A 141,553-nucleotide genomic window follows, 5' to 3' on the forward strand; every position below is an offset into this window, starting at 1 on the left:
GTGACCCCTTGATGTTCCTCCTGTTGGGTTGGTGACCCCCCCACACACACACCATAAAATTATTTTCATTGCTACGTCATAACAGTAATTTTGCTACTGTTATGAATCTGATGTAAATGTAATAAGATGTAAACGTAAATAAGACCAGATGGTTTTAGGCAGCCCCTGTAAAAGGGTCATTGGACTCTCCTAAGGGGTCGAAACCCATAGGTTGAGAACCTCTGCCCTAAACGACTTATTTATTTTTACATGCCATATTCCAAGAAGCATTGGCTCCACCTGAGAGAAAATGGGCCATCAGAAACCCACCTTTGCAGCCCTTGTGGGCGGACCAGAGTTGAGAGGAAAGGGACAGAGGAGTTGGGTCGCAGCCAGGTGACATTTCCTCAAGAATCTTCCTGCCCCAGAGACTGTGACAATAGCTCCCTGGAATCCAGAAAGGCTTGGAGTTGTTTGGTGGCGGACTTTACATGAGTCCAGTGTCCCCACAAGGATAATAGTCAGTTCCTGGTCTTTCTGCCCCTCTGCTCCTCTTTTGTTCAGGAGGTGCTTTCCCGATGGCCCACTGATTCCTGTCCAAAGCACGCTATCCGATCTGGAAGGAACCGTGCCTGCAGGTGTATGTGTTAGAGCCACCATACACGGTGATGGCAGCCCCAGAGAGCTGGCGGTCTGTGTGGCAGTAGCCGGGGAAGTCCCACTAGGCTCCTGCCTGCACCTGGACCCCTCTCAGCTCAGGGCAGACAACAGCAAAGCACCTGCCTACCAGGTGCCTTCAGGCTCTTACTGTTCACTGGGCTCCTGAAATGCAAATGACTAATGGTTTATTTGCAAGTCAAAAGTGGGCAGTGAAGGAAGTGTACACTGGGTGGGAGCTAGATAGTTAAGAATCGCGATCCAATCCGTAAAGGGTTGGAAGAATGCTGTGTAATCCTTAGGAAGAATCTGGTTGATTCAGAAGTGCCAGTTGAAAAGACTCCAAGATACAGTGAGGAAAATATACTGCAATCCGGTTTTATAAACAACACGTTTACTTAAGCAAAGTAAGCAATGCACACATAGACAGTGCTGAACAGACACCTGGAAGGAGGTGTCTAAAAGTGAGCTGGGGGATAAATTAAAGAGAGGACTCTCAATTTTTACTTTTTGAATATGTTACACAATCATATATTTACTGCATGACCTTTTTCTAAAAACAAACAAAATAACTCCAAACACAATTTCTAGACTAGTTTTAGATTTACAGAAAAGATTAGGAAGGTAAGACATATTTACCATAAATATGGGTTTTCTCCTGTAATTAACATACTAGTGTTTTTGCTATAATGAATGAACCAATATTGATATTGTGTTCAAATGTCATTGTTTTTTTAACCTAAATGCCCTTTTCCCGGGATCCCATTCAAGATGTCACATTATTTAGTTTTCATATCTTGATGTGACAGCTTCTCAGGCTTCCCTTGCTTTGATGACCTTGACAGTTTGGGACAGTCGTGAGTTCCTCAATTGGGGCTTGTCTGATGTTTTTGCACGATTAGACCGGATCATGTGTCATTGAGAGGAAGACACCATACAACAGAAGAGCAACATAATTCGTCACTGCTAATGTTGGCCCTGATCACCCAGTTGGATTTCCATTATGAAGTTTCTTCCTGTCGTACATGTGGTTTGACCTTTTAAAAGTTTTCTTCACTGTCAGATCTCTCAAAACATATAGCCGGGTATATCCCACTCCCTAGGGGGTCTAGAGCGGCTCTGCGCTGCGAGCAGGACCCACGCAGGAGCGCGGACCTCACCTGTGGGCGTGGTCCACGCACCCCGCCACTCTAGAGAGGCCCCACCCCTCCACGTGGCCCCGCCCCGGGGCGCTTAAGGCGACCGCACCCGGAGAGTTTTCCGCCCCGCGGGCTCCTCCGGCCGTACGTAGACGGGTCGCTCGCGGGTCGGGATCCGGGAAATCGACAGTGGGAAGGAGCTGCAAGTCGAGCTCATCGCCGGGTCCCCGGTGCCAGGTGAGTGAGGGTCCTGGCGGGCGACCTGCGCGGGCTGGGTGTTCGCGCTCGGCGGGGGGTGCGAGGGTCCCCCGAGGCCAGGGCCCGGAGTGGAGCGGGGTCCGGGCAAGTGTGCTTGGGACCCCAGCGGGTGCGAGCTTAGGGGTGGTTGAGGTCTCCTCAGCTCGGTGCGTTTCCGGGAGAAGCTGGAGCCGGCCCAGAAGGCTGTCTTTGGGAACTTTGCTCCGGAACTGCAGGGCGCGGGTTCCTGAACCTGCCACCTAGGGTTTATATAAGGCAGGCTCCCACGTCGTCCAGAGAATGCGGGATCGTGCCAGGTGTTGTGTGGCCTGCTTTCCTTAACGCGTATCCAGCTAGGATCCCTCCGCCCCCGCCTGCGCCCCGGTTCCAGAGTCCCGAGGAACTCTTGGGCTTGGCTCCCCCACTTCCCGTGGACTCGGGCCCGGTTCCTAACGACATAACTAGGTAGCAAACAGCTAAGCTCAAGCTGGGCTCATTCTCTCTGGGGATTTCTCTTCCCCACCCGATAATTAGTGGGTGTGTATGGAGATTGTGTTTCTCGGACCCGACCATCCACCGTCACCCCAAGTCGTCTGTTCCCTTCATAGGCCTCCACTAGTTCCCTGCTGCCTTGCCCTGCCCTGCCCGATAACAGCGACTTACCAGCAGGCGTGCCCCGCGGCTACAGAATGAGGAAAAAAAGCTACGAATACAGTCCTACACAAAATCAGTAAATTTAACATGAGCTTTTTTTTTTTTTTTGGTAACTGAATTGAGCTGTTCTCAAGTGTAAACTTTGTAGGTGACAGTGTGTGTTATTGTCAAAAGGTTGGACATGCCTTGTGCCTTGTAGGGCAGGGCCTTGCTCACCCTCAGCTTGCTCTCATTATGCTCCTTCATTATTTCCTTGCTTCAGTCAGTTGAGAATTCCAGGAGGATTAACAGCAGGGCCATTCCCTCAGTGCTTGTCCGTGCTTAGTGTCCTCTAACCAGGCCAGCCAGGTGAGTGAGGGCAGTCTGTGGCTCTAACAGAGGATGCCCACGTTGGGTTCCTCCATCCCTCCCCAATCCGTCATTAATATCTGCACCTTGATTTCCTCATCCATCAAATAAGGAAAATTTTTTGTTGTTGAGTTTTGTTTTATGAAGCAGGGTCTCCCTATGTAGCCTTGGCTGGTTTCAAACTCCTAGAGATCTTGCCTCTTCCTCCTGAGTGCTGGGATTAAAGGCGTGTGCTACCTCACCCGGCAAGTTAATATTTTAAACAATTTATATTATTATTTTTGTTTTTTTATTATTTACTTTTGGATTTTCGAGACAAAGTTTTTCTGTGTAGCCCTGGCTGTCCTAGAACTCACTTTGTAGACCATGCTGGCCTTGAACTCAGAGATCCACCTGCCTCTGCCTCTTAAGTGCGGGGATTAAAGGCATGTATCACCATGCCCAGCAAGCTAATGTTTTTTAACAGCTCTACAGTGCTCAGGTATTGACCAGTTAGAACAGGTAGCAGCTGGTCTATCACAGTTGAATAATGCTCAGGTTAGGCATAAGGCACACACGGCAAGGCCTGGTGTATAAGTAATCAGATGGAGCGGCAAGTGGATAATACCGTGATAGCCAGAGCAGAGGGTGCAGCCAGCTTGAACTGCCCTGTCTCAGCCTGCACTGCACTGCCCTCTTTCCGACATTTTGACCATTTCTTATTCACAAGCCATTGTGACGGCTGCTGCTCCCCAGTAGGAGGGACAGGACATGCCCTCTTCCTCCACTTTGGATTTGTATGAGCAGGTGTCTTGACCTTGTGCTATTCTCAGTCTTTGGAGCGTGGAGACTGTTTCTGAATCATCCCTTAAGTCTTTCAGAGTGCCCACGATGAGCCTTTCCTTTTAAGTGAACAAGGAAATGTCAGTTGGATGAGAGGTGGGCCAGAGAAGTAATGTCTGTGGCTTGAGTATTGGAGCCACAGGATAGGCAGGGAAGAGTGGGGAAGTGGAGGAGAAATGTATCCAGATTCGGTGTGTGTGTGTGTGTGTGTGTGTGTGTGTGTGTGTGTAAGAGCTGGGTGTGGAGTTTCACACCTGTAATCCCAGAACTCAGAGATCAAGGCAGGAAGATCAGGAGTTCAAAGCCTGTTTCAGATACAGAAGGAATTTGGGGCCAGAGAGATGACCCCATAGATGGAAAGCTGAGGTTCACAGGTTCTCCGCTGGCTTCCACACAGTGGAATGTGTGGAGTACAGTGATATGCACTCCCCCCATCCCAGTGCACACGTGCACACAAAGTGAGTAAATGTAATTAACACTGAGCATCCTCCTGGGGAGGGGGAAGATGCATAGTGAATTTGAGTACAATCTGGGCTACATGAGACCTTGGCTGAGGCACCTGCACCTTCCAATCTGAGTTTGATCTTGTGTTTTCACATAGTGTTAAGAGGGAACTGACTCCTGTAAGTTGTGGCTTACCCATGCACACACGGGCACACACACAGTTACAATTTAAATGTTTATTTCAAACAAAAACAAGCAAGTTCAGCTGTTTGAGTTCTTTTTGTAGCCATGACAAGGAGAAGAGAAAGGGCCGTCTCAGTTCAGTTTATCTAGAAGGCTTTGATCCATGATGCCTGGGTGTTGTGACCCAGGGGGTTCATGGGTAGGTAGTTCAGGATGGCGGGAGAGGGGACTCTGGGGGAGACAGAAGAAACCCAGGGTGGATGGAATTGCATGTTTGTTCCCAGAAGGCCTGCGGCTTTCTCTTCTTCCCTTTCTAGCTGATTTTCTCCCTCTTGGGCCCAAAGCAGTTCCTGGCACTTGGTCTCATGGGAGTGGGAGAGTCCGGGTGTGGCTGTGCTTCGAAGGCAGAGCCGAGGAACATAGTCCAGTTTCTGTGACTCTTCTTCACGAACCCACTGTCCTTCCAGAACGTCAGGAATTTGAGTGGTGCCTACATAGGACAGCTCTGAGGATACATGAGCTCCAGGTTTCCTTGGTGGGAGCTGGCATTTGTAATAACATTTGTTGGGCTTTGTTTGGAATGAAACCTTTCAATAACCTCTAAAACGGGTTAGCCCGCATCAGGCATGTTGACCATAACTCATGAAATAAAGGTCCTGGGGTCACTTGGTTGTCACGGTGGAGAAGACTGGCCATCCAGTGGAATGGTCAGCTTCTGATGATCCTGCCCACTGATGTGAGAAAGAGTAGGGTGAGGGTAACTGGACAGTTAGGGGACAGGGGCTGGAGAGTCGGTTCAGTGGTTAAGAGCAGGTGTTGAGGGCTGGAGAGATGGCTCATCTGTTAAGAGAACTGTCTGGGGCTGGACGGTGGTTGTTCACACCACCTTTAATCCCAGCACTCAGGAGGCAGAGGCAGGTGGATCTCAGTACGTTCGAGGCCAGCCTGGTGTACAAAGCCAGTTCCAGGACAGCCAGGGCTACACAGAAACCCTGTCAGAAAAAACGACAACAACAACAACAACCAAAAGCACTGGCTACTCTTCCAGAAGACCCAGGTTCAATTCCTAGCGCCCACATGGCAGCTCATAGCTGTCTGTAATCCAGCTCATAGGGATCTGACACCCTCATACAGACATAAATGCAGGCAAAACACCAATGCACACAAGATAAAAATAAGTAAATCATTTAAAAAAAAGAGCAGGTATTATTTATTTTTCTATTGCTGTGACAAAATACCACAGCTAAGGCGATTTATAAAAGAAAGTGTTTAATAGGTCTTATGCTCTCAGAGGGTCAGAGTCCATGATGGTAGAGCAAAGTCCTATAGCAGCAGAAACAGCTGAATGCTCACATCTCAACCCACAAGTGGGAGGCAGAGAGAACTAACTCAGAATACTGTGAGTCTTTAGAACCCTCACAGCCTGCCCCCTGTGACCTACTTCCTCTAGCAAGGCCACACCTCATCCTTCTAAACAGCTACCAGCTGGAAGCCAGCTATTCAAACATAGGAGCCTTTGCCGACTAGTCTCGGTCAAAGCACCATAGAGCACTGTGGCTCTTGCCGAGGACCCAGGTTTGATTTCCAGCATCCACATGGCCACTCACATGTCTGTAACATCCAGGGGATCTGACATCCTCTTCTGACCTTGGCGGGCACCAGTCATGTAAGTGTGTACATACATAGATGCAGGCCTAGCGCCCGTACATGGAAAGTAATAAAGAATTACAGGGATGGAGGACAGTTTCCATCTGCCGGCTAACCCGTGGTAAACCATGTAACCACATAGTCCCAGTTCTCTGGCTGACAAATGGTTGCCTCCAACAGAGAGTCAGATGACAAGATGTTTCTGGAAGGGTTTTGAGATTAGTGAGAACAGTGATGATCTTGTTGATATTGGGGGAGTGTCACCAGGGAACCAGGAAGCTGAAGGTGGAGTGTGCTGTAGTCAAGGCTGACTCTGTGATCACTAGTGTTAGGGTTTTTTTGTTTTTGTTTTTGTGTTTTTGAGATTGTGCTCTTGAAGGGCCCACTGTCTTAGCAGCCAAGAAGACAGGGGCTCAGGGACCTGAGCCCACCAGTGGAGGTTGGCTTGCAAGATGGAGGGATGAGAATTCAGGGTGGGGGTGGAGAAGAAACTGGAAGCTGTTCACAGGGAGATCAGGCAAGCAGACACATGAAGCCTGGTGTGTGAAGCACCTTTGGGGGAGAGGGATGTGTGAGAGGGGCAGGGCCAGTGTTAAGGGATGAGAGCTTGCCGCGTCCACCACAAAGGGCACCGTTATTTTTAGGAACTAGGTGACAAGGCATGTTTCTGTTGGAATCTTTAGTGAGTGCCCACTGCTTGTCCAGGCGGTTCTGTAGGCACCAAAGGAGACTAGTGTTACTGGGAATATCAGGTCCCTCTTTGGGTTCTCGGTTTTGTTAATAAGAGAATTTAGGAAAGGACTTGGAAGGATGTTCAAGGACAGTTTTATTCGAGTTGGAAAGAAAAACAGCAGAGCAGGCAAATTATGACTCTCAGTAGTTGCCAGGAGGAAGGATGGAGAAGAGGGAGAGAGGTCATGCCTTTGAGAAAGCAGGTGGGTTCAGTGATGGGGTCAGCAAATAGCCTCATGGCAGACAAGCAGCCCAGTGGCAGGCAGAAGGGGAGGGAGGCTTTAGAGACAAAGGGTGAGAAGCCCAGAGAACCTGGAAGAGCATACTCAGGCTTTGGCCAGTACCTGAAAGGAAAGGACAGGGAAAGGGGGGGAAAGTTGTGCTTTTCTAAATAATGCAGAAAGGTGGGAGGTCACAGTGCTTCGTGATGGAAGCTCTGAGGGTGACTGCAGAGGGGATAAGATAAGTACATTATTCCACTAAGGGAATTCCTCCATCTTCTGATCCGGACTTTGGGTGAATTAGCATTCCTGGGGCGTGGTCTCTTGGCCAGGTGATTGACAAGCCCAGCTGTTTTAACTGGTAGAGTGCAGCGATCTAATCTTTGGAGCAGATCAAAATGTCATGTGTCTGCCCAGGGCCAGAGGTAGATTCCATCTTTTTGACTTGGAAGAAAGCTTCCATGGAGCTCTGATAGCCATCTTCAGTGGCTTCCAAGCCTAAGCACAATAGGTTTGCCCCCTGGATAGATAGATATCCCAGAGAGGCTGGATGAGGACCCAGTTTGGAAGGTGCAGAAAGAAGGTCATGAACTTCAGTTTCTTTCCGGTTGCATTTCAGGTGTCTTTTGAGATTCTAGGGGGTGGGGACGGGACTGAGGAAGCGTCTCGGCTAGAGAAGCAATTTTGTCTGGGTTATATTTATATTTGAAGTCAAGGGCATGGTGATGTGAAAGAACTCCCTGGGATAGCCGAGTGAAGGGAAATGAGCAGTAGAGGAGATAGATAGGAGCTAGTGACAGGGACCAGGGTCGTCTTGCTTCAGTAGACTTGAGGGGTCAGCGGTGGCCCTGCTGCGGTGGCCAGGGACGGGAATGAACAGCTGGAGCAGATGTGTACAGAGTCTCCTGAGAGGGACTGTGTGGAAGGAGGTCAGGGTGTGTGAGCGCTGGGGTCCTGTTTCCACAGCTCACCCTCGCTGCTGCTTTTCCACCTGAGAAGAACGGGTGGTGGACGGCCACAGCCCCTGTACCTCGTCCTGCCGCTTCTGTGTCTGACTTGTTTATGGCGACAGCCTCTGGGTTACTGTCGCTCCAGGTCAGCAGCTGTGGAATGTTCTCGGTACAGAATTACCATAATTTATTCCGTCTTTTCCTCACTCGTGGGTAATGAATTCTTTTTCTGTTTTTATTGACTTGAAGCAGAGTTGGGGCAGAGAAACTGTCCACTTGGAATGCTCCGGAACGTATTTATTTAGGAAGTGTTTACATTTTTAATGCTTTAATGCTTTTAAGTTCTCTAGGTCAAGAATAAAGGGATCTAGCTACTTTCAATAGATGTTTATTGTGTTTTTTTTTCTTCTGTTCAGGAGTTATTAATTTCAACTTTTATCTGTTCCTTTTTTCAGTTCATTTGCCCTTTGGATATAATGCTAGCAAATGGGTTTCCATACTGTCTTAATTAGGGTTTCTATTGCTGGGAAGAGACACATGACAACAACTCTTTTTTTTTTTTTTTTTTTTTTTTTTTTTGGTTTTTCAAGACAGGGTTTCTCTGTGTAGCTTTGCGCCTTTCCTGGAACTCACTTGGTAGCCCAGGCTGGCCTGGAACTCACAGAGATCCGCCTGCCTCTGCCTCCCGAGTGCTGGGATTAAAGGCGCTCGCCACCACCGCCCGGCGACAACAACTCTTGATGTTGTTTGTTTGTTTGTTTGTTTGTTTGTTTGTTTTTCACAACAACTCACATAGAGGAAAACATTTCGTTGGGACTGGCTTACAGTTCATAGGTTTAGTTCATTATTGTCATGGCAGCAGGGGGCAGGCAGACATGGTCCTGGAGGGGTAACTGAGCGTTCTACATCTGGACCCTCAGGCAGCAGTAGGAGAGAGAGACACTGGGCCTGGCCTGAGCATCTGCAACCTCAAAGCCCACCCCAGTGACAGTCTTCCTCCATCAAGGCCACATCTCTTAATAGTGCCACTCCCTATGAGCCTATGGGTGCCGTTTTCATTCAAACCACCACACATACAAAGTGCCCACCTTTCCATTGTTCACTGTCATTGTATGTCAACCATGACCAGGGGATTATTTAGAAAACCATCCTGAATTTCCAAGTTGGTCATGTAGTGTTAATGAGAGTTTGTCATGGAAAGGCTGACTGCTTCATATTTGGGTCCTGGTTTTAGAGGGCTGTGATTGGGTCCTGGGTTTAGAGGGTTGTGATTGGGCCTGGTTATAGTGGGCTGTGATTGGGTCCTGGGTTTAGTGGGCTGTGATTGGGTCCTGGGTTTAGTGGGTTGTGATTGGGTCCTGGGTTTAGTGGGCTGTGATTGGGTCCTGGGTTTAGTGGGCTGTGATTGGGTCCTGGGTTTAGTGGACTGTGATTAGTGAAGAACAAACATCATAGACTGCATTAAATTCTCTGTCCTTATGTTAAATTGTTCCTTCAAATTCAGCTTGACTTTTTCTTATCACTTAGAGATGTATCCGAAATTCTCACTGTAAAACTGATTGTGGTGGCACGGGTCAGTAATTCCAGTATTTGGGAGACTGAGGCAGGAGGATCAAGAGTTCAAGACCAACCCAGACCATATATGAAGGTAACATATTTATGAAGGACCATATGTGTAGGGTCATCCTAGTCTACATAGTGAGCCCTTATCTAAAAATAAATAAATAAATAAATGAACACATAAATAAAAGCAACAGACCGAAATAATTCTCACTGTAATTTTATCTAAGTCACGCTCCATTTGTCCTTGGCAAAGGGGTCTGGCTTTTATGAATTTGCCTTTCATGTTTGGAGTTAACAAGTGTTTCAGGTCTGCTTCGTGGATCGTACTGTGTGGTCTGTGATGTTCGGGTCTCTTTCCTTACAGTCCTGAAATGAATAAAAAGACATTTTATAAAACAGCAGGACTCGGGCGTTTGGAGACAGTGTCCCTGGCAGACTTCAAGCTGTGCATGTGTCCAGGCCCGCGTGGAACAGTTGGTAGGAGGGTCTTGTTTCTCAGCCTGCTGATAACCACCAGCGCCCCTCCCCCAGGGTCCCAGTGGTCCTCATCCTGTAGACTTTAGGGAAGGGACCTGGAAGTCTCAGTCTTCTGACGCTACACCAGAACATCTGGAGCTGGATAACAAATAAAAGGAAGTGGAGGAACAAATAAAGCTTTTGTTTGCTCCGTCACAGAACGGCAGAGGAAGGAGAAGTAGAAGGCGTGAGGCCACTGGTGTTACAACAGCCGTTTCCACCTCCCACTCAGCTCACCTTGTAAAGGTTTTGTCACTTCTCGGCGCCATTGCACAAAGGCTCAGGGCTTTCGGTGTGCCGGGTTGTAGCATGACAGGGCAGATGGTTGACAGATGACAGACAGAAGGCTCGGGAACACCACCCACTTCTCTCCTTAATTTGAAGCTAATGTGTTTATCCTCTTGCCCTTGGGTGAGCTGGCACTGCAGAGGTTAGGGAGTGGGGACCGAACCGTATGTTCACAGCCACCAGAAGCCAGCAGGGCATACAGCAGCTCGGCTCTGTCCCTTGGGTAGGGGAACATGCTGGGCAGGCCTTTGCTTCCCTGTTGATGCTTGAGAATCTTCAGCCTCCTCCCAGAGGCCCGGGCTGTTAGCACGCTGTGATCTGCTCTGGAACCACGCTCACGCAGGTCTTCCAGCCCCATGGGACCAGGTGGCCCTTCGAAGACCCAGCTTGGGGATGGAGATTTCTTGCTCTGCCACCCCCCTCTCCCAGGTTGCTTTCTTCAGCCTCAAATGTGACACGGAGGGCACTCTTGTGGCAACAGCCCTGTATGTCCTGGCTGAACCAAGGCTGATGGTTGCTAGGGCTCCTCGCATTCATGAGAGGTGAGATTTGTGGCTGCCCACCCCAGTTTCTCTGCTGTCGCTCATAGTTCCCTGGAACAGATGGTACTTTGTGTATGACGCAGTTGTGTGGGAGTTGTTGGGAGATCACCAGCGCTGCCCCGCTTCAGTTTTCTCAGGTTCTTTCACGTCTCCCAACTTGACCTCCAGCCTGGGAGGGTGGGATGGAGCCCAGAGTAGACAGTAGCAGTGTGGGCCGAAATGCACTGGATAAGACATCAAGAGATACCTACAGTTTTAGACCTTGTACTATCTGTCCCCAGCCAGCCCTGAGAACTCAGGCAGGTCTCTCCTGCTCCTTGGGCCTTGATTCCTACCAAATAAAAGACGCCATGGACTCAAATGATCCCAACGGTTCAGAATTCTGGAGCAATCCAAATGCCACTGAGGATTGGCTTTTTATTTCTAAGCAGGCTCTTTCAGATTTGTTCCCTCAGGCTCAGCCCCGTGGTGAGGCCCTAGTGATTGCTGTGGCCGCTGTCCTGCCAGCTTTGCCCAGAATTTCTCTAGCTTGGGCAGCCCAGGAGCCAGTCTTGGATGGCAGCGTCTGCTGCGCAGCCTGGAGAATGATTGATGTCAGCTGTGCTATTTTTAATTCCTTCTGTGTGGGTGGGGAGCTGAATGCCTGCCTCCACCTTCTGTGGGCTTTTTGTGTAGTGCCTGAGAAAATGCAGCCAGGGTTGGTGAATGCTGCCCCAGGGTTCTCTGGCTTGTGTCAGTCACTTAATGGCACCCATGACCCACATAGGTGAGGTTAGTGCCCCGTGATCACAGGGTGTGGGACTCTATAGACCTGGAAGAGCTAGGATGTTCCTGTGTCTTCTAGCATCCTGTTTGGGATGTTAGGGAGAAGGGAATCTTCTAGACGGGTGCTGCTTGCCCTTCAGATTCCTAGTGTCTGCCTGCTTACTGACAGGCTGTCAGGGCAGGTACCAGCCGGGGCGAGGAGAGATGAGTCAGGGACTCTTGGTCCTGGTGGGATGCAGCTTTGTTGAAGATGCCAGTGCTGACTGCTGGGCAGTGGTGGGAGAGCAGCAGGGAGGCAAGGCTATCCAACAGCCTGCAGGAGCCATCATCTCCCTGGAAGGCCAGGAGAAGGGGTCCGGCACTGGCCCTTGACCTCTGAGCCTTGCTCCCTGGTGTGTAAAATGGGGGTGGTGGTGTGATAATACATCCATGAGATTGCTGGGGAAGTTAGTGAGGTGTTTACTGAGGAAAGGCACATGCCCATCCTAGGAACTAGATGACTAGAACACTAGTGGACGTAGAGAACACGCGAGGCTGAGTTAGTTCCGGAAAGAGCCATCATTGTGAGTGGGAAGGTCAGGGTAGCTTCCTGAAAGAGTTGGGGACCCCATGTGACCTCAGGGAAGGCTAGGAGACAGCAGGGTGGCCAGCCATAGGAACATCTGACCAGTTGTCTAAAATGGGAATTGCTTGGCTGAGTGAGGGACATGCATTTCCTGGCTGCTGCTGTCACACACACCTTGGGGGTCTTTTGGACCTCCTGTCTTTTTGCTGTTCCTCGGTGGCTCAGTGTAACTTCAGTCTGGAATGCCTGCCACAGAGGGCCAGGACCTGATAGAGAATCTTCTACCTGATTGATCTGTGTGTTCTCCAGGGACTTCCTTTCCGTTTCTGGCGGCGTGGCTGTCCTTTGCACCAGAGTCGAACTGCTAAGGGTGGTTAAACCTCGAGGCTTCTCAGCAGGGCCGAACACTGGTGTCTTCCAGGTGTGAAGGTGCTAAAGCTCCAGTGTGGACAAATGGGCAATGAGTATCCGACAGTGTACTGGGTCAGGGCCCCTGCAGCCTGTAGGCCGTGATTTCAGCCTCACCCTCTGTCCCTTGCTGCTGCAAGAGGGTGTAGAGGTGCCTTTCAGAGGAGAGAGAGAGAGAGAACTTCTGAGAAGCTTAACATGGCTTAACAGAGGGCCCAGCCTCTTGTTCCATTTCTAAAGTGGTTTAAGTCACAGATTCTCTTTGCGTCCCTTCTGTTTCCCCAAGGAAGCAACTTTGAGCTACAGAACCTTCCTGATGGTGTCTATAAAACCTTCGTGAAGCCCCAGCTGCTGGATAGGTGGGGTCGAGGAACCCCCGAGAGTCTGGATCCACCTGCGTCCACTAGAGAGAAGAGGGTTTCCTCACACCCCGGTGAAGCCCTAAGACTACATTCCATCCTCTCAGGCTTTACCCTCCCCCCACCCCCACGGGAGAAGGAAGGATGGCTCTGAAGTATGTGTGTGTTTTCTGGAAGTGCCTGTGCCCTGTTGTAGGGAGTGTAATGGGCCCTCATCCAGGGCAGGGGGGGCAGAATCAGATGTCACTACCCCCCCCACACACACCCCTAGTGAAAGCTCTAGGCTAAAGCTTTTACCTCCATGGCCCTAATGGACCCTGGGAGAGCTCCAGAAGCCATACTGCCTGATGACACTGGCTAAAGGAAGGTGTTTTTTGTATCCTTTCCCTAAGAGGGCCCTTAAAATCCTGTAAGCTTTGCGTGCTACCAGACTTCTGCCTAAGCCTGTAGATGCTGATAAACAAAGAAACAAAACAAAACAAAGAGGCAAAACCCCCAGGACTGGTGCAAACTGAGAACAAATGGTGTTTCAGCTATCAGCTAAAAAAGTGTTTTTATCTTTCGGAGAATGGTTGAATACAATCGCTCAATTGTGCTGGAATAGTCCAATTTTTTTTAGTTAAGTGTCAGGGTCTCTTTCATATGTGGCACTTATGGCTGTATTATAAAACATGTATGGTTTACAGAATGAGAAAAGTCAGCTCTGTTCATCTGAAGGGCTTAAGACGGAACCAGCTCTCTCCCGACACACCCACCCCTTTGCTTCTGTACAGGTAACTGTTTCTCCTAACAGTACCTTTATCTACACGATAGGCTCATGGTTCTGTTTGTTAATTTATCAATGTAGATATTACTTGCTGACATGCTGCTTGGATAGACGAGGAATCGATGCACATATCAGTGTTAATTGCATTATAACGACTGGAGACTGTATTGCTCACTGCTGTCCCAGGGGACCTGTGCGGTTAGAGTGCAGGGCCACCAAGCTTCCTGTTCCTGCAGTGCGTCAGCCCTCCCCATGGCGGGCTTGAGTTTCCTTCCGCTCACCCATTGCTCTGAGCTGGCCAGGTTGTTCCCCAAGTCTGTCACTCAGGTATCACCTTGGGACTTCCTTTATAAGTTTTCTGTGTTAAGAGTCCCCTGGCATTGGGGTTCTTTTACCTCTTTACATTCTCACTTTGTCAGAATTCTTTAGGAAGTCCTAGTAGAAGTAGGTGGGGGTGGGGTGTTCTTTGTTCTTGAGTCTTTCTAGAAAGGTGCGTGTATCCTGTTGATAGGCGGTTGATGTAGCTGGCCGTAGGAATGAAGGACAGACTGGAAACGTTTCTCTGTTAGGAAGGGGCTGTTGTCTTGCAGTTCCCAGCAGTGGTTGAGGAGCCCGGTGTCATTCCAGTTTCCCCTGAAGAACCTTGGCTCCTTGTTGAACTCATTCTAAATGGTCTTATAATAAAAACCCGGAGCCAGATATCGGGGTAAATGCTGCAAGATCAGAGGAAACAGACCATAGCCACTTCTCACCTCACCAACTCCTCAGCCAAAAGGGGAAGATCCTGTCTCCATGAATTCTCAAAGTGAATGCCTCTGAGTCCTCAGTTGAAAGGCTCTCTAGTTCCTGTCTCCTCACACCTTATCTGCCTTTCTCCACCCAGCCATTTCACTTCCTATCTCAGCCTTCCTAGTGCTGGGATTAATGGCGTGGGTGCTTCCCAAACACTGGGGTTAAAGGTGTGTGCCACCGCTTCCTGGCTCTGTTTCTTTCCTAGACTGGATCAATTTCATGTAGCCCAGTGTGGCCTTGAACTTACAGAGGTCCAGATGGATCTCTTCCTCCCGAGTGCTAGGGTTAAAGGTGTGCGCCACCACTGCCTGACCTCTATGTTTAATCTAGTGGCTGGCTCTGTCCACTGAGCTTCAGGCAAATCTTATTAGAGTCCAACAAAATAGCACCACGGGTCCTTTCTTTTTCTGGAAGCTTGTGGTATTGTTTCTCTGCCTCTGAGTTCCCGTGTCAGGTTGGTGAGCTTTCAGACATTGGATTACCCCTAGGTGGTCCTTTCCACTTCCACAATCTCTTCAGGTGTTAGTCAGTGCTTTTATATCATCATAATCATAGATGTTGTTATTATTATTTCTGTGTGTGCCTGTGGATATGTGTGGTGTATAAACCTGTGTGTTTGTGTGTGTGCACAGAAGCCAGAAGAGAACTCCTGAGTGTCCTGCTCCATCACTGACTGAGTTTGGAGCTAGGCTGGCAGCCAGCGGGGCTCCAGGGATCCTCTTGTCTCCAACCTACTTCCCAGAACTGGGCTTACAGGCACGTATGTGGCCATGGCCAGCTTTCCACCTAGGGGCTGGGGATGTGAACTTGGATGTCCATGCTTGTGCAGCAAGCCTCCTTACCCACTGAGCCATCCCCACCCCTCACAGTGTTCTTGTGCTATAACTGATCATTTTCTTGCCTCAGCTTTTCCTGCCCTCCCCCTTGAGACGCATTTTAGATCAGTGGTTCTCAACGCTCCCAATGTTGCGGCTCTTTAATACAGTTCCTTGTGTTGTGGTGACCCCCCCCATCATAAAATTATTTTCATTGCTACTCCATAACTGTAATTTTGCTACTGTTATGAATCATAAATATCTGACACGCAGGATATCTGATATGTGACTCCATCCTGACACATAGGCTGAGAAACACTGTTTTAGATCGTATTATTCCTACATCTTTTTATACCTGTTTGTGGTTGTTGGTGCTTTTCATTTGTGTGAGTACATATGTGCACATGTATGTAGAGGCCAGAAGCCAGCCTCAGGTGTTCCTCAGTGGTCTCTCTGATGTTCTTCATCTAGGCTCTGCTGATTGGCTAGCAACCCCGGGGATCCACTTGCTTCTGCCTCCCCAGCCCTAGAATTAGGCATATGCCACTGTGTCTGGCTTTTAATGTTAGTTCTGGGAATAAAACTCTGTCTTCATGCTTATGCAGAAAGCACTTTATTCACTAAACCTCTCCCGAGTTCTGTTCTTTGCTTGCTTGCTTATTTTCGGGATAGATCTCATGTAGCTGAGTTCGAGGCCAGCCTGGTCTACAGAGCGAGATCCAGGAAAGGCGCAAAGCTACACAGAGAAACCCTGTCTCGAAAACCAAAACCAAACCAAAACAAAACAAAACAAGATCTCATGTAGCAGAGGCTGGCCTCCCACTCGCTATGTACCTAGGCCCTGGACCTCCAGAACCCCCTGCCTCTGCCGCTGAGTGTTGGGATTACAGGCATGGCTCACTACAGCTTGTTGTTGCTCCTTTAGCTCTGGGTTTCTCCTGACTTGCTTTCCTAACCTTCCTGTTGGATGTTAGGGCTTGTTTCTCATTCCCTTTATACGCACATTTATTTGCTACTGATCTGTTGAAGTTTGAGTTTTTAATCTTCTATTTTCAGTTTCTGAAGACACCTTACTGCTTTCTTATTCTTCTGTGTGTACAGAATTTTCTTTTTGTTTTGTTTTATGAATAGATTTTTTCTATGTTTCTGAGCATACTGATTGTAACACTCCCCCACCCCCTTTCCTTCTCATCGATGGCTCTCTCCCCTCTGAGCCTTCTCTTGTTTTGGTCTCTCCTGCTCTTATTGGAGATCTTGTTCGGACGTCCTGTGGTCCTTTGTTGTCTATTTACATAAACAGTGCTGAGTCCTAGGGCCTTATTATACCACCTCTTTGCCCTTGTGTGAAATCATCCTTGGTAGCTCTGGTCTTCTACACCTCATCTGCCCTTGCCTCAGGCATTGAACCCGGCTAGAACTCCTATTCCTTCAGAGCCTTTGATAAAAGGAAGCTTCCAGGTGAAGTGGGTCCCTCGTGAGCCGTGAGTCTAGACTGGTGCCACACCCTGTGCATCACAGTGCTTGACATGGACGCAAGAGGTTCTGGGCTGGGCCCCTTGCTGTGTCATGGTGGCATGCCACTTCCCCCTCCCTGGTTGTCAGTTTCTCCACATGTAAGTGGAAGGAAGAGGTGCAGTGGAGTAAACTGAGTCATCTCTTAGGGCCACCTTGGCTTACCAGCTGGGCCGCATGCTCTGTTACCTGCGTGCATAAATCAAGTCCTTAGCGTTCCCCTCCCCAGGGTTTGCATTGCTGGCTGGGTGTGTCGCCTCGCCACAGAGAACCTACCCCAGCTCTTATTATGGTGACTCATGGTGACCATGGTGACTTGTGTTGTCCTATAATACAAGTGAACAAGCCTTATCTGGGCTCCTTCTCCCAGGCAGGAGGGAGCAGTGAGCACCCAGTGGTTTCGTTGTTGAATGACTTGCTGTGGTCTTAGGAGTTTGATGCTTCTCTTGTCAAAGATGCTGGCCAGGCTGTGTGGGCAGGATGCAGACCTCAGCCAAGAAGGAATCTGGAAGAAGGGAGAGGTGGCTGGCTGTGTGTAGATTAGTTTGCAGTTCCTGCTCTTAACAAATCATGGCAGACTTACGATGTGTTTTTGTGGTAGTATACATGACATGAAATTGACTATTTTACTAATTTTAGGTGTATAGTTCAGTGGCATTGAATGGTCACCATGACCTATTTCCAGAACTTTCTCATCGTCCTAGCTAACCATCCCCATTTATCAGAGTATCTCAGAAGGTGGAGCAGGAATTATAGGTAGTTGTGAGCTGTGATGCTGGGATCCGAATTCTGACCCTGTGCTCTTCACTTCTTGAATCATTCTTCCAGTCCTGTGTGTGTGTTTCTTTAAGGTGGTTTTTTTTTTTTTTCAAGACAGGGTTTCCCTGTGTAGCTTTGTGCCTTTCCTGGACCTCGCTCTGTAGCCCAGGTTGGCCTCGAACTCACAGAGATCCGCCTGGCTCTGCCTCCCGAGTGCTGGCATTAAAGGCGTGCGCCACCACCGCCCGGCTGTTTCTTTAGGGTTTGCCTGGGGCTGCTTTGGCTGCTGTGATGGAATACTATGAACTAGAGTCTTCAACCACAGAAGTGTGTTGCTCTCAGTTCTAGAAGCTGGAAAGCTGAGATCAAGTGTCAGTGTCTGCTAAAAGACCATTTCTGGATTTATGGCTGGCCGCTTCTCACGGTGTCCTTACATAGTTTCTCTGGCCGTCATCCAATTCATGAGAGCTCTATTGTGGAGACCCAGCCACCACAGTACCCTGCTTCCTAACCCCGTGGGTTTCATCTGGGAGACAGGTACATTCTTTCTGCCACTGTCTGAGGCCAGCAGCTAAAAAGACTGAAGGGTGTCTTCAGAGGTTCCTGCCTGCTCTGTTGCTTCGTGCCTGTGGTGAGGTTGCACGACACAGTCAGCGGGTTCACCTTATGGCGGCTGAGACAAAAGAGGAAAGCTCAGATCCCGGTGACTCCTTCAAGGACATGTCCCTGGTGACCTAAGTCCTCCCAGCAGTAACACCCCACCAAGGTTTCACTGCCTACTGGTAGTGCCACAGGGGCTCGGGACTCAGCTTTCGACTCATGGGCCTTTGAGGGCCTTTCTTGGTCCAGGTAATAGCCTGCCCTTACCATTCTCTCTTTCAAACTGTCTCAAGTTTATGCCCACCCCTGTGCCCTGCCAGGTCCCTCCTCAACTCCCTTCCCTTCCCTCCAGTCTCCACAATTCTTTCTTTACCAAACGCCTCTGGGTCCTCTGGGGACCATCCCCAAACCCAGTTTGATGTTTTATATTGGAACAACTCCATGAATGAAAGTTAAAATGATTTAATATTGAGAACAAACTTAGTATGAGACTGTTACTATCCCATTTAATAGAGGAGAGAAACTGAGGCACAGAAAGTTAAATGACCTGCCCAAGATCACCTGGCTTGTAGGAACCCAGCTTGGATTTGAACTTGAGGGGGTCTGCCTTCAGAGTTCATGCTCTTCCTACTGTCCTTCATTGCCTTTAAGAACATGGGGCTTAGCCGGGCATGGTGGTGCATGTCTTTAATCCCAGCACTCGGAGGCAGAGACAGGTGAATCTCTGTCTCCCCGAGGCCCGCCTGGTCTACGAAGTGAGTTACGGGACAGCCAGGGCTACATAGAGAAACCCTATCTCAAAAAGCAAAAAAACAAACAAACAACACAACATGGGGCTTGCTTGTTGATCATCAGAGTTAGAAATCAGCGGCGTGTACTGATTCCTAATTCCATGCTACTCTGTCACACCAGTGTTTGTGAGGCTCAGCCTTTGAGATCCGATTCCTAGGACCAGCAGGCTCTGTGCACATGTATGGTGTAGTGGTACAAGTCCTAGGATTCAAAGCCAGACGGCCTGGGTTTGATTCCCGCCTCCACCATTCACAGGCTTACCTTCCCCATGTCTCTTGCTGTTCGAAGGCTGCTGGGTTTAGGCTGGTGTTCGGGTTGTTTTAAAGATAAAGTCCATATAAATCCCTTAAAGCTGTGCCTGGCACGTCGTTAGTGTTTGATGAATGGTGACGATTGGCATGGCCTAGTAAGTCAATTCGAGGATAGAGTTAAGCAGGGGCCTCTTTGCGACTGGACTTTTCCGGCTTTCATGATGCCGGCACGAATTGGGAGGCATTAGTTAGAACGTGTAACTGTATGTACCATTTTATAAGCTTTTTAGACATCTGTCTGATCTTTGGCTAACTTGGCAGTGTGTAGGGTGCTCTCTGAGTTCATGACCACAGTTCAGGCAGGGCTGAACTGTATATACATCACACTGTTTGCTTCTATCTGGCGACCCCAGCTGTGTTGGGGTCCAGGTTAGGCCTGACCGGGACTGTTGGGGACAGTGGATGGTAGACACCCAAGAGTAAAGGGACAACAGGGAAATTGGACAGACTGGGGCCTGAAGAGAAGGTTTGGATCCTGTGTATTCTCGTTCCCTGTGGCTGTGTGTGGCTGCCACCAGTTGATAGTCACACATGTGCCCTGGGTGTCCTGCTCTACAGAATGGTATGCAAAAAGACATAGTTGGGGCCTTACTGTTCTGCCAGGAGCCTGACTTCAGTGCCGATTGTGCTGACCCTTGCCACGGTGTGCAGGCCAAACTTCTGTTTGAGCCTATAAACCAGCGGTTCTCAACCTATGGGTCTCAGCCATCGAAAACACATTTCTGATGGTCTCAGGTACTGAGACACCACTCAGTAGCAAAATTACAGTTATGAAAATAAATTTATGGTTGAGGTTCCTGAGACCACGGGAAATAAAGTGTTTTTGCGATGGTCGCGACCCACAGGTTGAGAACTGCTGCTATAAATGATTGCCAGAGCAAGTGAGGGGTGAGGTTTAAAAGAGAAAAGGATGAGAAGTGGCATGGCCAGCCTCACTCAGCTGCTCGCCAGCAAGGCAGAGGCCAGGCCTCAAGCCTTCCCTGCTCAAGCTGTGTTTACTGGAATGTGACCATGGGGACAAGGCTGCTGGCCTTTGGGTCAGACTAGAGCCCTGGAGGACAGTCATCACAAATGGCTGGGAGCAGTGAGGCTTGCTCTGGTCCCCTTGCCTGGACAGGTGTCTTCAAGTGTCAGGTGTTCCCACTTCCCCTAAGATGATCCAGCACCTGAGTCCTGTGTGTTGGCATAGGAACCCATGGTTAACGTAGAGTTTTATAGTGAGTGAGTGTGTGAATGTGTGAGTGAGTGTGTGTGTGTGTACACATACATTTAAAGTTGATAGTATTTAAAAAATGACACAGGAGATAGTTTATGATGCCTGGGGTTTTCTTACACAAACAAACAGGAAGTGGATAGGGTCTAGATCAGTGATTCTCAATGCTCCTAATGCTTTCGACAGCACAGTTCCTCATGTGCGGTGACCCCCAGCCATAATATTATTTCTTTGCTCCTTCATAACTGTAATTTTGCTGCTGTTATGAATTGTAATGTAAATATGTGATATGCAGCATGTATTTTCATTGTTACAGAATGACCCAAAGGTGTGGTGACCCGCAGGTTGAGAACCGCTGGTCTAGATGAATCAAGATTGACCTTGAAGCAATGCTTTGCTGACACCCGCTGGGGTTGAAGATTTATGGCCCTATTTTGCTTATATAAATTCTCCATGTCAATCATTGGTCATCAGCACCTCCATCATATGAGTCATTCCTTGGAATTGCGAAGTTCCCATTGCTTATGTGGTGTGGTAGGCCAGCTCAGCTGACTTTGAGTGCATGTATGGTAGAGATGGGGCATGTGTGGCTTCCCTCTTCCCTCACAGCCAAGAGCTGTGATCTAAAAGCTGGATTCAGTAGGGGGAAGGAAGTTCTGTGGGCTGAGGCATTAAAAGTTTCAGGGGCCTCTGTCTGACTCCAGTTCAAAACCTGCTGCTCCCTGTACGGTCTCTCCTGTCTATTGGAAGGAAGCTCCTAAGCAGGTCAGCAATGGCAGAGCCACCTGGGGCCATCAAGGGAGACCTGGTCTGGGGAAGGAGGGCAGGCTTCACTGTCTGCTACCCCAGATCATGTTCTACCACATCCTGGCTCCCTAGAGTCGGAGGTGCCCTGGCGATAAAACCAAGGACAGTGAGAGCTCCGTAAGCGTCCAGACTGTCGCCTCCACCTCTGCCCAGGGACCTGGGACAGATAAGCACCAGGGCACGTGCACGAGGAGGGGGGAGGGGGGAGAGAGAGAATAATAATAAACATTAAATATATAAATAAAAGGGAAAAAAGTTTGAGGCCAGCCTGGACTACATAGCAAGATCGTGTGTGTGTGTGTGTGTGTGTGTGTGTGTGTGTGTGTGTGTGTGTGTGTAAGAGAGAGAGAGAGAATATGAAAGAAAGAGAAAATTTACCTGTTTTCTTTTTGTGTATGTGTTTTTTTTTTAAGACAGGGTTTCTTTCTCTGTGTAACCCTGACTGTCCTGGAACGTGCTCTGTCGGCATGTTAAAACGACCTTTCTTCCTTCTAAGTTGTTTGTCTCCGGCATTTTGTTACATTGACAAAAGGCCGACACAACCAGCCTGTACGTTTTCATCTCACTTGCGCCAATACCAAGATCGTGGTGGTTTCCTAAAACATGTTTAGTTTTGTAAGAAGCTGCTAAGCTCTCTTCCAAAGCTGTACTGTTCAGCATTCCCCCCAGCCATGTGGAAGCTGTCGTCCACCCCCCAGTGTTTGCTGGGTCCCTGTTCTGGGCCCGGCTGTTCTAATATCTGTGCAGTTTGTTGGTCCATGTATAAGGGCGTATCGAGGACCTTTTCATGTCCTGTCATCTCTGCATACCCTCCGGTGAGCTGCCTTCTCGGGTCTTTTTCTATACTTTCGTAAGTTCCTTTGTCAGATGTATCTTTCAGGAATACATTCAGCCATTCTGTAGTTTTTTGGTTTTCCCCCTTTTTTTTATTTGAAACAGGCTTTTGTTATTTTGCCTACACTGGCGTCAAATCCTTGGCCGTAAGGGATCTATCCTCCTGCCTCAACCTCCCGAGTAGTTGAGATTACAGGGTGCATCACTATGTCTGGCTTTTCCTTCTACTTAGGAAAAAAAAACAAAAACTCAACGAAGATTGTTAGAGCTGTGTGGTTTAAGCTGTATATTTATGTTGTGTGATCGAAAGTGACTCTTCAGCCAACAAACAGCCTGGGAAAATATAATGATGGAGACATCAGGCCTGATTTGTCTGCTTCTTAGTGCCAAGGGGCTTCAGGCCCTGGAGTGCTTCTTCAGACCTCTGCTTGGAAGCATTAGCCAGGTGTGGTTTCTGTTCTACATGAGAGGCCGTCTCTGAGAGAGAGGCTGTCTCTGAGAGAGAGGCTGTGAGAGGCCGTCTCTGAGAGGCTACTTCTGGACCTGTACTTCAGGCCTGGTACCACTACTGCTCATTCCTTATTCCCTCCAGTGTCCCTAGAAATCAGGCTGGACACTGGAGGGTGTGACTAGGCTAGCTTTGCTGTGGACTGGAAGCCTGTCTCCACCCCTTCCTCTTAGGGTAGAAAGCACAAGGCCCTCCATTGTGGTGAGGGAATGGCTAGGGAGAGGAATTCCACTCTGGAAGCTTTTCCCTCCTGTCCTGTCTCTAGATTTCTGCCTATGTGGTGAGGACCTTTGAAATTTAAGGGTACACTGGTGTGGATATTCATGGCTTTAGGGAATAAGCCTTTTCACAGTCCCAAGGAAGCCTCCACATCCCCCTCCCAACCCCCACCCAAGGTACCTTCTTAATTGACTGGTTACCCTGAGGCTTGGTTCCAAGGGATGCTGGGATGCCAGGATCCAAGTTCTTCATGCGGTTCTCATGTGTGGAGGAGTCTTACACTCAGCGAGGCCCAGCAGTCTAGGTTTTAATGTGCTCCACAAAGGTCTGTTTTGGAAACACCTTGTCCTGGCTGGTTTTATGTCAACTTGATACAAGCTAGAGTCACCAGAGAGGAGGGAGCCTCAGTTGAGGAAATGCCCCAATAAGATTGGGCTGTAGGCAAGTCTGTGGGGCATTTTCTTAAATAGTGATTGATGTGGGAGGGCCCAGCCCATGGTGGATGGGATCATCCCTGGGCTGGTGGTCCTGGGTTCTTCAAGAAAGCAGGCTGAGCAAGCCATGGGTAGCAAGCCAGTAAGAAGCACCCCTCCATGGCCTCTGCATCAGCTCCTGGCTCCTGCCTCCAGGTTCCTGCCCTGCTTGAGTTCCTGTCCTGACTTCCTTCGATGATGGACCGAGATAGGGAAGTGTAAGCTGAAATAAACCCTTTCCTCCTAAGTTTCTTTTGGTCATGGCGTTTCATCCCAGCAAGAGAAACCCTAAGAAACATGGGGTTAAGCTGGAGAGGGCCGCAGCTGGATGAATCTACACAGCTGCATTTACGCAGTCCCAGTGAGGAAGGAAGGGTGATGATTTTGTTGTAGTGCCCCTAAGAGAGTCAGAACCGGAGGCTAGAAGTTCTCTAGAGGCAGGGTTATTAGAATCGGAGCCAGGGGTCTGTCCTATGCAGAAAGATTCTCCCATGAGGTCCCACATTTGAGTGCCATGGTCATAAGCAGGCATATGGGACAGGACATGCCTGGGTGTCCAAGTCACATCAGCCTTGGGAAGTGCCTCTCACCCATGCACCTTCCTTCTCTGCTGAAGGATAAAGTAGAAGAAAGGCTTGGTCAGGTGGAAGGAAGCAAGCAGTCTCCTGGGTAGTAGCTCACCATGTTCCCGTTCGTCATGGAGAGCTAGAACTGAGAAGGGGCTGTACAATCCCTAGATTGCTGACTAGAGCCGAGGGTCTTGCCTCTGAGCTGGTGACTCCTGCCCTGGGAGTTAGTAGGCTGGTGAGCTGCAGGGTGTTACCCATGTAGATTAATTACTTTTGGGTCCCAGTGAGCACAATATCTGAGAGAAAATCTAAGAGGGGGAATGTTTAGGCTGTCATGGTGGAGAAGGGGATTGACGTGGGATGCAGGGGCTCCTCACATCACTGTGGACTAGGAAGTCACGAAAGCAGGACAGGAAATTGCATGGCCCTAACCTAAGGACTGTCCCTAATGGTCTACTTCATCTGGCTAACTCCACCTCCTGAGTCTCTGTAGCCTTCCAAAATACCACACAATCTTGAGAACAGGGGTTCAGATTAGGAGTCTGGAGGGGACACTTCAGATTCAAGCCATAACAGAGCCCGAGAGCCCGCATTGGGATGTGGAAGGGATGGGGGCCCAGTGGTGGCAGATGAAAGCCTGTGTCAACAGGGCTATATCAGCAGGATATTCGGTGTGACAGCTCAAGACTCTCTGCCATGGGCCCCTTTATAACACTTACTTAGAGGAACATAATGCCATGTACACCAAATGAGTGGTTATGAAACAGCTGAGAGAGAGCTAAGATGGTCACTGTGAGTCACCGTGGCCAGAGATTGAGGAGGGATGGAAAAATGCGCAGACCCACAAGAGAAATTTCACAGGAATCCCTGTAATGGCTCCATCACCTAGAAAACCCACATGTTCCCATCCAGTGAAGCCGGAAACTCCACCTGCAGCGGGGAGGGAAGTGACCATCCTGCCCATGATCTCTGGGCTAGCCTGTGGTCTCTGGGCTAGCCTGTGGCTTTGGGTCCTCAGAGGAGAAGAGAAGGAGGAGCATGCTCGAACAATTCCAGGTAGAAAATGAATCCTTAGAGAGAGAGAGAGAGAGAGAGACTGGAAGCGGAGTCTCGTGGGAGGGAAGGAGCCAAGGTCGCCACAGGACTGAGTTCTGCGGTGGAATTAGCCATAGGATGGGCCTTGGGGGCAGGGCTCTTTCCAGGAGGCCGATGCTGCTCTTGCCAGGAAACTCTCCCACAGCTCTCCCAGGAGGGAGGACTCTCCTCCTGTGTCCTGGATGCCTGAGCTGAATGAGCCCTGTGTGTGTTATTTTTATATTGGAAGAGCCACCAAGGCCATGTGGAATGGAAGGGGTAGCTTCCCGTGTGGTTAGAAATGCCTGTCTGAACTGGACCTTTTCTTAAAGTTGCTTTTATTAGGCAATCATGGACGTGTAGGGGCTGGACATGGAAAGTGAGCTTCACCTCCAGCCCGTTTTTCTTCCAGAGGTAGCTAGCGTTGCCCAGGGACTGTGTTTAGTGTCAGGGGTGGTCTGTGCATAAGTGCATCCATACTTCTTGGTTTGTATGTTTCTACCTTCTTTCTTTAAAAATGAAAAAGATTTGTGCGTGCATGTGTTTGTGTGTGTGTGTGTGCGATGCGTGTGCTCACGCATGCATATGCATATTCCTGTGCAGGTGTCCATGGAGGCCAAAAGGTCTCAGGATCCCCCTGGAGCTGGAGGCAGTTGTGAGTGGCCCTACTTATATCTTAGGAACTGCACATGCATAGGAGTTTAGAAAGACAAAGCTGTATAAAGGGCAAGGGTCTGCAGGCCGCCGGTTCTAGCCCCATCCTTGACCGCAAAGGAATCACCTCATTTCCTGTTGTATTGCCTACTGTCCCCTCTGGACCCAGTGACCAAAGTAAGTGGGCTGAAAGCCAGCTCCACTCCATGAGGGCCAGTGGTACCCTAAAGAAATTCTTCAGCTTCCTTGGACAGCATACTCAGTTCAAGGTAGACATGATGGACGACTAGACTATTTTCAGTAGATAGTCTCTAGACAGTTACTAAAGTGGCCACCCTAGATCCAATACCATCACCTGGGAACTTATTCGGAATAGAACCCGACAGTGGAGCCCATGATGTTTTACAATCCCTTGGCATCATGCAGATGCCCACGTATGAAGCAGAGTGGCTATCTGAGGAAACCTGTGGCCATGACCGTTGAGGCCGTGAACTTCCTCCTTGGCCTGGACCTTTGCATTTATTGCCGCAGCAGCAGCTGTTATGTGGCAGGTGCAGGCAGGTTGCAGGGCAGTGGCTGATCTCTGTTTCTCCTGGGCATCTTAATTGGCATGGGGCGTTGCTGAAGACCTGTGTACAGAGGACTGTGAGAGCAGGTGTCCCATCTGCTTCCCTGACTGCCGCATCTCCATGTCACTCTCTTCCTCTCTTTGAACTTTGATACCTGCCCCGATTCAGGGCTCTGAAGCCGAAGGCCCTTCTGAGGGCGTCTCTCGGTTCTAAGAATGATGACTCCCACATAACCATGTTATTTTGTGTTAAGAGAATGGAATGCCAAGGAAAGACATAGATCAGCCGTTTAAAGACTGGGCGGCAGCTGGTCTATACTTTCGGCTTGAGTCTGATCCGGTGTGGGGGTGGGGTGGGGGGGGAGGTTTGCTGTGGCGAGCTTGAGAGTTGTAGATGGGGTGCAGGGAAACAGGGTCCTCTGTTGTGGGAAGGAGAGTGATAAGGACAAGGAAGAGTAGACACGAAGTCTGAGGCAATGCTCTATCTAGAATATGATGTCAGAGCAGACCAGATGCCAAACGCTGCGTGCCCTTGTCTGTGGAGACAGAAACCAGGCCTGGGGGAGCAGCTGTCAAGGAAACAGTAGCTGGCTTGTGGGGTCGCACCTTCCTGTGTCCTTGGGATGGGCCTGACCTAACTGGAGGTCCAGCACGGGGGCGTGGACTGGATTGCACTGGAGCATGGGGAGCTAATGCCTCTGGTGGGGGCCTGGCAATGGGTCGAGCTCCTAAGAAGCAGATGCCAGCAGACCTGGTGGGAAGCATCCTCAGCGTAATCTGAATGCACTTTCTCTTCTCTTCCAGCCTTAACCATGAGCTACCCAGGCTACCCTCCCCCTGCTGGTGGTTACCCTCCGGCTCCAGGTAAGAGGACCTGGGTGGGTCCTTTGTGCAAAAAGGTAAAGTCCTCTTACTCCGCAGAGCGCTCACCCACTGGGACAGGGGCTGGAGAGGCCTGAATTGGTGGTTCTGGGAGAGCCTTGTTAGCTGACAAGTGGACAGAGGCCTGCTACACTCTGAGACTCTTTCTCCTTTGAAAAGTAGCTTCAAGGCTCTTTCCCTCCCCCGACTGTCCCCACTCCTAACGACAGGCAGTGACAGCCTGTAGGAGTGTCCTCCAAAGTACTGCTTCCGGCCACCTACCCTGTTTCAAGGAGTATGATTTTAGATTCTCTCCCACTGAGACCAGTACCGAGGGTCACTTTCCTGTCCTTTCCTGTCTGCCCCGCCCTGTGGCTCCCAAGAGCCCTTGGTGATAGGGTGAGGCCATCCACGTGGGGCAGCAGCAATGTCTTCCTTCTGAAGCAGTCCCTTCTCCAGCAGAAACTGCCGTGGTGGCGGCAGCATGCTCCGGGTCTTACAAAGCCCAGGAGCTGCAGAGCAGACTTGGACTGCCCTGGGTAAGAATGCATCTGGCAAGCACCGGCCATATTGCGGCCTTAGCCCCATGCGGGTGTCCACTCCTCAGCCCTCACTCACCTCAGCAGCCTGAGGTCACATGTGTCCTCGGCTCCGGTTGTCTGCAAACATGAATGAGAGTGGTTGAGAGCCTGGCCCCCCAGGACGCACAGCCATCCAGCTCCTTGTGGCTGTCCTTTACGGTGTTCATGTCCTCTGACATGGCCCCCATTTCCCTGCATCTGAGAATCCGTAGTGTCCGTAGAGCTCACTGTGGTCACATGCTCAGCACAGAGCCCAAGGGTGTATCTGTTCTCTTACCCCATGATGCTGGGTTTGAGAGGACAAAGAATGCCTGGATCCCTACCGAGGGCTGAACCTGCCATCTTCCCTGGAATAAGGGAAAGCTCCTCTTCCTCCCCTGACCCTCCAGAAAGACTGGAGGAACAGTGGCTTGAGCCCTGCTTGGCTCCGGCAGCACGTTCCCCTGCAGCCCTCCTTTCTGCCCTGTCTTTGGGCCAGGGATAAGAGCTGATGAGCTTGGTGTTGCATGTTTCAGGTGGCGGTCCCTGGGGAGGTGCTGCCTACCCTCCTCCCAGCATGCCCCCCATCGGGCTGGATAACGTGGCCAACTACGCGGGGCAGTTCAACCAAGACTACCTCTCAGGCATGGTAAGTCAGGCCCCTGCCAAGCTGCCCTGGGCTAGTGGCTGCCTGGCTGTGGGGATCAAGGCTGCTGACCTCAAGGCTCCAGAGACACCTCATGCCTGTGTGTGTGAGCATAGGGTACTGAGCAGCAACTTAGGATATGAGGGTCATCTACTTATCACCCCTGTCTCTCTGGGCATCACTTTTCCCATCTATATGAGGGGGAAGAGATTCTTGGAGCTGATGGTCTTCTCAGGTCCTTATGGCCCTGGAAGGTTGGGTAAGGCTGGTACCTCCAGGGAAATGTATTGAGAATGTCTCACGAGCTGAGCACAAATCCTGGAGGGAAGAGAGGGTGTGTGTGGAGAGGTATGGAGGTGTACACACACGGATGCTGTTCCGGTTGGTACTTGGCGGCCATGTAGCAGGCAGGTTAGGCTGTATTTGTTTTTATTTGTTGTTTTGCTTTTAGAAGAGTGTGTCTTATAATCAGAAAACAAATGTGCCCTTAGTGGGAACAGTGCAGCTAGTAGACACCCAAATTTATGCTGGGCTCAGTCCCAGGCACTGGGAACATGTGAATACAGCAAACAATCTCTGGGCTGGGGAGATAGCCCAGACGGTAAAGTGCTTATTATATCAGCCATAGGCCCAGAGTTCAATTCCCAGGACCCACGTGAAAACAGCCAGGTATGGCCCTTGTAATTCCAGTGCTAGGGAGGCAGATCCATTGGGCTTGCTGACTAGCCAGCCAGTCTAGCCTACATGATGGTCCCAGGGCCAGTGATAGATTCTGTCTCAAACAAGGTAAACAGCATGTGACCTTTGCCTCCATGTGCACCTGTACACATATAAATCTCAGTCCAAATACACTTAGCGTCTATGGAGAAGAGACAGAAAATAACAAGTTACCAGATGGCGATATTGAAAAGTGACGGGTGTGTCTGGGCATTGTGGCATACACTTAGCATTCGGTAAGTGAATTCATAAGGACTAAAAATTCCAGCCCAGCCTGGGCAACCTAGAGAGACCCTGCCTCAAAACAGAAGACTCGGGCTGGAGAGATGGCTCAGTGGTCAAGAACACTGGCTGCTCTTCCAGAGGACCTGGATTCAATTCCCAGCATCCACGTGGCTCACAACTATCTGTCACTCCTATTCCAGGGGATCTGACACCTCCACACAAGATACTCGTGCAGGAAAAACACCAATGCACACAAAGTAAAAATAAAATAAATTAAAAACAACAGCAACAGAAGAATCAAAGAAAGGGCAGAGGGTGGGTGAGAGAGGGAGAGAAGAGAGTAAGGAAGAAAGAGAAGTAGATACATGGCCCTGGCGGCATAGGCCTATGATTTTAGCTTCTTGAAAGGCTGAAGCAGGAGAATCCCAAGTTCAAGGCCAGCCTGGGCAACTTGCCTCAAAATAAGAAGTAAAAAGAGAGATGGGGATATAATGGTCAGTGGTAGAGTGCTTGCCTATAATGTCTGAGGCCATAATGTTCAATCCCTAGCACAGGGCCGAAGGGGAGGGGAGATAATAATAATATGGTAAAAGAGGTGCTGGGGGCATAGTGTAGACTAAAGACCTTAAGATGGGACATGAAAAGGGGCCTTGGGGTCTGGAGAGATGGCTCAGTGGTTAAGAGCACTGGCTGCTCTTCCAAAGGTCCTGAGTTCAATTCCCAGCAACCACATGGTGGCTCACAACCATCTGTAATGAGATCTGGTTCACTCTTCTGGCCTGCAGAGATACATGCAGGCAGAGCACTGTATGCATAATAAATAAACAAATCTTAAAAAAAAAAAAAAAAAAGAACGATTGAAAAGGGGCCTTGAACAAAGATCTGACGTGGTAGAGAAATGTGCTATGAGAATGTCTAGGGACCACCAGTTCTTGGGGTGCCCATGGGCCTGATGAGCTTGGGGACAGAGAAGAGCAGGAGTTGGTGGTTGAAGAGGGGAAGTGAGGGATGGGATGGTGGAACCCGTTTTGCGTGGAGCATCAGAGGCTGAGGTGTGAGGATTCAGCCTTCTGTTTGGGGCACATGCAAACCTACCCCAGCCCCACCTACCTCCATTGACTGTTAGCAGACTGGTGTGATGGGGCCACTCCCTGCCTGCAGAAGGGGCCCCGGTACTTTCTGGGTCCTTGAGTGGTTAGCTGTACCCAATTAGTCTTGATTGGAAGAAGCAGCCTCCTCTTCCATGTTTCCATATGCAGAAGGGGTGGAGATTCTGATTAGCGTACAGAGCGATCCATGTCAGTCCAGTTGCCCTGCTCACTGAGCAAGTGTACCCATCATCCATGGCGGGATTGCCCTTCTTGTCCCCTTTGGGGTGGGGGCAGGGCTGATAGTGGTGCTTGTATCCATTACTAGGTATACGTAGTACTGTGTGTGATAGGGGGTGGTTCTGGTAGGGAGCTCCTTAAGAGCCATTGCAGAACTCCATAAGGGGAGGGTAGACAGACGGTGCCGACCTTTTTGGGCCTGTGAGTCTCAGGCTCTGCTTTGTGTCCTTGGCAGGCAGCCAACATGTCTGGGACGTTTGGAGGAGCCAACGTGCCAAACCTGTATCCTGGAGCTCCTGGGGGTGGCTATCCTCCTCCCGTCCCCCCTGGTGGCTTTGGGCAGCCCCCTCCGGCCCAGCAGCCTGTCCCTCCTTATGGAATGTATCCACCCCCAGGGGGAAACCCACCTCCTGGGATGCCCTCATATCCAACATACCCAGGGGCCCCTGTGCCTGGCCAGCCCATGCCACCCCCTGGGCAGCAGCCCCCAGGGGCCTATCCGGGACAGCCTCCAATGACCTATCCTGGGCAGTCACCAATGCCACCCCCTGGGCAACAGCCAGTGCCAAGTTACCCGGGATACTCAGGATCCAGTACCGTCACCCCTGCTGTGCCTCCAGCCCAGGTGAGCGCTACCCAAACTAAGGTCAAAGGCTGGACTCTGGTCCACCAGCAAGGCCTTGGGGGACTGAAGGAACATAGAGAAGGCTCAGGCCTCCAGCTTTAACACACTGTTTTAGCAAAAACGGTACTGATTTCTCTTGTGCTCCCCACCCCGGGGCATGTTCCTTCAGGTCTGGAAGCACTGCCCTGATGCTTGCTCCTCACGTGACATCAGTCCTGAGGTCGCCAGTCTCATGGCCTCATGCCCAATAGACCCCTTGTGTGGCTCCTAGACAAACGTGAAGGATTCTCGGAGTCTTCTCTGAGGACAGAAAGGCAGTTCTTCCAGGGTTTATCTTGGCTCGTTCTGGAGATCCGTTCATGTTTGCAATGCCTAGAATTCATTGCCATGGTTACATGGCGAAACCAGCCAAACCCAGGGCTGGTGGTATGTGCTCCCTGACGACTTCCAGACAGAGGTCCATTGCCTCCTCTTGCTCCATTCCTACCCTTGCCGCTGCCCACCCTTGCCCACTCTGCACCCCTGCCCACTCTGCACCGCTGCCCGCTCTTCCCACTCTGCACCCCTGCCCACTCTGCCCACTCTGCACTGCTGCCCACTCTGCCCACTCTGCACCCCTGCCCACTCTGCCCACTCTGCACCCCTGCCCACTCTGCACCGCTGCCCGCTCTTCCCACTCTGCACCCCTGCCCACTCTGCCCACTCTGCACCCCTGCCCACTCTGCCCACTCTTCCCACTCTGCACCCCTGCCCACTCTGCACCGCTGCCTGCTCTTCCCACTCTGCACCCCTGCCCACTCTGCACCGCTGCCCGCTCTTCCCACTCTGCACCCCTGCCCACTCTGCCCACTCTGCACCACTGCCCACTCTGCACCGCTGCCCGTTCTTCCCACTCTGCACCGCTGCCCACTCTGCACCCCTGCCCACTCTGCACCCCTGCCCACTCTTCCTGCTGCCTGCTCTTGCCCACTCTTCCAGCTGCCCGCCCTTGCTCCTTTCTCTCTTCTCTGAGCAGGCCTCCTTATGGCCTTGGTAAGCACACGTACTGGCCACTAGAAAGATCACTCACCAGGCAACAGCAAGCCCGTATTTAAATACCTGAGGGAAAACACCCTAAAAGGAGAAAGGTGGACTTCGGCTGCTAGGCCTTGCCACTGGAACCAAAGCCGACTACCTCACAGCAGACAAGAAGCAAGGAACGGAAGGGGCATGGGCCCCAATATCCCCTTCAAGGGCCTCTTCCACCCCTAGTGACCTAATACCCTTCCAGTAGCCACTTCCTAAACAGCACCAGCGACGCATGCCTTGGGGCTACTTATGTCTAGTGCTTTGGACTTCAGGTTTCTCTCAGGTGCCTCAGCTCCCAGAGACAGGGTATTTTGGGCGTAGGAGGAGGTGGAACAGTCTTGCACCTTTGGGTGGCATGGGCAGGTCATCTTACCTGTGGCTGTTTGTCTGAGTAGTTTGGAAATCGAGGGACCATCACAGATGCTTCTGGATTTGACCCCTTGCGAGATGCTGAAGTCCTTCGGAAGGCCATGAAGGGCTTTGGTAAGACACCAGAGTAAGGCAGGGGCAGGTGGATCCCTGTGAATTCCGGGCCAGCCTGGTCTACAGAGCGAGTTCCAGGACAGCCCGGGCTCACAGACAGAGACCAGACTGACTCCAACCCTACCTTGTGCTCCTGGTTCCCTGGGCAGTCCACTGTGTGGGAGGGCAGGCAAGCCTGGCCAGGGAGATGGAAGATGCCCAGGAGAATGAATGGGAGGCCCTAGGCTGGGAGAGCCCGTGGCCACAGAGCAACAGAGCGTCCTCATAACCCATAGCTTGCCTACTCCCTTCTCTTTCCTAGGCACGGATGAACAGGCCATCATCGACTGCCTAGGGAGCCGTTCTAACAAGCAGCGGCAGCAGATCCTCCTGTCCTTCAAGACAGCCTATGGCAAGGTGAGAGCAGAGGGGAGTGCAGGAAGACCACCGAGGCCTGGTTCTCCCGAGCCCAGCTCCAGGGCCTACAGCCAGCATAGCTCCAGGCCCACTCACTCGGTTCTCCCAGGAACTGGGGCCTCGCAGGACTAGATCTCCAGGATGGACAGCAATCTTGCTTAGAGTTGCCAAGACAAGTCTGTAGATAGGTCATTTCTCCCTACCCAGCCTCCCTTCCCCCTCCTCTGCTTTCAGGGGATCCTGGGAGGTTTAGCTGATGTAAGAGCTTTGGTGGAAAAGGCTTAAGGGGGTTGTGTTTTAGGCTTCCGGGATTTTGAGTTTTAGGTAAAGTACATAACTACTGAATATGTTAGTACTCTACTCAGGCCTCTCCCCATGGCTGGTCCTGATGCTGCCAGGCCCATCTTCTGTAGTACTCTTCACCTGTGGATTTTGTTTGTTTGACTGTCCAATCAGGATTTGATCAAAGACCTAAAATCAGAACTGTCAGGAAACTTTGAGAAGACTATCCTGGCCCTGATGAAGACCCCGGTCCTGTTTGATGTCTATGAGATAAAGGAAGCCATCAAGGTGAGTCCTGGTGCCTGTGGGTGCCTGCCTTCACATGGATGCATAGCCACAGCCCAGGCAGAAGAGGACTGGGTGACGTGTTACCCACTTACCAGTTGCTGCCTAGCCTGACTCCCGGGCATTCCTGGCTGCAGCCCACGAGCTGTAGAAGGAGCGCATGGTAGTTTTTCCAAGAGGCGGGTAGCATGCTCTTCCTCACAGGGAGTATCTGTGCCTCCATCTCCAGAAGTGACCAGACTGGGGTTGTGGAGGACACTGATGACAGAGGGGCCCAAGGCTGTCCTAGATCATTCTCATTCAGTAGAACTGTTGCAGGCAAACAGCAACAACATGTCTGAGGAGCTGGAGCGGCAGAGGTGGAGACGCGGGTGGGGGTGGGGAGCGGTAGGGCTAGTACCAGGACGCAGCAAGACAGATTTCTCTTAGGTCTGTCTCCACTGCTTCCTGAGCACCACCTCGCTCTCCTGACTGCTGTGTCTGTCCTAGGCTGTATCCAGAGATGTCTGTCCCCACACCTGTCAACCTCCCAGACATCCAGCTCTGGAAGAACCAAATTCCACACGGGGCCTTTTCCTGCAGCTTAGCTTGGGCTCTCTGGCTCCCTAGGTCTAGTAGATCTTGACCATGGGGCAGGTCCTGGGTGGGCTCTACAGCCACATGGCTGTGTGTATCCTGTGAGTAGAGGGTCCCTCTTGAGGCGCCCTGATGGAGCTGCTCACTCAGAGGCATGCTGGGCACAGATTCCACCGCCACTAGGGTCTGAGAGTTCTGTGCGTGGTCTGGAAGGGAGAGAAGACTGCCTGAAACCCAGTGCCTGCTATAGTCTAGAAAGTGCTAAGGGCAGACAGGATGGCAATGGCCTGGGCCTGGGAGTGGTCAGAACCCACCTCCTGCAGCTTTAGGAGAAGTTGGTGGAATGCTGGAACATCACAGGAAGCCAGCTGTGCTCAGCTGTTGTGTACCTGAGCACCCATGAGTGGAGACAGTGGATGTGCTTTCAGGACATGCAGGGAGCTTTGGGTAAGGTGCGAACATGCACATCCTTTGAAAGTCGGTAGCATGCTGGCAGTGGTAATCATAACAACACCGTGTCAGCTGGATGTTCTTCACAAACTAGCCCATTTAGCCCCATTAAGGACTCCCTGGGAGGTAGGTACACGTACATTCCCTTCATAGACAAGAAACTTGGCACAAAGTTATGCACCTTGCCTGAGGTCACACAGTGGGCTGTAGAGCCAGGATTCAGACTGATAAAAAAGCCAGGCCTCTGACCCTGTCTTCCATCTTCCTGCTGCCCCGGGCACAGGCATTTCTTTTGTCCCGTCTGGCTTCTTTTCCTAGATGTCTCCGGACAGTTCACTCGGGACTCTAACTTTTTTCACATCTGTTATGATCTTACTTTCGGACTTTCCCCACGTCTGTTCGTTATCTCAGAGCCCGAACCTGGAAGAAACAGACATTGATGTGCACCTCGGCCTGACCCAGCAGGGTGTGGCGTGGGCTACAGTCACTGCACACTCCCTCTTCTCTCCTTCAGTTTCCTGGTGCATGGGGTGACCCTACATTGTCCTCAGCTCATTGTCTAGGGCTGGGAGGGGAGCTGGCTTCTCAGGTGTGAGTGGGGTGTGTGTGCCTGTGTTGGGGGCCTCTGTTGCTAATGTCCTCCCTGGATGCCAGTGAGGGCCCAGTCACCAGCAAGAGATCTGTTATGTTCTCTGCTACCATAGGGGGCCGGTACTGATGAGGCCTGCCTGATTGAAATCCTCGCTTCCCGAAGTAACGAACACATCCGGGAAATAAGCAGAGCCTACAAAACAGGTTGGAAGCGCCCTGGCCCCTCTTCTCTTTACAGATGGTTTTGCTTCCTGGGCACTGGCCACACCTCCTTCTTCCAGGGCCTCTTAGTCCTTGGCCTCCTTGTCCCCTGTTTCCTGTCACTGGCCCCCTTATCCCCTATTTCCTCTCACACCCAACTCTCTGGGCTTTGACCCAAAGCCCTGCCCTGCATGCTGTTTACATACGGGGCAGGTGCCTGTGGTTGGGAAGCAGGGTGGGGTGGGGTGGGGAGGGGGGTGGGAGGGTGATCTTGAGAGGGGTTTGGGCCAGGCCTGACCAGAGGTCAAGTCAGCCGTGGAGTCATAAACTTACATGAGCCTGGAAGGTTGGATGGGCCACCTGTCACCTCCAGCCCGAAACCCATGGTCCCTTGTCATGCCAATGCCCCCTGTTAACTATGTCTTTAGAGGAAGCAGGCCTATAGGGTAGACCCTGGTGTGTGTCTTTCAGAATTCAAAAAGACTCTGGAGGAGGCCATTCGAAGTGACACATCGGGACACTTCCAACGGCTTCTCATCTCTCTCTCTCAGGTACCTTCCTCACAACAGGACATTGGAGAGGGGATTGGGAGGCGGGGGGGGGGGGGGGGGGGGGGGGGGGGGGGGCATCAGAGCACTGGTAAATGAAATGAGTCAGGAGGGAGGGAGGTGGTCTTCCAAAAAGTGACTTGACCTTAGAGCCTCCTTCCTTCCAGGGAAACCGCGATGAGAGCACAAACGTGGACATGTCCCTTGTCCAGAGAGATGTCCAGGTGAGTGTGGTGGCTAGCAGGGTGCCTCTGTGGGCTTGCTGAGCCAGAGCTGGGTCACACCTCCTGCTTTGTGGTGTAGGTGCCCAGGGCTGGGAAGAGCAGTAGACACTGGTGGGTTCCACGTGCTGTGGGTTTCTGAGGCGCTCGGATACTTGACATTGGACAGGGCACCCAGCCCTCTGAGGCTCCCACCTGGGAGGGGGACAGCAGGGTAATAAAGCCACAGCAGTTGCCGATCACCGGGGTGTGGCCCTTCACGTGATTGGGTACTTTCCCATGCGGGTACTGCTAGGTGTGCGAAGGTACCGGTCTGCCCAGCTTCTGAGTTTGTGGGCCTAGAAATGTGCCGTCACCTTAGCCCTGTATCCTTAAACTTCTGTCATTGTCACCTTGGAGACAAAAGGGGCAAAGTTCAGGCATCCAAATTCCTATCTGAATAAGTTTTCACTGTCTGCTGGGCAGTTCCGACTGTCCTGTCTTCTTAGCGGGGTGGCCGGACCTCCCCCAGCCTTCCCTTCTCCCTTCCCGGCCTGCTCAGACTCACCTTGACCTGAGGGATCTTAACCTGAGGGTATCCTGGGGCATCAGTGCCCTTAATTTCCATGACTGTCTGAGGCCTAGAAGGCATCTTAGAGGTCTGGGGCAAGGTTGCAGATAGGCAAATATTCAGGGCTCAACCCTTCAGAGGTTTTAAAAGGCTATGATGCCCATTTCAGTAAACATGATACAGGTAATGAAGCATGGAGAAAGGACCAGACAAAGCCCCACATCTGGAATTTTTTTTATGATTTATTTTTATGCTGATGAGTGTTTTGCCTACATGCATGTTTGTGAACCATGTGTATACCTGGTGCCTGGCGAGGAGTCGGAAGAGGGTATTGGATTCGCTGCCGAGCTGTCTCTCCGTTCTGGTGACTGGTTTTTGGTTTTTGTTTAGTTTTGTTTTTTTTTTGGTTTTTCCAAGACAAGGTTTCTCTGTGTACCTCCTACTGTCCTGGAACTCACTCTGTAGACCAGGCTGGCCTTGAACTCACAGAGATCCACCTGCCTCTGCCTCCTGAGTGAGTGCTGGGGTTAAAGGCGTGCGCTGCCACTGCCCAGCTTGTAATTGGTTTTTAAGTGTGATAGTCATCATCATCCATGTGTTTCCTTTTGGTGGGGGAGCTGCTTTCCATGTTTGGGAAATGTCACATAGGAGTCTGGCAGCTGGCTTCTCCTGAGATGTAGGTCTGTCAGCCAAGGCCTGCATTCCTTCCTACTGCTGAGAAGCACTGCTCCCGAGGAGTTGGCTAGGGTCCCTTCTAGCTTTCCCACTCACCATTTTTTCCCATGTGGCCCCTTGGGCTTCAAGGTCATGACCTCAAGTCAGATCTAATCCTTACATTGTCTTTATGAGGAGATGGAGGCTCGGGAGCCAGAGCCCTGCCCAGCATCCCACAGCAAGCTGCTTCTGAGCTAGGACCCAAGTCCAGGCTTCTCTTCCCTCCTCTGGGTGCTGGGCTCTGGACTCAGAATCCTCTGTGCTACACACACACAGACAGGAGAGGATATGGACTGCTGGGGTGCGGGCCCTGCAGCGAGCAGAGCCTGCAGGGTTCAGCCAACCTGTACTCCCGCTGCCAGGGCCCTGCCCTTCCCTCTGGGCTTCACAGAGCGAGATGCTGCCTACGCGATCTGAGCCCAGGACCTAGGTGGTGCTTGCTACACACATGCATCTTCCTCTCCATCCAGGAGCTGTATGCAGCCGGGGAGAACCGCCTAGGAACAGATGAGTCCAAGTTCAATGCGATTCTGTGCTCCCGGAGCCGGGCCCACCTGGTGGCAGGTAAGACAGTCCTGGGTCTCTTAGATGAGGGCACACAGGATGTCATGTGGAGGAGAAGTCTGCAGAATGTTTGGCTGATGCCCTCTGCATGGACTTTCACTAAAAGACACTATGGAAAGTTTCCTGCAGACTTTGCTTGTAGGGCAAAGGTGAGGACGTGGACTGCCATGCACCGAAATAAGGAATGTCAGAGTGGGGAAGGCAAGGGTCCGGCAGGGAAAGCACAATGTCCTCTGACCTTCAGACACACGGCATGTGCCTTTCCCCCCAATAACAAGTAAAAGCAAAACGCAAAGAGAACACATTCATCGAAACAGTGCTGGGTAACGTTTACTTAGCTTATTGAACACGTAGACGTGGGTTTCTGTCTTATCAAGTGGCGGAGAGGTGTAGACTGTTTTCATGGGTTCAGCTTCATGTCAGGAGACAAATACTCAGTACAGCCCGGAGCTGGTAGCCAATATGTAGAGAAGAAGAATGGCCTGGAAACGGGTAGAAGGTGAAGGGATAGAGTTGGGGGAGGGGCTGGGGCATTCCTCTCTGGTATAAGGCTGTGAGATTGAAAGCCCTAAGGGAGATAGTTGCAAAGACCCTGCTGGGCTTCCAGCATGGCCCAGGCAGAGCCAAGGGGATACCGTAGCAGAAGGTGGGTGGGGTCAGAGGTGGCGGACAGCTCTGCTGACAGTCTAGGGAGTTAGGTGTCACAGGATCAGAAGTCACAGGAGGGCCCTCAGGGAAATACATCTCCTTCCCTCAGCTTGCAGACCACATGCTCCCAGGTTCCCCTAGGTGACTTTGGGCCTCAGGTGTGAAGAAAGGAGGGTGAAGGATCCACAGTTGAGCAGGGGATCTGGGAGGAAGCCATACAGTGACTTAGGAGTTGTGGATGGAAAAGACATTGGGGGCAATGACGTCAGGAAGATAGCTGTGCTGATGAGCCCGGAAGTCAGGAGAGGTCTTGGGCTTGGAGGGGTCAAATGTCTGAGGCATTGGGATTATGAGAGGTCTTCTCTGGAGGAGGACCAGAGAGAGAACAGCAGTTTGAAAATGGGAGGGCCTGGATAAAAGGAAGCCATGGTCTGCTGTGTCCGAAGGCCCCTGTGGGCAGAAGGTGAGGAATCGGAGCCGAGGACAGCTGGGAAAGGCCGTAAGAGCTGCAGGGTATGAGGGAGGTGAGGGTCCCCAGCTCCTACCCCAGGCCTCTAATCTAACCCAGGCACACAGGAGGGGAGAGGTATTCCCTCAGTCAATCTCAGGATTGGCATGAGGCCAGTGCAGAAGTTCGCCGAGTTTGGGCTTGAGCCCTGTCCCCAGGGCATGCTTTTTAACTTCCTGCCGCTGTGATAGAGTGTGGGTGAACATGGTCTCATCAACATGTATTCGTTGTCTTTTTTATTGTTCGAGAATGTCATAGATGCATGTAAATATGTTTTGATCAAGTTGACCTCCGTCCCCTCCCCTATCCAGGCTCCACTTTTTCTTCCCAACGTTATGTGCTCTGTTTTGTTCGTTTTGGGTTTTTGAGACAGAGTCTCTCTGAGTAACCCTGGCTGTCCTGAAACTGGCTGTGTAGACCAGGATGGCCTCAAACTCCTAGAGATCTGTCTGCCTCTGCTTTCTGAGAACTGGGATTAAAGGCAGGTGCCACCACACCTGGCTATGCTGTGTTTCTCTCTCTCTGTCTCTGTCTGTCTGTCTGTCTGTCATCTATATCACATGGTTATACACACTGATGTAGTGCCGGCTACTGGAGCATGGGAACTTCTCAGGGGCCACATTCTTTAAACCGACTCTCTAGCGTCTATCAGTGGGGTCTAGCACGGCCCCTTCTCGAGGGAGCCGACAGCCTGTTCCGTGGCACTCAGCAGCTCCCGAGTTGATAATCCAAGTTTTTCGGCATGACAGAACAATGCGGGCTGTGTCTGAGTGGGTCCTGCCTCACAGTGGGGTAGAGCAGGGTGAGCCTGCTGCGTGAAATAAGAGGGGCACAGGCTGGGAATGTGGAGATTTAGATTTGAGAACAGAGTGTGGGTCAAGATGGGTAAGCAGACCAACTGCCCTGATAAAGGAATCATCTGACTGAAGGGCATCAGCCAGCGTACCAGACTTAAGGCTGAGGGTATGGCTTCTTGTGAGCTGCGCTAGGGCAACCAGGCTGTCCAGGGCAGAGTGAAAGAGAGGCAGTGTGTGTGTGTATGTGTGTGTGTGTATGTGTGTCCATGTGTCCTCTCTGCTTTTCATGTTGTGACATACTGTAGGCTGGGCTTAAGCAACAGGAATGTGTTTTCTTAGGGTTTTGGACACTGGTAAGCTTGTCAGGATTGGTTTCTCCTGAGGCCTCTCTCCAGATGAGTCTCTTCATTCTGTGTCCCCATGTGGTCTCTTCCTACATAGACATTCCTCAGTTTGTGATGACATGCTATCCGACAAACCCATGTGAAAATGTCACAAGTCAAAAAATACACTTACAGCTAGGTAATGACATGTATCTGTAGTCCTAGCTACTTGAGAGACTGAGACAGAGGGATCCCTTGAAGCCCAAGGGTTTATATGATGTGACTTTATCACACACAAAAAACAGAAATGCATTTATTATGCCTGATGTAGTGAAAATTGTACTTCAGCCCAGGGTGATTTAACTAAACTCAAAACACATTGGCATACGGCTGGGTGGAGTCCTCTACCGCAGATTTGTGTTGGTTATAAAGTGCTGAGTGCTTAATGGGACTTGGAGAGAGCTGTGGCTGTGTGTGGAAAGGAAAAGGCAAAAGACCCTAAGTCAAGCCATCTCAAGCCAAGATTTGTCAGTCCACACACATACCTGACCTCCGGTTAGCTTGACTCAGGGCCCGCCATCATAGCATTGTTTTAATACGTATTCTGAGGTGCTGAGGGTCAGGACTGCCACATGGAAATTTAAGAGAACGTGATTCAGACTATGACATGTCCCTTCTACTTTCCTGCTAGTTTTCAATGAGTATCAGAGGATGACGGGGCGAGACATTGAGAAGAGCATCTGCCGGGAGATGTCCGGGGACCTGGAGCAGGGCATGCTGGCTGTGGGTAGGTGTCTGGAGCTTGGTTTGCCTGCCTGTCTGCCTGCCCACCCACTGGGCAGTATGGGCCCTGATCTGGGTGCTCAGTGTCCTGTGGTTGAAGGTGGTGTAGTGAGGGAACCACAGAGTCTGAGCTTGCTAATCTGGCCCATCTGGCTGGTGGGAATCCGTGGGTTCCCGGCCTCTGGGACGGAGGGGGCTTGAGTTTGCAGTGCAGCTCTGCAGAACGGAGCTCCAGTGTGGGCATCAGTGGGGGCCTGTCCAGCTGCTCTCCTGGAGGAAGGTGACTCACATCCTGCCAAGTTTCCTCTAAAAATATACCCCTGCAGGCAATTGTCAGCAGTCTGATGGAAACACATGGAAAGATTTTTTTACTTGCAACAGCAAAACAGGGCCCATTCTAGGGAATGCTGGCCGAGCTTCCAGCATGGGGAGTGCCTCTTACAGCACTGTGCCCTCTACAGCAGGTCTTGGAGGCTCCGGGAACCTGCCCCTAATGAGGAGTTGGGTTCTTGCCCTATAGCCCTGCCACCTCTCTCTATACTCACGGGGGGGACGGGGACACGGGACACACATCAGTTTGCCCATTTCCTTTAGTATGTTTTTCTTGGCTCTTTCTGACTAGAACAGGCAGTGGATCCTCATTTCCCCTCATGGCCTGAGAAAAACACCGCATCCTCTTGGCCTCCCTTTTTCCACGAGGGTCTTTCTGTTTGACCCCCTCATGCCTAGGCACCCGTGAAGTTGGCACCTCTTCTCATTAAGCCCCCCACCCCACCCTCTGCACAGCCCCAGTGGTTTTTGCTCAGTGATGCCAAGCAGTTGATGGTCCTACTTGTATGGAGCCACGTTCAGGGGATCACTGCCAGCAGGAAGAGAAGTGGATGAGTGGTGTCAGATTTGATGTCCAGGCTTCCTGGGGGGGCCACTTGGGTAGTGTGTGCCCCCCTGTATCCTACAGCCCTTATGCTGTGTTTCTCTTGTAGTGAAATGCCTGAAGAATACCCCTGCCTTCTTTGCTGAAAGGCTCAACAAGGCTATGCGGGTATGTAGCTCTTATGTGCAGGGGGCCCTAATTCAAGACATCTTAAAACCTCTTGGGTCTAAGGGGTCCCAGCGGGCTGAGTGTAGAGGGTACGGAGGGATTGGGGCCTCCTGGAAGGTGGGAGGGTGAGAAGCCTCATGTGCATACTCTGTCTTCAGGGAGCAGGAACAAAAGACCGGACCCTGATTCGCATCATGGTGTCTCGCAGCGAGTTTGACCTCCTGGATATCCGAGCAGAGTATAAGCGGATGTACGGCAAGTCGCTGTACCACGACATCACGGTATGGGCTCAGGGCCCACGAAGCCCCTTCCGTCTCCTTCCCTTCTCGGGAACAGCCCTGGGTTTGGCCTAGTGGGCCTCTTCATTCCAGTCACCTCCAAACAGATCACAAGATCCTGAGGACAGGGCAGGTCACAATCCTGTGATCCAGGGCAGCTACTCATCAACCCTACAGTTCCCCAGAGTTTTCTTGAGTGAGAGCAGCAGGAAATATTAGATCGAAGGATTTAGAGTGTGGAGATAAACAGACAATACAGGACAGCTTCGAGAGGGCCTGGAACCTATTCCAACGGGCCCTGACTGTCTCTGCCCTATGATATTTATAGAAATGCCAAGGGGTGGAGCAAAAGACCTCCCCCCAGCACAGCCAAGTGCAGACCATCTCAGACACCTGCACTCAGGCCAATCATCCTCTCTATGCAGACCTGCTGGGTAAAGCCACTAGGAAACCTGAAAATGGGCTCCCACCTGTGACCCTACATTCCCACCCTCTAGGACCCCAGTACTTGATAACTGAACAGGGGTGTCTGTCCAATGGTATAGAGAAATCTGTCCTTCCATTATCATGTCCTTGACCTTCAGAGTCCCCACCACTCTGTGAAGATGTGATCCACCAAGGACAGACAGCTCATGTCCCAAGGGCCTGTGGAGCTCAGCTCTTGCTTACTAGATTCTGGCTTTCCCCCCATTCACTTTACAGTGGAGACCACATAGGTAGCTCAGCCCTTGGGTCAGCCTGGGCGTCTGATCCTGGCTTTTCTACTTGGTTAACCTCATGACCCTTGAGCATGGTCTGTAAACCTCCCAAGCAGTGGCCTCGCTTCTCTAAGAATGCTAGTTCCTCCACAGGTGTGGTGGCAGCAGTCTCCACAAATGCTGGAAGAAACATGGTGTGTCTGGGCTGGGTGGCAGAAGTTGACACGAAGTCCCCAGCATTTTGATACTGTTGGGCTCCTCTTGAAGACTAGCTAATCTCCATTCCTGCGCTATGGAAATGAGAGTTTATCATTCCTGTCTGATTGGGGCTGAGTACTACTAGTAGGCTGTGATAGCTAAAGAAGCCACAGGCTTTTCCTTCAGAGAGTTCAGGGCGACAGAAAATGATCTGAAATTAGCTAAACTCGTAGAGAGCACTGTGGTGTTGGACAGAGATTGATCTGTGAGAAATGGGAGGCTGTAACAGTAATGGTGTCTTCCATGGGTGGTCACAAGGACGAGGCTTCCAAGGACAGCGTTGCTTTATAGTAGAAGCCCCGCATAAATGCTCTAGGCAGAGAGCAATGCTGATGAGCCCTGGGTGGTGAGCCTTGGGCCCATGAAGACGTTGTTCTAGATACTTGTTGGACTTTGGTAATAGGTGATTGATACTGTGTATATGTATGCACGCACATGTATGCATGTGGAGACCAGAGTCAACATGGAGTAGCATTCCTCAGGAGCTATTCCTGTTGATTTTTGAGAAAGTCTCCCTGGGACCCGAGGCTTGATGACTACTAGTCTAGAATGGCCTACCAATCAGCCCCAGGGATCTGTCTGCCTCCACCTACCCAGTGCTGGGATTACAGACACATGCCCTCGCGCCTGGCTTTGGGCTTTGCACAGACTCTGGGGCCCTCTGGACAGCACTTGTTCAAGCAGTCGAGGTCTGCACCACATGCTCTGAATGGGACCTCTCCCTCAGACAGGCCCTCCTCTCCACAGGCCGGAGAGGAGGTGGCTTTGCCTCCCTTTGCCTCAACTCTTGTTCTGCCACCAGGGAGACACTTCTGGGGACTATCGGAAGATTCTACTGAAGATCTGTGGCGGGCAACGACTGAGCTCGAGGTCCTCACTTCTGCCCCCTGCTGGCACTGGCAGGGAAAGGCCCAAAGAGTGTCCTTGAGTTTTTCCTAATCTCTCCAGTATCCCTAGGTGCACCATTTCTCCCCAGAACCATGGCCTCTTCCTTCTGGTCTCTCCTCAACCGCATATCGTGCCGAAAGGGCCCAGCTGGGCCAGAGTTCTCAGGCAGCCGTCTCCCCGGCCCTCACAGCCTTTTGCTGTTCAGAATAGATGTTTTTCTCTCCCGGCTCCTGCAATCATTCCTCATTGCTTGTGGCTAAGACTCCTAGCTTTGTTATAAACATGTGATTTTGTGTTTTTATTTGAAAACTTTTTTTTTTATAACCATCATTGCCAGACAGATGCATATAAGTCTGTTTACTCTATGCATGTTTCTGAGGAGAGTGGGAAGTGGATGGGACACCCCATCCTTGCCAGATAAAAGGGAGGTCTTGTGAGGGTACAGTTGTGTCTGGCGAGAATGTGTCATGAGTTTTGTTTTTGCCGAACTCACTCCTTTTTTAGAAAAAGGCCAAAAAAAAAAAAATCACTGGTTCCCTCTTCCATGCAAGAAGAAAGCCGGTTCCCTGCCAGGGACTGGGATCCTTGTAGTTCGGAATGTGCCTTAAACCTGAATGTCTGTAGCCAAAAGCTGTTTCCAAATTAAAGTCAGCCAGCTCTGGAACATTCTGGAAATGTCTTTCTGGTGCCAGCTTGTTTTCTTCCGCTTTATGACTCAGAGATTCCGGCCCTGTTAGCCAGTAAAAATGGATGTGTTGAACTAGAAACATACGCTGTGGAAATCCCAGGCATAAGCTACCTGGCAGGGGTTGCGTCTGACGGACTTGCAAAAGATGCTCTCCATATCCACACAGGGCCCAGGCAGTGACAAGGCACAGGTACCCGAGCCAGATGGAGGTGGTAGAGTTCTCTGACTGAGGTGGGAAGAATGGCCGGTCACCCTGGTCCTGGGAAAGGACAGAAAGGTGTTTATATGGTTTCTGGGGTGGTCTCAGGGAGACTAGTGATGAGGACAGGATCCACCCAGGGAGGTGCCCCAGCCTCATGTTACCTTGGAACCTGCAGTCAGAAGGGCCCTTGGCTCTGGCCCAGACCCTGCAGGCATTCTGCTCCTTGGTGTTCAGAAAAGGGAACCAGCAGGGACAGTTTCAAGGATTCATTGTCATGTCCAGGAGCACAGAGCTTTGCTTGCTGGCTGGAGGATCCCCCCACTTCCCCTGTGTTAGAAAGCTTAGGATAATGACACTCCAGAGAGACAAGTGTCTGTCCAGCCTCCTGGGCCCCGGCCACAACCCCAGAGAGGCCTCAACTGAGTAGCCAGCTGCTGGGGTACTGATCCAACAGTGGGAGGAGAATGACACAAGGCGTGAAGTGTGTGTGAGCTCAACACCAGTGCTGGGAATCACATTAATACCGCAAATGTGCACACAATTGTGTCTGTGAGCTCAACACCAGTGCTGGGAATCACATTAATACCCCAGATGTGCACACAATTGTGTCTGTGAGCTCAACACCAGTGCTGGGAATCACATTAATCACCCAAATGTGCACACACCCCAAAGATCCATGAACTGATGGGTGAACAAACTATGGCCTGTTGATACAATAGAACATTATTCAGCCATATGAAGGAATAACACGCTGCAACATGGATGGCCTTTCAGAACTTGTCCAGTGAGAACCTGATGCCATTCACAAAAGCTGCCCACAGTAAGTAGGCAAGTCCGGTAAGATGGTTTCTTGAGGGCTGGCAGTGGGGAGAGGGAAGGGGAAGTGACTGCTGTGTAGGCTCAGAGTTCTTGTGGGGTGTTGAAAATGTCCTGGAATTAATGGTGAACACACTAGAAACTGCAGAATTTGTGCAGGTTAAAATGGTAAATTTTGCTGGGTGTACACCTTTAATCCCAGATTGGTCTGCATGGTGAATCTCACACACACACACACACACACACACACACACACACACACACACACACACACCAAGAATTTTATGTAATGTGAACTTTGTTTACTGAAATAGAATTTTTTTAAAAAAGAGGCTGGAAGTATGTCTGGATTCTCAGCCATGGAACAGGATTCTTAATGGGCACACAACCTCTCACCCCCAGGAGGGCAGGATAGGGAATCACATGAAGGCAGAGATTCTGATGTGGGGGTTGCCTGGATGGGACCCAGATGACCATGTGTTTCTGGGTGGCACCGGCTGTTTTTGTGGCCACAGTTTGAGTAGCAAGGCTGTATAAAGGGCCTTCTGTGTCCCGTTACCATTCTGGGCTTCGGGTGCCTCACTTTGTATGAATCGGGTTCTGCCGTCTGTCCCTATAAAGTTGGAAGTGCAGGTGCACAGGTTACCCAGGTCTGTGGGCTGGTACAGCGTGTGGGGTTCAGGGTGTATGACAGAAGGAGCTGGGGCTGAGGTTACAGAGGTCACCATTAACAAACACGGGGCCAGAGTAGTAGCTTTTATTTCACACAAAGGTGGGGCAGGACGGCAAGAAGGCCAGGCTTGGTTCTCAGATGGATGACTTCAGCTGCCAGGCTCCACTACCCCTGGTGTTCAGAAGTGATCTGCAAGAAAGGGGGTGTCCCGAGTGAGCAGCTGAAGGAGCCCCTTGTCCTGGCTATGCCCAGGAATTCCTCCCTCCAGCTTCCCAGTCCCTTGGGACAGCAGTACCAAAACCAGGACTCAAGAAAGGAGCTGGGGGTGATCTGAGCATCACTAGGACTCCAGGGCCCAGAGTGCCAATGGGTGGTGAGAATCGATGGAGGAGCACAGACCGGAATACTTGAAGACTGATGTGCTACCAACTCAATCCTGGGGCTGCACAGCACTTCACCCCCCATCCCCCTGTGTGTTCTGGCTCCACCAGTGTGATGGAGCTGCCAGGGACCCTTGGTGACAGGCCCAGCAGGTGTCCCTCTTGCCGCCTGAGCCACTCACCACTTCCTAGCAGGTCCGGTTCGGGGCTGAAGGGCCCTGGGGGTAGATTGGAAGCCAGCTCCTCCAGCAGGCCCAGCAGACCTGTCACTTCGGTCTCCAGGTGCTCCACCGTCTTCTCCACCGTCTGGAGCGGGAGGCCAGGGCCAAGTCAAGCACAGGAGTAGGGCCAACTTTAGCTTAGCTTAGTGATACCCTAAAGAAATTTCACTGAGTCCCAGCATAATGCAGTGGAGAGAACTGGGTGCTGTGGAGTCCTGGCCCTCACTCAGTCTCTGCTCAGTTTCCCCAGCGACACCATCACAAGCTGCTTTAAGGATCCTCCTGTCTGTTACTCAAAGGTGCCAGGCTTGGCACGGGAACCCCTCAGCACCTTTTTCTTTGTTGGGGACTTGGCAGTAAAAGTGCACATTGCTTTTGTTGCACCGCCCCCTGGTGGCACCTTCCTTAAATGGCAGGTTTGGGATTTTAATGTTTTGTTTCTAGGGATGGCTTAAAGGGTTTTGCTTGGTTTGGTTTTTTCGTTTTTTTCAAGACAGGGTTTCTCTGTGTGTAGTTTGGTGCCTGTCCTGGATCTCGCTCCGTAGACCAGGCTGGACTCGAACTCACAGAGATCCACCTGCCTCTGCCTCCCAAGTGCTGGGATTAAAAGCATGCACCACCACTGCCCAGCTTCACAACAGTTCTTTAATGCTTGGGGGGGGGGGGCAGATTTTAACATTACAATAGCATTCAATTGTTAAAAACTATATATTATTTTGGTTGTTGATGTCTGTAAGCTCAAAAGCCAATAGACTGAGACAGGAAGATCACCATGAGTTCCAGGCCAGTTTAGGATACAGAGTATGATTTTTCTCTCCAATAATTATTTTGTCATTGTGGGAGTGAGAGAGCAGAAAGTCTTAGGAGCTGTCCCCTGTGGGGGGGGGGGGAGCACACTCACACCGTGGTAACATGTGGAGGTCAGTTCTTTCCTTCCACTTGGAAAATTCTGGGGATTAGGCCAACGGTGGTGGCAGGAGGATCTCTGAGTTCAAGGCCAGCCTGGTCTACAGAGCCAGTTCCAGGAGAGCCAGGGCTACACAGGGAAACTCTGTCTCAAAAAAACAAAAAAGGAAAGAAAGAGAAAGACCCGGGGATCAGCCTCGGGTCATCAGGCTCGATGGCCGGTACCTGGTGAGCTATCTCACAGGCCTCACCTTGCCATTGAGGCAGGAGCTCTTCCTGGCAATGAACAGGTTCGGCTGGCCGGCTAGCGAGCCCCAGGGATCCTCCCAGCTCTTCCTCTCTGGTGCTGGAATGCCACTTGAAAGACCCTAGCCCTTCAGGCTTACACCCCCAAGCCTCAGGAAGAGAGAAACTTCAAGCACCAGGAAATGAGAAACTAAAAATCTAGTTCCCAGGGCCACCTGACTCAGCCACTACTCAATCACCCCTGCCACAATGTAACAATGTAAAAAGATTTCTGTTAAGAGATGTGCTCGACTGTGACTGGGATAGTTGCAGGTGTTCCAGGAAGGACCACTGTGACCTTTGTGTAAACCCCACTCCCACCCTGATACCCCCCTTGAGGTTTCAGGAAGAATGTGCATGCGGACGTGACTGTACCCACTCTGTGATCACCCTGTGATCAGGCCATAAAATTGTATGGGAATTGTAATCTTGTGGGTTTTGTGGGTTTTTCCCTTTAAAAGCCCTTATGGGGCTGCAGTAAGATGCGACTCTTGCTCTTGGGAGCAGAGGAGCCCTTCTATATAGAAGCTAAATAAATCCTCGTGCTGTTGCATCAACTGGACTGGAGTCTGGGTTCTTGGGGCGCCCACTTGAGACCCTAAACTTTGGGGTCCAGCACCACTGCCCCTAGCTTTTATTGTGGGTCCTGAGGATGGAATTTGGCTCCTCCTGGTTACATGGCAAGCGCTTTACAGACTGAATGAAATTCTGATGTACTAGTATATGTACATATTAACTCACTAAAGGACAGAATCTAACACCAGGCCGTTGCTGCCATCCTCACAGAATGAGGGAGCACAGAGGACATGCTGAAGCTGGGTGTGTGGGTCCATGCCTGTAGTCCTAGAGGCAGAGCCAGGAGGATTGCCATGAGTTTCAGGCCTGACTGGTTTAATAGTGAGTTCTAAACCAGCCATGGCTACATAGTGAGACCCTGTCTCACAAAAAAAAAAGAAGAGGCTGGCGAGGTGATGGAGGAGGTCAAGGCACCTGCCACGAACTTTAACAACGTGAGTTAAATCCCTGGGACACGCATGGTGGAAGGAAGGGATTTAAAAGTTTCCAGCAATGAAGATAAAACTTTCCCCCACACAAATATATGAACCCAAAGTTATGGTTCATGGCTGCTTTACAAAATTTGATGGTTGAATTTCCACCTTCCCCGTCCCGGGAAAAAGCTCAGGCTTGGTGTAAGTAACGCCTCCTGGGAGCTAGGCTATATAACACATTGCTCAGCTGAACATCCCAGTTAGAGCAGAGAGTATTTAACTTGGTGCCTGGGGAACAGGACTGGCCTGGGTTTCCTGACCATTGTACTCCACAAAGCCTCCAGCCTGGCAGATGGCCATGAAGCTTCATGGTGCCTTCCTCTCATACCCTTGTTACCTCTTCCATGATGTCCAATCGGCCTTGGACAGCCACGTGTCTGTCACAGCCTGGGCTCCAAGCTAGATCTTCTCTGGAGGACTCAGCAGCTGTAGGGAAAACAGGTCTTGTCACTCTGAGGCCATTGGTTCCCTTGTGGCACTAGAGAGGCCTGTACAACACCAGGCTAGAGTGCCGTGGGTGCTGAAATCAGACAGAAGGACAGACATGCAGAGGATGAAGATGAGCCACCAGACCCAGGAGGGCTTCATCAAGGAGGTAGTGTCTAGGCTGGGTAAAGTGGAGACAGGGAAGATCTGGCTGCTTACAAAGACTTGGAGAGACGTACATCTTCCTTAGACAAACCATCTAGGGAGCTGGAATGCCTGTGAAGAACCAGGTGGGTGGGAGATTCAACCAGAGAGGGGTCTTGGGACCCAAGACCTCCATGAACCTCCATGAATATTTGGAGGGGGTGTTTTGAATTTCCGATTAGAGAATGAGGAGGGATGTGACTGTGGAGGGAGGCAGTAGCGGCAGTAATCCATGTGAGAAGTAATGAGCCAGACAGTAGTAGACAGAATCCAGGGAGGAAACGGAGCGGCCTCGGCACCGGGAACCAGTGAGTCTGAGCAGCTGTGCCCTGTGTGGCGTGCTGAGGATGATCTGTAGTGGCCTCATTTTGTACTCCAGGAAACTAACGCACAGAGGGGTGAGAGGTCATGTCCAAAGCCACTGCTAGTGAGAGGATCGGAGATTTGACCAACTGCTATGGCTGTTCTTGGTCGTCTGTTCATCCCATCTGGCTAGAATAAGACCACAACCACAATTTTTGAGCCAAATTTGAAGCAAGCTTTATTTAAATACTGGTCAAGATGATGGGCATTGGCCGGGTCCATACCTGGGATTCCCAGAGTGTGGCACCGAATTATGTTAGGTGCTTATAAAGGCAGAACCTACAAAGCTACATACTTCCTGTCTCTGTCCAATTGGGGGCAAGCATACATTCTGATGTACTTCCTGCCTATGCACCGCCCCACCTCATGTGTGGTCAAGCACATCCGGTGCAATTGGTCCAACCAACCTTGTCTACAAAAGTGAAAACATGTGGCTTGCTATCTTACATGAACAACAGCCCCTAGCATTCCAGGAAGTTATCTGTCCTTGGGCAAGTGGAACTTACAAGTTAGAGGCATTCTTCTTTTTTTTTTTTTTTTTTTTCTTTTTTGGTTTTTCGAGACAGGGTTTCTCTGTGTAGCTTTGCGCCTTTCCTGGGACCCACTTGGTAGCCCAGGCTGGCCTCGAACTCACAGAGATCCGCCTGGCTCAGCAGCCTGGAGAGAGTTAGAAAAGGCAGGAAGAACTCTTCTTACTCCAGGGTGGGCTGTCCTGGTGGGAGTCTGCGTACACACCCTCTCTGTATGTTCTGCCTAGGGGCTTTCAGCCAGGTTACTCTGGGAGCATCATTTGCTCTTGCCGGAATCCTTTACCCAGTGGAAGCTGGCAGCTGTGGGCATCTTGAGGAGCATGCATCTACTTCTCTCCCCTGGCCCCAGACGCTGTTCTCCAGAATCTGTGATGAGGTCTAACTTGGCTTCAGAATCTCTCCGGGGGGAAAGAGGCTGGGATGAGGTTGGTCCCCTCAGCACTAATCCCTCACATCTGGATGGAGCTGTGCTCTGAGCTCATCCAGGCCTCCTGGGAACTCATCTGACAGAAAGCTTGGAGCACAGCCCTAACAACTGTCCTGCGTGACTAGCTCCCTCCCTGCAGAGAACCTCAGCACAGCTCTGCTTGGACACACCCTGAAGACCCTTTTCAGCCTACACCCTCAGCCATTAACTTTCTGGCCTCCTCTATCATGCTGGGTGGGGTTGGTCTGAGGCTCTTGGTCCCAGACATGGCTGGAGTGGGAGTCTGTCAGTCTTTCAGAATTTGTCTGAGGCCTCAGAGGTCAGAGCTAGGCTGAGAGTGTGTGTGTGTGTGTGTGTGTGTGTGTGTGTGTGTGTGTGTGTGTGTGTGTGACAGAAACTGGGCTCTCTTTCCTTTCTCTCTCTCTCTCTCTCTGGCTGTCAGGAAACTTATCCAGTATGGGTGGAAAGGCCAGAGGACTGTTGTGTTATCTCACTGGACTTTGAGCCAAGGCTGTGGATGCTCCCTCCCTCCCTCCCTCCCTCTGCTCTCCCTCCTCTGCCAATGGATTCCCTAGGGTATGGAGTTGTTTTCTTTGGCCTGGCTCCTGCTTGAAGCCTTGTCTGTACCCTGGATGGTGGCCATGGGTGAAGCAGGATCCTGTGGTGAGGGGAGCCCAGGGACCAGGAGAGGTGCTGGGCTGGCTGGCCTACCTAAAGAGGCTTGGCCAACCAGTCTTGTCCTCTATACGGCCCCGCCCAGTCACAGCCCTTCCAAGGCAAATGGATGTACCCGGGACTCACACAGTGAGAAAGTACCCACACTCATCATCAAAGCCATAGTCTATTTTTACTAGCAACACTGGCCACTTGGGGTTAATGATATTTGACCACACTCAGTATAAGAGAATAATAAACTTCACCACATCCAGTACTTCTATAAATATTTGTGATGCGTTCAAAACCACCAGCGATTTTTGATTCTTAAAGAGAAGCAGAACCATGTATTTCAAAAAGATTGTATGAGGAACTCTGCATGGAACTGCTCTGACTGAAACAGGCCAAGGATCCCGGAGCCCTTTAAGAGAAAGCTAGATTCCAAGAAACTTTTGTTTTGTTTGTTTTTGCTTAAGGAGAGGCACACTCTATCTCCCTCGATTATTCTGAGACTTTTTCCAGAAGTGGACTGGGAGACTCCTGGGGCACTGGGAAACTTATCCCTGTCCTTCCCACACTTTCCCTATGGGGCCGAGTTAGTGCTTTACTTAGGATGTAAGGGAAGCTGCTGTCATGAAGAGTGCCTGTCAATCACCACCTCCTGTCTGTTTCTCCCTCCTGTGTCCGTTCAAAGCTAGACTGACTGACAGCCTCGGAGGCAGCTCTGCTCCCGAGGCTGGACATGATCCCAGATTCTGTTTTGCTACCCTGTATTTTTTAAACCACTAATTAGAATAAACTAACCCTTCCCAAACCCCAGGATGCTGAGGCCTCAAACCCACCCAGGATAAACCACTCTCTGTCTCTCACTCAGCTTCCTCGGGTTGAGAAAAGATCGGTCTGTCCCGCCCCGTCTCCTTTGCAGGGTTGCCGTGATGTCACACCTGAAGATGCCTATGAACCATAGGGCAGATGCCACACATGGGCTAGGGTGGCTAGTCTTCGTCAACTTGATACAAACTACAGTCATGGGGGGAAGGGGGGAGAAGGAACCTCAGCTGAAGAACTGACCCTTTTGCTGCACGCCGCAAAAATATATATAAAGTAGGAATTCGGCTGGTTATGACAAAACTAGACCTGGAGGAATTAGGAACTCTTCCAGAGGATGAGGCCAAGGCTCAAGGAGTCTTGGTGATATTGGCTTTTGATTATTAGCTGTTTCCTGCTATGACTTTCTCATGTGCTATTGTAGCTTTTCCACCATTCATTGGGCACAATTTCCCCTTATGCAATTAAAGTATTTATATAAGTTTCTCCAACTGTGCGACAACAGACACAGTCAAAATCCCTAATTTCAGGCCTTTCTGTAATTATCGTCATTAGCAGCATCCGGCCAGGACCATCCCGGGACGGACGGAAGTATCTTATCAGAGATACCCCACAGATTCTCTAAGAACAGACTTAAGCATCCAGACTATCTGTTTGAGAAGGACTGGCGGATGTGCTAATTAAGCTTAACTTTCTCCTTCCCAAAGTCTTATCTCTAGTTTTAGATCCACCCTTAACAATGAACTCAGAACTAACGGGTTTCTACTTACAGTTACATCTAGCTGTGATGGAAGTTGCCTAGCCAAGTTGCCTAGCGACTGAGCACACTTCCCCCGCCCTGCCAGAAAGCAGTGGGAGCAGAGATAGCTTGGAGAGATAAGGGCCAAAGGGATAAAAGGCAGTTTTATTTTCAGAGACAGGATGGAGAAGAAAAAGAGAATGGAAGAACTAGATGGGTAAGAACTGGAGGGGAACGAACTGAGATGGGAAGAACTAGATTAGAGGAGAACGAGACTGGAGGACTAGAGGAGAGAACTGGAAAGACGAGATGGAAGATGAGGAAGAGCCAGGTGAGAGAGAAGGAGATGGGAGAGGAGCTAAGATGGGAAAGAACTAGATGAAGGAATTAAGGTAGCACTTAGAGGGGACAGCAAACAAATGTAGAGAGAAATCAGGCAAGAAAGGAGCTAGGCATGAGAGCAGAACTGAAGCTGTGTAGAGAGAGAACTGGCTCAGAAGAATAAAGTGAATGGACTAAAGAATTTCATGTTCGTAGATTCACTTCTTACCATCTAAGATGAGATTATCAGCTGGCTGTAGATTCTTCCACGGACCCTGGGAGAGGGCTACTGAGGGGCTGGACCCCAATAGTCCCCGTTACCCTTTTGGATTAGCCTGTGGCAAGTCTGATTGGCATTTTCTTGATTAATGATGATATGGGAGGGCTTGGTCCTCCACAGGCAGTGCCACCCCTGGGCTGGTGGTCCTGGGTTCTATAAGAAGGCAGTCTGAGCAAGCCATGGAAAACAACGAGCCCGTAAGCAATATCCCTCCATGGCCTCTGCTTCAGTTCCTGCCTCCAGGTTCCTGCCTTGAATTCCTGCCCTGACTTCCCTTAATGGACTGTAAGATGAAATAAACATTTTCCCCACAAATTGCTTTTGGTCACAGTGTTTATCACAGCCACAGGAAGCAAATTAGGCTGGGACACCGACCAGACAAGCAAATACAGGCCCAGAATGATGGAGCGGGTGTGTCCGGACCCCCTTCCCTTGCTCACCTCTCTCATGCGGAGTCTAGAGCTCAACCTAGATCCCTGCATCAGGTCTCAGGAACAAATCCATGCAGGAAGTCAGAGGGTACCATGCTGCAGAAGGGCTTCTCCAACAGGAGGCAGGGGCAGCCCTGACCTGACTGGATTATCTTCTGCAAGCTAATTCCATTTGTTGGATCCTGGCTTTTGCTGCTATTAGAATGGACACAGCCATACTCTGTCTTCTAAGTTACTATTGCTTTGTGGTCCTTTATCACGCCAAGGTTTTTGCTGGATGTATAATGTGGATAGGCATCAGCCATTTAATTCTAGCTTTTTCCCTTTTTTATCTTTGAGATTATAATATAATTACAACATTTCTCCCTCCTCTTTCCTCCCTCCAAACCCTCTTACATATCCCTCTTTGCTCTCTTTCAAATTCATGGCCTTTTTTCCATTAATTTTTATCATATGCATGTACTTACATATTCCTAAATATAACCTGCTCAATCGGTATAATGTTACTTTTATGTATGTTTTCAGGGCTGATCATTTGGTACTAAATAAAGTCACTCCTTTTCTTTTGTTTCTTAATCCTCTGGCACCACAGCCTTCCAAGTGCTGCATTATATACTCCTCCACCTTAAAAAAGAAATGTTTTTTGCTTTGTTTTATTGTTTTGTTTTGTTTTTTTACGATGGGGCATTCCTGTAATCCCAGCACCTGAGAGGCTGAGGCAGGTGAATTGCCAAGTGCGAGGCTGGCCTGGGCTACACAGCAAGAATTTGTCTCAAAAACAAAACAAACCCTCTATTATTATTATTATTATTATTATTATTATTATTATTATTATTATTATTATTGTTTTACAAACTCAAGTTTATAAAACTATAAAGTTTGTAAAACTATATGTCAAGTTTAAGTGACATATAAAAGATTACACAGCAGAAAGGAAGTGCCAGCGACAAGACTGGAGTCCAACCCCCTGACACCGTCTGTCCCTGTTGGTGGTGGAGCTGTGTAAAATAAGTTCTTCTACCTTGGGGCTCCCCGCTGTCTCCCCTTGTAAGAAATCAATAATTATGTCTCATTTTCAGAGCATTTAAAATTCAGTGATGGCGCACACCTTCAATCCCAGCACTCGAGAGGCAGAGGCATGCGGACATCTGAGTTCAAGGCCAGCCTGGTCTACAGAGTGGGTTCTAGACCAGCCAGGGCTACATCATAAGTCTCTCCCTGTCTCTCTGTCTCTCTCTTACACACATGCATGCAGGCCCCGTCTTCCCTAGCTAGCAGCTGGCGCCTGCTCCCTGGAAGCTTTTTAGTTTATCTTAGACCTGAAAAGTTATGGAGAGTAGACTACGTGACTGAGTGCCCTTATCAGAAAAGGAGGGCATCTTGACCTTCAGGTCCATTTTTGGACACCAGATAAGGCTTTGCATCCTGAACAAATAGATTGGGGAACCTGGAGAGGTGGTGATAGTAGACACCAAGAAGATTGTACTTCCCTAAAAAACTTAGCTGATGAAGAATTTAATGGGGCAGGGAAATGTGATTAGGGATATAAGAAACGCAATTTTGGGCAAGTTGGTGTGCCAGCCATTTTTGTCTTTTCTGTAGGCTGACGCCTGACTTTGCAAGGTCAAATCCACCTCGATGTTGCTGCTCTGAGTCCCCAGTGCTCTTTTATTTATTTGTTTGTTTGTTTTAAGTGTGAATGGGTGTTTTGCACATGCATGCCTGGGGCCCTTGAAGGCAAGAAGAAGGCATCAGGTCCTCTGGAACTGGAGTTACAGGTGGTTGTCACCCACTACCTGGATGCTGGAGACTGAACCTGGGGCTTCATGAAGGTTAGGCAAGCACTCTACCAACTGAGACACACTCCCCTCTCCGTACTCTTATCATGAAGTGAGGGTCACTTTTTCTTACACCATCTGTAAAATGGGGGGAACTATAAAGGTGTGAGGCACAGGATACCTTTCTGTCTCTATCCTCCCATGCTGACTTGGTCCAAAGATGTGGGTGAGGATGGTTATACTTGCTTACAAGAGGAGATACAGGGAGCTGGAGAGATGGCTAAGCAGTTAAGAGCACTGACTGCTCTTCCAGAGGACCTGGGTTCAATTCCCACACCCATATGGTGGCTCACAACCATCTGTGACTCCAGTTCTAGAGTATCTTCTTCTGGCCTCTGTAGGTCCTGGGCATGTTTGCTCACAGACATACATTCAGACAAAACTCCCATATACATCAAATAAAATTAAAAAATAGAAAAAACAAGAAGGCTCAGCAGCTTATTGCTCTTCTGGAGGACCCAGCAACGGCCCGAAACTCCAGTTCTAGGAGATACTATGCCCTCTGGCATCTGAGGGCACCTGCCTGAATATGGTGCACATAAATTCACATAGGCACACATCCATCCATATTATATATATACATATATGTATATATATATGTATATATATATATGTATATATATATATTCGTTTTTTGAGACAGGGTTTCTCTGTGTAGCTTTGCGCCTTTCCTGGAACTTGCTTTGTAGACCAGGCTGGCCTCAAACTCACAGAGATCCGCCTGCCTCTGCCTCCCGAGTGCTGGGATTAAAGGCATGTGCCACCACAGCCAGGCACATATAATATTTTTAATTATAAATAATAAAAGAGCTGGGTGGTAGAGGTATGCACCTTTGACCCCAGCACTTGGGAGGCAGAGGCAGACAGATTTCTGTGAGTTCGAGGCCAGCCTGGTCTAAAGTGTGAGATCCAAGACAGCCAAGGCTACACAGAGAAACCCTGTCTCGAAAAACCAAAATAAATAAATACATGAGAAGACACTGAGGATTCTTCCAACAGTGCGAACAGGAACTCAACTGAGGTTGGCCTCTGAAAAGGTCTCTAAGGGAGCTGGTAAGATGTCATTGGATACCAATTACACAGCAGCACAAGCCTGCAGACCTGAATTCTATCCCAGCACCCACATAAAGGTGGAAAGAGACAACCAACTCCACAAAGGTGTCCTCTGACCTCCTCACTTGCCCTGTGGCGTGCAACCCCACATGTACAATAACAAACTAATTAATTAATTAAAGGTCTCTATAATAACACAAACCAGTTTTCTTCCCTCGATATGTAAAGAGATTTTATAGAATAATATAAGAAAATCCCAACACAACAATTGAGGAAGTCTTAAATAGTTTGCAAGAATTATAAATGACCACTATGCCTTTGAAGAAAAAAAGTCTATCCTTGGCAGGAATCAAAGACATTCAATTAAAATAATAAAGATGGGCTGGGGATGTAGCTCAGTTGGCAGAATGCTTGCCTTGCATGTTTAAGGCCCTAGGTTTGATCCTCAGCACAGCACAAAAACAGAAATGGTGGTATATATTTCTAATCCCAGGAAGGTGGAGGCAGGAGGATCAGAAGTTCAAAGTCATCCTTGTCTACACAGTAAGTTCAACACCAGCTTGAGCTACAAGAGATCTTGTCTTTTAAAAAATATATTAAAAATAACTGGGTGTGGTAGTGTATGCTTTTAGTCCTGGTACTTGGGAAGCAGAGGCCGGCAGAGCTCTGTGAGTCCCAGGCCAGCCTGGTCTACAGAGTGAGTTCATGGACAGCTACCAGGGCTACCCAGAGAAACCCTGTCTCCAAAACTATAATTTAGAAAATATTTTTTCCAAAGGAAAATCTAACTGGAATTAGATCAATTGTCTTTCTATAGCCATTAATTTTATAGATGATACAGGAGGAGAGGAACACTGAATTACTGAATGGCACCCAGGGAATTCAATAAGAAAAATCTAAAGGAGCCAAACTTTTCTCAACAACTGATTTCAAGAAAAAAATGAAGGGAAGGATGGAGAGAGAAAGATTACACATTTGAAGGAACAGCAGATATATCAATTAAATTCAACCAGCCAGGTAACCTTTGCTTGGATCAAACAAATTAAATGTAAAAACAAAACAAAACAAACAAAAAACAAGTCATGCTCAAGGAATGTTTCAATAACAAAGAATTATTTTGCCGGGCAGTGGTGATGCACGCCTTTAATCCCAGTACTCAGGAGACAGAGCCAGGTGGACCTCTGTGAGTTCGAGGTCAGCCTGGTCTGCAGAGCGAGATCCAGGACAGGCACCAAAACTACACGGAGAAACCCTGTCTTAAAAAACAAAAAAAAGTCACCAAGCACAAAACTCAAGGCCAAGTGGATCAAAGACCTCAACATAAATCCAGTTACACTGAACTTGATAGAAGAGAAAGTAGGAAGTACTCTTGAACACATTGGCACAGGAGATCACTTCCTAAATATAACACCAGCAGCACAGACACTGAGAGCAACAATTAATAAATGGGACCTCTTGAAACTGAGAAGCTTTTGTAGGGCAAAAGACACGGTCAATAAGACAAAAAGACAGCCTACAGAATGGGAGAAGATCTTCACCAACCCCACATCTGACAGAGGGCTGATCTCCAAAGTATATAAAGAACTCAAGAAACTAGACATCAAAATACTGAACAATTCAATTAAAAAATGGGCTAAAGAGCTAAACAGAGAATTTTCAAAAGAAGAATCTCAAATAGCTGAAAAACATTTAAGGAAATGCTCAACATCCTTAGTCATCAGAGAAATGCAAATCAAAATGACTCTGAGATACCACCTTACACCTGTCAGAATGGCCATGATCAAAAACACTAACAGTCTATGTTGGAGAGGGTGTGGAGCAAGGGGAACACTCCTCCACTGTTGGTGGGAGTGAAAACTTGTACAACCACTTTGGAAATCAATATGGCGGTTTCTCAGAAAATTGGGAATCGATCTACCTCAAGACCCAGCCATACCACTCTTGGGCATATACCCAAGGAATGCTCAATCATCCCACAAAGATACATGCTCAACTATGTTCATAGCAGCATTATTTGTAATAGCCAGAACCTGGAAACAACCTAAATGCCTGTCAACTGAAGAATGGATTAAGAAAATGTGGTACATATACACAATAGAGTACTACTCAGCAGAGAAAAACAATGACATCATGAAATTTGCAGGCAAATGGATGGAAAATATCATCCTGAGTGAGGTAACCCAAACTCAGAAGGACCAACATGATATGTACTCATTCATAAGTGGATACTAGATATAAATCAAAGGACAATCAGACTGCAACCCACAGATCCAGGGAGGCTACCTAGCAGGGGGGACACTAGGATGACTGTGGCTTATAATAAGTTTTGCTTTTGCCCAATCACTGGGTAAGCTTTAGTGAAACATTTCACTACTAGGATAAAATTTTTACTGTACCAAGCTGATGAAAGAAAATGCTGGCTGTGGGGTTGGGGATTTAGCTCAGTGGTAGAGCGCTTGCCTAGCAAGCACAAGGCCCTGGGTTCCGTCCTCAGCTCCGGGGGGCGGGGGCGGGGGGAGAAAGAAAGAAAATGCTGGCCGTACTTTCAGGAGGGGAGGCTAAAATCGTTTTTGTTTTTGTTTTTGTTTTTTTTATAATTTTAATGTGTAGCCCAGGCTGGCCTCAAACTCGTGATCCTCCTGCCTCCGCCTCCTTCAGCAAATCCTACCGGCGTGCGCCACCACAACCGGCAAATCGTTTTAGATTATGGACTAGCCTATAGGAAAATGTCTGCCGTAAATCAAACAGTGAAGAGGAAGATGAATAGGAATCTCACACAACTTAAGTAAAACATAGTTCTCAGAACAGATGAAGATAGGTTTCTTCTGTATCCCAGAATCTAATCAATATTTATATGTATAATTCAGCTATTATTTGGCTTAAAAGGGCTTATTAGGAAACGTTATCATTTATACTAATTTCTACAGAGAAAATATTTTACTGTTTAAAATAATCCTGGACTTTTAAATTATAACCTGTTTTTATGTTCAAGCTATCTGTATATTATTTCTCCTGCAGTTGTACATAAAATGTTTTTACATTCAAAAAAAAGGACAAATACTATAGAATTATATTACATGAAATATATAGAATATACAAATTCATAGAGACAGAAAGATTAGATGTTATCTCAAGATAGAGAAGAAAGGAATATAGAGCAATGATTTCCTAAGTACAGAATCTCTGTTTTGTGTGATGGAAAAAACCCACAAATGGACAGGAGTATCAGGACATAATACCATGAATGTAATAAATCAATACAATTAATGTATTTAATGAATATCATAAATATAATTATGGAATGAATAATGCAAATGTAATCAATAAATACCACAAATGTAATTAATATCATGAGTGTAATTAATGAATATCATGAGTGTAATTAAAAATAAATAAGTTAAAAAAGAAAAACAAAAAAAGAATTATTATTATTATTATTATTAATTGTAGCATTGCAGTTCTGTTTATAGATAAAATATAAGATGCTGGGCCCCATACCTTATTTGCAGAACTGAGAGATGCTTCAGCAGTTAAGAGCACTTACTGCTCTTGCAGAGAACCTGAGTTCATTTCCCAGCACCCACATGGTGGCTCACAACCACCTGTAACTCTAGTTCCAGGGGATCCAACACCCTCTTCAGACTTCCACGGGTTGGAGCACAAATGTGGTGCATGTATATAATCTTAGACAGGCACACATAAAATAAATGTTTTAAAAGGGGGAACTAACTAACTCAGTGGGCCACATACAAAAAGAAAACATGGGCCGGGCGGTGGTGGCGCACGCCTTTAATCCCAGCACTTGGGAAGCAGAGCCAGGTGGATCTCTGAGTTCAAGGCCAGCCTGGTCTACAGATTGAGATCCAAGACAGGCACCAAAAGTACAGAGAAACCCTGTCTCGAAAAACAAAAACAAACAAAACAAAACATGGAAATGGGAGAGGGCTTGCTCAGAAGAAAGTTTCAGTGAGGGAAGGGGAAGGGGGATTGGGGGAGGGGTGTGACAACGACAAAATTCATCTTATGTATGAAATTGTCAAACAACAAAAACTTAACAAATAAATACAGTGCTTGGACTTTCTTTTAAAATAACCCAAGGATGACAGCAGAGGTGAGATTGCTTAGTTAATACTTAATTATAGTATAATTACATTATAGTAATCTAGGTACACGGTCATCTTAAATTCTATTTTTTTAATCCAAACATTTTCATAGTCAAAAGTCATAGAAAAACTGTACCCCATAGTATGTACAATGAAGGTGTTGAAAATATCTTCCGAAAGTTAAGTGATGGGATTGTGTCTGAAGTCTGTAAGGTTAGAAGTGAAAACTTCTCAGCTACATGGGTACATCTATACTTTCCTTTTAACCTGTCTGTTGCAATGAACGTGCGCATCAGAAAGGAAAGCAATGTTTAAAACGGGTTGTGGCTCAAAGGGGCAAGAAAAGTGATCCGTAGCAGGGATAGCTCCTTCCTCTGGGAGGCACCAGCCGAGCCCTGGTCCACATCTCTGCCACCCATGTAGAGCTGACAGGAGCATCTAAGAGGCTGTGCCTTGTGAGCTGACTCTGAGCTACACAGAGTGCCAGTCACTCCTTAACAGATGGGGAAACTGAGGCTAGAGGGGTTGATGGTCTGAGAGAACTAGTGTTGTATGTTCACTGGTGGGCACGTCCTTTCTTACATTCCCCGAAGTCAGCCTGTGAAACATAAAGCGATTCACCCCTAGGAACTCCCTTTAACGATCTGAGTTACTCCTTCCTTCTCTTCGTGGGCCTCGAAACACAGCCAGAGCCTCGGTCTTAGTGCCAGACTTTTCTGCATGGCTGGAGCAAGAACCCAAGAGAGCCAGAGGCCTGGGGTTTGGTGCTGGGTCCGCCTTGGCCCTATGAGGCCCGAGCTCATCCTCGCCTAGACAGCTAGGATGAGCCACGGCTCTTGGACGGTTCTGGGAACCTGGAAGATGGCCTCCTCACCTCACTACAGAGCCCCCGGGCCTCCAGGCAGGTGAGACGGTACCTTTCTTCCATCTGTCTTCTCAACGGTGGTGCTGGCCCCGCCTGGGTCATTGACCCTTTCAGGCCCCCTTTTCATGACAACGCCCTTTGCAGCCCTTCCCTGGATGCCCTGGCCCCAGGGCGGCCACACCCTGCAACCAGAACTCCGCCCTGGCCGACCGCGCGCTCCTAGGCATCCGGTTGCCACATTCCTTTCCCCAGATCTTTCTTCCCCCGATTCTTCCTGCATTCCCATTTCTTTCCTTCTTGTTTGCGCTTTTCTCCACCTCCGGTCTCTAGCCCTCCTCGTCCGCACGCGTTTATCTTCAAAGCCTCTTCCGCTCTCAGCCTCCCCTCTCTTCTTATGTATCTCCTTCCTTCATCTCTTCCCTTTTCTGTCCCCGTGTTTCTGTTTTCTGTCACCGTCACCTTTCCCTCCCTCCACCTCTCCCCGGTAGCTGTCTCCGGGTCCTCTCTTACTCCTACCTCGCTGTCCGGGGGTGTCCCTGGGTCCCCGACCCCACTCGCCCGCCCCGACGCGGAGCAGGGCGAGCCCGGCCATCGCGCAGAGCAGCGGCTGCATGGTACCGAGGAGCCACCGAACGCAGCTCTCGGTCCGTAGCCACCTCCCCGGGATCGCGCCCGCCCGGCCCGAGGAAATGCAGTCCGAGCCAAAATTCCTGGGCGGCTCCGGGTTTCTGGTTCCAGAGAACCCGCCCCCTCCCGAAGCCCCACCGTGAAAAGGCTCAGCCCGGAATCCCATCCTCAAGGCCACCTCTCCACCAGAGCATCCCGTCCAGCCACCGACCCCACCGTCGGTCTTGGGACCCCCGGGAGAGAAGTGGGGGAGGAGGCTACAGGCGCTACTTCTGGGGTCACTACTCTTTATGAGCCCATTTCACAGCCTGCCAGACTGAGCCCAGGAATGAGGACCTTCTTCTGTGTCCCTCCCAGGATGGCGCAGGATTTGAAGCCCGGCTTCCTAGGATCTGGAAGTGTTCTCTGCCTGCCTCTGAACCAGAAATGAAGGCTAATGGTATCGGACAGAGGGAACTGAAGACCTAGTGCTGCTGTCCACAGAAACTCACTGATAAAGACCATTTAACTCCTTACTAAAGAATGAAGGCAGACATGGAGAGATGGTTCAGCGGTTAAGAGCACTGGTTCAGGTCTTCCAGAGGTCCTGGGTTCATTTCCCAGCACCCACATAGCAGTTCACAACTGTTTGTAACTCCAATTCCAGGGGATCTGACACCTTCACACCAATGCATATAAAATAACTTTTTTTTTCCGGAGCTGAGGACGGAACCCAGGGCCTTGAGCTTGCTAGGCAAGTGCTCTACCGCTGAGCTAAATCCCCAACCCCTAAAACAAATTTAAATAAATAATTTTTAAAAAAAGAGTGAGATGCTACATGTTGTCCACCTCCTCAGGCCTGGGTTATATCGACCTGTCTGCAGATGAGGGACAAGGGCGCTTGACCTCTCACATGGTGAACAATGAATCCAGCAGTAAGTGAATTCATCGCAGGAAGAATTTACAAATCTAGGAAGGAATTATTTTTCACCTTTATTGGTTACTTATAAGTTACTTTGGAAGTTACAACTTGCAAAGCAGTTTAAAAGCAAGGGATGTCCCAGAGACGCAGTAGAATTGAAATCACAGCAGTTAGCAAATGTGTTAGCCCTAAACTAGGTAGTGTTTGGTGAACAGAAAAAAAAGAAATAAAAAGAAAGGAACATGACTGCTCCTAGGTATGGTGGAGGAGAAAGTTTATTGTAGATAAAAGGGAGAGCGTAGCTAGAGTCAGAGACATCTCGGGGAGTCCAGAGTGGACATGACCCTGAGCCACGTGGGGAGGTGGGAGTGTGGGGATGGGGTGGGGGACACCGGGTGCAAGAGCCAGGAGGTCAAAAGGTAAAAGAGGGGAGGGTAACTAAAATGGTAGGATTATACAGGAAAGGGCAGCTGGGGGAAGGGCAGCCCAGCCCCTGGACTGGAGAGTTCAGGGCAGAGGGAGGAGTATGCCAGTCATATCCTGAAACAGGTAGGGACTGAGGGTTGCTGGGAGAACCTGGAGGCCAGGTCCACTTTGATATAGTAAATAGGCACCTCCGCCATTTGTCCCTGGGTTTGAGACTTAATATTTGATAGTCTCTCAGTACCAAGATGTGTGAGCCCAGCATTCGAGGGGGCTGAGGCAGAAGGACTGTGGGTTCAAGACCAGCCTGGGCAACATAGGAAAGTTATATCTCAACATAAATAAATAAATAAATAAATAAATAAATAAATAAATAAATAAATAAATAATATTTGGTAGTCTCTAGGAGAGGTGAAAATGGAAAATAAGCCAGGTATTCACATAGTATCTGTCCCTTAAGGCGTTCCCAGTCCCAGCAGTCATTATGTTATAAACCAGAGCTAAGCCATGGTGATTCTCTTCTGCTGTACTATCTCTGCTCCCCAGGGTAACCCCACAAGGGGCCTATCATCATATCCATTCTGAAGATCAAGAAATTGAGATTCAGAGAGGTTAAGAAACTTGCTGATGGTCACACAGTTGGACAATGTGGAGTCAGGCTTCAAACCTAGCTCTGCTGCCTCTGCAACCAACCAACTTTTTAGATAACTATACACAAGGCTTAGCTCTGTTTATATGCTAAGCAAGCTGCTGGGGGAAGGGTAGGATGGAGGTAGGGAGGGTATGTGTCTTCAACCTTTTTTTTTTTTTTCAGTGAGCTTCAAACCTCCTGCAGTTTAGAACACTGTTGATGCGGAACACACCCATCCAACAAGTGCAAAAACAAACGACCACAGAACCATCAAGCAAGAACAGTGAGTCTAAGAAATCTGCGGAGCTCAAGCACAGAGCTCCTAGCTGCAGACTGGGCACCTTTGTGGGAGAATGGCTTCACCCATCCAGAGTCAAGAGAGTGTCTGGGGGTCATGGCTGTCAAATTATGTGCTCGTGTGTCCATGCAGGTGTGTATGGATGAGGACGGAAGCCGAAAGAGGGTGTTGGGTACCCTCAAGCTAGAGTTACAGGCAGCTGTGAGCCCCCCGATGTGGGTGCTAGGAACCAAACCTGGGTGCTCGGCAAGCAGAGTAAGTGCTCTTAACTACTGAGCCATCTCTCCAGCCACTGCATCATCACATGCTGTATCTGTATCTGTATCATCTGTGTCTGTATCATCTGTATCTGTATCTATATCATCTGTATCTGTATCTGTATCATCTGTATCTGTATCTGTATCATCTGTATCTGTATCTATATCATCTGTATCTGTATCTGTGTATCTGTATCTGTGTATCTGTATCTGTGTATCCGTGTCTGTGTAACCGTGTCTGTGTGTCTGTGTAACTATATCTGTATCTGTATCATCTGTATCTATATTTGTATCTGTATCATCTGTATCTGTATCTATATCTGTGTCTATATCTGTATCTGTATCATCTGTGTCTGTATCTGTGTCTGTACCTGTATCTGTATCATCTATGTCTATGTCTGTGTCTGTATCTGTATCTGTGTCTATATCTGCATCTGTAACTGTATCATCTGTATCTGTATCATCTGTCTGTATCTGTATCATCTGTATCTGTATCATCTGTGTCTGTGTCTGTGTCTGTATCTGTATCTGTATCTGTATCTGTATCTGTATCTGTATCTGTATCTGTATCTGTATCTGTGTCTATACCTGCATCTGTATCTGCATCATCTGTGTCTGTGTCTGTGTCTGTATCTGTGTAGCTGTTACACATCACAGTCTCTGCATCCCAGTAGCTCTCTCCTCATCTCCCCCTCCCCAGGAGGCAGAAATCCCTCATGGAAATTCAGAGTAGGAGTTATCAGTTCTGCCACCAAGACTTGGATCTAATTCTTACCTGCCCTCCCCCCGATTAGGATGCCCAGATGACAGGCTTAGAGGGAAGGATTTATCTCAATAATGCCAAGAATTGTCTATACTTGCATAGGGCATTCCGCTTTAGCTTAGCCAGGCATGAAATTGTAAAACAAGAAACCTAAACCCATAAAGATTTTTGCAGCTTAGAGCCAGTGGGCTACCTAATTATTTGAATTTAAGATACGAAGACACAAAGCCTGGCATGGTGGCACATATCTGTAATCCAGAACTTAGAAGGCTTGGCAGGAGGGGAACAGGCCAAGGCCAGACAGAATTACATAGTGAGATCTTGATTGTAAATAAATAAATAAATGAGTAATGTATGAAATGGGTGCTTCATCACTTAAATCACAAAGTATGGGCCCATGTAACCACTGAGTGGGTGAAGATACCTGCTGACCTGGGTTTGTGTCCACATTGGGGAAGACCTTGACTGTCACAAGCACCCTGTGGTATGTACACATGCACACTCACACTCACACACACACACACACACACACACACACACACACACACACACAGAGGAATAAAAGTAATTAAATTTAAAAATAAATTAATTTGGTGAGTGTAATGGCATATACCTCTTAATGACAGCACTCAGAAGGCAGAGACAGGTGGATTTCTGTGAGTTTGATGTGAGCTTAGTCTACATAACAAGTTTCAAGCCAGCCAGGGCTACATAATGAAACCTCGTCTCAAAACAAATTAATTTAAAAAGCAAAGTAATGAAGTATATAATGTAAAACATGAAAACACTCTGTCCCTAGCTGCCCCTACTCAGCGACCTTAGTCCAGTCTGCTCAGTGCAGTCCCCTTGCTTGGTGGTCTCTTCCTCTTTGTCCACAAATTCTGTAGCTTTTCAATATATATTCAGACATGGGATGAAAATGATATTTGTTTTTACATTTATAGTTTCCTCAGTTATCTCATTAGCCCTCGGGAGGCCATTGGAGACTTGAAAAAAATCCCTAGAAATGAATACAATGGCACCCATTTAATGCCTTCGAAGAGTAGTAAAAGGAGAGATGGGTTAGTGGTTAAGCACGAGTGTTGCTCTTCCAGTGGATCTGGATTTCCAGCACACATGGCAGCTTACAACAGTCTGTAACTCCAGTTCTAGGCGATGCCCTCTCCTGGCTTCCAGGGGTACTGTGCACATGGTGCACACATACGCAGGCAAAACACCCATACACAGAAAACAAAATTAAAATAATTACAAATAAATACAATGAAAAACAAAGCGTGACACAAGATCCCAGGAATGGGTGTGTTGCTGTCCACCTAGTCTCCTTTACTCATAGACATGAAGTCATTGTTTTTCACACTGTGAAATGCTATTTTTTAAAATTTAGCCGGGTGGTGATGGCACATGCCTTTAATCCTAGCACTTGGGAGGCAAAGGCAGGAGGGTCTCTGTGAGTTCAAAGCCAGTCTGGACAGTCAGGACAACACAAAGAAACTCTGTCTCTTAAAATAAAACGAAACAAAAAAGTGAAAAGTTTATATAACATTTATATGTATTAACTATATATGTAATCCATATGTATGAGTGTATGTGGTTTTGTTGTTGTTGTTGTTGTTGTTTTTTCGAGACAGGATTTCTCTGTATAGCTTTGAGCCTTTCGTGGAACTCACTCTGTAGCCCAGGCTGACCTCGAACTCACAGAGATCCACCTGGCTCTGCCTCCTGAGTGCTGGGATTAAAGAGAGTATGTGTTGTGAGTGTACGCTGTGTGTGTGAGGTTGATGGCTGAAGTCAGAAGAGGGAGTTGGATTCCGCCCCTCACCAAGCTTGTGAGCCACCTCACACGTGTGCTGGGAATGGAGTCTTCTGGAAGAGCAGCAGGTGCTCTTATCCACCGAGCCACCTCTCCAGCCCATGACACATGTTTAATTAATATCCAATTTCTAGTACCAGATGCTGAAGGGTAATTTGCCAATCAATATGTTTGTTTACCACCGTTCCAGGCCAGCAATGCAGAGGGTTTTTTCCACCCTCCACTAGAGGGCACGCTCTTTCCAGTTGTTTTATATTCCTCTGCTTCCAGGGTACTTTTCTGTAGTTCGGCCTGTGGGCTAACTACACAGTTTTCTTCTTGCTCCCCTCTCCTATTGGAACCTCACAAGATAGGGGTGGCAATGGCGCCAGAGAGCCGGGGAAGCCTTGAACCCCCAGCCCATCCCTAGTGTGTGTGTGTGTTCTGCACACATTCCATAGGCATGTTATGTCCGAGAGGAGAAGGTTGTTGTTGTTTTGTTTCGTTTTGATTTTTGATTTTTTGAGACAGGATCTTTCTACATAGCCCAGGCTGACCTGGAACTCACAGAGACCCACCTAGCTCTGCCTTCCGAATGCTGGGATTAAAGGCGTGCACCAGAGGTTCTTTTGAGAGCAGTCATTGAGGCAGGCCTTTATCATTTTGTCTCTCTGTGGGGATGGTGCTGCAGGGCAGCCATTCTTAGGAGCCTTCTGTTTGGGCCGTTCTCCAACACTGGCTGTTTAAGTTTTGACAGTGGGATGATGGACAGTTACACCCTGTTGTGGGTTTTATTTATATACTGTTTATTAGAAGTTGAGCTTCATTGGCCTGTCAAGGACTTTCTTTTTATATCTTCTGTTTTTCTTTACGTATCTTGATAATATGCTAATGTCTTCTCCAGGTGCTGGCCACCTGTTCTCCCAGTCTTGGATGATCTTTAACTTCTATTTCTTTAATTTTTTAATTAAAAAAATTTTAATTAATTAATTAATTAATTTTTTGTTTTTGTTTTTTGAGACAGGGTTTCTCTGTATAGCCCTGGCTGTCCTGGAACTCACTCTGTAGACCAGGCTCTCGAACTCAGAGATCTGTCTCTGCCTCCCACACAATGGCATTGAAGGTCTGTGCCACCACCGAGCAGCAAAAATTTTTAATTTTTAAAATTATGTTTTAGCCGGGCAGTGGTGGCACATGCCTTTAATCCCAGCACTTGGGAGGCAGAGGCAGGCGGATCTCTGTGAGTTCAAGGCCAGCCTGGTCTACAGAGCGAGTTCCAGGAAAGGCGCAAAGCTACACAGAGAAACCCTGTTCGAAAAAACAAAACAAAAAAAAATAATAATATTATTATTTTTTGATTATGTGTCTGTGTGTGCGTATGTGTACATGAATGCAGGCTCCTTCAGGGGCAGACCTGTCAGGCCCCCTGGGGCTGGGGTTACAAGTGTTGTGAGTCTCCTGATGTGGTGCAGGGAACGCAGCCTGGCTCCTCTGGAAGAGCAGTGCGTGTTCTTAACTGCTGAGCCATCTCTCCAGCCCCTATTTAATTAAATTGGAAAGAAAGAAAGAAAAAAAAATTGTATGCTTGTACATGCAGTGCCCATGGAGGCCAGAAGAGGGTGTAAAATCCCCCGGAACTAGATAAGGATGCTAGGAACTGAACCTAGGTCCTCTGCAAGAGCACCAAGTGCTCTGAACTACTGAGCCATCTCCCCAGCTTCCCAAGACGGGGCGAAAGAGACAGAATATGGCTAGTGGTAGAAGATTTGCTTGTTTTCTTACAAAGTCCAGCAGAACTAGAACGGCATGCATCACTCCATGCACTGGCAGAATTGCAGTATATGCAAAGTAATTTATGTCCTCACCCAGAGAAGCCAGCCCAAACACACAAAGGAACACTAACAGAGCCCAGCAGTGGTGGCGCAAGCCTTTAATCCCAGCACTCGGGAGGCAGAGGCAGGTGGATCTCTGTGAGTGCGAGGCCAGCCTGGTCTACAGAATGAGTTCCAGGACAGTACACACCCATTTACTAAGGTCTGCCTTCAGCATTCTCCAGAAATGAGCATTGACATTGTAAACGGAGGTGGGCATCAATGGATGGAACTAATGGGCTATGCCAGGCAGCTGCCAGGGCAGAGTGCATGGGCAAGGTGGCTGAGGGGGGAGGGTAGTAAGTGCCATCGCTGGTTGTTATTCTGCCATTTTCACACTGTCTTCTCTGAACACAGTGCTCAGCTAAGGCTGCACAAGTCTTAGACTAGCGAGGCAGTCCGCAATTACGCTTTTTATATAAAATGGATTAAGCGATCTCGTGTTGGAGGCAGGGTGTATCTGTGCAGCTTGTTCTGTCCTCTGAACTCTGGGGCCCTAGGAAAATCACCAGCCAGTGAGGGGATGTGTAGGAGGGGACATGCAAGTGGGGTTATTTGGTGGCTGGCAGTGGTGGGCCTTGGGCAGTCTGGGTCCTCATGGCCACCCACAGAGGGAAGTGCTCTTTCTAGAAGAGCTACCCCATCCTGGAATGTTCCCATTTCCCTGCCAGGTAGCCCAGAGACCCACATAGAGTGGAGTGGGAGGCTCAGAGGAGCTAGGCGGTGGCGGCCAAGGTATGCAGTCCTAAGGACCCAAGCAGTTTGCTCCAAAGCTGCCTCAGGCCATGCAGGCATGCTACAGCCTGTTGTTGGAACTCCTCAGCCTGGGCTGCTGGGGGACACATGTCAGGGAATCTGGCAGGGGCTTGTTCTCCTTGCTCATGGCCAAAGGCAAGGAGCCAAGGGAAGCAGGAAATAGAGGCTGGCTGGACTTCTGGGCATGGTGGTTGGGCGAGAGGGACGGTCCAGCTAGACGCGCCTCAGCGGCTGGGGGGTCTGGAACGCACAAAGCCTTCTTGTCCTCTGCTTTTGGCACCAAACAAGGATTTCCAAAGCCACAGGGAGGCCTGGGCTAGGAAAGCCCTCCTTGATGCAATGAACAAGGCCAGCTTCTCTATGCACAAACGGAGGACAGTTGCTGGTCCAAGGCTCATAGAATTAACAGAAAAGGTGTCGCTAGGTTGGCATGGGCATCTCGAGTGGGTTCAGAAAAGGAGGCAGAAGACTTGGAATGTTGAGATTCAGTCCTTTTAAAAATAATTATTTATTATATTATTTTGTGACTGGGTCTCATGTAGCTCAGGCTAGTCTTGAACTCATTATGTAGCCAATAATGACCTTAAACTTCTGATCCTCCTGCCTTCAGTTCTGGGATTACAGATGTGCTCTAGCATGCCTGGTTTATGAGGTGCTGGGGATTGAATCCAGGACTTCGTAAATGCTAAGCAAGCTCTGTACTTACTGAGTTACAGTCCCAAGTGTTCCTGTGTCCCAAACAGTCCCAGGAGAAGGGGAGGTATAGGAAGATGAGGCAATCTCCTTAGTGTAGGGAGACGAGAAATGTAGGAGGTGAGGGGTGAGGTGAATGCTAGCAGTGGTGTGGTACCTGCCAGCTCAGCTCTGGGGTGCTCACAAGGGATGCTCATACAAGGGATGCTCACACAAGGGATGCTCACACAGGGCATCCACAGGGCTGAGTCGAGCTAATCATCACAAACAGGGCGTTTCCCACATGTTCTAGGATCCCCTGTCGAGATCGGAGGCAGCTGGCACCCCCCACCCCCAGCCCTTAGAGAATGTTCTCTGCAGCACTCTATGGAGAGATGATCTCATTTATGTCACCATAAAAATGTTAGCTGTCTGCAGACCATGTGTGGCTGACCTTTGAAGAATGTGAGGTAGTTTCTGTTAGTAATGGAGTAATAAAAAAACATCTCAAGTAAAGCAGGGTGTGGGGCGCTTGCCTGTGTTCTCAGCCCTCTAGAGGAAGAGGCGGGAGGATTGACAGTTCAAGGCCAGCCTGGGCTACATAGTAAGACACTGTCAAAAACAAAACACAGCAGAATTCCTCTGCCTGTCTCTGAGTTGCTTTCCTAGGCTTTTCTGAGCCTAAAGCTGCTCAAGTCAGGGCCTTGCTGATTCCGACTTTCCTCAGGGTGCAAAGGTGTGAGCAATGTCAGCCCTCCGGGATGTTCAAGGTTCCCAGGGAAAGTGATAACGGCGGAGGCGTGGCGGGGTTTAACTGAGCCAAGACTCGGTCACGGCAAATCCTCCCATTCTTTTTCCTCTGGAATCATAGCTGAATGTACTCCGCACCCAAAGTCAACCCATAATTGCACATGTTTACAGGCTGGGTATCAGCATGTGCACAGACTTTGTGGAATGTTCAAATCAAGGTACGCTAAGCAAACATTTATCATTTCTTTTCTAGAAGAACTTTCAAAATCCTTTGGTTTTTGTTTGATTTTGTTTTCAGAGAGGGTCTCTTCCAGCCCAGGCTAGCGTCGAACTTGCTCTGAAACCAGTATGACATTGAACTCCTGATCCTCCTGCCTCCACTGCCCCAGTCCTGGGACTACAAGTGCTTGCCATTTTATGTCCAGTGCAAACTCCTTTGTCTAAATTTTTATTTTGTTTGAGATGAGGACTCACCATGTCATCCAAGCTGGCCTCAAAATACTGGACTGACTAGGTATAGAGGCATATGCCTCTAATTTCTGTACTTTGGAAGAGTTCAAAGTTATCCTTGTCTACATATGGCATTTAAGGACCCCCCCCCCCCACACACACACACTTATGGTCTCCAGAGAACACTTTGCCTCAACCTTCCTTATAGCTAGGGCTATAGATGTCACCACAGCACACCAGGCTTTCCCAGGTTTATAAATTTTTTAAAAGTTTTTATTTAATTTTAAGTTGATACTTTCTACTGATTTCCAACTATGAAGTAGGATGATTACACACACACACACACACACACACACACACACCTTTTTAGAGGCAGGCTCTTGCTATGTAGTGGAGAATCATCTTGAATGGTGTCCAAGAGTATTAAACTGTCTCCTGTGCTCGCCTGCCTCACCAGCTCCCAGGAGAAGCAGAAGCCAGAGGACCATAAATTTGTGGCCAGCCTGGGCTGTATAGCAAAACTCTCAAATTAAAAAGAAAAGAAAAAGTCTTTTACCAATGCATGAAATGAGAGGTAATACATTACAAACAAGGGACCCTTCAGTCAGGAACGTTAAATTCTCTGTCTTATGTGGTTGACCATCCCTGTAAAGAAGTAACTGAAAGGTCACTAGGTTAATTTCCCATAGCTCTGTTTTACCTTCCCTCCTGGACAGTGGAGCCCTGGGCAGGTCAGCTTCTCTTCTACATCCTCCCAGTTGTGAGAGACTGAAAGAATTCATCCTGCTTCAGGTTGGGGGAAGAGTCCTGAACCCGGAAGGGTAGCATCAAACGTATGCAACTGTAACTCTGGAGGAGGGAGGATTCGGTTAGTTAGAGGTTAGCTTTTCTCTGATCTGCTGAAGGGGTGATTGCAACAACTGAGTTAAATGACAAGAAGTTTGGAGTCAGGACGTGAGTCATTTCTTTTTCCTTTTAAATTTGGAACTACAGTGTGCATATATTTTAGGAACTGAATGCACCCATGTAAACAGTACCCAGACCAAATGACAGACGGACAGCAGCATCCACTACCCACCATTAATCCTAATAGTATGGATTAATTTTGCTTGGTTTTGTATTCCATAGAAATTTAACAACACATCATTCTTTTGAAAGTTTCTTTGTCTTCCATGCACAATGTTGCATATCAATAGATGATCTGTTATCTGGTTTGATGTCCATGGGAACTTGGGTAGTTTATCTACATCATATATTATATATTGTAAATAAACTGCATAAAACTTCCTCTGATGAAAAGAATAGCACTATGCCAAAAACAAAATTGTAATATTTAAAATATTCCAAGCTCAAATGTTGTAAACCAAAGCAAATAAAATTTTCTTTATTTTGGCTTTTCTCTATGCATCCCTGGCTGTCCTGGAACTCACTCCGTAGACCAGACTGGCCTTGAACTCACAGAGACCCACCTGCTTCTGCCTCCCAAGTGCTGGGATTGAAGGCATGAGCCACCGCCTGGCACAAACTGACATTTTAAAAAAAAAAAAAATACTGATTTCAAGGGCCTTTGAGGTCAGAATGAATCTCCTGATCCTGTGGAAATGCTTTTGTTTCAGTTCACTGGCTGTTGCTATCTTCAAGTACATCATTAACTAGTCACCTCAATTGGTCATTTTGCTTTCATTATCATCCACAAAAACGTTTCTTCCTATCCCCACTGTTTAGAGGGAGTACTAGTTAGGGTTATTATGTGAGGGCTAAAGTTATGTTTGAATTTTAAATTATTGTATCTATAAAGTGCTGGAAGGTGGTGGCGCACACATTTAGTCCCAACACTCAGGAAGCAGAGGCAGGTGGATTTCTGTGAGCTTGAGGCCAGTCTGGTCTACAAAACGAGTTCCAGGACAGCCAGGACGGTTACACAGAGAAACCCTGTCTCCAAAACCAAAACTAAAACCAACAAATCTATGAAACAGAAGTGTCTCTAACCTGTAAGCCCTAATTACCAAGGACAGATAACTTCATGGAATGTTGGGGGCTATTGTTCATGTAAGATAACAAGCCACTCCAGATGGTGGTGGCACGTGCCTTTAATTCCAGCCCTCGGAAGGCAGAGGCAGGTGGATCTCTTAGTTCAAGGCCAGCCTGGTCTACACAGCAAGTTCCAGCACAGCCAGGGCTGTTGCACAGAGGAAACCATCTTTTTATTTATTTATTTATCTATTTATTTATTTTTTAATTTTTGAATGCCAAATGCCGTTTATTGAAGGAAGGAGGAGGTCTTAAATACAGGTTTATAGCACAATGGGAGAACCCCGGAGGGCAGAAGTTCCTACTGGATGTTTTGCAATCTTGTATCTAAGCTGTTAATGCCCAATATGCAGGATACACAGACAAGGAATTTGCCTTAAGCATTTAGGAGGGTGGAACCCGGCATGGAATTAGCATAGGGAGGATATCAAGGTCAAGGTCAGCATGCAAGGCAACAGTTACCCAAAACAGGAGCCAGGGACCTACAGGTCCCCCTTTTACTAAAAGATGAGTTTCTGACTTAGTTTGCTTGGGACATCAGCAGGTCACCTTACCCATCATGGAGACACCTGTCCAGGCCCCACAGGTGCTCTGTCTTAGGTTGGTGAGCGCCCCCCAGGCATTACCCATCTCTGAATACTCATTATCATACAGGCTCAATCGTGTGTGAGCTGCAGAGTTAACTGCTGCCAAAGATCTCAAAGTGGCGCTGGGCTTGCAATCTGTGTGTTCGACACAGAAAAGACCAACAGAGGTCCTAACCCACCCATAGCCAGTAGGCTAAAGGCAACTGAGCCATTCCCTTCCTTAATGAGCTTTACTGCAAATTGGAGTCCTTGTAAGATGGTATCCCAAAAGCAAATGGAATTTGAGTTTATAAATTTATAACTTTCAAAGCCAATCAAAATGTATATAACTATTGAATTAAATTTATCATGCCCAATAGAATGAAAGATTAACTAACTGTGGTAGCTACTTTTGCTGCCAGGGTCTCCACTGTGCTAGCTATAGTAACCAATTATGAAATGGTAATTCCAGAAACAGTAGCAGCTGTGGCTGCCACGGCAGGAAACCATCTTGAAAAAACAAAACAAAAACAAAAAAGATAGCAAGCCACGTGTTTTTACTTCTGTAAACCAGCATGGTTACACTAACTACACAGGATGTATGCTTGATTATGGGAGGTGTGTAGGCAGGTCAGGATGTATGCTTGCCCCTGATTAGATGAAGGTGGGAAGTACATAGACTTGTGGGTCTTGACTTTATAAGCTCCTCTCTAATGTGATTCAGTTCCATACTCTGGGAATCCCAGGTATGGACCTAGCCAATATCCATGGACCTGGCCAGTATTAACAAAGCTTGCTTCAAATTTTGCTCAAAAATTGTGGTAGTGGTTATATTTTCGCTAAGTAGGATTAATAATTATTGCTTCAATGAAACACCATGACCAAAGCAACTTGGGGAGGAAAGGGATTATTTGGCTTACACTTCCACATCACTGTTCATCACCAAAGGAAGTCAGAATAGGAATTCAAATAAGGCAAGATCCTGGAGGCAGGAGCTGAGGCAGAGGCCAAGGGGGAGTGCTGCTTATCAGCTTGTTCATTTTGGCTTGTTCAGCCTGCTTACAGAACCCAGGACTACCAGGCTGGGGTGGCCCCACTCACGATGGGCTGGACCCTCCCCCATCAATCATCAATCTCTAATTAAGAAAATGCCCTACAGGTTTTCCTTCTTACAGCCAGATTCTCCCCCCAGTTTTTCTAGACAGGGTTTCTCTGTGTAGCCTTGGCTGTCCTGGAACTCATTCTGTAGACCAGGCTAGCCTCAACTCAGAGATCTGCCTGCCTCTGCCTCCTGAGTGTTGAGATTACAGCCAGATTTTATAGACATTTTAATTGAGGTTCCTTCCTCTCGGATTAGTGGTTCTCAATCTCTGGGTCATGGTCTCTTTGTGGGTCTAACTACCCTTCCACAGGGGTTGCATATCGGATATTTACATTACGATTCATAACAGTAGCCAATTACAGTTATGAAGTAGCAATGGAAATAATTTTATAACTGGGGGATCACCACAACATGAAGAACTGTATTAAAGGATCAGAGCATTAGGGAGGTTGAGAACCACTGTTTCAGATGACTTTAAGTTTATGTCAATGTTGGAGCCTGCCGACAGTCAGCTGCGGATTGAAGAGACAATGAAGAAGCAGAGAAGGGTCGAGAGGTCTTCCGGTCAATGCCGGACCGTCCCAAGTTTATTTCACAGCCAGCTTATATACAGTCTTGAAGGACAGAGGTAGAACAATGCACAGCACAGGCATTCAACCACTATCTATCCTGCCTTGCGTCAAGGAGCAGACAGTTTCATTTTCTATCTCAATGTACCTCTGGCTGGCATCAGCAGCCTGCATCTAGCTAGATAGTGTGTTCCTTCTTGTGGGCTAATCAGGACTTTCTCACAGCCCTTCAAGGAAACTCTGCAGGCTATTCAGAACTTTCTCAAAGCCTTGGAGCAAACAAGCTTGAACTCTATTGACTCAGAATAGACTTCAGATGCAAACTGGGAAACTGAGTCAGTTGTGGGCTCCCACATGTCAAATTGACATAAAAGTAGCCAGCACAGAGTGGAAATAGATTGGAACAAATTAATTCAAACCAGTATTAAAAGTTTGCAAGGTCAGGCCTGTCTTCTTGGGAAGAGGAGAGAGGAGGCTCCGGGGATAGGCTACACAGTGAAGCCAGGCAGGACTGGGTGAGGAGTGAGTCTGTGTCTTAAAAACAAGAACAAGCTTGCTGACCCACCGTGGAGCCAGGACTGGAAGCTTCTTTAGAATTTCTAAATGCTAAAGGCCAGGGTTGCCCGGCTGCCCTGAACCAGACAGTTCTACCCTCATCACTCCCGTGCACCAGGGCGATTTTGCTCTTATATGGTTCTGAGTTTTGGCCATGCTCCTACATTTTCCAGCCCCCTCCAATCCCAGAGCCCTTTAACAAAAGGGCTGAGGTGGGGTAGCAAGATGAGTCAGTGGGTAAAAGGCAAGCCTGAGGGCCTGATTTTGACTCTCAGAGTTCACGTGGTGGAGTCAATGGAAGTTAGAACTCTTAGCTCCTTTATGTCCTCTTGACCTCTGTGTACACGCTGTGAGCAGTATAGGCAGGGGAGAGGATGTGCAGTGGCTAGAGGTGCTTGCTGCTAAGCCTGCTGACCAGAGTTCGAGTCCCGGAATCCACAGGGCAGAAGGAAAGAACGGACTCCTTCAAAAGGTTTTTGACCTCCACAGGCATGCTGTGGCACTTAGGCACGGACACACATACAAACAAACAAAGAAATAAATGCAGTAAAATTTAAAAGTAACAATCTTCTAAGTCTTCTAGGCCTGGGTTTTCAGCAAAGACAGGGTGTGTGTATGATTGCTCTTTAGTCTATTCAAAGAGTGTCTTACCAACAGAACCCCTACAGGGATCCAGTTGTCCTGTGAAACCCCAAGGCTTTATGCCTTCTGCCTGGCTTTGTCTGGGAGGATACTGCTCAATGGGTCCTGCCCTGTCTTCTCTCCAGTTTGTTCCCAGCTTTCTTCTCTTCCAAATGTCCTCCCCCAAACCCGCCCTGCCTTTTTTCTTTAGTCCCATCTCTATGTGCCATGGGACAGGCTTCTGACTCTCCCAAGAAAACCCAGTGGGGCTGGAGGGATGGCTCAGCAGTGAAGAGTGCTTACTGCTCTTGCAGGGGACCCAAGTCTGGTTCCCACCATCCACATCCTGCTGTATCAGGAGGCTCACGACTGACTGGAGCTCCAATTTCAAGGGATATGATGCTTTCTGGTCTCTGGGGGTATCTGCATGCATGCGGTGGACATGAATTCACACAACTACACACATAAATAATAAAAGTAATAAATCAAAAAAAAAAAAAAAAGATTCTTAAGCCAGGCGGTGGTGGCGCACGCCTTTAATCCCAGCACTCGGGAGGCAGAGCCAGGCGGATCGCTGTGAGTTCGAGGCCAGCCTGGGCTACCAAGTGAGTTCCAGGAAAGGCGCAAAGCTACACAGAGAAACCCTGTCTCGAAAAAACCAAAAAAAAAAAAAAAAAAAAGTAATAAATCAATTTTTAAAAGAAAGAAAGAAAACCTAGGGCATCAGAGACTCTTTTCTTTCTTTCTTTTTTTTTTTCTTTTTGGTTTTTCCAGACAGGGTTTATCTGTGTAACAGTCTTGGCTGTCCTGGAACTCTCTTTGTAGACCAGGCTGGCCTTGAACTCACTCAGATCCGCCTGCCTCTGCCTCTCAAGTGATTAAAGGCATGCGCCACCACCACCCAGCCAGAGACTCTTTTCTTAGTGGTGTGCACCATAGCAATTTCTCCTGCTTTGAGTCTACAGAGCCCTTCTACTTTTGGGTATTTCTGAAGTCTCCTCTCAGGAAGGCTGTACAGTCTACAACTTCAGGCTAATACACTTGTCTCCTGGTGGAACTCATCCTCTGCAGTAAGTTTTCAGCCTTGTTTGGAGGTTCTGGCTGAGGCCCCACTGATTCTGGAAGTAGACTCAGAGTCACATCATGCCTTGGAACTTGCATTGGGGGTGCAGTTGGGAGTGGGGGTGGCAGATCCCTGCAAGTCTTATGGCCTGTGGCCGGCAGTGAAATGATCCAGGAAGAGGTGAGGATGAACACTTGGTTCAGCCAGGCTGGATTAAACTTCAGGAGTCTGATGCCAGGTGGGTTTTTGCCAGCATATTTAAACACAGTACAATTTCGAAAAAAGTTTCCTGGTGTAATACAATCCCTGGTGCACGAGGAAGTATAATTACATGAAAGTACATTTGAATTCTTCCAAGAAGATGATTTCTAGAGCTAGGCTATCTGTGTGAGCTTAAGGGCCTAGACAAAGATCTGGTGTGGTCTCTGGCATACAGACAGGCAGAGTAGAAGTCATTTGGATTATTAGCCACCACCAGTCCTGGTTGTGGGAGCTTAGAGGAGCCCCTGGCTATACAGATAATGTAAGGGTCATTTAGACTACTGGCTACCTCCGTCTGTTAATCACCTCCAATTCCCAGCCTCTTGAATTGAAAAACAGATTATCCACCCATTCCTTTGAGAGGAATTCTGTGTGCTTTGAGAAACATCCCTGGTTTCCCTGGTGATCTGTGCATCCAAAGACCTTTGTGCTCCCAACAGGAACCGTTCCAGATCCTGCCTGAATCCAGCCAAACACTGTTTCAGGCCATTCACACTGTTTTCAGCCTCATGTGTCCTGGAACTCTGAGGCAAGAGGACAAACAAAATTTAAATCTCACCTTTGAGGTGTCCATGTCACAGCTGCTGTGCTGCATGGCTGCTGCAGAGGAAGCCAGACAGCTAAGGCCCCATGTACACTGCCCACACTCCAACCAACAACTGTTTCACCTGGGGCCCAGTGGGTTTCCTAAAAAAGGTTTTCATTACTTTTAATTATGTGTACTTGTATTCTCTCTCTCTCTCTCTCTCTCTCTCTCTCTCTCTCTCTCTCTCTCACACACACACACACACACACACACACACACACACACACACACACGAGAGAGAGAGAGAGAGAGAGAGAGAGAGAGAGGTGGGGGGGGCACATGCGAGAGCAAGTGTGTATAGTAAGTGCCCACAGAAGCCAGAAGCAATGGATCTCCCTGGGGCTGCAGTTAAGGCAGCTGTAAGCCACCTGATGCGGGTGCTGGTAACCAAGCTTGGGTCCTTAGACATGATCTTCACTGCTGAGCCATTCCCTCCAGCCAGCCAGCTCTCCTCGAGCCTGCCAAGTGCACCTTGACCCTGACTGAGGATAGCTAGTCTTCGGTTGACAGTCCCTGGAGGCCAACGCGCAGTGACTGGCCTGTCCCTTCTAGCATGGATATTTTCATAGCAGAAGGCACCTGGTGGCTAGTTACAGCTGAATTGCTTGGGGCCATTCCCCTCACAGTGAGGTTGGAGGTTCAGAACACTGTGTGGAGATGCGGGGGAGAGACCTGGCCATCCTTACTTCCACCCCAGGAGTCCTTGGATCTACTCACATGAACTTGGACTGATGCCTGGGAGTCACATCAGCCTCCCCGAATGCCCAACCTAGCTTCTCGTCCTCATTCCGAAGAGAACTTAACTCCTAAGGTGAAAAATCAGGGGCATCATTGGGATCATTCATCTACAAGGTCCCAGGCACACTGCACAGTGGCCACTCAGTACTCATTTGTACGTGGTGTCATTTCTTTTTTTTTTTTTTTTTTGTTTTTTTTTGGTTTTTCGAGACAGGGTTTCTCTGTGTAGCTTTGCGCCTTTCCTGGAACTCACTTGGTAGCCCAGGCTGGCCTCGTACTCACAGAGATCCGCCTGGCTCTGCCTCCCGAGTGCTGGGATTAAAGGCGTGCGCCACCACCGCCCGGCGTACGTGGTGTCATTTCAAAGAGACATCTCAAGCGGCTCCTTGTTCAAAGAAACAAAATAATTTTCATGAAAGGAGTTCAATAGTGGAGTCTATTTCAGATATGAATTTCCCAGGAAAATGCATTTCACTGTGAATATATGGCTACTGGGGAATGACTGGGCTGTGGTTATTTGTGTACCTGGCAATCAGCCTGAACACACTACAGACACAGGCTTTGGAACCATGGGGGTCTAGGTTTGACTCTTGATTCCCGCCCTTGCTAGTCCTGATGGTAGACCAGCTACTCGTTCATTCAGCTCCCGCTGCCTTCCTTGCTTTTGTTTTGATTTCTTGAGAAAGGGTGTCAAAGTATGTAGCCCAGGCACATCAGAACTCGCTGGGCAGCACAGACTGGCATGATTTCAGGAGCCTCTTGTTTCTACCTCCTGAAGGCTGGAGTTTTCTCAGTCGGGAAAACTGGGCGAGCAGCAATGTTTCTTGGCTAATACTTGCAAAATATTCGGCATTCCTCCCAGGCAGCTTGGTGAAATGTAATGATATCAGGGATCTGGGTGTGCCTAGGGGTTAAAATAGTATTGCATGAAGGCAAGCCCAGCTGTTAGCACAGTCTATGGCACACAGTGAGTGTTCACTTGATTTTGCTTTTATTAATTCGGAAGCCATTCCTCGGGATCCCGACGATGCCAAGGACATGATGGGATTGCATATGGACTCTCCTCTAGGGGAGGGATGTCTCACTACAGAACTGACAGGATGCACGGGTAACAGCAGTGACACATCAAGTCACTGAAACTTCACGATGTATTTATTTCAGTTTCCTAGGAAATAGGCTAATACTCTGAGCATAAGCCTGTGAACCCTGGCTGCTTGGATGTTAAAGCTTCCTAAATGCTGTAAACACCCTGGACTGGTATGAAACCCCAGGTGTGCAGAGGGCTTATATTAATTTGTGCATTGCTATGGATACAGCACAAAGGCAGGCTTCAGGAACATGGACAGGATGCAGGGATTTCAGGCAGCTTATGACAGGGACCATTCTCTCTGAACGTATTATTCTTGGAAAACTTTTGAAAAATATTTGGGACCTGAGGTACGCTGCTGAGAACATGACTTTCAGTGGTTCACTCCCCATACTCCTGACAGGCAGTTTGGGGAATTGTTGAGAGGTACATGCACCATGGTGTGCTTGTGTGTGTGTGTGTGTGTGTGTGTGTGTGTGTGTGTGTGTGTGTGTAACCTGAAGGAGTTGGTTCTCTCCTTCCATCACGTGGGTACTGGGATCAAACTCAGGTCATTAGGCTTGGTGGCAAGCACCTTTACATGCCCAGCCATCTCACCAACCCCTATATTGATTGTGTAGTTTTAATCCACCCTAGATAAATTGATCAAAATAAAATAGAATCTGGAGGCCGGGCGGTGGTGTCGCACGCCTTTAATCCCAGCACTCTAGAGCCAGGCGGATCTCTGTGAGTTCGAGGCCAGCCTGGGCTACCAAGTGAGTTCCAGGACAGGCGCAAAGCTACACAGAGAAACCCTGTCTCGAAAAACCAAAAAAAAAAAAGAATCTGGAGGTATCTACAGTGAACTGTGTTAGCCAGCTTGGCCTTTCCCTCCCTCTCTCTCTCTCTCTCTCTCTCTCTCTCTCTCTCTCTCTCTCTCTTTTCAGAGCTGAGGACCGAACCCAGGGCCTTGTGCTTGCTAGGCAAGAGCTCTATCACTGAGCTAAATCCCCAACCCCTCTTTCTTTTTTTGGTTTTTCAAGACAGGGTTTCTCTGTGTAGCTGTGACTGTTCTGGATCTCACTCTGTAGCCCAGGCTGGCCTTGAACTCACAGAGATCCGCCTGCCTCTGCCTCCCGAGTGGTAGGATTAAAGGCGTGCGCCACCATGCCTGGCTACGGGCTTTTTCTTAGTTGCCCTTCGCAAGTGGCAGTCAGTTGGCTCTTGTACTGTCTTCAAGACAGATTGTCCCCTCTCTAAGGGAGCAGCATGGGATGTGAACAGTTTAGGTCTTCCTGGCAAGTTGTCAAGAATTAAATGAAAACCAGACAAATGCTTAGAGCCCTTCCTGAGATGTCAGTGTTAAATGGCAGCTGACACGTGGCAACACAAAAGGGCCTTCCCCTTACAAACCCCTGACTCTTCCCTTAAATTGAATTAAAACTACACACAAAATAATGATGTATGTCTATATGACATGCATATCTAACACATAGGAATTGCTGCCCAGGATTGAGGACAGCGGGGAATGGGGATTGAAGGAAAAACAAACAAGAGGAGACGCAAAGAGATGATCTCATTCTCCCTAGGTGACACAGCCATTAAGTAAGTGGAGGGTAACTGAACAGAGCTGTCACTCAAAGGTGCAAAGCCCTGCTCACTGCCTTTTGCTCACAAGAGCAGCAATGAAAGATTGAACAGGACCTTGTTGTATAAAGACACATGTACGGAAACCACTGCTTTGAATGCTAACCTAAAATATGAATGAAAAGGAAAGTCCTAGGCCGGGCGGTGGTGGCGCACGCCTTTAATCCCAGCACTCGGGAGGCAGAGCCAGGCGGATCCCTGTGAGTTCGAGGCCAGCCTGGTCTACAAAGCGAGATCCAGGACAGGCTCCAAAACACCACAGGGAAACCCTGTCTCGAACCCCCCACCCCCACCCCGCCAAAAAAAAAAAAAAAAAAAGAAGAAAGGAAAAGAAAAGGAAAGTTCTGTTCATCACCAACCCTCAGAGGGTTGCTGAGTACCGCCTTTTCCTGGGGAAGTGCAGATTCATGCATATTTGTCTTCCTTTTGGGGGGCTCTGCTTCTTCCTGATTGGTTCATTTCATTCCCAGTAGCACCAAAGGGAAAGGAACTGAATGAGGATTGTCTTGGGGTAAATAATCCCAGCTCAATGACCCAGTAACAACTCTCAGGAGTTGAAGCAGAAAGTTCTTGCAGATATGGTTCTTCTAAAATATACTTAGAGCCAGTTGGTAGTGGTGCACAGCTTTGATACCAGAGGCAGGCTGATCTCTGAGTTCCAGGCCAGCCTTGTCTATAGAGCAAGTTCCAGGACAGCCAGGGCTACCCAGAGAAACCCTGTCTGAAGAAAAAAAAAAAAAATCCAAAAACAGGAAAAAAATCACTAGAAAAAAATATATATAGCACCAGGAATGTTGGCACACAACATTTATCCTAGCCCTCAGGGAGGCAGAGACAGGCAGATCTCTGAGTTCCAGGCCAGCCGGGTCTACAGCTGTTCCTAGGACAGCCAGGGTTACATAGTGAGACCCTGCCTCAAAAGGAAAAGACAATTTAAAATATTCTTTGAGACCTCTCAAATGGTCAACATAGATCAAATATGAGACTAGAGTGTTCAGCTCTAAACTGGATGGTCATACCACTCACCCTCCCACCCAGGCTCAGGAATCTTCTGGAAGAGGGGTGGAAGAGATTGCCAGAGGCAGAGGTGGTGGAGAGCAGCAGGGAGACGGTGTTTTCTGGATAAGGAAGGGCACCTGCACTCACGGACTCACAGTAACTGTGACAGCACGCACAAGCTCCAGCCAGGCAGAATCTCACCACAGAAGGTGGACACAAGATCCCACCGCCAGCCGAGGGGCCACTTTGCATTTGATAGGAGAGGCAGTTTCCTTTACTGGTGTGACCCCTGACGGGGTGACCGACCACACATCAGGGCAGGCCAAGATAATCTGGGCAAAACCAAAAGGGGTTGAGGAGGAGCTGGAGGATTAGAGAATTCAAGGTGGAGTGGGAAGGAATGGTTGGGTGAAGAAGGTGTTTGTGGGAAAAGTTGGGAAGGAGGTAGTGGATGTGTTCATGATGTATTGTATGAAATTTTCAAAGAATCAGTAAAACATTGTGGAAACATTTGACAATTTCATACGTGAACGTAATGGGTTTTGGTTGCGTCAGCCTTCCCTTAGCCTCCCTCCTCCTCTCACTGAAAAGGGTCTTCTAAACAATCTCAACTTCCACGTCTTTGGGTGGGTGGGTGGGAGACCCACTGAGTGCAATCACGGTAGCTGGAATGAGCATCAGTGGGGGTGCAATTACTAGAACATGTGTCTTGTCAGGAGCTACCCCACTGAAGAGCACAACAGGTCCTCTCCCAGCATCCACTGACTTCCCAGGGTCCCTTCATGGAGAGTGTGGGGCATCATTTGCCCTTCCCATGTGCATGATGAAATGGGTGATGGGTCCAATCCTGAGTAGGTCACTACAGCTGGAATAAATTCACAAATGCTATGTCATGTTGTGTCCAGAAGACAGTTTCACGGCACTCCTCCCCACCTTCCGGCTGTTCCATTCTTGACAGCTTGTTTGGAGGTTCCAGTAGGGGAACACAGCTGCTCACATACCTTTGACTGAAGACTGTCTTTGTCTCTTTTCTATTGCTGTGAAGAGACACCATGACCAAAGCAATGTATAAAACAAAGTAATTTGGGGGCTCACTGTTCCAGAAGGCTGGAGTCCAAGATCATGAGGCAGGGAGCATGGAGCTGAGAGCTTACACATTGAGAAAGCCACCACAGGCAGAGAGAGAGGGGGAGGGAGGCAGAGAGGGAGGAGAGAGAGACCTGATAGATAATGGCATGGGCTTTTTAAACCGCAAAGTCCACCCCCAGTAACAGACCTCTTAATCTTTCCCTAATTGTTCCACCCACTAGGAACCAAGCATCCAAATTTATGAGCCTATGGAAGCCATTCTCATTCAAACCACCACACTGACCATTTATTCCAGAAAGGTCATCTTCTTCTACCAAGAGTACACCTTAAAGAGGGGCACATACGAAGCTTCGGAGGAGGAAGGTGACATTGTCCCAGCCCACCAGATCAGCCGAATAAACCCTGGCAACCCATGAGGTGGCGCACGTCAAAAGCAGGTGGCCCTCACACCCATGGCTCCTCCATTCCCTCTGTCCCCTTTTCCTTAATTTTCCTTGAGCCTTGGAGGGGGTCAGATAGCTGTCCTGTTCCAGGCCAGGCACTCCACTGTCATTTCTTCTCAGTACTTTGACCAGTTGTTTCTACAGAACACTGTATGGGAGTCTTTATTTTAGGGAGGGGCACCCACACCACCATGTGGGGTATTTTATGACAGAGCTTCTGTCCATTTTTGTCCATAAAAGGTGACATTCTTTTCTATCTCATTAGGGACTGTCTGTTAGGCACATTTTAATCTCCCCCTTAACTACAGAGGGTGGATGGGAAGGAGCTGAGAGGGTCGGGAGTGGAGCTGGACTTCTCCGAGTACACTTTCTGCTGTAGTTTTGCCTTTGGAGCTTTATCAGCATCGTGCATATCAAGGACGTACTACAGAGAAAAGAAGGCCAGGGCAGAGAAAACCTAACAGGCAATCTAATACCAAACAAACTCAAACCCCACTGAATACCAACAGCACATTCAGAAGAAACGAAAAGAACTCAGAAGCAGGCATAGAGATGGCAAAAGCACCCGGTGGTGGTGGTGGTGGTGGTGGTGGTGGTGGTGGTGGTGGTGGTGGTGGTGGTGGCACACGCCTTTAATCCCAGCACTCAGAAGGCAGAGGCAGATGGACTGCCGTGAGTTCGAGGCCAGCCTGGACTACAGAGTGAGTTCCAGGCTCCAAAGCTACACAGAGAAACCCAGTCTTGAAAAACAACAACAATAAGGCCTGCAAAGGCAGCTGCGGTTTGTAGTGTACTTCCAAAATTGTATGGAGCGCGTGAGTCAGCTCAGTGATGTGGAAACCAGGGTTCTCCAGTTGCTAGCAGGAGACACAAGAGGAACCATGTGGCACTGCTTTGGAATTACAGGTCTCCATCAATTCAGGAGTTGCCAAGAACCTTTTCCTGGCTGGGCATGGGGCTGTGCACCTTTAATCCCAGCACAACGAGACAGAGGCAGGAGCATCTCTGTGAGTTCAAGGTTAGACTGGTCTACATATGGAATTCCTGGACAGCCAGGGCTACATAGACTCTGCCTCAAAAGATTGAAAAAACAAACAACAAAAAAACCCCACCACAACCAAAAACCCTCAGTTTTTCTCCTCAGTTCTGTCCACTACATGATTCTGACAGGCAGTATGTTAGATGCTATTGCTACCGTGTTAAAAGGGCCACCCTGACAACTATCATATCCTAGGGCAACTGGAGGGCATGAGATTAGAAAGTACTTTATAAATTTCTGCTTGGGCTTTCCATGCGCCAGTCTACCTCAGTTACTGGCATTCTGCCCCCAGTTCTAGAAGTCTTCAGTGTCGGGGGTGGTGTGGAATTCTAGCTTTTGCCTTAGTTTTAGGAACCTGTGCATTTTTCTTGCTCCTACTGTTTCTTTTTTCTTTTTTGAAACAGGGTCTACTACACAGTTCTGGCTGTCCTGGAACTCCTTGTGTAGACCAGGCTGGCCTTGAACTTGCAGAGATCCACCTGCAAGTGCTGAGATCCCAAGTACAAAGGCTGAGATTCAAGGTGTGGCGCTACCTTTAATTAAAGGCACCATGGTTCCTGTTTCCTTAGGGTTCATCATGGAGGACCCAGCCAACTGTCTGAGCTAGTCGGCCATCTTAGTAGAAGTCCCTTAGTTTCTTCAGGGATAAGCTGGGGACAATGGTTTCCTGAGGTGTATAGCTGGGTGTGGTGGTGCATGCCAGTAGGGCTGGCACTCTGGAGGATAAGGCAGAAGACTGTTGTGAATTCAAGTCCAGCTGGGGCTACATAATGAGTACCAGGCCAACTATAGTTACAGAGAAAGGTCCTATCAAATCCCACGCCTCCCCTGGGGGGTGGGGGGAGGGAAGTTTTGTGTAGACTCCATCCTCCAGATCAGATGCTGGGATGTAGCTGCCCATGGAAAGACCAAGCCCTACTCTGCAGAGAGTGGATTCCTTTCTTGGTAAAGGCATAGATGTGGATGCAAAACTTTAGAATTCAAATTAATTCCCAGAGTCGGACTAGTGTTCTGGAGCAAATTTGCTCCTCAGGGAAAGGAAGCAAATGAAGTCCTGACAATGGTGTGCAACCCAAACCAACTCAGCTACAAATCTCTTTTTACATAAATGCAACCCTTGAATCACAAAACATAGGAGGAAAGGCTGAGAAACATTTGCAAAAATTCATCTCCACTACCAACAGCTCCAGAGTCCACAACCTTTCAGGGTGAGTCTTCACTTGGGGGCTTTCCTGGGGTGAGGGGTTTCTTGTAAATGTTTGCCAACCACAAACAAGTTGCCTCACCATGTCACTGACGGGAAATGAGGAATTGCTCTGAGAACAGTTGGTCCTCCAGGGAAAGAGCTGTAAAGGCTCCTAGAGTTGACAGGGTCATCCTGCCAGGGTTAGGGGACAGAGGAGTGAGTGACCCTTCCCACACGGTTAGCACTAATCAGGTAGACACAGTGAACGGGGAGGTAGAAGTCGCAGGCTGGACAACCCCTGGGTAAGCATCACCAGAACCGGAGTGGTGGTTCTGACTGAGCCAGGGCTGGACAGAGAATGCCTGAGCAGGAATCCCCGAGAGACCAGGTTTCCCAGGGAGGACCCACACAGAGGGGGTGCCGCTGATGGGAACAGTCCTGTGCTCTTCTGTTGCGGAGCGCACCGAACGGGCTCAGCAGTTTTCACATGGAGGAAGTTACACGTGGAGCTCGGTGAGATGGGTTACAGCGTCTGTCGGCTCCCCTGAAGGGTGTCGGCTGATGGGGCAGAGCTGGAGCCTGAGTACCAAGAGGGAAGGAAAGCTAGGAAGTGGCCTGAAGTGGAGGAGCGACCCAGCTCCCTGAGCATACTGGACCACAAGCTGGCCAGTCACCTCCTCTGGCTCAGCATGGGGGAGGGCATCCCTAATGTTCCCATCTTGAGCTCAGCAGGTCCCTCGGGTTTCTATGCCAGGCACTTGCTCGTTTTTTATCTTTCTCTGCAACTGGAGAAATGGAAATGGGGGGGGGGGCTGTGTGGGGTGCTTCATGGTGTCTAATAAATGCATGTGGAACTGATGTTCCGTGGAAGTTTTATCTTTGCCCTGAACCAGGGGGAAATGTGGGGGTGGAAAGCTAATATATCAGTGGGGAGGCTGGGAGGGAGTGTTAGTCAGAAGGGAGAGCAAAGGTGGACCCACAAAATAAATCTAGCTCATGCTTTAGTCAAAAAGACACAAAAGGCTGGGCGGCGGTGGTGGCGCACACCTTTAATCCCAGCACTCGGGAGGCAGAGCCAGGCGGATCTCTGTGAGTTCGAGGCCAGCCTGGGCTACAGAGTGAGTTCCAGGAAAGGCGCAAAAGCTACACAGAGAAACCCTGTCTCGAAAAACCAAAAAAAAAAAAAATAAAAAAAAAATAAAAGGACACTAAAGTACAGTGTCCCAGCCAAGGACCTCAGGAAAGGGGCCCAAGGCCTTCTCCAAGCACAGAGGCTGCAGAGCTGGAAGGGCAGAATCTTTCTTAAACTACAATTGGTCTATCCAGGGTTGGTCAGAGCACCCCGGTAAGTGTAACTTGGACAGGTTTAGACAGGTTTCTATGACAGACACTGCCTAGAAGACAGAGAGGTTATCACTGAAACCAGGACCCACAGAAAGGAGGGCTCGAAGAAGTGGAGAGGAAACTTCGTTATCTCCTTTAATTGTGTTTTGAGCGCTTTGGTCTGTAAGCAATCAGGATGGAAAGAGAAGCTATGCCAAAGAGGAAAGTCTGGAGGAACCAGAGGAGCCGGGCCTGACCGTCTGTGATCCCTTTATGCCTGAAAAAGAGCAAATTTAAACAACAGAATTTTAATGTTGGTGGGGGGGTGGTTATGGTATTCTAGTTTTAGTTCTATTTAGAATTCTGAGGTGCAACATATGAGGATCTGGCTTGGGGGCTTTTAACTTACACCGAACCACAGAATTATTTAAGGAGCTTTAGGAAGGAACATACACCTGTTTCTGAAACAAGGCATATCAGATCACAATCTCTGGATCTGGAAACCAGGCATGCATATTTCCAGACAGCTCCTCAAGTGATTCTATTTTGAAACTGGATCAAAAATCACCAGCCTAGACCAATAACTCAGTTCTTTTGCAAACTAGAAGAAAGACTCCTAGTCATTTGTTTTAGTTGGTTAAACACAATTTTTGAAACACAGCAAAAGTATCTCAGTTAAACAACTAAAGAATTAATTAGCCACACAAGCAAACTGCATTCATTCATCAAACATTTACTGAATACTTCTGTCCCAGGCTCAGTATTGGGTATAGGGATTCAGGCCGCACTTGTGCAAGCTCTCAGCCTACAAGTGTATAAATTATTTAGACATAGTTACTTGTGACTTACATCAGACACCAAGATAAAAGTGATAAATTCCTGTTACAAAGACTTACTTGCATAATACCATGGCGTATAAGGACTCTCCCACATGAATTAGCCACGCAAGCCAATATCTGAAACAAACAAACAAAAAAGGTTTTTTGTTTTTTGGGGTTTGTTTTTGTTTTGTTCTTAGTTTAAGGTTATAGTCATTTGCTAATTGACTCTAACACAGAAGCTTTAAAAAGAAAGACATCTCAATGCAAACTAGTATCTCTGTTAGCTACCTAAGCTAACTGCAGGCATTCCAGGTACCCAGAGAGCCTGGAGCCACAGTGCCCATAACCTCCCATTCCTTACCCATTTCTTAGGAGGGTGTGATGGTGGTCCACCAAGTACTTTGTAAAGGGACCCAGGGGCCCAAGGCTCTGATAAGGGACACTCTGAGGCCAGAAGACGACCCACTGAAAGAGAATCAGAGGCACAGAATATGTCCAGTAAATGGTTATATTTGAAAGCAGCTGTGGAACAATAATGATTCTGCAGAGACAACTACAGCCCAAAGAAATCGAACAAATCCTCCCATCCTCCAGCCCCAACATTTATTCCTGAAAAACAGCTGAACTGTGAGATTTATGCAGAAGAAATATGCTTATCAGAACCAGTGTCCAGAGTTATTCTTAATGGATGTCAGTAAAATGTTACTTTATAGAGCTTATTAGCTATTTTTAAAAAGAATTTGCATGCCTTATTCTAGGCTGCAGAAGTTACAGCTGGAGACAATCTCCCATTTAATTTAGAACTGCTTCTTTCACCAGAAAACCAGAGAGAGAGAGAGAGAGAGAGAGAGAGAGAGAGAGAGAGAGAGAGAGAGAGAGAGAGAAGAGAGAGAGAGAGAAAGAGAGAGAGAAAGAAGAGAGAGAGAGAGAGAGAATCTTCGTGAGAATTATTACACGCCAACACTTGCAAATTTTATAGTCCTGTACATTTCATCAAGGACACCACTATCTCTCCCTTGGTGTTATTTCACAAAGTTCAAATGAAGCTTATATTAAAACTGCCATCTTTCCAAACCAGGAGAACTAAAGGGTTGTACCTGCCACCTCCACAATATCTGTTTGAACTAGCAAAAGCTTCCTCCCCTCTATATGTTAACAGAGACAGGGGACCTTGGAACAACAACAACAAAAAAAATGTATCCTTGAAAATTTTCAACTCATGCCTCTGCATATGGTGAAATTAGGATAGAGGTGATCACACCTGACACCAACGACACTGTGGACATGACAATCCTAAGTAAGGTCTCCTGGGATATTTAAATAGCATTTCTTCATAATCATACCAACTGAGTCCAATGTTATTTCCCAGCATCTTTCTCGTTATTCTTTAAACAAAATCTTTCTTACTCTTCTGTGTGCAGCTGTCTTCTTCCACATCTATGTATGCCCTTCCTTTTTACCAATTAAACCCTACCTATCCATTAGGTTTATCCTCATTTTCCAAGCAATTCAAACTCATTCAAACACTCTGCTTCGAATCTTATCCTGAGTTGTTAGATCTATGGTAATATACTAATTTCACTTCTCCCTTCCCCAAACGATAAAACTCGGTTAAACCTCAATGACCACGGAGAAAGAGGACTCCGGGACCGGAACACCAACAACTAGAAAATCCCCTAGAGCCCACCGAACTTCCGCGTACACCAGTAACCTAGGCAACCGCTGTGCGCGTGCGCAGAAGTACACCCCACCCCCTACCCCCCGCCTCGCGCGCGCACTTTGCCCTCCCGGGTCTTGGGGGGTCAGAGCTGCCCTCCTGTCCCCATGCCTCACCGTGAAGTATCCTAGCACCAGGGCAGTGACCAGCGAGGGCCAGGGTCTGGCTGTACGGAAGTATACAGTGGTGTCCCTACGGGCCTCCGACTTCGCCACCACCATCGTGAGAGCCCTAAACACTGAGTTGTAGGGCAAGAACCGCTTCCCACCCTCGTCCACACGGGGCGAGCCTGGCGAGCCGGTTTCCCAGGCTTAGCTCTGGCAGGCAGTGCGCCTGCGCGGCCCGTGTCCGTGCATGCCCGCATTACCGTGTAGTAGCTGAAGGAGACGGTGATGACTGTGAACCAGAACAGGCTGCCCCTCTGGAAATAGCCTGCACCTGTGGCTGTCGCCATCGCTGCAGCGACGGTCTCCTGCACGCGGTGGATGGTCCGGGTGGGGCCAGCGGCTTCCTGTGCACCAGGCGGATTCGGCTGCGGTGACCCCTGGAGCCCGGTGCAGGAGGCACCTCCCTATTTCAGTTAGAGTAGCTGCTATTCTGCCGCTCTGATTATGGCGAGTCTAATTTCCGAGCCATTTCTGTGAGTTGTGCATGGTGAGCAGTATTGCGCCGCCTCCTCACCTCATCGGTTCAATGCGGAGACAAACACAATGGGTGGAGCCATACACAGCGGCGGCTCAAGGCTCCCCCCACGTGTCTACTGCTGCTCCTGTAAGCTTAGCGTGGTTTCTTAGCCCACGTGTATTTCACTCTATCTGTGAAATGGCCATATGTTAGCCCAGCTCCAAGTTTGGGGTTTATCTAAAAAGAAAGCATTAAGTTTCTGATCTGTACTGTTTACCAGATTATCGGTGATGAATACTGTTAACTCTACTTCCTGACCCAAAATATTATTACTTAGATTTTGGCGTAGGCTTTGGCCCGCATGCTTAATTGCATCTTCAGTGTGTGTTGGGAGACATAGAGTACCCAATTGTTTGGATTGAGCGTCTTCAGAGAAAGACAAGTTTTGCTTGGGCCTAAAAAACAGATTAAAATAACCTGCTGGTGGCTCCTGTTTGTAGTCCCAGAATCCATCAGGAGGCAGAGGCAAGCGGATCTCGGTGAGTTCGAGGCCAGCCTTGTCTACAGAGTGAGATCCAGGACAGGCTCCAAAGCTACAGAGAAACCCTGTCTTGAAAAAAACCGAAAAAATAAAAAAATAAAAAAATTTAAAAATGCCATGAGTTCCAGGCCTCAGTGAGCCGCTTAGTGAGATCCAGGCCAGTCAAAATAATAATGTCCCTAAGGAGCTGGGGATGTGGCTCAGAGAGTAGGTAGATTGCTTGCCTAGCATGCAGAAAGCCCTGTCTTAAGCACCATGTGAGCAAGTGTGGTGGTGGCCCTAAGCCTCTAATCAGGAAGGCCAGGGATTCAAGGTCATCTGCAGCTACACAGTGAGTTCTGACGCTGTCTCAAAACCAACAGCCAACTGAAAAAGAAACCAAACAATGCTTGGCAGCACATGCCTGTAATTGGAGCAACTGGGAGGTGGAAGCTACTCCTGTCTCAAAAATGCAATAGTAGGGGTTGGGGATTTAGCTCAGTGGTAGAGCGCTTAAGCACAAGGCCCTGGGTTCGATCTTCAGCTCCAAAACAAAACAAAAAATGCAATAGTAGCTGGTGTTGAGAGCTTATAAAGTACAGTACCAAGTTTAGTTTGTTTAATCCTCAACACATCTGCAGGCAGCAGACAGTTGTGTTTATATGAACAGTAGCAGGCACACAGAGAGGCGCCCAGGGCTCTGTAATGGATATGAAGTAGGGAATATAAAAGCCAAGTTAAGTCCAGGCTGTGCGAGATGAATATTCTCAGAGCGTGCAGACCAGCCCAGGTTCTCTGTCCTTATTTTGTCAGCATGTCTTGGGCAGTAGTGTTCTGAAGAAGGATTCCAGAGGGTGTGATGCAATCCGTTTCCCACATAAACCATGGTGCACAGAAACATCAAACTCACCCGAGACAAAAGTGGGTGTGGTGGTTTAGTCTGAGCATGTGATGAGAGGCAAGAGATTCAGGAGTTCAAGGGCAGCCTGGGCAATCCTAGCACTTGGGAGGGGGAAGCAGAAGTTTCGAAGTTGAAGGTCAGCTCCAAATGTGTAGGGAGGTGGAGGGCAGCACCTCCTCCAGGCATACACGCGAGATAGTGGTTTCTTTTGTTTGTATTTGTCTTTGTTTTTCGAGATAGGATTTTCTCTGTGTAACAGCCCTAGGTGTTCTGAAACTCTGTAGACCAGGCTGACCTCAAACTCACAGAGATCCACTTGCCTGAGTGTCAGGAATGCTGGGATCAAAGACATGCAACACGACGATCGGCTGATAGTATGTTTTCAATGCTTAGCTTGCTCTGCTGTGCCCAGGTCCCAAGACCCCCAAGCAAGACCACCACACAGCCATTATCCGATGCAAGCGCACAGAGGTTTTTATTAACAAAACAAACAAGCTTGGTCCCCCGTCCAGCATCCAACACAACAGGTGGAGGAGAATGGCCCTGAGCACTCACTTTGAGGGGTTTATATAGGAAAAGTCTGCATGCAGCTTGGGACTGGACGAGGGGGAAAGGGGTGAGGTAAGCATAAGGTTACTAATTGCTAACAGGATTCAGGGTATCTCTAGAGACATAAATTTTTATTCCCTATGCCCTGCTTTTGTTGACACATTCAGATTTATTGTTGTAGTCCTCTACACTCTTCTAAGGTCAACTTCTGGTCAGTTGAGCCCATTAATTCCCATATCTTGTTTTGCCAAGTCCAGGATACATAGATTTATTATCCCAGCCTTAAGTTCAATTTCTGATCACTTCTAAAACTGCTGGTGGGCAAATCCCTTTGGAGGAGGGCAGGGGGAAGTGTCTCTCACGATGGCTACTGATTTCCCTTTCAGCTCAAACCACTCTTTTGGTCCTGAGTGTTTTCCCAGCTGGCCTTTTAATTCTTACCTCCTAGGTGCAGGTTTGTATTTTCTCTTTTGAGATCCGGTTGTCACCTCCATCTGGATGACTCTAAGATGGTCTCTGGAGTCTTGGTGTTCCTTTCCTGGGTTGACAGCTGGTTGTTGTACCCAGAGTCCCCCAAAGACCACCAAGAGACCAAATCCGATGCAAAAGCAGAGTCTTTGTATTGTTACAAGTTAACTCGGGCCTCTCCGTCTGTCTGATGCAACAACAGAGCAGGAGAGACCCCGAGTAGCAATGGGGCAGGGTTTTTAAAGCAAGGGGGGGCTCGGGGGTCTACAGACTACTTAGGAACAGACTCAGGAATGGTTTATGCGAGTGGCAATCATGTTAGTAATTTTTAATTGACCAGAGTTAGTTGGGGGTTACAGTTACCCATTTGGGGGCAGGCTTGGAGAAGTCCCAGGCTTTGTCCTTGAGCTGCCATGGAGGCTGGCTGTGGGGCTGGCTCAGTGGCCAATGCTCTGTCTTTGACAGAGGGGTCTCAGACAGTAAACAATTGGCTGGACCTTGAACGGTCAGAGTACATGCAGAAAGGGAGCTACTGCAAGGACTGTCTTTTGTTCATGGCCCTCCCAGAAACTGCTTGGTCAAGTCTCAGAAAAACTGAAACTGAGGCCTGATCTCTGAGAGAAGACTGAGCAGCCCGTTATGGTGTCCGCTTGATCCTTTCACTGGTCATCTTTACCAAGCACCCCCACATACCTCAAGACAAGAAGTCCACTGTCATTTTGCAGAATCAGTCCTCATCAAGATCCCCTGTTGATGTTAATGCCATTCTCCTTGTGCCAGTTTGTTTTCTCTCAAATCCAGGGCGGCTTCAACTTTTTCTGCTCATGATCTCTTTCATCTGAGAAATTTTATAGAGGCATATAATGTAGGTATTCAAAACATTGCTGATAATAAATCATAAAGGTTGTCTGTAGCCTGATAATAGGTTTCTCTACTGTCACAGTAAGCCAGATCAAGCCGAACTGAACAAGTAAAGAACAGGTTTATTTGAGCAAAGCAACTCCCGGGTGAGTTCTCCAGCCCCAGAGATTGAGGCAGGAGAAGTCACACACCTGAACTAAAGCAGAGAGATTATGCAGGTTGTAGGCCAGGAGGTGATGACTTGGCCACGACAGGCTGGGTTTGTGCACCAGTATGGTCAAAGACTGAACACTTTAGGTGGGGATCTGGGCAGCCGACGACTTCAGGGGAGGAGCTGCCCTGGCCACAAGGATGCAGAACTGGGCTTTTTGATGCCTTTCCTTAGAGGTTTTCTGAGAAGGTGGGGTTTGGAGGGAGAGGGAGAGAGAGAGAGAGAGAGAGAGAGAGAGAGAGAGAGAGAGAGAGAGAGAGGAATGGGGCTTTCGGGATCATGCAGGGGCAAGCTGGAAGTTCCAACTGAACAAGGTTTTAACATTTTTCATAAACATATAATTTTAACATTTACCAAGGACATTTTCAAATGTACATACCAATGAAATGAGTGTGTATGTTCAAGTGTACATATCAATGAAACAAATGTGTATGTTCATTTACATAAAGAAATCTTGGGCTATCAAGATGGCTGCATGGGTTAAGGTACTTACTGCCAAATATTGTAACCTGAGTTTGATCCTCAGAACCCACATAGTGGATATGCATCATGGCATGGACCCATGCACAGAATAATCATTATTTAGAAATTGACTTAAAGCCGGGCAGTGGTGGCCCACGCCTGTAATTCCCGCACTCGGGAGGCAGAGGCAGGTGGATCTCTGTGAGTTTGAGACCAGCCTGGTCTACAGAGCTAGTCCAGGACAGGCTCCAAAGCTACAGAGAAACCCTGTCTCGAAAAACCAAAAAAAAAGTAAAAAAAAAAAAAGGGAGACCATTTCCTAAATATAACACCAACAGCACAGACCCTGAGCACAACAATTAATAAATGGGACCTCTCGAAATTGAGAAGCTTTTGCAGGGCGAAAGACACAGTCAATAAGACAAAAAGACAGCCAACAGAATGGGAAAAGATCTTCACCAACCCCACATCTGACAAAGAACTGATAAAGAACTTAAGACATCAAAATACTAAACAATCCAATTAAAAAATAGGCTAAAGAACTAAACAGAGAATTCTCAAAACAAGAATCACAGATGGCTGAAAGACATTTAAAGAAATGCTCAACATCCTTAGTCATCAGAGAAATGCAAATCAAAATGACTCTGAGATACCACCTTACACCTGTCAGAATGGCTATGATCAAAAACACCAATGACAGTCAATGTTGGAGAGGATGTGGAGCAAATGGAACACTCCTCCACTGTTGGTGGGAATGCAAGCTTGTACAACCACTGTGGAAATCAGTATGGTGGTTTCTCAGAAAATTGGGAATCAAACTACCTCAAGAACCAGCCATACCACTCTTGGGCATATACCCAAGGAATGCTGATTCATACCATAAAGATACATGCTCAACTATGTTCATAGCAGCACTATTTGTAATAGCCAGAACCTGGAAACAACCTAGATGCCTGACAACTGAAGAATGGATGAAGAAAATGTGGTACATATACACAATGGAGTACTACACAGCAGAGAAAAAACTGAAAGCATGAAATTTTCAGGCAAATGGATGGAACTAGAAAAAATCATCCTGAGTGAGGTAACCCAGACTCAGAAAGACAAACATGGTATGTACTCACTCATAAGAGGATTCTAGATATAAAATAAAGATCAATCAGACTACAACCCACAGAACCATGGAGGATATATATATATATATATATATATATATATATATATATATATATATATATATATATATATATAGCATGGAGGTCCCTAGGATGACTGTGACTTATAATAAATTTCAGTTTTACTCAATTACTGAGCAAGCCTCAATGAAACATCTCACTATTAAGATAAGAATACATACTGTATCAAGCTGATAATAGAAAATAAATAAACTAATTAATTTTAAACAATAAAAAATAAAAGTAAAAGAAAAATTTGAAATATTAAACAAACAAACAAACATTTTACTAAAGTAAAAAAAGGGAGAACTAGGGACTCATCACTCCTTTCCACATTCTATTCTTTCCCTTGTTTTATATATTTTAAATTTTTTATCGGTGGATTCTGCTGGAGTTTATCAGTGGATTCTGCTGGAGTATCTGATGCAGATAAGCACTGGAGGGCTCCTGTTGCAAATCACCCTCTGGAGCGATGGAAGGATCTTTCTACTAGCATGTGGAGGAGACCCGATCTAGTGTTGGTGTGGCCCCAGGGTTCTGTTTATGTCTTTCCTCAGGACAATGAGGTTCCTCTTTGGATTCCTGAACACTGAACACACCCTGTGGCTGCTGCTGAAGCCCAACATGACAGAGACCTAATGGGTCTTCATGAAAAAAATCTATCCTTCTGATGCCAATGGAGATTGAGAGCCCAATATCAACAGCTTTGGCAAGCATTAATGTAAGCCTAGGAACTGTAGCCATGAGATTGGATTCTCCAGAAGAGCTGCCAGCTAAGGTTGTGCTGGGATCAAGAAAAATGGGCCTTGGCGGTTGGTGTTACTGGAGTTGTATCCACGCCAGTGGATGTCCACACACTGCAGAAGAGAATTTGACATTGCTGCTGCCGCTGTTGCTGTTATAGCAATGGTGGCCACCGCTGCTACTGTGTCTGGGATTACCTTTTCATAATTGCTTACTACACCTAGCACAGTGGAGACCTTGGCAACAAAAGTAGCTACCACAGTTAGTTAATCTTCCATTCTATTGGGCATGATAAATTTAATTCAGTAGTTATATACATCTCGATTGGCTTTGAAAATTATAAATTTATAAACTCAAGTTCCAGTTGCTTTTGGGATACTATCTTATAAGGACTCCAACGTACAGTATGGCTCCTTAAGGAAGGGAATGGTTCAGTTGCCTTTAGCCTACTGGCTATGGGTGAGATAGGACCTCTGTTGGTCTTTTCTGTGGCTATGGGTGGGATAGGACCTCTGTTGGTCTTTTCTGTGTCAAACACAGATTGCAAGCCCAGTGCCACTTTGAGATCTTTGGCAGCAGTTTAACTCTGCAGCTCACACACAATTGAGCCTGTATGATAATGAGTATTCAGAGATGGGTAACACCTGCGGGGCGCTCACCAACCTAAGACAGAGCACCTGTGGGGCCTGAGCAGGCATCTCCATGACGGGTAAGGTGACCTGCTGATGTCCCACGCAACACAAGTCAGAAGCTCATTATTTAATAAAAGGGGGACCTGTAAGTCCCTGGCCCCCGTTTTGGGTAACTGTTGCCTTGCTTGCGGATCTTGACCTTGATATCCTCCCTATGCTAATTCCCTGCCAGGTTCCACCCTCCTGAATGCTTAAGGGAAGTTCCTTGTCTGTGTATCCTGAATAATGGGTGTTAACAGCTTAGATGCAAGATTGTAAAACATCAGTAGTGAACTTCTGCCCTCCAGGGTTCTTCCATTGTGCTGTAAGCCTGTATTTAAGACCTCCTCCCTCCTTCAATAAATGACATTCGGCATTTAAATATATATATATATATATATATATATATATATATATATATATATATATATATATATAAATTGAATGAATACTGCGAATATAATCTATGAATACCACAAATATGATTAATATCATGAGTGTAATTAATGAATATCATGAGTGTAATTAAAAAAAAGGTTTGCATGCAGATAAAGCATAAATAAATCTTAAAAAAAAAAGAAAAGAAAAGAAATTGACTTAAATCTTGGCTGAATCTTTGATACTGCAGGACATAGACTATTTACAATGTTTTTCAGAGTGGATCCATATTTTAATTTTACAATAGCCAATGCTGAGATTACTGCTTTGCATAAATATGTGGCATGAGAAATGGCAGAAGCATCTTTAGAGTCATCTCAGAAATGGTTAGAAATTTTGTCCTAATCTCAAGTGAAAAGCCTTTAAACAATTTTTAAAATGAAAGTCAAGTCAGCAACTTGAACAGCAATTTAAAAATTTACATTTAAATTAATTTTAAAATTAAATATCCTAGCCAGGCGGTGACGGCGCACACCTTTAATCTCAGCATTTGGGAGACAGAGGCAGACAGATTTCTGAGTTTGAAGCCAGACTGGTCTACAAATCGAGTTTGAGGACAGCCAGGGCTGTTACACAGAGAAACTCTGTCTCAGAAAACCAAACCAAACCAAACTACTGTTTCTAGGGGGTGGAGAGATGGCTCGGTGGTTAAGGGTGCTTGCTGTGCCGTCATGGGTTCAAATGTATGTAGTTCCCGCTCCACATGCTCTGACACCCTCCCCTGGCCTCTTCTTACGCACAGACTTGTGCACACTTGCACACGGACACACATAAATATGTGGTGCTTTCAAGTTGTCTCAGTGAGTAAAAGCTCGACAACCTGAATTTTTTAAAAATAAGTAAACATTTTATTTTCTATTTCCTCCATTTCGTTTCACTGAAACCTTCCGTTCATTGTCAGAGAAAATGAGCCCTAACACACTGAGTTTTAATGACATTAAGGTATATTTCAAGCATGTTTCTGAAAACCAAATGAGACAGGTATATTGAGTCAACTGGGCTGCTCTGGGATCCAACCCACTCACCTCCTGTAACAACAACGAAAGTAACAATTACCAGTTAGAAAGTTCAGACTTTAAGCCAGTCTTGGGCTGAGGTGGCTTTCTTTGTCAACTCTGCCCCACTGATCCGGGGAGTGGAACATCCAGCTGCAGATTAGAGCAGAGAACATGGAAGTTGTGACGGGCGGTGGTGGCACACGCCTGTAATCCCAGCACTCGGGAGGCAGAGATAGGTGGATCTCTGTGAGTTCGAGACCAGCCTGGTCTATAGAGCTAGTCCAGGACAGGCACCAAAGCTACAGAGAAACCCTGTGTCAAAAAAACAAAACAAAACAAAACAAGAACATGGCAGCTGCACCTGCTGTAGCAAAGAGGACAGCCTGAATTTGATCCCTGGAACTCATGTAGATTCGTTACTTTTCTGTTGTGATAAAAAATACTACGATCAGGAGGGTTGGCTGAGGAGATGGCTTAGTGGTTAAGAGCACTTGTTGCTTCTGTAAAGGACTGGGGCTTGTTTCCCAGCACCCACACAATGACTCACAACTGTTAACTCCAGTCTCAGAGGATCTGACACCCTCTTCTGACCTCTTTGGGCACCAGGCATGTATGTGGTGCACAGGCATACATGCAGGCAAAACACTCAGACAGACATAAATAAATCAATCTAAAAAAAAAGTTACAACAAAAACCCACTTTGATCAAAAGCAGCTCGTGGAAGGGTTTGTTTTGTTTACAGTTCCACAGGGGGACTCCATAATGACAAGGAAGTCATAGGAACAGGAAGCTGGCCAGTTTTCTCCAGCACAGGAGGCAGAATTAGAAGTGGGATGAGACACACATATGAGCACCTGATTTTTGACAAAAAAGCCAAAACTGTACAATGGGAAAAAAAAAAAAGCATCTTCAACAAATGGTGCTGGCATAACTGGATGTCAATATGTAAAAGATTACAAATAGATCCATATCTGTCACCATGCACAAAACTCAAGTCCAAGTGGATCAAAGACCTCAACATAAATACAGTTACACTAAACTTAATAGAAGAGAAAGTAGGAAGTACTCTTGAACACATTGGCACAGGAGATCACTTCCTAAATATAACACCAGCAGCACAGACAATTAATAAATGGGACCTCTTGAAATTGAGAAGCTTTTGTAGGGCAAAAGACATGGTCAATAAGACAAAAAGACAGCCAACAGAATGGGAAAAAACCTTCACCAACTCCACATCTGACAGAGGACTGATCTCCAAAGTATATAAAGAACTCAAGAAACTAGACATCAAAATACTGAACAATCCAATTAAAAAATGGGCTAAAGAGCTAAACAGAGAATTCACAAAACAAGAATCACAAATGGCTGAAAGACATTTAAAGAAATGCTCAACATCCTTGGTCATCAGAGAAATGCAAATCAAAATCACTCTGAGATACCACCTTACACCTGTCAGAATGGCTATGATCAAAAACACTAATGACAGTCTATGTTGGAAATCAGTATGGCGGTTTCTCAGAAAATTAGGAATCGCCGGGCGGTGGTGGCGCACGCCTTTAATCCCAGCACTCGGGAGGCAGAGCCAGGCGGATCTCTGTGAGTTCGAGGCCAGCCTGGGCTACCAAGTGAGTTCCAGGAAAGGCGTAAAGCTACACAGAGAAACCCTGTCTCGAAAAAACCAAAAAAAAAAAAAAAAAAAAAAAAGAAAATTGGGAATCTACCTCAAGAACCAGCTATACCACTCTTGGGCATATACCCAAGGAATGCTCAATCATACCACAAAGATACATGCTCAACTATGTTCATAGCAGCACTATTTGTAATAGCCAGAACCTGGAAACAACCTAGATGCCCCTTACCTGAAGAATGGATTAAGAAACTGTGGTACATATACACAATGGAGTACTACTCAGCAGAGAAAAACAATGAAAGCATGAAATTTTCAGGCAAATGGATGGAACTAAAAAATATCCTGAGTGAGGTAAGCCAAACCCAGAAGGACAAACATGGTATGGACTCACTCATAAGTGGATCCTAGATATAAAGCAAAGAATAATCAGACTGCAACCCACAGAACCAGAGAGGCTATATAGCAGGGGGGACCCTAGGATGACTGTGGCTTATAATAAGTTTTGGTTTTACTGGGCAAGCCTCAATGAAACATTTCACTATCACTATTAGGACTAGAATTTATACTGTATCAAGCTGATAATAGAGAAAAAAATAAATATGAAAAAAGAAGTGGGCTGAGGTTATAAACTTTCCAAGCCACCTCCCACCCCCCAACACACACACTAAGCTCTGCCTAACATATTCTAGAAGGTCCTAAAACCTTCCTAAACAGCTGCCAGCTAGGGACCTAGTGTTTGAACTTCAAGCTTCTATCACCAAGCTCCGGACCTGGTGAATTGCTTAGTGTTTCCCAACACCACACCCCTTATCATGGAAGGGAAGCTTAACACAGCCCAAAAAGCTAGTTTTATGTCAACTTAGCACAAGGTAAGGTCATCCGGGGAGAAGAAATCTTAAGACAATGCCTCCATTGGGCTGGCAAGCCTGTAGGGCATTTTCTTAATTGACGATTGATGTGGGCGGGCCGAGCCAGTTGTGGGCACTGCCACCCCTGGGCAGGTGGTCCTGGGGTGTGGAAGAAAACAAGCTGAGCAAAACAGTTGGAGCAAGGCGGTAAGCAGATTCCTTCATGGCCTCTGCATCCATTCCTGCCTCAAGCTCCTGCCCTGACTCCCACTCAGGGATGGAGTGTGACCTGAGATGGAAGCTGAAATAAACCCTTTCCTCCCCAAGTGGATTTGGGTCTTGGCTGAAGCAGTAGAAGCCTGAACTGAGACAGCCTTCACAGACAGGACATTCTGAACCGTGTACCCAGAGGATCCAGTCACTCGGTTGATGAGAAGGGCTTCTCTTTCCAAACCTGCTCATCCCCTGTCGTGGAAGGGGTCTGACCACTCCACCCCCAAAGCTCCCTGCCTGTGGTTACCTCTAGGTTGAGAGAGGGTTTCACACATGTATATTTTCTCTTTTCCGGCTCTGTTAATGACCAGCATATGTAAAAGAATCAGGGAAACAGAGGAGAGTCATTTGATGATCCTTGGGAGGGAGGAAGAAAAACGCTTAGCAAACATTAAAAAGCAACCTACAGGTCAAAATGGAGGGAGCAGAATTTAAAACCTTGTACTTAGTGTGGAGTCCCAAAGAAACCCAAGACAGGTCTCACTCAGTCCCCGTGGCTCCTCCCAGCGCTACTCACCCTGCCCCCCACCCTAAAGCTCTCCAGCCCAGGTGCTGGGCTTCCCTTCCTGTCCCCCAGCTTCTCAATCCTATATAAACCTGCCATTTTGCCCATGCATTCTCTTGGTCCTTGGCTCCTCTCTTGGTCTGCTGCCCCAGCCCTCCCCATCCATGGCCCGGTTCAGTCTGGACTCTTTCAGATGCCTCTGGCTGAACTCTCCTTATATCTACAATAAAGTCCTTTTCCTCCATCACACGTGGGAGCAGTGAGGTCCTGATTTTCACTCACTCAGCTAGGTGCAGTGGCGCATTGTAATCTCAGGGCTTGGGAGGTAGAGGTGTGAGGTTCAGGAGCTCTTGGCTATGTCTCAAATTTGCGATTAGCTTGGGCTACATGATTCTTGTTTCTTTTTTTTTTTATTTCTGGAGCTGAGGACTGAACCCAGGGCCTTGCACTTGCTAGGCAAGCGCTCTACCACTGAGCTAAATCCCCAACCCCTTGATCCTTGTTTCAAAAAACCTAGAAGAGGAGCCTGGCAGGCACACACCTTTAGCTTCCCCCCCCCCCCCCCCCCCCCCGCCCCCCTGGAGCTGAGGACCAAACCCAGGGCCTTGCGCTTGTTAGGCAAGCACTCTACCACTGAACTAAATCCCTAACCCCAGGCACACACCTTTAATCCCATCACTTGGGATTCAAGGCCAGCCTGATCTACAAAGTGAGTTGCAGGACAGCCAGGGCAACACAGGAACTCTGTCTCAAAAAACACCCCCCTCCCTAAAATGAAACAAACAAACAAAAAACCTGGGGGAGATTATCAAGACCACTGGGTGGGTAAAGGTGCCTGTTGACAGGCCTCATCTGGAACAAGGTGGAAAGCGTTGAGGGACTCCCAAAGGTTATCCTCTGGCCTCATTCACGTGATACATTCATGCCTGCACACAATAAATAGATACTTTTTTTTCCTTTTTTTTTTTAAAGACAGGGTCTGTCTGTGTAGTCCTGGCTGTCCTGAAATTAGCTCTGTAGACCAGGCTGGCCTGTGACTCTCAGAGATCCTACTGCCTCTGCCTCCTGAATGCTGGGAATAAAGGCATGCATCACCACAGGCCAGCATACAAATTTTTTTTTTTATTATTTTTTAAGATTTTTTATTTATTTATTATGTATACAGCATGTATGACCAGAAGAGGGCACCAGATTTCACTACAGATGGTTTGTGAGCCACCATGTGGTTGCTAGGAATTGAACTCAGGACCTCTGGAAGAGTAGTCAGTGCTCTTAACCTCTGAGCCATCTCTCCAGCCCAGCATACAAAATTTTTAAGACGATCTCTTCGGGAGCAGTCTTGGAGTAATCCAGGATGCCTACTCTGATCTTTGTTGATGAGGATAATGAAGAACCAGGTAGCCATCTAAGTTTGGCATCTAAGGATGGGTTGAAGCTGGGGTCTGGTGTCAAGGCTTTAGATGGGAGTTGCAGGTTTCAAAGCCACAAGTTGGCAAAGGGTTCAATGCTCCAGCCCTGCCTAAAGCCAGCAGCAAGGCATTGGGAACTGTCAACAGAGCTACAGGAAAGCCAGTGAAGACTAAACAGACCCCTCAAACAAAAACAGCTAACTTTGACTGTGAAAAAGATCACTAAGAAGGTTGCTAAGACACAAGGCTCTGTCCCTATTTCCAAGAAGGTTGATAAGACACAGGGATCTGTTCCTGCTTCTGATGATACCTACCCAGAAATAGAGAAGTTCTTCCTCTTCAATCCTCTAGATTTTGAGAGTTTTGACCTGCCCGAGGAGCACCAGATTGTGCATCTCCCCTTAAATGGAGTGCCTCTCGTGATCCTGAATGAGGAGAGCGGGGCTTGAGAAGCTGCTGCACCTGTACCCCTCTTCGCCTCTGAAGACACCCTTTCTACCTTGGGAATCTAATCCGCCTCTGAAGACACCCTTTCTACCATGGGAATCTAATCCGTTGCAATCTCCACCAGCATTTTCTCCACCCTGGATGTTGAATTGCCGCCTGTTTGTTACGATGCAGATATTTAAACTTCCTCCTTTACAGTTTATGTATGTTGTATTAATAAAGCATTTGTGCATGTAAAAAAAAAAAAAAGACGATCTCGTCATACCCAAACAACAACAAAAATCCCCCTTTTTCTTATGCAAGCACTATAAAGTTGAAAGACTTGCGAGGAAATCTTCAATATCCACAGTGGATAAAAGAGCAAAGGCCATTGCACTGAGCATCCTCAGACAATGTCACTGGGATAGAAAAATGAAAAAATACCCAAGGGTAATGACCGCTTAATGTATGCAAAACAAACAAAAATATGCTATAGGTAGCTGGGCGTGGTAGCACATGCCTGTAATTCTAGAACTCTGGAGGCAAAGGCAGGAATAGGGAGAATGTAGAGTCAACCTGGGTTATATAGTGGACCTTATTTCACAAACTAAGTAGAACACCAAAACGATACCCTCAGTGTTTTACATGCAACAAGATCAACGGGAAGCAATAATTCCAGACATAGATCTCATATGTATCTAAGCATTGATTTTATGATGAAGGTGACACTTCAAATTAAAGAGAAAATAAAAAGAGTGAGCCATCACATGATTCTGGAACAATTAGCTACCTATCAGGTGGGGGAGGAACTAACCAAATCTGGAACTCTACTCCCAAGCCCAAATACACAAATGGAGCAGCACCCAATAGGGCCCAGAGATGAACTGTTCCTCTCTACCATCCCTGGGAAGCTTGTACAGGGTAGGAGAGTGCAATCAGCAGCATAGCACAGGAGCAGCTGGAGGGGTCATAGCTTACGCTTTCATTCAGCAGCCCGAGGAACCCCTGCAACAGCCTGAAAAATCAAGGTGTCTCCCATCCGCTTCAGCTCCCGATCCCCCAAGTAATTGTTCTTAAAGAGGTAGCTCCTTAAAGCTAGTTTTCAGAAATACTGTTCCCTGTGCTACCCTAAGGAGCGTGCAGTCCATGGCCTGACTGAGAGGCGAACTTTATTATAACACCAAAATCACCCAGGGGAGAGCAGAAGCCTTCTATAACATGGGAAGTATGAGGGTCTGTGGTCAGGTCGTCTGTGCAGGATTGTCCCCGCCCACTCAAGTGAAGACGCCTTCTCCACTACTAACAGCTTTCCCACCCAGGTAATCTACACCTTGCCCTAGCTTTTGGGAGTCTCTTTCAGAAGTGATTCCCAGGGCTCTTTCCGTTTGCTCCTGTTAGGCGCAAGGAAACAAGGCCCTCACTCGTAACGAGTTTAAGAGAACAGCCAATGCGACGCGGTTTTAAACAGGCTATTCTGCCGAGAGAGACACCAACAGAGCGAGCAGGCAAAAATGGCTGGCATGCTGATTTGGCTAAAGACGGTAGTTTTTAAAGTCTCTGATTGCCGGGGAAGAGAGATGGCTCAGTGGTTAAGAGCTTTTCCAGAGGACCTGGGTTCAAGTCCCAGCATCCACATGATGGCACCTGAGAGGATCCAAAGCCCTCTTCTGTCCACGGGCAGCAGGCGTGTGCTTTGGTGCATAGACTTACATACAGGTAAAAAACACCCAAATACATGAAAACAAGCGAATAAATAAAATCCCTGGTTTTGAGGAAGCTAAATTCCTGCTCTCTTTTCCCCATAGGCTGGCATACCAGAGAGGTACTATCTTTGAGTTCCAGAGCTCCCTTATCAAATTCCCCATCCTATTGATTCAGGACACCCCCTCACCCCACCACCACCACCCTTTTTCTTGATCACGGACTCAGTCACCTAGCTGACTGCCTACAACTTTCCAACTATCAGTTCTGAGATAAACAGGTGCTGGCTTCCAGAGAGGGGAGGCAGGGGCCTTATGCCTCTTGCTTATCTATGACTCTTTAATGAGCTCTCCTGCGCATACCTCCTTCTAAAAAACAGACCCTAATGGTTTGTATTTTACAGGAGGGACCAAAGAAGCAAGAGGTAGCATATTCTGAGCAAAATATGAATGATTACAGCCTGAGAACATGGACTCATGTTACTATGAATGTCCTGTTCCATCATGGGAAAGGTGCAGTTTTATAGTCACAGAGCCAAAGAAACTAAAAAAATCAATGTGTTTACCCAATATATTGGTGGGACATCAGGTAGGCAGGTTGCAGCAGAGTAGGGAAATCTCTCCTCTAGGTTTCAGACGTTACAACATTTATCTGTAGGGTTAATAGAGCATAGACATTTGCTAAGTTTAACACAACATCAGAGGAAGATGGTAGAGAAATATTCCCAGCACTCACGTGGCAGCTTACAATCTGCTGGGAGCCATCCCCGGTGGTGGATGGGTCCTGCAGAAGGTGTAAGGAGTCGGCTGGGGAAGGAAGTGAGCCAGGCCATGGTGGTCGGGAGAATCTTGCAGCCTGACTGACTAGCAGCCAGAGTGCTTCTTTATTTATACAGAATTTAGTTAGCAGGGATACATTCATGATGTTCCAAAACATAGATCATATCATTTTTGGTTTTGGAAATGTGTTTCACTTCCTTTTGCTCATCTTTTAGTCATCATTAATAAACTATGATAGAACAGAGTTATTTCCAATCATTGTCCCTCAAGTTCTGACATTATTAATAAACAGAGTTATCACTCTTACTCATTAACCCCATAACCCAATTTTTGAGAATCTAGAGACATATGACAGCCTGTGCTCAGGCTGGTTGCTTTGGTTGCTTCAAGGACACTAGACCAAAACAAAAATCTTCAACCACCCTGGGCATATTGCCATGTCCCAAGCAGTATATTATTAACTCTTAATGTCAGAGTGCCCAGGAAAAGTCCTCAGGCTAAAGCTGCTGCAGTTATTATTCAAATTCTGCCATAATATAATCAATGTTCACATTTATATCTTTATAGAATTTATCTATATGTCTAATCCTGGAATTCTGTTGTTCCTTGGTCATATGACATTATAGTGGCTCTACATGAGATAACTTCTAAGAGAGGTCTTGACACCTCATACTTTTATCATCTTTCCACTCCATACTTTGCTCGTCAATATGTCTCTATGTAGGGCAGAGTTGAATGCCACATAATTGTCTGAGTATACAGTGGGAAGAGGCTTGTAATCTGAACTGTGGCTAACTCCTCTAGCCCACCAAATCTTGTTGACCTTTTTGAATTTTCTTTGTTTTGAATATCTTGTTCCAGTGTAAGTACAGGGACAAATATTTCAAGAATGTCCCATAGCCTCATGAAGAGACCTCTGGCTTCTTTATGTGTCACAACCTCCAAGGCATAAGGAAGACCTTCAAGTAGATAAGGATATCTCCCTCAAAGTGGGGGAGGGGGGGTAGTATGATCAGGACTTTCCTGGGGAAGCTTAGAAGCAGCATTCCTGGGAGAAGGCGTAAATGATTCATAAGGAATTTCCCATCAATCCAATACCCCCAAATTGTACAAATATTACCCCAAGTATGTAACAGGTGGAGATGAAAACCAAAGGTGGCATGGCAGCCATCATGTGGCTCAGCTTTGCTAGATCTTTGTCAAGCAGCTGTGCTGGCTTTATAACTTCTGCCATTCCATTGAGATACGGCAGTGCCAACATCCATCTGTAATTCCAGTTCCAGGAGATTCAATTCCCTCTTCTAGTCTTAGAGGGCACCAGGCATGAATATGGTGTGCAGACACACATGCAGGCAAAGCACTAAAAATAAATCTAAAAGTAAAAAAAAAATGCATTCTGTAAGTTTTATACCTAATAGTCACAAAGATATCAGCTCAGTTACAAAGGTCAGGAGTAAGTAGATATTATAGCTTTTTTTTTTTTTTTGAGACAGTGTCTTACTACATAGCTTGGCTGACATTGAACTCACAGACATCCCACTGGCCTCGCCCTCCAGGGTACTGGGATTAAAGGCATGCAACACCACGCCTAACGTAAATGACTTCTTGAGAGTAAAATGATTCAAGATAATTTTGGCTCTCCACCTGCCGCAGATTACGTCTCCAAAACAAGGAAGTTCAAAGGGAACAGCAGTCCCTGCAGTGCAGACATGGCTTCTTCAGAGCCTGCGTTCACACTATGAGTGACCTGGGTTCTGTGTGACAGCTCTGCTTTGACTCAGTTTCCACTAAGAGGTGGTGACTGGTGACGTAATGTGCTGTGCCACTCCACAATGCTCTTCAGCCTCTTCCTTTCTCTGTGCCAGGATCATAGGATGAGGACATCTAAACAACTTAAAAAAAAAAGATAAATGGAGTCAGGAGAGAGAGAAAGGGGGCACAGGCTGAGGGGCTGGTTGTTTGTTTTGGCTGGAAAGAACTTGAAATGAGGTGGAAGAATAGGACAGAGATGGAAGGGGCCTGATCATGAAGGGGTTTGGTACTTAACTGGGGAAATTTGGATTCCTTAGCTAAGGTGAGTTCATGATGGTGTGTTTGCTTGCTTTTACATTTTTACATTAGAGGATTGAAAGTGTGTGGTGTAGACAGGGCTGGAGAGATGGCTCAGCAGGTTAGAACATTCGCTGCTCTTGCAGAGGACCCGAGTTCAATTCCCAGAACCCACAGTGAGCAGCTCACACTGCCTATAGCTGCAGCTCCGTGGGATCTGAGGCCTCTGGCCTTCGTGGGCAGCTGCACTCAGATGCACAATCCCCTTCCCAACATATACACACATGTAATAATAGACCTTGTAGAACAAAATTGAACCAAATAATAGACCTTAAACAATGAAATGGTGTGGGTGTGCTAGGTGGAGTTAAAGGAACATGACAGCAAACAGGACAAGTGTGACAGGACTGGAGGAGAGGCTGGTGTGGTTGTCACTATTCTGGAGTAGAAGGACCCATTCACTGTAAGGTGCTGTACTGGCATCTGTGAACAGGATGAATGTAGTCACGTGCTCAAGTTAGTCATACAGTTACTAGGAGTATATTAGAGACAGGATATCTGTTTCCTAATAGAAGAACTCACTTTACATTCTTTTATGTTTGAGAAAGAGTGGCATGGAGCTCATGGTAATCCTCCTGCCTCAGGTATTTAAGTACTGGGATTACAGGTGTGAGTCACCATGCTAGCCCTATTTTTCTTTTTTCTTTCCCTTTCTTTTCTCTATTTTCTTTCTTTCTTTCTTTCTTTCTTTCTTTCTTTCTTTCTTTCTTTCTTTCTTTCTTTCTTTCTTTCTTCCTTCCTTCCTTCCTTCCTTCCTTCCTTCCTTTCTTTCTTCCTTCCTTCCTTCCTTCCTTCCTTCCTTCCTTCCTTCCTTCCTTCCTTTCTTTCTTTCTTTCTCTCTCTCTCTTCCTTCCTTCCTTCCTTCCTTCCTTCCTTCCTTTCTTTCTTTCTTTCTTTCTCTCTCTCTCTTCCTTCCTTCCTTCCTTCCTTCCTTTCTTTCTTTCTTTCTTTCTTCCTTTCTTTCTTTCTCTTTCTTTTTTTTAGGCAGGCTATCATGTTGCCCAGGCTGGCCTTAAACTCACTACATACTCTGAGAATGATCTTGAGTTTCTGGTGCCCCTGCCTCCACCTACGTTCTGGGATTGCAGGCTTGAACCACCAGCTACCCTGTGCTCTTATGTGGTACTAGGGAAAAAGGATAAAACTGAGGGCTTTGTGCAAGCTAGGTAAGCATGCTTTGAGCTCCATCCCCATCCCCCTCTTTGCATTCATAATAGGAGACTGTTTCAGGGATTACAAACAGAAGTGCCTTAGGTCGCTGAATTAATGAAGGGCCAGGGAAATCCATAGGGTGTGGAGATAGGGGTGGAAATGGAAATTGAGTGTGTGACACACAAAAGCCTTCAAATCTGAATAATGATTACTGGTGATGATCACGTTTTGTTTGGATTTTTTTTTTTAAATTGTTTGTGTGGGAAATTGAACCCAAGGTCTTGTATACTGAGTGTCAACCCTTGGGAAGAATTTTGGCCTAGAGGACATTCGTTTTTTAAAAGCTGTTTGGCAAGTGCTCAGTTTAGGTAGAGAAGAGAGTGAAAAGTCAGCTATACTTGTATGAACTAAATGTAACCTGTGAGAAAGAAGCAAGGGGCTAGAATTTACTTTGGAGAAATCAAACTCAATGGACAACTGACGTACAATGCTCTCTCTCCTCCACACTTGCAGTGAGGTGGACATCATTCTGGGGGCCCGCAGAGAAGGTTCCACAGTGAAAAGCTTCTAATGCTCCTGCAGGGGATCTGCATCTGGTTCCCAGCACCCACGTCAGCAGGCTCCCAGTCAGGAGCCTGTAACTCCAGCCACAGGGCTGATGCCTCTGGCCTTGAAGGACACCTGTACTGACATGCACACATCCACCCATAGACACACAGACATAATTATGAGTGAAATACCTCTTAGAAAAAAGCCACCCTGCCAGATCACTGAGTCTGCCCATTCACCAGCTGTATGTGTTGCATCTTTATTGGACACTTCCATTTTGTCTTGAGGAAAGAAAATGGCACATTTTTGAAGTAGGTAGAATTGAGGGCTAAGCATAGTTTTGGACAGTTAAGCTTTTTTTTTTTTTTTTTTGGACAGAGTTTTACTATGTAGTCCGGGATGGTGTGGAACTCATATATGGCCTTTTTTTTTTTTTTTTTTTTTTTTTTTTTTTTTTTTTTTTTTTTTTTGCGGGGAGGGTTAAGGACAGGGTTTCTCTGTGTAGTTTTGGTGCCTGTCCTGGATCTCACTCTGTAGACCAGGCTGGTCTCAAACTCACAGAGCTCTGCATGCCTCTGCCTCCTGAGTGCTGGGATGAAGGGCATGTACCACCAGTCCCATTTAAGGTAAACTTTTACCATCACAAAACAATGAAACCCATTGATTGTATCCCTGTTTTTTAACTTTGTTTATTTTAGTGTGTGTGTGTGTGTGTGTGTGTGTGTGTGTAGGAGGGAGTATTGGGCAGTTTACCTGTGGAAGTCAGAGGACAACTTGTAGGAGTTGGGTTTTTCTACATCCACTATGTGGGTTCCAGAGATTGAACCCAGGTCACCAGGCTTAGCAGTAGGTACCTTTACCCTGAACCATCTTGTCAACAGGCATTAAAAAAAATGATAATACAAAACAATAGGTGGAGGGTTTCTTGTTTTGTTTTTGTTTGTTTGTTTGTTTTGAGACAGGGTTTCTCTGTGCAGCTCTGGCTGTCCTGGAACAGGCTGGCCTTGAACTCAGAGAACTGCCTGCCTCTGCCTCCCTAGTGCTGGGATTATAAATCTGGCTGAGTTTTTTAAAAAATTGCAAAACAATGGAGAAAATGAATTTAAAAGATCTAAAAAGTAGCCGGACAGTGATGGTACATGCTTTTAATCCCAGTACTTGGGAGGCAGAGGCAGGCGGAGGGATCTCTATGAGTTGGAGCCTAGTCTACAGAGTTCCAGGACAGCTAGGACTGTCTCCAAAAAAAAAAAAAAATTCTGAGTGTGGGTTCTCAGAGATGAGCTTGTGCTGCACAGTGCTGTGCTGTGTTGTGGGGCTGAACACAGGCAGTGAGGTATTTTTCAAAAGGCTGAAGAACTCGGGGAATGCCCACAAAAGCCAAGCCCGAGAGAGTCGGGGAGGAGAAGGGAATGGAGAGGGACGGAGACACTGGCCACCATAGTTGATAACTTGGGAAGTTTAAAAAAGGGTTGAGCAATTCGGAGCAGATTCCTTGCTCTCTGCCAGCGATGTCTAAATAACGGGGTGAGAGAGAGGAGGGGCAGACTGAAACTGAAGAAGTGATAAGAAACGAGGCACAGAGGGTTTCTGCTCATGGTGTTTCTTGGCAGCAGCTCGAGGAGGAGGGACAAAGGCAGGTCACCACGAAGTGGAGAGTCGAGATACTGAGAAGAAACAGCAGCAAACAACAGACCTGGCTGGAACCATGAATTTTGGGGAAGAAAGCAAACATCGCGTTTTATTTTTGGAAGAACGATTCAGCAAATAAAACCCTCACTAGCCAGGCATGGCGCACGCCTTTAATCCCAGTGCTTGGGAGGCAGAGGCAGGTGGATCTCTATGAGCTTGAGGCCAGCCTGTTTACATAGAGAGTTCCAGGACAGCCAGGGATACACAGTGAGACCTGTCTTAAAAAAAAAAAAAAAAAAATCCTTGTTGTAGGACCACATTCTTTCATATACTCACCAAACAGACCCTAAGACCCCGGGGCTGGGACTCGGTGTCTAGGGCTTGCTTGCTGCAAGGTTTGGAGGTTTGAACCATGCATAATGCATATACTTTCCAGCTCAAAAGAAAAAGATAAAGAAAGGCTAGCCACTTGTGCTGTTTTCCACCTTTACTACGAATTTGTGTGTTTTGGTTGGTTGGGGTGGGAACACGCTTTGGATAGAGTGGAGAGTTCATCGTTTTGTGGCCTGCATGGGCACAGCAACCAAGTATATGGAAGCTGGAGTGGGGGCGGGGGGGGGGGGAGGGAACCTAGATCAATCCATCTCTTTTTCTTTATAATTTAATCCAGTCTGGCCCCCACCTCTGCTCGTAGCTCAGGAGGACCTCGAGTCCACCTGCTCCTCCTTCCTGAGTGCTGGGATTGCCAGCGCGTGCCGCCACACTCACTTTGTGTTGGTGCTGGGAATTGAACCCGTGGCTTTGGCACATTTGGTGGGCGCTCTATCCACTGAGCCATTTCCCCACTCCCTCCCCACTTTTACATTTAACTGTTTCTTTCTGGCCATCTAGTTACCCTTGTGGGTTTCTGCATCTTGTATCAGCATCATCACCCTCCTCAGCTTCAGTTACTGTTCGTCAGTAGCTGCCTGAGCCTCATGGTCCCTTTCTTTCTCTGCTTCCTCTTTTTCCCTTCCCTCATTTTCTGCATTGACTGCCTGCAGGCTGGGATCTCTCTCTCTCTCTCATTTTGTTTTTGACACAGGATTTCTCTGTGTAGTCCTGGCTCTCCTGGACTTCGCTCTGTAGACCGGGCTGGCTTAAACTCACAGAGATCCACCTGCCTCTGCCTCCCTAGAGCTGAGATTAAAGGCATGCGCTACCAGGCCTGGCTTGGGACTTTTCACCTATCTCTGCCTCCACTCCTGTAAGCTTTTAGGGGTAATCTAGGGGATTGGTGGTGTGTCCGGGGCCTCCTCTGACACGGTGGGGCATGCCAGAGCGTTAAAAGATAGTGTTTGTGGAGACTGGACACAAAGCTTTGAGAGTCCAGAGTTGTACTCACACAGGAGGAGGCTGCAGCAACCTGGGAACAGGCAACCTGGGAACAGGCGGAGACCGCTTTTCCGAGAAGCTTCTTGTTGCTTTGTTCTGCTTTCTCAGAGCATCGCCAGCTTCACCCCATCCCCATCGAACCCAGGGAACATCCTGCTGCCCCAGAGGAATGGCTGAGGTTCCTAAGCAGGCAGCATAGGATCACTACAGCCATAGCTCATGAGCCCGGCTGCCCAGGACTTCATCATACGTCCATCGGCATGTTCCTTGAACCTTTGCTTCATCATGATCAACCTTTGCTACGGAACATGATCTGTCCTGGAATCAAGCCAGAAACTGAGCTCCGACTTGCCCCGGCTCCTTCTCTGTGATTCCTGCCGTTAACTTGCTCAGTTTAAAACATTATTTCCAACAGGCCATGGTGGCGAACATCTTTAATTCCCGAGGTCCAGACGCAGAGGCAGGCGTATCTCTGTGAGTTCGAAGCTCAGCTTCCTGAGTAACTTGGGAGTATAGGTTCGTCTTCCCCAAGCCTGGTTAGACTTTAAGATTAAGATGGGAGCCGTCAGCAGGAGCATCAGGGGTTTAAGGTCATCATCTTCAGCTACACAGACAGTTGAGGCTGACCTAGGCTATAAGAGCTCCTCAAAAACCAAACAGAGTAAGTTAGCCAAATAATTTAATGCTTATAGAACACACAAGTCTTATAATGTCCTTTTAAGTGTCACTGTGGGCACTCTATTGCCTATATTCTCAGTATTCCCCAATTTATTAATATTAATTTATTAATCAATTAAGTAATTAAGCCACTTATTGAATGTTGTAGACACTCTGTGACCTAGCCAGATTTCTGTCCTCACACAGCAGACCCCTGTGCAGTCAGTGTATGTGACAAGCATGAGGTTCCAGGTCCTCAGCTGACTCTGTGGCATAGGCACTCTGCCCCCACTGCCTTCCAGTCTAGGTGGGGATAAAACCATGCCAACATTATAAAGATAACGCAGCGATTAAATAGGAAGATTCCTTTCAGTCTGCCAGTCTTCCTTTTTTTTTTTTTGGTTTTTTCGAGACAGGGTTTCTCTGTGTAGCTTTGTGCCTTTCCTGGAACTCACTTGGTAGCCCAGGCTAGCCTCAAACTCAGTCTTCCTTTAATGAACACAAGGCGTGTCTGCGTTTAATGAACTCAAGGTGCAAGGTGTATTTGAAAGACAGATTTGTTTTGTTTTGTTTTGCCAGTAGGCGTGGCTAAGGTGGTCCCAGGTGGAGAACAGGGCTGGGTCAAGGGTGGAGCCTTGTTTGGCCTGAAGATTCCTTGGGCTTTGTAGGGTGTTTCTGGGGGAGGGGGCAGCCTCTGCTTCTTATATAATTAGCAATAACCAGGAAAAGGCATTTCTTTCTTCTGAAGCACTCGAAGTCTGAGACTGGAGGTTTCCCAAATGACTTCCAAAGGTAAGTTCCTTGAATAGGCACCAAACTCTGACTTTTGTAGCTGCCTATTTATCTGATGCTCTACCCAGGGATGTCTAACCTTTTTAATATTTTTTTAAAGATTTATTTATTTATTATGTATACAGAAGAGGGCACCAGATCTCATTACAGACAGTTGTGAGCCACCATGTGGTTGCTGGGACTTGAACTCAGGACCTCTGGAAGAGCAGTCGGTGCTCTTAACCTCTGAGCCATCTCTCCAGGCCCCCCCCCCCCCCCCGTTTTTAATATTTTGATGTATTCATCTACAGAAGTGTTGGACTGCATTCATCCCGACACGCATTCTGCCTACAAGTTGGGCATGGCTGCATCTGAGTTTTTGTTGGTCTGTTTGTAGGGATATGAACTATTCTCTCTCTCTCTCTCTCTCTCTCTCTCTCTCTCTCTCTCTCTCTCTCTTTCTATCTCTTAAAAGTGGGCTTTTAGTCGGGTGGTGGTGGCACACGCCTTTAATCCCAGCACGTGGGAGGCAGAAACAGGCGGATCTCTGTGAGTTCGAGGCCAGCCAGGGCTACAGAGTGAGTTCCAGGAAAGGCGCAAAGCTCCACAGAGAAACCCTGTCTCGAAAAACCTAAAAAAAAAAAAAAAAAAAAAAAAAATTGGGTTTGTAGGATGGGGACAGCTCTGTAAACAACGTAACTGCTCCTGGCTGCTGAATAGTGAAATGATTGGTGGTGGGAATTTCCGCAGAGACTCAAGTGCCTACAAATAAAGGTGTGGTTACACTAGAGGGGGTTTCTCCTGTGTTAGAGGTCAATATGAATTTATTTGCAGGTAAAATGATATTGTGTTTGGGATTCCATTTGCAGTGATGGGTAGGTGTGAGAGTAGAGGTAAGCAGCATGTGTGGGTGAGTGAGTGGTACCAGCCAAGTAACATTCCACATTAGTCAATGGTTGTGACGAGCAAGGCCTCCTGTTCTGACTCAAGAGGTAGGGTCTTTGGGCTCTTTTACTATTCCTTCTGATTTATTTTGGGGAGGGGGTAGGTGTTGAGACAGGTCTCTCGACATAGTCCCATGTCTGTCCTGGAACTTATTATGTAGACCAGGCTGATCTCATAAAGAACTGCCTACTTGGATTAAAGGCAAATGCCACCATACCCCAGCCTTCTTTTTTTTTTTTTTTTTTCTAGAGCTGAGGACTGAACCCATGGCCTTGTGCTTGCTAGGCAAGTGCTCTACCACTGAGCTAAATCCCCAACCCCCTAGCCTTCTTGTTTAAAAGAAAAAAAAAAGTGAATGAGGTGGGGCTGAGAGGAGTACCTGGTGGCACAGAACCTTCCTATCTTGATCCTCAGTACTGTAAAACAGTAACTAAAGGTGTGATGGTGGTGCACACCTTTAATCTCACCACTGGAAGGCAGAGGCAGGCAGATGTCTGACTTTGAGACCAGCCTGGTTAGCCAGGACTACATGATGAGACCCTCCCTGTCTGAAAGAAAATAAAATTAATAAAAATAAAGATAAATACATAAAGGAAAGGGGGAAGGGGTAATAGGGTTTAAAAAAAAGGGTAGAAATCCAAATGCTAAGCTAAAGACATGTAGTGTTTGAATCCGCAGCTTTTCAACATCTCAACTCTAGGATAGGGAGAGATTTTAATATTCTTGTTCTTTGGGAAGGGGAACTTGCAGAGTGTGAGGTTTGGGGTCTGATTTCTTCTAGATGAGCCCTACTTGAGAGCACAGGGCTCTGGGGTTGACTGTATGTAGCTACTCCTTACCTTATGCATGTCTCAGTAAGCAATAGTGAAGTCCTCTGTCAGAACCTTCCTGGATTTATAGTGGACCCAGGAGTATGATCTCAGAGGCAACAATCCAGCTCCAGCCCCTTTGGGAGGAGACGTTCTCTGTGAAGATGCAGGGACACACGTGGGCAGGCTCAGAACCTGCTTCTCACAGTGTGTTCATGGGGTCCCAGAGAATGTCCCTTATTGGTGTCTCTACTACTCAGTTTTGTTTCAAGCCCCTTGGTGGTGTTTTGTTCGTTTGAGACAGGTTCTCTACATAGCCCTGGCTGTCCTGGGACTCACTATGCAGACCAGGCTGACTTCAAATTCAGAGATTCACTTGCCTCTGCAAGGATTAAAAGTGTGCAATACCAAGCAGGATCCCTTAAGTCCCTGTTTTAAAATAAAAAAAAAATGTGTGCACAATTGCTTTTGAGAAATGTTGGGAACTTCAGATTGAGCTACAGGACAGGGTGTGAGCTGAAACCTCAGATCATATGCTCCCCAGAATGCTGGCTGTGCTCAGCGGTACCCCAAGAGGAACTGTGCTCTAAGCAGAGGGCCTCCCACTCCTTCACTAGTGCTGCTTCTAAACGCTCTTTGTGAAGTTGCTGTGGGGTTATAGTATAGGTGTGGGCTCACACCTGAATGGTCATTGTTTCTCTGGGATAGCAGTGAAAGCTGTATTGTAGGTGGAAATTTGAGAGAATATATTCTATAGAGTCGCTAAAAACCTTGCTTCCTTTTCACTAGCCCCTCATCCTAGTTGCAGACAAGATTATATATACCCTTGAACTCAACAGTCATGACTTAATTCTATTTTTAGGCTGTTTAATGGCCTTTTTGTCATGAAACAGAATTCTGGTTTTTGTTTGTTTGTTTTGCTTTGTGTCTCCCCCCCTACCCCCCGCCCCCGTTAGTGTATTGGACTGTCTTTTTTTTTTTTTTTTAAACAAGGAATTATGTCCATGGCTTTCTTCCTGAGAAACCTCTTTAAGGTGGATGCTGTGTCTTACCCTTTAGGAGAGAGAACAATAGACTCAAAGAGACCAGGCCGAAGCAGGAGGAGGGCTGGGGATTCATCAGTGGTATTTGCCAGGCCAGTGTGAGGTCTTGGGTTCAGTCCCCACCACCAGAAAAACACACACACTGGCTAGTTCAGGAGTGTATATATATCACAAGAGCCAGGGGCCAACGGGGCTGGTATAGAAATTGTCAGAGTAATGTGAAGGGCCACTGTAATGATATAGCATGCGGGAGGCCTTGGCGGGCTTGGGACCAAGGTGCTCGCCCCCGCCATGCAGCCAGGCAGATAATGGAAAGTTACTCACACTGCAGACGCCTTGACCATGTGGCAAATTTATTTTTTGTGGGGGGGTTAGGGTAGAGGGAAGGAAGGAGAAAGGGGAAGGAGGTGAGGGGGAGAGAGAGAAAGAGAGAGAGAGAGAGAGAGAGAGAGAGAGAGAGAGAGAGAGAGAGAGAGAGAGAGAGAGAGATGCGCCCCAGGGCATGCTGCCTGAGGCAAACAATGTAAATGCTGGACCTCTGAGGTACCTGGGGATGCTGGGACTGGTCAAGGGCTCCGATTCTCTAGCTTCAGAATGGTTCTGTGACTTTCGCCTACCTCAGATAAAGGTTCTTATTCTATCTCTCCAATACAATAGTAAATTCAACCTACTGTTGGGTTTAAGGACCAGCTATCTTATGTCTCACACACATGGTCATCCTCTTTCTCCCTTGGCTGCTGGAATGTGATATTCACCTTTATGTCTTCCTCTGTTCTTTGCTGCTATAACAATAGCAGAGTCGAGGTAAGCCCAAGAATGAGGTACTGGTGTTCAATACAGCATGCAGGACCTTCTGGCTGTGTGGTCCTCTGACAGAAGGGCAAGATGGGGAGCATGTCCCGACTGCTCCTCCGGACCTGACTCTCCTTTGGAGTTTCTAAAATGTATTTTCCAATTGTGGTGAAAAACAAAATTTACCGACTGGTCTTAAGAGCGTAGAGTTTATTGGTGTTTCACTCTTTTGATGATCAGCAGTTAGTTTAGCAAGCCAGGGCTTTGATTTGTTTATATATCACTTGAGGGGAGGGCACACAGAAGCCAGAAGACAGTTCTGACCTCGTGTGGGCCCCAGGAGTCAAACCTAAGATTCTGTCAGGCTTGGTGACGAGAAACCTTACTTGCTGAGCCTTCTTGCTGGCCCCATATTAGTTACTTTTAAATTCATGATAAATCCATTATTTTAATCTGGGTATACAATTAAATGTCTAAAATGCTCTATTTGGGGATGTTGAGTGTAGTCCTCTGAATGAAGCCGAGTACTATGGTCTATGGTCATGACCCTAAAGTTAGTATGTTGAAAAAAGCATCCTCAGTGTATCAGTACTAAGTAAGGATCATGGAGCGTCACCGTCACAGAGTGGATAATGCCACGAGAGTGGGTTAGTTAGCTCAAAGGTGATTTTAATGTTAGAGCGAACTTGAGTATGTAGAGCCTAATAGTTCCCAGCTATTTCCTTGGGTTGAGTAAGTCAGTTAAAAGAATATTTTTTTAATTTTATGTAGATGAGCCTGCATGTGCACCGTGTGCGTGCCTGGTGCCCTCATAGGTCAGAAGAGGGCGCTGGATCACCTGATGTTGGAGTTGCAGGCAGTTGTGAGCCTCCATGTTGATGCTGGGAAGAGCAGCCAGTGCTGAGCCATCTCTCCAGCCTCTAATTTTTTTCTTTTGGTAGTAGCTCTTCTTTTTTTTTCTTTTATTGAAAATAGGTTCCTTTCTCATACAATATATCCTGATTATAGTTTCTCTTCCCTCTGCTCCTCCCAGTTACTTCCTACCTCCATGAGCATGGGCGATCTTCCCATCTACTGGTATCAGTTTCTTTCTTCAAAGACTTGAAGCTCTTACCGTACAAGTTACTCCAAGATATTTTATACTATTTGAAGCTATTGTGAAAGGTGTTTCCCCTGATTTCTTTCTTCATCTGTGTGTTGTTTGTATGTAGGAGGGCTACTGATTTTTTTTTTTTTTGAGCTGATCTTGTATCCAGCCACTTTGAAGGTGTTGATCAGCTGTAGGAGTGGAATTTTTAGTGTCGATTATGTATGCTATCATATCATCTGCAAATTTGACTTCTTCCTTTCCAATTTCTATCCCCTTGATCTTCAGTTGTCTTACTGCTCTAGCTAAAACTTCAAGTACTCTATTGAATATATATGGGGAGAGCGGACAACCTTGTCTTGTTCCTGATTTGAGTGCAATCAATTACTTGGAATTTCTCTCTATTTAATTTGATATTGGCTGTCGGCTTGCTGTAAATGACCTTTAGTATATTTAGATATGGCCCTTATATCCCTGATCTCTCCTGCACTTTTATCATGAATGCTTATTGGATTTTGTCAAAGGCATTTTCTACATCTAATGAGAAGATTATGTACTTTTGTTTCTTTCCATTTGTAACACATATTGACTCATCCTTGCTTCTCTGGAATGAAGCCTAGGTGGTCATGGTGGATGATCTTTTTTTTTTTTTTTTTTTTTTTTTGGTTTTTCGAGACAGGGTTTCTCTGTGTAGCTTTATGCCTTCCCTGGAACTCACTTGGTAGCCCAGGCTGGCCTCAAACTCACAGAGATCTGCCTGTCTCTGCAGTGGATGATCTTTTTGATGTGTTCTTGGATTTGGTTTGCAAGTATTTTATTGAGTATTTTTGCATTTATAGGGGAAACTGGTCTATAATTCTGTGTTGAAATTTCTCTTTATGTGGTTTGGGCATCATAGTAACTGTGGCCTCATAAAATGAATGAGGTATGTTTTTTCTGTTTCTATTTTGTGGAATAATTTGAGGAGTATTGGTGATAGGAAGTAACCACTTCTTCTTCTTTTATTTTTTTTTTTTGAGACAGGTTTCTCTGAGAAGCACTGGCTGTCTTGGAACTCACTTTGCAGACCAAGTTGGCCTTGAACTTGAAGATCCATCTGCCTCTGCCTCTGCCTCTCCAGTGCTGGGGTTAAATGCATGAGCCACTACCACCCAGTGGTAGTAGCCATTCTTTAAGTGGTGTGTGTGGGAGCTCGGTTTTTAGGTTCCTCCTGGCTTTACCCAGCAGGTCTGTATAGAGAGGATGATTGGACCACGGGTCTGAGTGCAGGTGTCTAAGATGGTCTGCACTTGGCTGTGCTGGGTTGTGGGGAGGTCTTTTGCTCCACCCCTGGTGTTTCTATAAATACCTCAGGGCAGAGACAGTCAGGGCCTGTTGGAATAGGTTCCAGGCCCTCTCAAGGCTATTGTTTCTTTTCTTTTCTTTCTTTTTTGGTTTTTTTTTTTTTAGTTTTTCAAGACAGGGTTTCTCTGTGTAGCTTCGTGCCTTTCCTGGAACTCATTCTGTAGACCAGGCTGGCCTCAAACTCACAAAGATCCACCTGCCTCTGCCTCCCAGTGCTGGGATTAAAGGCGTGCACCACCACCGCCCAGCCTATTGTTTGTTTTTTATCTGTTTATCTCCACAATCTAAATCCTTCTGTCTAATATTTCCTGCTGCACGCACTCAAGAAAACTCTGGGGAACTGTGGGGTTGGTGGGTAAACGCCCCGCAGGTGTGAGACAGTATTTCTACAGATTTGATTTTGGTTTCCTTAATAACTAGAGGTTTTCAGTGCGTGTTTAGTGGTCATGTGTTGTCTGTAGAGAAATATTTATCGGAGTCTTTTGCCCACTTGAAAGTTAGGTTGAGTGTGTGTGCTCTGTTTCGCTGCTTTGTCGTTCTTTAAAGAGTCTATTAGCCCCTCACTAACGGTTTTCAAGTGTATTTGTCCATTCTGTAGGCTGCATTTCAAGCTGTTCACTGTGTTCTCCAATGCTCAATTCTTAGTTTTTTTAAAAATATTTATTTATTATGCATACAGTGTCCTGCCTGCATGCATCCCTGCAGGCCAGCAGAGGGCGCCAGATCTCATTACAGATGGTTGTGAGCCACCATGTGGGTGCTGGGAATTGAACTCAGGACCTCTGGAAGAACAGCCAGTGCTCTTAACCTCTGAGCCATCTCTCCAGCCCCCAATTCTTAGTTTTGATGTACTCTCTTTTTAAAAAAATTACATTTTGTGTGTGTGTGTGTGTGTGTGTGTGTGTGTGTGTGTGTGTGTGTCTTTATGGGCTCACTCCTTCCACACCGTGAGAATGGAGGTCAGAGGACAGCTTTTAGGAGCCAGTTCTCTTTATATGCCCTGGGGATTGAACTCAAATTGTCAGGCTTGGTAGCAGGTGACCCACCAAACCATTTTGCCAGCTCATTTATATTTATTTATTTATTTATTTATTTATTTATTTATTTATTTATTTATTTATTTGATACAGGGTTTCTCTATATAGCCTTAGCTGTGTAGACTGTGGTGGTCTTGAATTCAGAGATTCATCTCCCCTTGCCTTCCAAATGCTGGGTTTAAAGGCCTGCACCATCATACCTGACTCTCAAATATTCCTTTCTTCTTCAAGATTTATTTGTATGTGTTTGAGTGTCTACGTACTTGTGTGCAAGTGTGTGGGTCAGTGTATGTGCAGAATCCGAAGAAGGCATCTGATCCCTTGGAGCTGGACTCAGCAGGTGTTTGTCTGATTGAGTTTTTAGTGTAGACTGTGTCAAAGCTGGTGACCACTTTGAGTGGTATAGATTTTCACCCCCTCTCACAGCTCAGTCTGTGGACAGGCACTTCTGATCCTGTCTTCCCACAGTGTTGGGATACCGGGCCTATGCCATCATGCTTCTTCACACAGTGGCCTAGGGGTTGACCTAACCCCAGCTCTGTAAATGCTAGGCAGGTCCTCAGCAAACTGAGTTCCAGCCCTGCATTCTTTACTTTATCATTGAATGTGTCTTTAGATCTAAAGTGAGTCTCTTGTAGACAGAATCTATTTAAATCTTGTTCTGGTTTTTAAAATCAGTCAATCTTTATATTTGTGCTGGGAAGGTCAACTCATTTTTATCTTTAATAATTGCCTGTAGGGAGGTGCTTGATATTGGCATTTAGTTGTTCTGTGTCTTCTACTTTTTTTTTTTTTTTTTTTTTTGCTGCTTTGATTTGAGTTGATTTTTGAGGGGGGGGCAGGGGGTGGGTGGTGGTTTGAGACAGGATTTCTCTGTGTAAGAGCTCTGACTGTCCTGGACCTAACTCCTTTATAGACCAGGCTGGCCTTGAACTAACAGAGATCTGACTGCCTCTGCCTCCTGAGTGCTGGGATTAAAGGTGTGTACCATTACTGCCAGGCTTAATATTCTTTTTTTTGTTTAAAGATTTATTTTTATTAGTTGTGTATGTGTGTGCACGCGTGCATGCGTGCGTGCGTGCGTGTGTGTGTGTGTGTGTGTGTGCATGTATGTGTGTGTGTTTTGTGCATGAGTGCAGATGCCCAAGGGGGCCAGAGGCATCAAATCCCCTTAAAGCTGGAATTGCATGCTAGTGTGAACTGGCGCATCCTCAATTACTAATGAAAGTGAGTGTCGTTAGAATCTTCCTTTGTAATGTATACAATTTTGTTAGACAAAAGAAACCCTTTCCTAACTTAGTGACCATAAATAAATTAAATTATCCTCATCAATTTAAAGATGGACCTTTGGGGCTGGAGAGATGGCTCAGCAGTTAAGAGCTCTGACTGTTCTTCCAAAGGTCCTGAGTTCAATTCCCAGCAACCACATGGTGGCTCACAACCATCTGTAATGAGATCTGGTGCCCTCTTCTGGCCTGCAGAGACACATGCAGGCAGAACACTGTATGCATAATAAAGTCATTATTAAAAAAAAGATGGACCTTTAACCTTTCATTATGGATAGAAATGAGGCAGAGCTCTATTTTAAGAAAAAATTTTGAGCTGGGCATGGTGGCACATGCCTTCTATCCCAGGATCTCTGAATTCTAGGCCAGCCTGGTCTACAGAGAGTTCCAGGACAGCCAGGGCTGTTACACAAAGAAATCTTGTCTCAAAAAAACCAAGAAGAGAAAAAGAAAAAAAGAAAAAAATCTTTATGACTAGTCAACAAAGGAGCCTTTCTGGGGGTGCTACTGATGTTCAATGCGTTTCTGTTTCCACCTTTCTGGTTCTCCAGGCACAGAGGACAATGGCAGCAAAGCGAGGGCAGAGCACGGAAGAAGAAGGTTAAAGCCGCGACATAAGTTTACCGAAGTTCAGCTGAAGATACTCAGAAAACTGTTTGAAAACAGTAATTATCCAGATTTCGAAACCAAGAATAAGCTGGCACAGTGTTTCAGGTGCCAAGTGTACGTGATTGAAGTAAGTCAGATCTCTGAAGCTTTTTGTGAGGATGCCCTTTTGTGGGCCATTTGGAAAATGCAGCGAAGAATCACAAGAAAGCTGACGTGTCAACATGTCACCTTCTTTCAGTTTGACACAGCTTATACGGAAAATAACCTATTTTGAGGGGAATTTGGAAGCAGGGACAAGTTTAAGGACCTAAGCCCCTCCAGGGCTGGAGAGATGGGTTAAAAGCATGGGCTGCTCTTCCAGAGGAGCTGGGTTTGATGCCCAGCATCCACATGGCAGCTCATGCCTCTGTTACTCCAGTTCTAGGGGATCTGACGCCTTCTTCTGACCTTCACAAGCCCTTCACATGCATGGTCCGCAGATACACACGTAGGTGAAATACCATACAACACGTGCTAAAAAAAAAACTAGGCCATGAATGGTGTTTCATGCCTTTAATCCCCACACTGACATGGGTGCTGTGAGAGGCAGGTGGATTTCTGAGTTGAGGCCAGCTTGGTCTACAAAGCAAGTTCCAGGACAGCCAGGGCTACAAAGAAACCCTGTCTCCAAAAAACAACAACAAATGATAAAGTTATTGCCATTACCCAGGACAGGGACTGTGATGGTTTCACATCACATACAGATGTTTGCTGTGACAAGGACAAAGTAGGAAGACTTCTGGGTACTTTTAGTATTGAAAATGTTGACCTTTTTTTAAAAAATTTATTTGTTTTTTATGTAAACAGTGTTCTGCCTATATGTATGCCTGCATACCATAAGAGGGCACCAAATCTCATCAAAGATGGTTGTGAGCCACCATGTGGTTGCTGGGAATTGAAGTCAGGACCTCTGGAAGAACAGCCAGTGTCTTAACCTCTGAGCCATCTCTCCAGCCCGAAAATGTTGACCATTTTAAAGGTGGAGCAGTGTTGGCTGCTTTTTTACTCTTTGGGCTCTTTGTTCTTTGGGGGGCCCACCACCTAGCTCCCAAATAAATCACATGGAGGCTTATTCTTTTTTATGAATGCCCGGCCTTAACTTGGCTTGTTGCTAGCCAGCTTTTCTTAACTTAAATTATCCCATCTGTCTTTTGCCTCTGGACTTTTTCCTTTTCTTACCTCTGTATAGTTTACTTCCACTCTTACTCTGTGGCTGGCTGGGTGGCTGAGTGGCTGGCCCCTGGTGTTCTCCTCTCCTTGTTCTCTTGTTCCTTCTTTTTCCCAGATTTCTCCTTCTATATATTCTCTCTGCCTGCCAGCCCTGCCTATCCTTTCTCCTGCCTTGCTATTGGCCATTCAGCTCTTTATTAGATCAATCAGGTGTTTGAGACAGGCACAGTAACACAGGTCCACAGAGTTAAACAAATGCAACATAAAAGAATACAACACATCTTTGCACCATTAAAGCAAATGTTCCATAGCCTAAACAAGTGTAACGCATCTTAAAATAATAATTCTATATACAACAGAGCAGGGGAGAAAGGATTGCCCTGAAAAGTGAAATAAATGGATGACTGGAGTTGTCTTCATACAGAGGCCCCCCCATGCTGGACAGCTGGCTTGATCTTATGCAGGTCTACTGTTGTTTTAGTTAATCAAATTTCCTTTAAGTGTGAGTGAGCTCCTGAGTACAACAGCTGGAAGACAGCACTCACAGCACACTTCCCCGGGCTTTTACACTCTTCCACCCCTTCCTCCGTGATGTCCCTGATCCTTGGAGTGGTTTGTTGATGTAGATGTCCCTTGGAGGATTGGGCACTCACAAGCACTTAGTACCTTGACTGATTAGAAGTCTCTGCATTAACTACTGTCCACTGCAAAAAGAAGTATCTTTGACCAAGGTTGAAAGCAACACAAATATTTAGAAGGCAGCTTGACAACTTGATCATTTAGCAAAATGAGTAGGTTTCCCCACTAGTGGATTTAAACTCTGAATCTTTCTGCCTCAGCTTTCCAAGTGCTAGGATTACCGGTGTATACCATCAAGTGAGTTCCAGGATAACCAGAGGTACATAATAGGGACCCTGTCTCCAAACAAACAAATGAAAAAAAAAAAACAAAAACAAAAAGGAAAAAGAAAATGCACTGTGGGATACTGCTGCAAAGCAGGCTTAATTGGCAATTTCCTTTTTTCTCTTTAGAACTGGTTTCAGAATAAAAGATCCAGGCTACTACCAAAATTGAAAGGCAAAAATTTTGCCGCCAAGAGAACACACAAGAGCCAAGACTGCATGCTTACAGGCCACCAGGATACCCAGGCGCAAGCTGTCCATTCCACCACTGAGCAAGTCTCTTCTGTGCAGCTGGCTCCATGGAGTCTTGCTGCCTGTTCTGTAGAGACCCAGGAAGCTTCTGGCTCACGGGACTCCGCGATCCAAAGCATCGGAATGAGATCAAGTGGCGCTGCGTGTCATCAAGGCGCCGGTGGAAGTGGATTTCCTCTCAGCTTCACACCGACAAACTTTGCTCCTCCCTCTCTGCGTGGGCAGTATCCTATGGGTGACTGGCCTAAGACATGGAGAAGCCAGTGTTCTACGTCCTCTGTCTTTGGATGTGTTCCTAGTGTGCAAGGGCAGTGGTGGATGGATAGTAACTATGCCTTGCTGTTTCCAGAACAGCAGCAGAATAACTGGGGAGATCAGCCAGGACTGCTTCAGAGCGGGGATTTAAAGCATCAGGACCCATTCGATCCAAGTAATGGAGATGCAGCAGGCTCTCAGATGCAGCCTGCACCTCTACAAGAGGCAGTCAGAGCACCAATGCCTTTTTGGCTAGATGGGCAGCAAGGTGCTGCCAACAGCTGTGTATACTGCCCAGCAGGAGACGGGTCCCATCAAAACAGACCCGTAGGCTCCCCAAGGCTGCCCTGGGACCAGCAGGAATTTAAGGAGCAGCATTGGGTGGGGCTAAGGTGGAGTTCAGGAATCTTACAACCTTCTGTGAAACCGTTAACACATAACGAAGATCCAGGATTCCCACGTGTAGATGAATTTCTAAACAAACATCACATCACCACACCTGGGGTTAGGGATTTAGCTCAGTGGTAGAGTGCTTGCCTAGCAAGCGCAAGGGTGGAACTCCACCCTTTACTTGATTTTTAAGCATGCCCTGACTGCCATGATAGGACATAGTAATAGTGGTGGTCTAGATGTAATTTTTTTCTTTAGGCAAATAAAGATTCAACTTCTTGAGTGGGTGTCGTTGCCTGGCTTTACAGCATCTTCAGACAGTTTCTATGGGTATTTCCCAAGGATTTCTGTCAACTCACAAGTGCCCCATCTGGAAATTTCAGATTTTCTTTCCTTTCACTCACTTAACAGAAGTGGGAGCTGTTGATTTCCTATGTGGTAGAAGTTAACCAAATTTCTGAAGCTCATCCACAGCAAAGCAGCTTGTAGGGGAAGTCTGCTCATTTGCACCCCTATTACGTCCTCTCCCCACCCCCAACAGGGTTTCTCTGTGTAGCCCTGGCTGTCCTGGAACTCATTGTAGACCAGGCTGGCCTCGAACTCACAGAGATCTGCCTGGCTCTGCCTTCCGAGTGCTGGGATTAATAAACAGGTTAAACGTATTTTTACATCTATTTATCATGAGGGGGCAGGCAGGGCGGTGTGCGTGCATTCACGGAGGTCCAAGGTTGTGGGAGCACATTCTTGCACCGTGTGGGTTTTGAAGATCAAACCTTGGCTCTTTAGTGCCAGCGGCTGTCCCAGCCGAGCCACCTTTATGGCCCTGCTGAGGTTGCTTTTCTTCCTGGAATTGCAAGCCTGCACCACTCCATCTGACGGCTGTGGTGCTCGGATGTGAGCCCAGGCCCTGTGCATACACTGACAAATATTTTTTTCTCACTAAAAAGGTTTAGCAAGAGGGTTGGAGAGATGGCTCAACAGTTAAAAGCACTTGTCGCTCTTTCAGGGGACCAAGATTCAGTTCCCGGCACCCTCATGGTGGCTCACAGCTTGCTGTAATGCCTTGTGACTTTGGAGGGTATCAGGCACACATGTGGTGCACATATATACTTGCAGGCAAAACACTCCTATACATAAAATTTTAATTAAGAAATTGTTAGCCAGTAAGCAAGGCAGGCACTCAGAACGGCATCCGTATTAATGCACCTGCAAATATGACTTTGACTTTTATTTTCAGGAAAAGCTAGAGATCCAGCTGAGCTAGGCCAGAGGCATTCCTGCCCCATTACTGTAATCTTTTACACATGTGCTCCATGACCTGAAGCTAAACATGCCCAAATATGTCTGTTCTGGGTTGTTCTTAAATTGTGACGTTAAACTGAGCATGCTCAGGAATGCACCAACCCCTGTGAGCATGTGTAGGCTCCCTGGATAAAACCTTTGTTCCAGGAGGGCCTTGCTTTGGAAATAACTCGTGTGCTGTCTTTGCCTGTTGCAGGTAATATGTCTTCCCCCACTCTTTTAAATCTTGGCTATCTATCATTGTTTTGTCTTTGCACCCACAAAGATGTGAAGTCATTGTTTCCAGTTAAAGAATTTTATGAAATTTCAAATACAGGAGCGTATATTATGAGCTCTCATCTTTATATTGCACTTTGGCCAGTTAGAATAATGTCCTCCAAGTCCCTCCATGTTTTGAACAACAGGGTTTCTTTGTTAGAACCAGGAGTATTTGGGACAGGAGTCTTGCCATGTTGCCTAGGATGGTCTCAGATTCTTGCAGTACTATTGAGCTAGGTTGGTCCGAGACATTCCCTACATCCCTGTTGTACGGAGAAGGAATGTAGTTCCTTGTCTGAAAGCAGAATTATGTTTGGCAAGGCCAGTCATGGCCTGGGGCCAGGGTCCTGGGGGAGCTGCTGCTTCATCCTGAGAATTCAGCTCCTCCCACATAGAGTGCTATGGTTATCAGTCCCACAGCTGAGTGTCCTCTGAATGCAGTTGAGATAGCTTGTGTCCCTTTGTGCGACATTGCTTGATTAGCTTCCTGCTGGCTTTGTCCCATCTTCCCCCCTGAAAGCCATATAGAAGAAGTTGTACTTCTTTTTTGTTTTGTTTTGTTTTTGGAGACAGGGTTTCTCTGTGTATCTTTGGCTGTCTTGGAACTTACTCTGTAGACCAGGCTGGCCTTGAACTCACAGAGATCCTCCTGCCTCTGCCTCCCGAGTGCTGGGATTAAAGGTGTGCACCACCACGCCCGGCCTAGAAGTTGTACTTCTTAACAAGATTGAAGATTTCCTGACGCCAGCTTTGCTACCTTCTCTATCCTCTCACACCTTGGGTCACTCTCTCTCTCAGGAAACTGACATTGAAGAACTACCTGCTGGACTAGGTCAGATTACAGTGACCCTCCTGTGTCAACCTGGAGTAGCTGGGACTACAGGTGTGTGCCATGATCCCTTACTAATTTCCTTAACTGAAAAACTGAATAGCATCATTCACTTTTATCCACTCACCTGCCGATGACTGCTTAACAGTGGATGCCGTACAATGATGTTCTTGGGAGACATATGTTGGTAGAAAATGAACTAAGCTGGATAAGGCTTCATCTGATTTTGAGCTAACTTAACTAAAAGAGTTATGCGGAGGATGCATCGGCAGTTTTGGACAAACTGCCGAAGGTAAGGTGTAAAAAACCACAATGGCCTGTCATGTCACAGGGAACCTCCATGATTGCTGTTGAGCACCATGGCATTGCTGTCCCCAGCATTTCCTGAGATGGTTTGTATGATCTTTTCTTAGAGCTTTGTTCAACAGCAATGGCTTGGTGTCAAGAGCTGGGCTCAGTGAGGCCCCAAATGCTTGCTATACAGAAGCACCAAACGCAAGTCAATGATTCTGTTTTAAACAGCTTGGAGTAGCCAGGCGGTGGTGGCACACGCCTTTAATCGCAGCGCTCCAGAGGCAGAGGCAGGCATATCTTTGTGAGTTCTAGACCAGCCTGGTCTACAGAGTGAGTTCCAAATTCTCAAAGTTGCCTTCTTTCTATTCCTCACTAAGAAAAACACACCGGTGATCTTGTATACAACAGTCTCTCACTCCAAATGAGATATCCAAACAAGTTGGGAACCATTTTTCTTTAATATGGGCTATTGTCTTTCTTTGGTGACTAGCTGAAGTTTAAGTTCTGTTGAAAGGAAAAACAAGTTTAAATTATATGAGTGAGTTTAAAGAACAAAGCAATGAGAATGATTCGAAACTTGGGTTGCCCTTAGAGTCAGAACAATTTCTAAGAGTTGTAGCCAACAACAGACATAGTAGGATTTAAAGAAAACAAATCGAGGAGCTAATTCAACTGGTTCCAGCTTAATTATAAAGTCGGAGTGTTGGCTTTCTGTCACCAAGATAGACAACTTAAAAGTTTAAAATATTTGTTTTGGGTCATAGAAATTGTCTTTCTTTAGGTTTTTGTTTGTTTTGTTTTGTTTTGAGATTTACTTTTTTTTGTATGTGTGTGCATGGGAGTCTTGCCTGCTTATGTTTGTGCAGTGCTTAAAAAAAACAGAAGAGGGAGCTAGAGTCCCTTGGAACTGGAGGTACAAATGGTTTATAGATGTTGTGTGGGTCCTGGGGATTGATCCTTGGTCCTCCAGAAGAGTGGTCAGTGCTCTTAACCACTGAACCATCTTTTTAGCCCCCTTTCCTTTTGAAATAAGGGCTCTTGTATCCCAGGCTAGCTCAGAACTCCCTATATAGCAAACTTACTATGTAGCTGAGGATGACCTTGAACTTCTGGTCCTGTGCCTGTACTCCCTTAGTGCTGATATGTGCCATCATACTTGGTCAGTGCAGTGCTGTGGGTTGAATTTAGGGCATTGCGTATAGCGGGAAAGCAATACCAACTGGAAGTATGTCACCTTCAAAGGTGTACCCTGAGTGAGCCAGCTTCCTCCAGTTAGGCTGTGTCCTAAAGATCCCACCACCTCCCAACAGCACCATAAGCAAACAACCACATCTCTAGCATATAGCCCCCAAGGACATTTGAGATCCAATGTATAATACAATGTTTATCTTATTTATTTATTTATTTATTTATTTTATAATGCTTATGTTTTATGACTGAATTCCATGTGGTTTGCTGTGCCTGGCTTTAGTAGAGGAGAGTATCTCAAATCAATGGCCTCTCACACATTTTGTTGAGCAATCCTTAAAATCACGGGAGCACCTGAGCAAACACCTACCCATGATTCTTTTTTTTTTTTTTTTTTTCTTTCTCAACATGTAGCTCTGGCTGTCCTAGAACTCACGATGTCGACCATACTGGCCTTAAACTCACAGAGATCCACCTATTTCTGCCTCCCAGGTGATAGGATTGAAGGCGTGTGCCAGGTTATTGACCAGGCGGACCTTTAGATTTTGAGCCTGAGAGAATTGACAGACAGGCGGAAACATTTCCCTTCGAAGACGGATTTTGCCAGGCGTGGTGGTGCACATCTTCAGTCTCAGCACTCAGGAGGCAGAAGAAGGTGGACCTCTGAATTCGAGGCCAGCCTGGTCTACTGCGCAGTTCTAGGGCAGCCAGGGTTACACAGAGAACCCCTGTCTCAAAACAAGCAAACAAAAACAAACAAACAAAAAACCCAAACAAAATAAAAGAAGGACTCTTTGCCCTTCAAATTTCACATCAATTATTAGCAAAAGGTTGTAACACACAGTAACGATAAATGTATTTCTGGGACTGTTGAGAGATAGGATCATAGACTGACCTCTGTGATAGATCATTAGCTTCTAAGTGGGGGCTGGGATACAGCTTAAAGTTTTTGCCCTGTAAATTGTGAGGATCAGAGTTCAGATTCCTAGAACTCTTGTACAAATGCTGGGCAATGCTAGTTGCTTGTAATCCCAGCACTCAGGAGGTCGAGACAGATCCCTGGGGTGCGCGTGGTAGTTAGACTGTGATTCACTAAGTAGTGCTATGAAAATGAACGGCCTCCAGAGCAAGTGGCTGTCTATGACAAAGTTTATCTCACACCCTTTCAGTCTATTCCACCCTCTTGTGATGCTTTGCAGTGAGTTAGTGAAAGGACTGAGCATTCATTTCTAGAATTTTCATTTGCTGTTTTTATTCAGAATGCATGTCTCTTTGAATTTCTCAAACTGCTGTATTTCTTATCCAAATGATTCTGTTTCTCGATTGTTGTAGTTTCTTGTCTCATTGCTAGGACAATACACTTGGAAAAGGCCCACCAAGGAAGGAAGGGATTCAGTCCACCAGTGCAGGGAAGGTTATGGTGGTGCGATCAGGAGGCAGCTGGTCATACACAGGGAGGAAGCAGTGAGTGATGATGGCTGATGCTTGCCTGATCTCGTCTTTATTCGGAACAGGACTCCAGCCCATGTTAGGGTGACTCTCTTCAGTTAGCCCAATCAACCCCTCAGAGGCAGGCTCAGAAGCACCACGTGTGTACCTGGACTCATTCCAAGGTGTCTGTCCCTGGGAGGTTCTAGATTCTGTAAAGTTGACAGTCAACACTGCCACCGTACACCTCCTGTCCCCACAGGCTCATATCATAACGTAAAATATAGTCAGCCCAACTTTAAAATCCCCCAAACCAACAATTCCAGCACTAAAAACCCCAAGTCCAAGTCTCATCTAAGTCTTAGAACAGTCTCTCTCTTTTTAAAATGTATTCCGTATTCATATAAATGTAAATGTATTCATACAATACATCCTGACCATAGATATTTTCCCCTCCCTCCATTCCCCCCACACCTCCCCTCTCCCCCAGATCCACTCCTCTTCCACTTCCCTTCAGAAAAGAGCAAGCCTCCCAGGGATATCAACGGAACACAGTATAATGGTATAGCAAGACACAGTAAGACTAGGCACAAACCCTCATATCAAGGCTGGGCGAGGCAACCCAGTAGGAGGAAAGGGTCCTGAGATCAGGCAGAGTCAGAGACACCTCTACTCCCAATGTTAGGGATTAGGACAATCTCTCTTTTTTAAAAGATTTACTATTTACTCATTATGTATACAGTGGTCTGCTTGCATGTATGCCTGCACACCAGAAGAGGACACCAGATCTCATTACAGATGGTTGTGAACCACCACGTGGTTGCTGGGAATTGAACTCGGGACCTCTGGAGGAGCAGCCAGTGCTCTTTTTTTTTTTAAATATTTTTATTTTATAATGAATTTAATTTTACATATCAGCCACAGATTCCCCTGTCCTCCCTCCTCCCACCCCCCCAGCCTCACCCTCCAACCCACCCCCCCATTCCCACCTTCTCCAAGGCAAGGTCTCCCCTGGGGAGTCAGCCCAGCCTGGTAGATTCAGTTAAGGCAGGTCCAGTCCCCCTCCTCCCTGCACCAAGGCTGAGCAAAGTGTCTCAGCATAGGCCCTAGGATCCAAAAAGCCAGGTCATGCACCAAGGACAGGTACCGGTCCCACTGTCTGGGGGCCCCCGAAACAGTTTGAGCTAATCTACTGTCTCACTTATCCAGAGGGCCTGATTCAGTTGGGGGCTCCTCAGCTATTGGTTCACAGTTCATGGGTTTTCACTAGTTTGACTATTTGTTCCTGTGCTTTTTCCAATCATGGTCTTGATATCTCTTGTTCATATGATCCCTCCTCTCTCTCTCTCTCTCTCTCTCTCTCTCTCTCTCTCTCTCTCTCTCTCTCTCTCTCGCCCATTGGACTCCTGGAGCTCCACCTGGGGCTTGGCCGTGGATCTCTGCATCTGCTTCCATCATTCGCTGGATGAGAGTTCCATCATGACAGTTAGGGTGTTCGGCCATCCAATCACCAGAGTAGGTCAGCTCAGGCACTCTCTCAGCCATTGCCAGTAGTCTATAGTGGAGGTATCTTTGTGGATTTCTGGGGACCTCTCTAGCACTCTGCTTCTTCCTATTCCCATGGGGGTCTTCATTTATTATGGTATCTCTTTCCTTGTTCTCCCTCTCTGTTCCTGATCCAGCTGAGACCTCCAATTCCCCTAAGCTCTCTTTCCCCCGATGTTTACCCTCCATTACCCCCTCACAGTCCAGTTTGCTCATGTAGATCTCATCCATTTCTCTGTCACTGGGCAATCTCTGTGTCTTTCTTAGGGTCCTCTTTACTAGGTACCCTCCCTGGAGTTGTGAGTTGTAGTCTGGTTATCCTTTGCTTTAAGTATCCACTTATGAGTGAGTACGTACCATGTTTGTCTTTCTGAGTCTGGGTTACCTCATTCAGAATGATATTTTCTAGTCCCATCCATTTGCCTACAAACCTCATGATGACATTGTTTTTCGCTGCTGAGTAGTACTCCATTGTGTATATGTACCACATTTTCTTTATCCATTCTTCAGTTGAAGGGCATCTTGGTTGTTTCCAGGTTCTGGCTATTACAAATAATGCTGCTATGAACATAGTTGAGCATGTATCTTTGTGGGATGATTGTGAATTCTTTGGGTATATGCCCAAGAGTGGTATAGCTGGGTCTTGAGGAAGACTGATTCCCAATTTTCTGAGAAACTGCCATACTGATTTCCAAAGTGGCTGTACAAGTTTGCATTCCCACCAACAATGGAGGAGTGTTCCCCTTGCTCCACACCCTCTCTGACATAAGCTGTCTTCAGTGTTTTTTATCTTAGCCATTCTGACAGGTATAAGATGGTATCTCAGAGTCATTTTGATTTGTATCTCCCTGATGATTAAGGACATTGAGCAATTCCTTAAATGTCTTTTGGCCATTTGAAATTCTTCCTTTGAGAATTCTCTGTTTAGCTCTATAGCCCATTTTTTAATTGGACTGTTGGGTATTTTGATGTCTAATTTCTTGAGTTCTTTATATATTCTGGGTATCAGCCCTCTGTCAGATGTGGGGTTGGTGAAGATCTTTTCCCATTCTGTAGGCTGTCATTTTGTCTTATTGACCATGTCCTTTGCCCTACAAAAGCTTCTCAGTTTCAAGAGGTCCCATTTGTTAATTGTTTATCTCAGTGTCTGTGCTACTGGTGTTATATTTAGGAAGTGATCTCTGGTGCCAATGGGTTCAAGACTACTTCCTACTTTCTCTTCTATCAGGTTCAGACTAACTGGATGTTTGTTGAGGTCTTTGATCCACTTGGACTTAAATTTTGTGCACAGTGACAGATATGGATCTGTTTGCAATCTTCTACATGTTGACATCCAGTTATGCCAGCACCATTTGTTGAAGATGCTTTCTTTTTTCCATTGTACAGTTTTGGCTTCTTTGTCAAAAATTAGATGTTCATACATGTGCGGATTAATGTCAGGGTCTTCAGTTTGGTTCCATTGGACCACATGTCAGTTTTTATGCCAGTACCAAGCTGTTTTTATTACTGTAGCTCTATAGTAGAGCTTGAGGTCAGGGATCGTGATGGCTCCAGAGGTTGTTTTAATGTACAGGATTCTTTTGGCTATCCTGGGTTTTTTGTTTTTCCATATAAAGTTGTGTATTGTTCTTTCCAGGTCTGTGAAGAATTGTGTTGGAATTTTGATGGGGATTGCATTGAAACTGTAGATTGCTTTTGGTAAGATTGCCATTTTTACTATGTTAATCCTACCTATCCTTGAACATGGGAGATCTTTCCATTTTCTGACATCTTCTACCATTTCTTTCTTCAGGGACTTAAAGTTCTTTTCATACAGGTCCTTTGCTTGCTTAGTTAGAGTTACCCCAAGGAATTTTATATCATTTGTGGCTATTGTAAAGGGTGATATTTCTCTGATTTCTTTCTCAGCCCATTTATCATTTGTATATAGGAGGGCTACTGATTTTTTTTTTAGTTAATCTTGTATCCTGCTACATTACTGAAGGTGTTTATCAGCTGTATGAGTTCCTTGGTTGAATTTTTGGGGTCACTTATGTACACTAACATATCATCTGCAAATAGTGAAAGCTTGACTTCTTCCTTTCCAATTTGAATCCCCTTGATCTCCTTATGTTGTCTTATTGCTCTAGCTAGAACTTCAAGTACTATATTGAATAAGAATGGGGAGAGTGGACAGCCTTGTCTTGTTCCTGATTTTATTGGAATCGTTTTGAGTTTCTCTCCATTTACTTTGATGTTGGCTGTTGGCTTGCTGTAAATTGCCTTTATTATGTTTAGGTATGTTCCTTGTATTCCTGATCTCTCCAAGACCTTTATCATGAAAAGGTGTTGGATTTTGTCAAAGGCTTTTTCAGCATCTAATGAGATGATCATGTGGTTTTTTTCCTTTCAGTTTGTTTATATGGTGTATTACATTGATGGACTTGCGTATATTGAACCACCCTTGCATCTCTGGGATGAAGTCTACTTGATCATGGTGGATAATTGTTTTGATGTGTTCTTGGAGTCTGTTTGCCAATATTTTATTGAGTATTTTTGCATCAATGTTCATGAGGGAGATTGGTCTGTAATTCTCTTTCTTTGTTGCATCTTTGTTTGGTTTAGGAGTCAGGGCAATTGTAGCCTCATAGAAGGAGTTTGGTAACGTGCCTTCTGTTTCTATTGTGTGGAACAATTTGAAGAGTATTGGAATTATCTCTTCTTTAAAGATCTGGTAGAATTCTGCTTTGAAACCATTTGGTCCTGGGTGTTTTTTTTTGTTGGGAGACTTTTAATGACTGTTTCTATTTCCTTAGGGGTTATTGGTCTATTTAAATAGTTTAATCTGGTCTTGATTTAATTTAGGTATGTGGTACCTATCCAAAAAATTATCCATTTCTTTTAGATTTTCCAGTTTTGTGGAGTACAGGTTTTGAAGTATGACCTGATGATTCTCTGGATTTCCTCAATGTTAGTTGTTATGTCTCCCTTTTTATTTCTGATTTTGCTAATTTGGATGCTCTCTCTCTCTCTGCCTTTTGATTAGCTTGGATAAGGACTTGTCTATCTTGTTGATTTCCTCAGAGAACCAACTCTTTGATTCATTGATTCTTTGTATTGTTCTCTTTGTTTCTATTTTATTGAGTTCAGCTCTCAATTTGCTTATTTCCTGGCATCTATTCCTCCTGGGTGACTTTGCTTCTTCTTGTTCTAGAGCTTTCAGGTGTACTGTTAAGTCACTAGTGTAAGATTATTCCAACTTCTTTTTTTTTTTCTTTTTCTTTTTTTTTTTTTTTTTTGGTTTTTCGAGACAGGGTTTCTCTGTGTAGCTTTGCGCCTTTCCTGGAACTCACTTGGTAGTCCAGGCTGGCCTCGAACTCACAGAGATCCGCCTGGCTCTGCCTCCCGAGTGCTGGGATTAAAGGCGTGCGCCACCACTGCCCGGCTATTCCAACTTCTTTATGTGGGCATTTAGTGCTATGAATTTTCCTATTATCACTGCTTTCATAGCATCCCATAAGTTTGGGTATGTGGTATATTCATTTTCATTGATCTCTAGGAAGTCTTTAATTTCTTTCTTTATTTCTTCCTTGACCCATTGGTGATTCAGTTGAGCATTATTCAGTTTCCATGAGATTTTAGGCTTTCTGTAATTTTTGTTATTGTTGAAATCTAACTTTAAGCCATGGTAGTCTGATAGAACACAGGAGGTTATTCCAATTTTTTGTATCTGTTGAGATTTGCTTTGTGACTGAGCATGTGGTCAGTTTTAGAGAAGGTTCCATGGGGTGCTGAGAAGAAGGTATATTCTTTTTTGTTAGGATGTAATGTTCTGTAGATATTGATTAAGTCCATTTGAGTCATAACATCAATTAAGTCCCTTATTTCTCTGTTAAGTTTCAATTTGGCAGATCTGTCCAGTGGTGAGAGTAGGGTGTTGAAGTCTCCCACTATTAATGTGTGGGGTTTGATGTGTGATTTAAGCTTTAGTAATGTTTCTTTTACATATGTGGGTGCCCTTGTGTTTAGGGCATAAATGTTCAGAATTGAAACTTCATCTTGGTGGATCTTTCCTGTGATGAGTATGTAATGCCCTTCTTGATCTCTTTTGACTGATTTTAGTTTGAAGTCTATTTTACTGGATATTAGGATGGCTACACCAGCTTGCTTCTTAAGACTATTTGATTGGAAAGACTTTTCCCAGGCATTTATTCTGAGGTAGTGTCTATCTTTGAATTTGAGGTGTGTTTCTTGTATGCAGCAGAAAGATGGGTCCTGCTTTTGTATCCATTCTGTTAGCCTGTGTCTTTTTATAGGTGAATTAAGTCCATTGATATTAAAGGATATTAATGACCAGTGATTGTTAGTTCCTGTTATCTTTTGGTGGTAGTGTGTGTGTGTGTACTTCTCTTCTTTGGAGTTTACTGCTTGGGGTTATCTATTGTCTGTGTTTTCGTGGGTGTATCTGACTTCCTTAGCTTGGAATTTTCCTTCTAGTGCTTTCTGTAGGGCTGGATTTGTGGATAGGTATTGTTTAAATCTAGTTTTGTCTTAGACTATCTTGTTCACTCCGTCTATGGTGATTGAAAGTTTTGCTAGGTATGTTAGTCTAGGCTGGCATCCATGGTCTCTTAGTGTCTGCATTACATCTGTCCAGGTCCTTCTGGCTTACAAAGTCTTCACTGAGAAATTGGGTGTTGGGTGCCTTTAATCCCAGCACTCGGGAGGCAGAGGTAGGAGGATCTTTGTGAGTTTGAGGCCAGCCTGGTCTACGGAGCAAAATCCAGGAAAGGCGCAAAGCTACACAGAGAAACCCTGTCTCAAAAAACCGAGAGAGAGAGAGAGAGAGAGAGAGAGAGAGGGAGAGAGATCAGATGTTATTCTGATGGGTTTGCCTTTATAAGTCACGTGGCCTTTTTCCTTTGCTGCTCTTAATATTCTTTCTTTATTCTGTAGGTTTAGTTGTTTAATTATTATGTGGTGAGGAGACTTTTGGGGGGATCTAGTCTGTTTGGTGTTCTGTAGGCTTCTTGTATCTTCATAGGTATTTCCTTCTTTAAGTTGGGAAAGTTTTCTTCTATGATCTTGTTGAATATATTTTCTGTGCCTTTGAGTTGGTATTCTGCTCCTTCCTCTATCCCCATTATTCTTAGGTTTGGTCTTTTCATGGTGTCCCAGATTTCCTGGACATTTTGTGTTATGACTTTTTTTTTTTTTTTTTTGGTTTTTCGAGACAGGGTTTCTCTGTGTAGCTTTGCGCCTTTTCCTGGAACTCACTTGGTAGCCCAGGCTGGCCTTGAACTCACAGAGATCCGCCTGGCTCTGCCTCCCGAGTGCTGGGATTAAAGGCGTGCGCCACCACCGCCCGGCGTGTTATGACTTTTTTTGGCTTTGGTATTTTCTTTGACTGACGAATCTATTTCCATGATTGTATCCTCTACACCAGAGAGTATCTCTTCCATCTCGTGTATTCTGTTGGTACCAGATCTCATTATAGATGGTTGTGAGCCACCACGTGGTTGCTGGGTTTTGAACTCAGGACCTCTGGAAGAGCAGGCCATGCTCTTAATCTCTGACCCATGTCTCCAGCCCTTTTCCTCAATTTCATTTTTCATTTTTTCTTGAAAGGCCTCTAGCATCTTCATGATGCTATTCTTAAGGTCGCTTTCTTCTGCTTCTTCTTCCTTGTGATATTCAGGTCTTGCTGTTTGAGGAGAGCTAGATTCTGGTGATGCTGTATTGTTCTTTATGTTGTTGTATGTACTTCTGCCTTGACGTCTGTCCATCTCCTCCTCTAATAGGTATAAGAGGTGCCTGTGTCTGAGCAAGTTGCTGTTGGTCCACTTGTGTCTGTGTCTCAGGGGGTCCATCTGGGTCCTATCTTAGCTCTTGGTCTAACTAGAGCAGGTAGATTCTGTGTCTCAGGGAGCTTCTCTTGGGTCAACCCAAGCTAATTGATTCTGTGACTCATGGATCTGCTCTTGATCTTATCAGTGCTCTTGGTCCAGTCAGAGCTGACAGATTCTGTGTTTCCAGAAGCCTCTC

At 47.1% G+C, this 141,553-nt stretch overlaps 4 protein-coding genes and 1 pseudogene across 5 annotated transcripts; 3 read left to right on the forward strand and 2 right to left on the reverse strand.

Moving 5' to 3' along the window:
- Nucleotides 1-1,851: 1,851 nt before the first annotated feature.
- On the forward strand, nt 1,852-45,078 carry Anxa11 (annexin A11). The gene is made up of 15 exons (XM_052733634.1): nt 1,852-2,012; nt 27,090-27,149; nt 28,243-28,355; nt 30,858-31,247; nt 32,711-32,798; nt 33,100-33,194; nt 33,651-33,764; nt 35,492-35,582; nt 36,051-36,130; nt 36,295-36,351; nt 38,083-38,176; nt 41,144-41,239; nt 42,219-42,277; nt 42,436-42,558; nt 44,314-45,078. The coding sequence occupies exons 2-15, from the start codon at nt 27,098-27,100 to the stop codon at nt 44,437-44,439; spliced, it is 1,578 nt and encodes a 525-aa protein (XP_052589594.1). The 5' UTR covers nt 1,852-2,012; nt 27,090-27,097; the 3' UTR covers nt 44,440-45,078.
- Nucleotides 45,079-46,846: 1,768 nt separating this feature from the next.
- On the reverse strand, nt 46,847-63,416 carry Plac9 (placenta associated 9). Its single transcript, XM_052733635.1, has 4 exons — nt 63,198-63,416; nt 49,957-50,045; nt 47,341-47,464; nt 46,847-46,967 (listed from the first exon to the last, which is right to left on the reverse strand). The coding sequence occupies exons 1-4, from the start codon at nt 63,292-63,294 to the stop codon at nt 46,957-46,959; spliced, it is 321 nt and encodes a 106-aa protein (XP_052589595.1). The 5' UTR covers nt 63,295-63,416; the 3' UTR covers nt 46,847-46,956.
- A 26,468-nt stretch (nt 63,417-89,884) lies between these two features.
- On the reverse strand, nt 89,885-93,011 carry Tmem254 (transmembrane protein 254). 2 transcript variants are annotated; one of them, XM_052733637.1, is made up of 4 exons: nt 92,659-93,011; nt 90,936-91,039; nt 90,650-90,709; nt 89,885-90,030 (listed from the first exon to the last, which is right to left on the reverse strand). In XM_052733637.1, the coding sequence occupies exons 1-4, from the start codon at nt 92,743-92,745 to the stop codon at nt 89,910-89,912; spliced, it is 372 nt and encodes a 123-aa protein (XP_052589597.1). In that variant the 5' UTR covers nt 92,746-93,011; the 3' UTR covers nt 89,885-89,909. The 2 variants fall into 2 exon arrangements, with proteins under 2 accessions (XP_052589597.1, XP_052589596.1); XM_052733636.1 differs by lacking the exon at nt 92,659-93,011 and adding an exon at nt 92,408-92,641.
- Nucleotides 93,012-105,523: 12,512 nt separating this feature from the next.
- On the forward strand, nt 105,524-106,207 carry LOC128108025 (securin-like; annotated as a pseudogene).
- Nucleotides 106,208-125,585: 19,378 nt separating this feature from the next.
- LOC128106970 (cytoplasmic polyadenylated homeobox-like protein 2) lies at nt 125,586-128,859 on the forward strand. Its single transcript, XM_052732337.1, has 2 exons — nt 125,586-125,804; nt 127,918-128,859. The coding sequence occupies exons 1-2, from the start codon at nt 125,586-125,588 to the stop codon at nt 128,821-128,823; spliced, it is 1,125 nt and encodes a 374-aa protein (XP_052588297.1). The 3' UTR covers nt 128,824-128,859.
- The last annotated feature ends 12,694 nt before the right edge of the window (nt 128,860-141,553 follow it).

Source organism: Peromyscus californicus, unplaced genomic scaffold (genome assembly GCF_007827085.1).
Source record: "Peromyscus californicus insignis strain IS unplaced genomic scaffold, ASM782708v3 Scaffold_12__1_contigs__length_115047231, whole genome shotgun sequence".
NCBI classification, from domain to species: Eukaryota; Metazoa; Chordata; class Mammalia; order Rodentia; family Cricetidae; genus Peromyscus; species Peromyscus californicus.

Coding starts and splice junctions, on each gene's coding strand:
- Plac9 (XM_052733635.1), bottom strand. CDS start 63,294: ATGCAGCCGCTGCTCTGCGCGATGGCCGGGCTCGCCCTGCTCCGCGTC. Junction 50,046..63,197: donor GGACACCCCCGGACAGCGAG/GTAGGAGTAAGA, acceptor TTTTCCCTACAG/CTGCTGAGTCCTCCAGAGAA. Junction 47,465..49,956: donor GATTGGACATCATGGAAGAG/GTAACAAGGGTA, acceptor CTCCCGCTCCAG/ACGGTGGAGAAGACGGTGGA.
- Tmem254 (XM_052733636.1), bottom strand. CDS start 92,512: ATGGTGGTGGCGAAGTCGGAGGCCCGTAGGGACACCACTGTATACTTC. Junction 91,040..92,407: donor TGGTGCTAGGATACTTCACG/GTGAGGCATGGG, acceptor ATTCTCTTTCAG/TGGGTCGTCTTCTGGCCTCA. Junction 90,031..90,649: donor TACGCCATGGTATTATGCAA/GTAAGTCTTTGT, acceptor GCTCTTTTTCAG/GCATAAAGGGATCACAGACG.
- LOC128106970 (XM_052732337.1), top strand. CDS start 125,586: ATGCGTTTCTGTTTCCACCTTTCTGGTTCTCCAGGCACAGAGGACAAT. Junction 125,805..127,917: donor GCCAAGTGTACGTGATTGAA/GTAAGTCAGATC, acceptor TTTTCTCTTTAG/AACTGGTTTCAGAATAAAAG.
- Anxa11 (XM_052733634.1), top strand. CDS start 27,098: ATGAGCTACCCAGGCTACCCTCCCCCTGCTGGTGGTTACCCTCCGGCT. Junction 33,765..35,491: donor AGATAAAGGAAGCCATCAAG/GTGAGTCCTGGT, acceptor CTGCTACCATAG/GGGGCCGGTACTGATGAGGC. Junction 42,559..44,313: donor CGCTGTACCACGACATCACG/GTATGGGCTCAG, acceptor TTCTGCCACCAG/GGAGACACTTCTGGGGACTA.